Source organism: Miniopterus schreibersii (genome assembly GCF_964146895.1).
Source record: "Miniopterus schreibersii genome assembly, chromosome: 1".
In the NCBI taxonomy this organism is placed as follows: domain Eukaryota; kingdom Metazoa; phylum Chordata; class Mammalia; order Chiroptera; family Miniopteridae; genus Miniopterus; species Miniopterus schreibersii.
In genome coordinates this window covers 189,547,420-189,691,598 of record NC_138101.1, presented here as the reverse complement: position 1 = coordinate 189,691,598, position 144,179 = coordinate 189,547,420, and the positions used below count along the sequence as shown (strand labels likewise).

Genomic DNA, 144,179 nt, shown 5'->3' with positions numbered 1-144,179 from the left:
GTAGTGAAAGATGTAAAATGATATAAAATTCTTGGTAAAGTTTATAACAGAACAACCTTCCCTTGACTTATATAATACTTACATTTCTTGTTTATTTGATTTGCTTTAAAGTTGTCCAAAAACAAACCTGTTTTGAATTTATATATACAGAGTTTTAATTTATAGTCTTAGTTATAAACATGCATTTTGGCTGCAGGAAGGATATTTAAGAGCTCTGTGGGATATGGACAATACATTTTTGTGGAACAATCCTGATCATTGCAGGATGTCTAACCTTCCTGGCCCCACTCATAAAACTCTAGTAGTGGTCACCCCCTAAATGTTGTGATAACTAAACATAACCCACATCAATTCTTAAAATGTACTCTAGACGATGGTATCTGCCCCACTGAGATCCATTGATTTAAGGCTCTGTGTGCAGAGGTACCCAAGGCAAATTTCACAGCTTGAATGGTATAATTATGTAAGCCAATAAATTTCTCTCTTATTTTTTTTTTTGGCAACATCCTGATAATGCATTTAATAAAGAGTATTTTCATTAAAAGAAAGCACAAATGAGTTTTGCATTTTTGCTTCTGGGTCATTTTCCACAATTTTCATTCTATGACAATATGGGAACAAAAGGAGCTACATACGGGCTTTTCACCAATTTCACTATAAATATATAGGGTTTTTTTGTTTAAAACTTTTTAAATTAATTGGAGTGACATTGGTTAATAAAATTATATAGGTTTCAAGTGTACAATGCTATAATATGTCATCTGTATACGGATTGCATTGTGTGCCCACCACCGAAACTCAAATCTTCTTTGGTCACCATATACTTGACTCCCCTTTACTCCTCCCACCCCCTTCCTTCTCATAACTACCACAGTGTTGTCTGTGTCAATGAGTTCTGTTTGTTTTTCTTGTTTGTTCATTTTTTTGCTTTTAGTTTTATATCCCACATATGAATGAAATAATATGGTTCTTGACTTTTTCTGTCCAACTTATTTTGCTTAGCATGATATTCTCGAGATCCATCCATGTTGTCTCAAATGGCAGTATTTCACCTTTTCTTGTGGCTGAATTGTACCCCCTCGTATACATGCACCACATCTTTATCCACTCATCTGTGGAAGGACACTGTGGTTGTTTTCATGCCTTTGTCACCGTGAATAATGCTTCAATGAACATAGGGGTGTGTATATCTTTTTTAATATATGTTTTCACATTTTGGGAGTAGATATCCAGAGAGGGGTTGCTGGGTCATATGGTAAATCTATTCTTAATTTTTTGAAGAACCACCATACTGTTTTCCATAGTGGCTGTATTGATTTTAAATGTATAGGCTTTAATGAAAGTGTTATATAGTGTCTAACCTAGGAGTGAAATTGGAACAAACCATGTGTATCGAGAAACCAGACTGTGTATTAGGAAAACACTCTCAGAAATCTATGCTCTGGTTCCAAACAGAACACAGAAATTCATTTCCAAACTACAGAGCTGTAAGGAGTTCTGTGTAGTAGAATGGAAGTGAGAGTGCTGAGTCGAAGCTGGATTAGTCCTCAGAAAATACAATCTCTAATTCATATTGGCTATCAAAACACAGTGTTTCTGGAAGGACATGATTTATTTTAAGAAAACATAGTAAACAACTTTCTAGCCAACTAAATATTTTAACTGAATGAATGAGACTTACATGCAAATTTAATAAAAGAGAGAATAAAGACAAATGAATTAATTGTGGGCTATTTCAAAGTTTCAAACAAATTTACTAAATTATGACAGTAACTTTTTAAGTGAGCATTGCGCTGTGCACTATTGTAAGTACATATATATGTATATTGATTAATATAAACATCACAATAACATTATGATGAAGTGATAATTCCAAGAGGAACACTGAAGTAGTGAAATTAAAATCCAAACATGTTGGTCCCGGAATGTCTTCTTAAACTCTATATGCTATGGCCTTCCTGTTCTATGAAATGTCAGTTTTGAAAACTGTTTCACATTTGTGATTAAAAAAAAAGTCATGAAATATAAGTGCAAGTTAAAACCAAGTTAAAGTGATCCTATTGCCTTTAGACCTTAATATTCTAATGTTCATTATGACTAATCAAAAGACATATTCCAAATTTCTTGGACCACTAAATCCTCTTATTATAAACCATTTTGAAAAATAAAAAAAGTGCTATATGAAACATCTTTTGAAAATGCTGCATGATTTTGCCTGTAAATAACACATTTTAAACAAATAACATTAATAGAAATTAGTAATTCCATATTTTACTCTTAAAATGTTATCAATATTTTAAGTTGTATTTTCAAATGCTTTATAATAGTTATTTAAAATATTAATTTTTACACTCAGCATCTGAGAAGTAGATGATATATATACATATTTATTTATTCCCTTATTAGTCTCCTAAGTATTGAAACATTAAATAGATTTACTAAAACGTTTTGAAAAAGAATTCATCAGAGAGAATACCCCAGGATTCCTGCATCTTCTTAGAGATCCATGTGCAAGGTAGTATTTATCTTTTTAAAATAGTCAATAAATAATTTGTTAGGGCTTTAATGGGGATTAAATGGATGGATAAAATTAGCCTGTTTTTCTTTAAGAACTGTCAGCTTTGACCTTGTGATAACTACATATAAAGTTAATATGTTCAAAAATCAGAAGAGTCTGTAATCTAGGATGTGAAATAAAATTTAATGATCTAGGATATAGTTTCATGGGTTTAGTTATGGCAAGAGAAAGAGAGAAATAGGCCAAGCAATTGAGAAAAAGGGTGCTATATTCTGTTTTAATTCATCTTTCACATAAACTCCAAATCTTTTTATGTCTTTCATGCAAACTCTGGAAATGTTTAATTTTTCTGCCTTTAATTTTATGTTTACATAAGTCTTAACTTTCAAAAGGCGGCTAACTTTTTCTCAGCAATTTTGAGATATTTATTTGTAAGCTCACTTTAGAAATTTTACATAACTTTTATTCAAATGAACATACATTATCAGTCATCCACAAAATTTTATTAAGCACATTCTGTGGATCTAAAATGGGTGGAACTGTGGAGGTCTAGACATTTAAGGAAAAGTCTTTATCCACCGAGTAGTCCATTTTACTGACTCATATCTCATGGTCAGATAACTAGAAAATGCTGATTTGAAATTCATTCAGATAGTCCTCTGTGCTGCTCTCAATTCAAATCTTCATGAGTATAAAGTATAAAAATAAAACATTTTTAAAAAGTTAAAAAATAACTTTTTAAATTAAAAAATAAAATAATAAAATAAAATTAATAAAAAATAAAATAAAATAATAAAATAAAATAAAAATCTTCATGAGTATAACATGGTGAGCGTATGGCCTTCCGAAATTAAGAACTGATGATTATCTATTGTTTTTTGTAAAAGTGACTGATTCCATTTTCTACTGAAATACCGTATTCATCATCCCTTAGCATGTTGTTTCTTGCTTTGTAACAGAATAAGAGAGTTTCATCAAGAATAAACCATCAGAAATAACCACGTATTGCATATCCAAAGATCAATGATTGGATTCATTCATTTCTTTGGAGATACCCGTGAGGTATCTCTATGTATTACATACCTATTTCTCATTCTAAAGAGAGCAAAAAATCAGAGCTGAGTTTTACAGTCACCCCTAGAATCTGGGTGTCCCTTAAGAACGGTTCTGAAAAAGAAAACAATGGTAATACGTTGCTAAGCCCTCCCTTCCCTTTTCCAGGGGTCTGACGAATGTGGTGTGAACATGTTGAGTGTAGCATTTGGGGGCTGAGATTGACAATGAGCGAGAAAACCAGGTGGAGCTGTTGAAAGGGCTCAACGTGCAAATCGCTTCATTGTCCTCGAGCTAATTCTGGCAGAAAGGGAATCTGACATAAGCACTGTGAGCAACGAGGCAAAAATTTCTTTCCATCGCCTCTTTCGAGTCTTGGCTCAGACTCCAGTCAAATTCTTTCTTTTTATACATCTCTTTTAGGCACATGCATTTAATAAGTGCTGCATTAGTTATCCCTTTCCCATGTGTTATGATCTGTTATTCTGTCACTTCTGTGGGTATAAATGTGACCTTAATTGACTAATTTATACCTTTCTTCCTGGCAGTGGGTTTATATTCCACTTCTTTCTTTCTCAATACAGAATAATTTACCAAAATTTAAGTATTTCATAAAACCTCTTCACAGTTTTTGTCATATCCACTTACTACATTTATTTATTATTTTACTTTATATTTTAGACGGGCTTTCTTGTGTTTTTTGACAATGTTTTATTCCAAGGTTGCATGATGTTTCATGTGCTGACTTGTTTGAAGACCCCACTCTAAGATCCAAAGGGGAATATGACACTCTGGAAGCTAATTAGTATGTTCCATCCTCTTGTCCACCGAATTTGTTTCAGAGAACCAAATTAATTTAATTAATTCAGGAGATTTATTCAATGCAATTAAATCAATTTTATTGTCTTAATAGAAAAATTGGGGAACTAAAAATTTAATAGAGAAAGTCATTGAACTAATTGAAAGTAGAAGCTACTTTCTATTGGGGTTGCTAACCCAGTATACTTTAAGCCCGATTTGTTAGTACCGTATTAATACCATGCTAAGTCAAAGCCAACAAGTACAAAAGCAGAGCCAGGAGACAGAAAAAAGTTTCCAGATGACTTCCTTTCAGCACCTGGACCCAGCTTCACTTTAACCTTAAAGATCTGAACATTTCGACCACTTGAATCAATACAGTCCTGCTGCTTTTGCTTAAATAGATTTGGGATGAGTTTATGTCTCTTGCCACAAAAAGAGTTCCATCATCTATTAGCACAGTGTTCCTCAAAGACATTCTCTGTGATGACAGCCTAAATCAGAATCAGTTTGAATACTTTAAAACATTCAGACCCTTGTGCCCCAGCCTTGACTTAAGGAAACAGAATTTTGGGAAAATGAGGCCTGGGAATACACACATGTTATCATTCCAATGTCTAATAGTCATGGATCTGGAATCTTTTTGCTCCTTTCCATTTTCTTGAACCACTAGGCCCCCAAAATTTACTTCCAAGCCTCTTTCAAATTAATCACACAATTCTCTCACCTCTCTCTTTCCACCATTTGGAATAATAACTTGACCTCATCCTGTCTGTCTCTGTAGTAACGACCATCCCTTTTGTATTTCATCAGAGTTAGGTCTCAATCTGACTTGACTTAGAAATTTCCCTCAGGAATCTTCCTTAAAGGAATAGACATTGATAATATTGAAACTGTGTAGAAATAGAAATTTAAAGGGACTTTCTAGCAACTAGCATTTCTATCTGATATGGATTCTACAATGTACCCTAACAGGTACATTTAAGGATTCAGAGGACTTTTAATGTTTTAAGTAGGGAAATTCCAACACTGTTGGAAGATTTCTCAAGTTAGAGCAGAAAGATGCAGCAAGCAAATATAAGGACAAATGCAATGTAAATCGATCATGGGCTGTTTTGATGGACAGTCACAGAGACAGAAAGCAACACATGAGTGTTTGGGGCTGTCTTGAGGGAGTGGATGTGATTAGACTAGAACTGGTTAGGCAGCCTGGACAGTCTAGATGCAAACTTGCTCTGAAGAAGCCGCCCCATCCTTGGTGGCTGGCACTTTGTCCCAGGCTGTGTGTTCGCCCTGTAGGTGTGTTTTCCTCTCTGAGCCCTGGTGGTCTGTTTCTTGGAGGTCTTTTTTGTTTCCACTCAGTACAGTTTGACTTGCTCTCCACTTCCCTGTTTGGTTCATTCGCCCTAATTATGATGATCTGATAAAGAGTGGAGGTGACACTTTCAAGCCAGTAGTCCAGGCAGTCTCATTAAGCAGGAAACCCTGCCATTTGCCTAATTTAAATAAAAAGGCGACTTTAATACAGAACAAACCCAAGCAGCCAGCCGCAAAAATTCCTTTCATCGGATCTATCTGACTCTCTTTGGTATTCAATATGATCTTTGAAGCAACAGGCAGTTATAATGAGCTAAATGGTCGTCTAGTTTTCAAGTAGAAGTCAGATTTAGAAGGTGTTCGGGTTTTGCAAACCTGCTAAATTCCTAGGCTTACACATTTCAATAGTTACTCATGAAGTAGCTAAAAAATGTACTCCTTTTTGGAAGTATTAAATAACTACAGAGGATGTTTCGTTATTTAAAAACTTCTTAGAAAACGCAGCAGGCAAAGCAGCTCATGAATTTAACTCTGTGGCATCATTTTCAAAAAGACAGGTTAATAATTGAATGGTGGTGTCAAGAAAGATGGATTATAGAGAAGTTATGAATGTATTTTGTCAAATATACATTCACTGTTGATAATTGATATAAAATGCTGAAACTGGTTGAAATAAGAACATTGAAAACAGCTGAGACCCATGGACAGTGCAGTTTGGATTCAACCCCTCCCATTTGGTCTCTTAGATATCTGCATGTTGAGGGAAGTGGCGATTTCAGCTGTTCTCCATCCTAGACCAGGGCTTGGAAATAAGGGACCAGCTCGGTTCCTCGTGATAGTGGTGACGTGAAGTATCCTTGCCAAATCATCTGAATTTTGGGATGCTAAAAAAGAGGTTTCTCCCCCTCTGATTTCATAGGAGGCTTTTCCAAATGGAGAAACTAAAAATATAAATGAAGAAACAATAGACATTCAAGCTTTAATGTTCCAAAAATCACACACCTTATGTTTCATCAGGGATAAATCTGATTGATTCTGTGAACACACTGAACCACAAATGATCACACTTTATTTATACTTTCTGACTTGATAATATTTAGGATCCCATATGCAGATGTCAACCAGTTGGCCCCTTAGTAACAATGATGGACTTAAGCAACTTAATTTCAATGTGTTCCCATATTAAGCTCTTTACAATTTGCATAACGTTGGTCTATTTCCAACTAAATTCCTGATTTGGAGAGGGGTGAGTCTTGTTTCACTGATCTTTGCCACACAGAGACATGTATACAGTTAAACTTTCTTGGTAATTTTTTTTTTTTTTTTTTGCATCTTTCCTCTTTTCCTGGCATTAATACCTGGGCTGTTGGTCTTCTTGTCTCTTTACGTATAACAGCTTTATAAGATCCTCTAACAATAAAAAAGAAGTTGGGGTCGGCAAAGGTGATTTCTTTAGAAAAAGAAGGGCATTTGGTTGACAACTATACTAAGGGATCAAAAATGGAAGAATTGCAAGGATACATGAAAGTTTTCTTGGAAAAATGGGATCCATGTTTCTCTGTCTCTAGTAAAGAGTAGACAGTGGACAGCAGAGTCTTATCTTGGTGGGTTTTGCCCAGTCTAAATGATAAAAATTTGATTGTGACCCAACCTGATTTCACGGGACGTTGTTTATGCAGATGCAGATGAGCATAGGTCCCTTGAACCTTTGGAGTCAGGATTTAATACTCAGCAGCAATGCTAATAGAAAATACCACCCGCCAACAAGTTGTTCATTTTGCCATGATGTAAAACAAGGTTGGTTTGTTTAAAAAACAAAAATCCCCCAAACTCTCTAATGGTCCACAAACTATGAGTGTTTTCCAGAGATTTAAGGGATGCTTATCTTTATTTTCTTAATGAGGTCTTTGGGCAACACCAAAAACATCAGCAGCCTTTTAAAGACTGGCATTGGCAGGATCATGCGATGTTGCAGCTAGGCTGGTGTGGGAAGGTTTTGTTGGCATAAGCAGCCCAGAGCTCACCTCTTCTATTTGGGTCCCTGTTGTCCGTCTTGGAAACCAGTGCCCTTAAGATGAAAGATTAATGAGATCGTCTCCAGCCCTGCTTTAGGCAATCACATTTATCCCTCATCATTCTGCTTTCCTAGCCCTGACATTTAGCCTCTCCTTACACTGCTGTCTGATATTACAAATTGTGCTGGGTCATTTCCCGCAGCCAAAACAGGAGATTTAGAAGCACCTGGGAGTTCTGGAAATCTATCCTGCCCGTCATGAAATGCTTCCTGTCCTGGCTTAACAGCCCAAGGGAGGGAAGGAATGAGTCTACGTCAGGGTATTGGGACCACTGACAAATAATAGAATCATAAGAGCCACGTAAGGAAAAAAAGTTTTCTTTGTAAGAATTACTATCTTGACACCCTATAACTAATATAAGTTGGGAAATTTCTTAAACATTACTTAACCTACCTACCTTAATATGACAAGATTAGTTTCAGCAGAATTATTTCCTGAAAATAAGGAAAAGATTTTAGTGGGTAATTGATACCCCTAACCTTCGTATTAAAGAAGTTTTTGTTTAAAAGAAGAGGCCAAGGTGTGGGTGGGAATTAGCTTACTTGAGCCACTGCACTGTACACATAGTACATTCCTTATGTACAGGCACTTTCTGGCTCCTGTATGCTCACCAAATGCTGTAGGAAAGGGATTTATATTAAAGATTGGTTATGTACCTATGGGAACCGATTATTTTGCTTAAATCAAGGAAAATGAAAAAGGCTCCACTCACATTTTATTCACCCACCCCCAACCTATGTGTGTGTATTTGAGATTTAAGCTAGTTAGTAGCTTGGAGGAATTATAAACTTATTTTAACAGACATTGGGGGTTTTTTTGGGTAAATTCTGATTTGTAGTGCACTTGTCTGATTCTTTTCTTCAAGCAAATGTAGAAGGTGTGGGAAGAGGCGGCACAGGATATTTTGGAGTCCATTCACCACTGCCAACCCCCACCTCAGTTTGACCAAAGTTGAGTGCAAACATGACTGTCCTGACTTGCATGGGATCTCTTTACAATTTCCACATAGAATTTCTCCTGGAAGCAAGCTGCAGGCTATTTAGCCAACCAGGCACACAGCAGATGCACAAAGTGAGTTATTCGTCTCCAAAATATGTGCCAGTAGGACTGAGCATTACAAATATTGGGAATTTGGCCACATTTTTATTTCCCCCCAGAAACACAGAAAATCGAGTGTCAAAATGGTTAATGACTTTGAAGACACACAGTTACAAAATAACATCCCATAAGAATGAACATGGGCTTGGAACTACCAAAATCTTAAGGGCAATTTCCGGATTCCTTGATGCCCCTTCCCCATCTCAGATGCAGAGTTCTCATGTTTTTACACAAGGATCTAAAACTGTTACTCATTCTGAGGCATGAGAGATGGGGGTGGCAATGGCTTAATGTGTCCCTCTTGGTAGGGGTTATCATCCCCAAAATGGGCCAGGACTAAGACCCGATAAGCCTGTAAGAATGAACAGGTGGAGAAGATTTAGAGGAAAAAGTCACAGCATCCTCTGGGCACCTAAAATCTCATCAAGCTGATCTGCCTCTTCTATACATTTGTTAGGAAGCATCCCACGGAAGAGAAGTCTAGAGGAGGCTAAGTCAGAATTCTGTTCATCTTCTTGGTTCTATTAATCCCACTTCCCAGCTTCATGTTTCCAGATCTCCGGTAATAGTTAGAATTGTCAGTCACGTCCACAGGGTGTATGTTATGGATTGACACTCTCTCACTCTCTCTCTCTCTCTCTCCTGTCTTTCTCAATGAATTACCTAGTTTTTCTAGCATCACATAGACACAGTTTTGGCTAAATTTTCATAGGTCAACTTATTTTGTAAATCCCCTGTATGCTTGGCAAATAGAAACTTTGCTATCCACTGGGATTTGAAGCCAGAAGACATGGAATCCAACCTCTGGATTCTGACAGTTCATCACCTCTGGGAAAGTCTTTGGACAAAGATTATTTTCTTGAATAAACTTTGGTCAGTTTCCTCTATTCCCTCTTTCTGACTGCTCCTCTACTCTGGGCTCCATGCCTTTCTTTGTAGAATCTACTCTCAGCAAGAATCCTGCTAAGTCAGTGTAGCCAGAATCCCCATCCTTGATATCTAATCACCCTAATATCTGATCTATTTCCTCACCCCTCACCCTTGGTATCTGATCACCTTGGCCTACCTTCAGCAAGAATTTGTCAAGTAAAGTAAGTTTAGCCAGAATCTTCCCTTAACCCTAGCGATGCCTCTTACTAATTTTCTACCCACTGAAATCCCTTCCCACAGTCCCTGCTCTTTGTTATTTCTACTTGTCCATGCTGCTTCTGAATTGAGCCCAGGTTTATACTGAGGTCTCTTTTTCCCTGTTGCATTTTTTTTTTAAATAAAATGTATCATCACTGCTTTAACTTCTGTATTGTTCTGGGGTTTTTTTAACACATTTACTCTCATTGAGCATCAGTGTTTTTACTTGTAAAATGAAAATAACATCCCCTATAAAAATCTTTGGTGAGACTCTCAGGTGAGATAATATACAGGAAAGCCCTTTAGAAACTAAGAGGCTTTACACTATTGTTAGTTGATATTATCATTGGAAGTTTATAAGCCCTTTCAGAATAGCTTCAAAATTTAGAACATTTCAGATTTTAAAAAATTCAAATTTTTCAGCTGAAATTTGCTAAGGAAATACATCTTAAGTGTTCTCACCACACACACAAAATGGTAACTATGTGAAGTGATGGATGTGTTAACTGATTGTGGTAATCATTTCACAACATATATGTATAGTAAATCATGACATTATACACCTTAAAAAATAAAGCTTATTGGCATCCTGAGGGAAAAAAAGTAATTCAGTATATATGTCAATTATTCAATTCAGTGGGGTGGGGGATAGAATCTCATTATTAAACATGTTTATTTGTGAAGCAGAGTGCACTAATGCTCCCACTATGTGGGATCAATAAAGACTATCTCTACCTTCATGGCAGTTTAGGACAGGTTTTACTCACAAATTAATTACGAAAACTTTCCATTTCAATATCTTCTCAGATTTTGGAATAGGTGATGAGAGATTGCCAAACTGTATTCTCACAACTTCAATATTAAATGCCATTCTTTTGTGAAATCCATTCAGATTCCACTTTGAAAGAACATTTATTTATTAAATGTCTTGATGTGTGGGGCACTGTGTGAGACTGCTCATCCAGTTGTGTGAAAATTAGAAGAGAAAAGAAAGATAAATTGGACTTCATCGAAATAAAAAACATTGTGCATCAAAGGACATTATTATGAGGCCAAAAAGGTCACCCACAGAATGGGAGAAAATACTTGCAAATCATGTATCTGATATTGAACTAATATCAAGAATAGATAAACAAAGGGACCTCCAAGAGCCTGAGACACCTGGGAATTCTGCATGTCTGGGCCCCTAGACAAATACTGTTACCACAACTAGGTTATCGTGGAAAACAATAAAAATTCAAAGATGAGAAAAAGGAACTGCTAAATAAGACATTTTTTACAGTTCATGGTTTTGAAATGCTTTGTACCCATCTGGAGCTCATGTCAATTCTGGAATACAGTCTTTCATCTGGCAACAATGGAAACATCTTTGAGTTGATAGGCAGCTCTGCTTGGGTTTTCATGGTTCCTCAGTTAAGCATCACCCCCCACTTTATTTTTATCCCGCTTTTTGTGTCTATTGTATACTATATAAAGCCTTTCCAACTAACCTTTGAAGGAAGCAGTTTGACATGCTAAATTAAACGGAGCTCCAGAAGCATTGGTTTTAGGCAGCAAAACAAACTCAACTGGACAAAAAAAAATGCCGAGCCCATCAGATCTGAAACCATATTTCTTCTTGTCTGCATGTTAAAGGGCCATCATGTAAATGAGTGTAAATCGCTTGGCGAGCTGCGAGGAAATAAGCTGCAGATTGCAAAGCTGGCGAGTGAGCGTTGAAATTGGTGGGATGTGATGCTAACGCAACGGGTGGGAGCAGAGCCTTCATTAGCGATTCTCATTCTCACTCATTTCATTTGCAGGGATCAAGTCCAGGGAAATGGACCTAGGTAATTACAAACTTGATTGCTGTATCAGTTTAGGGGAAATGGATGCTGCTGCTACCTTTTTCCCTTCTCTCTCCCTCTTCTTCCTCTCTTGCTCTTTTGTTACATCCATGGGATTTTCTGAGAGCTTTTCCAAACTATCAGGAGGATCCAGCTCTTTAGCAGTTTGGGCATTTCTATGACCTGTGGGCACCAGTGCAACTTCCTCTTTTTGAAATGAGATGTGGTAGCATCAGCAGATGATAAAGCAAAGCTGATGCCTTGGTGTCCTGGGTATCACTCTTTCTACTGCCAAGAAAAAATAAACAAACAAGCAAACAAACAAACAAACAAAAAGGGTAAGATTTTCTTCTTTTTTATGGCAGAGTAGTATTCCATTGTGTAAATGTCCCACAGTTTTTTTATCCACTCATCTACTTAGATTTCCAGATCCTTTAACCTTAACTCTTTCAAACATTTTTATATTGCTTCTTAATGCTTTACATAGGGATTTATTTGTTTTTCTCCCAAAGCCTAGACTATCAGAGAAATAAATGTGTATCTCTTAATATGATGAGATTGAGAAGATGAGAGGGTCTGACTCACAGGGTCCGAGTCTGAGTCTGTTCTCATTAGAGGCACAAACCTTGGTTTATCTGTAAAGTAGAGCTAATATCAGTCGCATCACTGCATTTTTGATGTAAGAATGCAGATAAAGCACTGCACATTGCTTTCGAAGAGCCCAGTCCATAGAAAGAATTCCATTAATGTTGGCATAATTAGCACTGTGGCAATGCCATTGCTCTGCACAGTGCAATATAGCATCATGGTGGAGACTGGGACGTTTGAGGTCTCAAAGGGCTGAGTTCAAACCAGATGTCATCCCTTTCTTGGTGTAGGGTGCAGGCAGGCCTCCTTATCAGTACAGGAGCAAGGCAGACAGGAAAAAGGAGGAAACTGATGTCTGCAAAATTCACCATGCAACACTGTGGAAAATCCTCACCTACAATGACTGTGTCATTCTGCATTTAAAGTCTATTTCTCCACTGATCTTCTCAGTCATGAGCAAGGGCTGATTCACAGAGAGGTGAGACCTCACCTCTCTCCTAAATGTCTGCATTTGGTAAAGACCCTGGTTCTCAGGTGCAAGCAGCTTGTCGCCCTAGCTTTTCAGGATACGCTTTATATAAACAATAGTAACAAATGCCAAATACCCCAGGATGATAGGATCCAAGGAGGCTAAACTAAAGGAGGTGCAAGGGTGGGATGAGGGATGAAAATTGCTACTGAGAATTTGGAAGAATTCTGAATAACACAGCCTCCATCTCTAATTACTCTTCCGGCCAAAATACATTTCCATGACCAAAATGGTGCTAAAAATTCTATAAATCCATGTGACAATTCAAATTATCAGAGCAAACTCTGTGCAAGTATGGAATTTGTCAAAGAACACAGTGGAACCACGCAGACCTCTCAAAGTATTTTGCAAGTGTGTGGACCATCGAATGAAAAAAAATCCAAAGTTTCCTTTGTTTGACCTGACAGCAGTAAGCACTCATCTCCAACATGGCCCCATTTGAAGCACCTGGCAGTAACTAGGCAGTTTAATCCTGATTCATATTTCTATGAGGCAGGTGTTATTATTAGTCCATTTTCCAGATGAGAAAACTGAGTCAAGCACAGCTTAAGCAATGCGCCAACGCCAGTAAGTGGTGGAGCTGGGGCTTGCTCCTTAGTTTTCTATGCTCTGGGCTGCAGCCTGTAAAATCCAGGAGACTGCCTGCAACAGACATCTCTCCTCATTGGCTGAGTTCCGACACACCTTCTGAAAAGAACGCTGAATTTTACTATCAAGGTCCAAGTCCATCAAAAAATATCTATCTCCATGCTGACGCCAGCACATTGCATTGTTGGAGGTAGTGAGAGAGACACAACACACCTATCGAAAATGAGTTCCAGATTCCCTTTGACTCCCTAACTCCTTAACTTTCAGACAATATCTTCCAGACCCTCAAACTCACTCCAAAGGAGCAAAAGAAACCAGAGAGCTAAATCGAGGGGGGAAAAATATTGTTTGGGCACTTGGACTTAAAAAGCAAACGAGTTATCAAATTCGTTTTCTAGACCCAGGAACTTAAAATTCTTTCCAAAATTAGTGTCACCCCCAGAAAAGTTCCTTACCTCTCTTTCTCTCACATGCCAGGAGGGGGCAGGGGGCTGGTTTCCCCAATGCCAGCTGTTCCAGAGCCTGGGGTCTGCTTCACCTCTAGGGACACTCACTTTAACCTTTCAATCTCTTTGATTTTATCATATAATCATGTAATTAAATTCCAATGGTCAAGTTTCAAGGGCAGGGAGGCAAGGGCCGGGCATTTGCATTTAAGCTCAAGCAGATGGTAGACACTCTCCTGGAACAGCATGCTCAGGTTCCACGTCGCCAGCCGTTCTGCTGAGTCCTCGTGCGACACATGCGACAAAAAGGTAGAGTCAGTCTGCCTGAAGAATGAGAGCCCCTCACCTGCTTCCGTGAGATAAGGTGCGACGTGCATTTTGAATGTACACTTTTCTCTCTCCTTGGCAGTGGAGATGGCTTCCACGTGATAGCCAAGCCATAAGGTAAGCAAAGCTAATGGGCCTGATTTGTAGACGGCAGATGGACCCCTAGGGTTCAAACAAATGCACCCTTTCTTCTGCTGCTGCCTAAAGCTTTGCAAATGTTGAGGAAGCGCTTTCAGGATTGAGTTTAAAGATGCTTCTTCGGTTTGTTTAACTGTTGTTAATAGCCAGGTGTTGTTTCAACATCTGGTGGAAGTCTGTTTTAAGATTTTACCAAGAAGACATCGGCAGCATCTCCAGCCTTGTTAAATTAACAATGTGTTGGCGAGGCTGGGGGAAAATTGGGGTTTTCCTACACTGCAGGTACATCTGTAAATTAGTACAGACTGTGGAAAGAATGTGATAATATGAAACAAAAGCTTAAAAATATTCTTACCTTTGCCCAATTTTCCCAATTATGTGAAGTGTACAAGCAAGAAAATATATGTTATCTTATGTATAATACTAAAAAAATCATCTGAATATTCTTTTTTGGACCGCTGATTAAGTAAATGTTGGTACATCGGTAAGATAAAATATTATGTTCTAAAAGTAAACGTCATAAATATAATTTAGATTGAAGTAGGATTCAAACCTGTTTAAATAGATTGTCCAAATTTAATTTTTTTTAATAAAGAATATACACACAGATATGAAAATCATGACATTACTTAGCTCTGGCTGGTGAGATACAGGTAATTTTTATTTTGTACTTAATGTGTTCTTTAGATTTCCAACAATAAATATATATGACAATTACATGTAGAGAGAAAATTATTTACAAGTTAACACCACACCATTTTCATAGCTGTCTCAAATCTATGCTATAATTTATAAAATGATCACAGACAAAAAATCTGGTCTCTTCAATGCAGAAATTCTATCAGAAATTCATCAGGACAATATTTGGCACAAACCTAAATGCCAAGATACTTTTTCTTTTACCAGTTTTTATTTTATTGTCCCTTGAATTCAGTGAAAACAATCTGATCTTCATCAGCTGACTTTGAAAAGCAAGACAATATATGGCACAAAGTCAGTTAATACAAAATAACATTGATATGAGCTAAGAAACACAATGTTGGAATCATATACTCTTTTTTTCCCCTAACTTATTAAGATTTAATTTCTCATATGCTTTGAAGGAGCTAAGCCAATCCAAGTATATGTAATTTAATTTTACAAGAAACAAAGAGAGTAAGACACACTAAGAATTAACCAGCCTCTACATTTGTTTCACTGTGTTGTTACACCTAAGATTTTCCTGTACGTTTTTTCCCATTTCTAGGAAAAGTCCTATCCCTGTGCCATGTTACGTTGCACTGTAGCAAAAAGAAATACTGACGGCTGTTCAATCGGTTTGCAAAAAGCAAAACTCTTTTTTTTCATTGTCCAAAATATTACAGATGTCCCCCTTTTTACTCTCAATATCTCAAACAATAATTAAAGGTATAGTTTCTTTGTATGCCATTTTAAAAGAAAAATAGGCATAATTTTTTTGTTTTCTCATTCATTTCTTAGAAAGCCTGCTCCATAGCTCAGTCCCCAGGTCTCCAAGAGCCACACACACAGAAGAATTCATATACATGGACTTATTCTCAAAAATCCCTGCCCCAGAGGTTAAGTGGCAGTGAAAGTAACCCTGTGGCTGAGCGCTCAGGAAGGCCCAGGCCTCTGTATCTCAGGGCAGGCTCTCTCCACGGTGGTTTTGGTAAGAACACAGCGTACTCGGGTCTGAGTTTTTCTCATGCGCTTCTAGGGCAAGGCAAGTAGTTTGAGCAGCAGTGTGAAGAATACTAATAGGTCCCCTAACAGAAGCATTCTTAGCTTTGCTAGAGGTTTTCCTTAAATCCCCAAAGGACACCGTTAAATTGAGATTCTAGAGCTCACTTGCAAGGCAGTTTGGTTTAAACGACTTAATGGAGCATCCTCAGTGACTCGACAGAGAACCTCCGGGTATTCTTCACCCGGTGTGACTAGCCAAATGGCACTCCATTGATGCCACCAAAGATTTGTCATGTAGGATGACCATGTTGGTACCTTTCCAAGTTGCATCTGTTCCCTAGCAAAACTGTTCTGTGTGTGGGGTTGCAGTTTCTTTTTTTACAGCCTTGCTTAAAACATTCCATTTATATATATGGCTCTGAAAATCTTCAGCCTATCTATGTAGATCCTCAAGTGAATCCCCAACTGAAAGGCTGTAAATGTCTGAAATTCGCGGTAAATGTCTGAAATTCACTTGCTCTTTCCCCTCCTGTAGGCACTGGCCTGAATCACAACCATTGCATATCAGCCAACTTGGGCTAAAGCTTGACTGTCCCCTAATTGTTCTCAGGTGGTTAAAGGCAACTTCCATTCACAGATTAGAATATGCCATTCCTCACAGCAAAGGGCTAGACAACTTCAGAGTCCAATGATTTTAGGGGGGATTATGTCGATTAATGGCCAAAAAATACTTGAATCTCTTTTTTCCCCTTATTAAAAATTGTTGGACTATTATACACTTTACAAAGTGTTCCCCCAGATATTTCCAGTACCCACCTGGCACCATACATAATAATTAAAGTATTATTGACTATATTTCTTATTCTGTACTTTACACCCCTGTGACTATTTTGTAACTACCAAAGTATAAAGTATATGATTGCCTAACCACTTGTTGTACACCTGAAACTAATACAAAATAATACACGATGTAAACTGTAATTGGGGAAAAAAATTTAAAGTTGAGATTTGAAAAGCAGAAACTGTTCAAAATAATAAACAACAAAATACCCTGATAATTTCTAGGCTTCTGTAAGTCACTACATTATTTTTATGATATGAGTTTATGTATTCATTTTGAGCAACTTAATTTGATATAACTTAGCAGGAACAAAAAACCTAATGTTCAAGTCCTGAAATTAGCTCACTAATAGATGAAGATAATATTTAAGTTGAAGCCTAATAAAAGACATAATCAATTCTTTAATTAAAAAAAGTTTTATAATACTTTATTAGGAGACTTAGAGCCTAAAAATAAAGACAGGTTTTGTTTAATTAATCATATGAGGGACACTGCCAAAAGATACTTCTCAGAAAATATGTTCTGCAGCGACAAAGAAAACCTGCTTCAAAGTGGAAAACGCACATTTGCTTCTAAAATAAAACTTGCTACCTTGGATATTCTTCAATGGAAAGGAAACATGTCAGGAAATACAAGTCTTGCCCAGACAATTAGAAAAAAAGTTACTCCCTAGTATAGATGTTCCTTCATATCAAAGCATTTAATAGTGCTATTTAAAGATTCTCCAAATAATAAATCAGCACAAATCATTAAAATGTCCTCTGACCTAAGATCATTAAAAACAGAATTCTAATCAACTTTTAAAAATATGTTTATGAATCCCCAGTAACATTCAGCATACTTCAATAATACTTTGTTTTGCCTCATGTCTAAGGAATATTTGATATCCTTTGTTCATTGCCTTCCTTATAAACAGCCAATTTAACGATAATTATCTAATCTAGATTACGTTCTTGGTGTTGTTGAGAATCTCATATTTAATTAGAAGTCTTTCTTTCAGCTGTAGTGTATGTGAGCTCCCAGCCTTACTGGGAAAGTGTGTTTAAGTAGACAGGAAATGAAGGGCAATAATATGTTTGAAAATCCTCTTATTATTAGGAGAAATGAGAAGTATTGATGAAAATATTGATTCATTTTAGAGTTGAAGTCAAATATGCATGCTGAGATTTTCAGGGAACCACTAAAAGGAATAAAAATAGAACATGTATCTTCCAAATCAATTGAGAAAGAAAGAAAAAAACAACTCATAAGAGACAGGATTTAAGTATAAGAGAGGGCCTAAAAGGGGAGAGAGAGAGCAAGAAACTAGCAGCTAAAAGAAAGCTGGTACAACTATATTAATTACAACCAAAATAGATTGTAAGCAATAACAAAACAAATATTTCTCTGAGAAATTGAGTCATACATAATTACAAAAGCCATATCTCATCAAAAACACATAACTATTCTAAAATCTACCTATTTAATAACAGCGTCAAAATATGGCATAACAGACAGAAATTGACCCATGTCCAGTTACTTAACACATTCTCCCAATCATCGATAGACTATGCGGCCAAAAAAGTGGCAAGAGACGAAACGGAGGTAACGAGTTCAGTCTAAGGGAGTTACATAGAATTCTGCAGAGATCAATTAGCAAAAACCCGCTTGTTTTGAGCAATTAACCCAAATTTGCTAAACCATAAAACAAATCACAACAAATACTGAAGAATTGACATTTTTCAAGTCATATTCTCTGACTTAAATGAAAATAAATTGGAAATAAATCATTAGTAATATCTATCTATAAAATAGATATACACCTTCAAAATAATTTATGAATCAAAGAAGATATATTAATTAAATTAGAAAAGTTTTAGAGCTGAATATTAATTTAACATACATACTAAAAGTGGAGGAAGGCCGCTAAGTTAGTACTTAAAGGGAAATATATAGCTTTATATTAAAATTAAAAGAACAAAATTAAAAATTACTGCAGAGAATACAAGCTAACATTTACTATCAACATAGGTAGAGGACTTGAAACAATAAGAGAAAAACGAATAAAATTTATGAACAAATAAATGAAAAGAAGCTCACACATAACAGGAACCAAGGAAATATAAATTAAAACCAAATGAGGTCTAGAAACAAGCCGGCGGCGTAGGTCACAGCTGCACCCGCCGCCTCCCGCAGCCACATCAAAATCACAACTAAATCCAGAACCACCATCACTAGAGCCTCCTGAAATCCGGCTGAGCAGAAGCCCCACAACCAGGGGGCTGAGGACGCACCGAGACCGGGAGGAGGGGCGGAGGCGCGGGCGGATCGGGGCTGAATCACAGAGATGCGGCCTCGGGCCCACACCCGGTACCTCGGGGTAAACCCGGGAGGGCATCTCGGCGGTGGGGGTTTCCCGGAGGAGGGAGGGGTCCCAGCCCCACAGCAGGCCCCCAGCCCAGGGCTCCAGGGCCGGGAAGAGACGGCCCCACAACTCAGGGCTGTGAAACCAGCGGGGACTGTCCCTGAGGGTCACAGAGGCTGCGGGAGCCCCAGCAGCTCCTCTAAAGGGCCCGGCTCGGACTCACTCGGACGCTCCCTCTGAGCCCAGCGCCGGGAGCAGCCTGAAAGGACCCGGGACACTCGGGGGGAACTAACCTGCCTGAGATCCGGGCGAGAGGCGGAGGGCGGCTTCCTCCCAGGCAGAAGGGCTGGCAGAGGCCATGGCTCCTGTGGCGAGTCCTCCCCGCACAGCCGGCAGGCAGGCGCCATGTTTGAGTCGCCAGCACCTGACTCACCTTTGGCCCCGCCCCGTGATTCCCGGAGGCCCCGCCCCCCCACCTGCAGCTCATCCAGGCCATTTCCAGGGGCTTTTCTGTGCAAGGGGCCTCTCGAGCCTCATGCTTAGGACTTTCCTAAAATCTCTCAAACAAGCAGCAGCGGGCCCCATACAGCTTGATAAGGGGCCCCAGGCCTGGCACTAGCAGCAGCTGCACTGGCTCATAGCTTGGCCTCTCCTGGGCACCTCCAAGCCCAGCACAAGGAGCAGCCACCTACGGTTTGCTGTGCAGCTCATGCTGGGTGGCCCTGGGCAAGGCACTGGCACAGGCTGACTTTGCACCTCCCCGGAGGCCCCAGAGACAGTGCACCTGGTGGTCAGACTCGACCACGCTGGATGGCAACCCTACCACATCCACGAGTGACACTCAAGGGGCGCACTTGGTGAGCACCAAAGCCCCACTGAAGTAAATCCTGCTTCATAGGGGTGTCTCCAGCACAGCAGCTCTTTGGCTGTAGCTGCAGCTGGTCCTCACAGCCGATTGGCCTGGGGGTCAGTTCCTCCCAGGGACACCAACAGCAACCAAGGTTCAACTACAACAGGTCAGAGCACACAGCCCACAGGGGAGCACCTAGAAGGCCCAGCTCAGGTGACTGGGGAGGCTGAGCCACTGGGTCCTACAAGACACCTACTACACAAAGCTACTCTACAGATTCCAGGAGACATAGCAGCTCTACCTAATACATAGAAACAAACACCTGAAAGCAGCCAAAATGGGGAGGCAAAGAAACATGTCACAAAGGAAAGAACAGAAAAAATCTCTAGAAGACGAACTAAATGAAATAGACCCAAGCAAGCTAACAGATAGAGAGTTCAGAATAATGGTTATAAGAATGCTCAAGGATATTAGTAGGAGTGTAATGATGAAAATTAGTAATGATGAAAATAATTGAGAAAATCGACGACATAATAAAGGACCAATTTGAAATGAAGGCTACAGTAACTGAAATGAAGAATAATTTATAGGGAATCAACAGTAGAGTAGAGGACACTGAGAATCAAGTCAGCAGTTTGGAACATGAAGAAACAAAAAACACTCAACCAGAAGAGCATAAAGAAAAAAGAATCCAGAAGTATGAAGATAGTATAAGGAGCCTCGGGGACAACTTCAAGAGGCCCAACATTCGTATTATTGGGGTGCCAGAGAGGAAGAAAGAAAGCAAAAAATTGAAAACCTACTTGAAAAAAATAATTACAGAAAACTTCCCCTACCTGGGGAAAGAAATCGACTTACAAGTCCAGGAAGCACAGAGGGTCCCAAACAAGAGGAACCCAAAGAGGCCCACAGCAAGACACATCATAATTAAAATGCCAAAACAAAGAGAGAATCTTAAAAGCAGCAAGAGAAAAGCAGTTAATTACATACAAGGAGGCACCCGTATGACTGTCAGCTGATTCCTCAACAGAAGCCTTGAAGGCCAGAAGGGAGTGGCGAGAAATATTCAAAGTGATGAAAAACAAGGAACTATAACCAAGATTGCTCTACCCAGCAAAGCTATCATTTAGAATTGAAGGTCAGATATAGAGCTTCTCAGACAAGGAAAAGCTAAAGGAGTTCATCACCACCAAAACAGCACTACAGGAAATGTTGAAGGGTCTTCTTTAACAAGAAACTAACGAACAAAAGAATCTGATGAACTAAATAGATCTAGAGACATTGATGCATGCAACAGACGATCATATTTCAGAGGGAAGAGGGAAGGGGCGTGGAGGGTGGGAAGAGATTAACCAAAGAAGTTATATGCATAACCCATGGACACAAACAATGACGGGGTGAAGGCCTCTGGAGGGGGTGGGAGCGAGATGGAGGGGGTCACTTGGGGGGGGGAATGGGACACCTGTAACACTTTCAACAATAAAGATAAATTTAAAAAAAAACAAAAAACAAATGAGAGACCATTTCCATTCCTGAGATAAATAAACATTTAAATGTTTTATAGCAGGAATGTGGAAATGAGAAGTCTCATATATTCCTGGTGGTAATTAAACTTCGTATAAACACTTGGGAAAGCAATTTAGTAATATCTAATAAAGCTAAAAATAAAAATTAAATGTTTAATCTAGCAATGAAATCCTAGATATATATGCTAAAGGAATTCTCATTCATGACATGAGATATTAAAAGGATGTTCAGTGAAAGAGATTTTATGACACTGAAAAATATAAAAGAGCTGAAATGTTCATCAATATGCTAAAGTAAAATTTAAATTCTGATATATTTGTAAAATGCTATATTTATACAATCAAATATTAACTGTATTGAAAATGAATGAATTAAAACAAGCCTTCACAAATATAATCTTAAGCACAAAAAAGCAAAATGCAGAATGATTCATACAGTTTGAATCATTTAAGTTTAAAATATGTAAAACAACTCTATATACTTTTTACTGACACATGTGAACAGAGCAGATATTTGAGAAAGGTAAGAGGTTAGTGTAGTAGGTGAGGTGCACAAGGGTCTCGACTATATTTGTAATTTTTTTAATGAGTAAAAGATCTGACGCAATTAGGATAATATTAAGATCAGACAAAGCTAGTTGATAGGTACATGAGTACCTGTGTGTTCCTGTTACTACTTTGCACTTTCCTGTGTGGTTAAATAATTTCTAATTTAAACTATTTCTTGATACAAAAAATAATGAAATAACAAAGCAAAAAACCGTGTAATCAGCTAGGACAGAAATACTACATTTTTCTCCAGAATATGAAAAACTCTGTATGGTGTAAGGTGTACATTCAAAAAAGACAAGTGATTGACTCCCTTTGCTCAGAATATGGTCTCTTATTTAAAATTGTTGATACAATTAAAATAAAGATAAATGAGGAACTCAAGGTGGACCCAAAAACATTAATGATGTAAGAAGGATCATTGAATTTTATAATGAAGGAAAGTGTGAACAGTATCAGAATTTTGTTATGAAAGAATTCATCTGAAATCTGTTTGCCTAAAACTAACTTAGTAGAAACAAGGTTCTTGTTCGGGCTCCGAACTTTCCGTTTGGTAGAGTCCACCCGACACCATCCTGGCACATTATTCAAAAACTTGACCCATATATTCTGTGCCGCTGAGAACAGACGTGGTTAACGGAGTTCGTGGGACAAAACATTTTGTACTATTGTGAATTCAGTTCTGCCTGGAGAGACGTGAATCTAACGCCCTTGGCTCCTGACTGTCCTCTTGTCTGCTGCGTTTCTGAAGCACATACACCAGGCGACCAGTGGGTGAGAAGAGGAGTGACGGCATCTGCCACAGATTCTGTTACTCACTTCAGGCCGGTTCTTTCAAAGAGCTATTAAATCATCAAAATTTGGGTCAAGTGATTTCTGCTCAAGTAAATTGTTACCCAAAATAAATACGCTGGGGCTTTCTGGAGGAAACTGCAGAATAGAAAATTAGTAATTAGTACATTTCCAGATTCTTACATCATGTCTAAGATGTCTACTTTTACACTTATGATTCTAAAGCCAGACTTCAGGGCCATCATAAGTCACATTGAGGTAATGGGTCTGATGACAGGGATGGTGCCAAAATTCCCCTGAGATGGGATTTCTGTTCACATCACGATGGAGCACTGTCTTTGGGCAGAATATTCTACACAGGTGCTATGAGTTCAAAGGATCTGGTAAGTTATAAAAGAGAAATACAAATAATTCTGTACCTGCTTACACATGGTTTAAAGTCTTTTCACTCAAAAACTATTTATTTAGGTCCTACTATGTGTTATGGTCTCTCTCTGTGACTGAACCTTAGACTGTCTCCTCTGAGCCCTATTTTCAGCAAAACCTTGTCCTTGGGCCATGTCTTCAAGCCCACCAGGCCCAGTTGTAGCCGGAATCCTGCTCAGTCAATTTAGAGAGACTCTCCCACCTTTGATATCTCATGCCCCTGGTCTCCCTATGGAAGAATCTGCTGAGTTGGTTTAGCGAGAACACCCCACTTCCCTTAGTACTTTCCTGTCACTAACCCTCACCCTGATCCTCGGCTATAAATCCCCACTTGCCTTGCTGTACTCAGTATAGAGCCCAATTCTATCTTTCCCTTATTGCAATAGTTTCTAAATAAAAAATATTTTTACCATTTCAACCACTATCAGGCTCTGGTTCTCATTGGCAGTGCCAAGTATTGTGCTAAGTTCTGAACAAAACACCTCCTGCGCCTACTTTCATAGATAATTGAATTTAATAAAAGACCAGCATTATACACAATCACAGACATAAATGACCACTTAGAGTCAGTGTCCTTGATGTAGTTCTGGGGGCTGTTAAGGAGACAGACACAACATCTTATGTGAATCTAGTCAGACATCGAGTTTAAGAAATACAACCTACCCAAAGTATTTAGGCAAGAAGGGAAATTAGGTATTTAGAAAATTATAGGAAGAATTAAAGGAGCAGAGAAAGGGGACTGACTATGGAAGTATGAAGTTCAAGAGCACCTCCGAGTGACTGTCACTGGGAATTAGGTACACATAGCTGCACTGCTCAGCCCCCATCCCTGTCACAACTGCGCTTGGCACTCATGCTTCAGGGACCCTGCTGGCTGAAACGGCATCAGGAGGGCCCCTGCGCATTTCTGCCTTTCAACATGTATGAGTATCTCTAATGGCGAAACCTAGTTCCCATCTAGACCTCTAGCAACGTATTAGGAAATGCATGTTGAGGCTTCCAACTTCTTTAGCACAGCATGGTGCCCAGAAGGATGCAGGAATGGGTGCTGAGTGCCAGTTGATGATTTCCCTTTGGCTACTCAAGACTCGTAACTTAAACTTAAAAAAAGCAAGTTTAATTTTAACGTGAGCTTGCCTATCATAGAACAGCTATTCCTTATATAAGTGGAAAGAGGCTTATCTTTGCCCCAAATTTTATTAGTCGATGCATCCGTAACTGGGTTATCATTATCCTTCAGCTCCAGTCAGAATCCGAACCTGATCACCTGTAACTTAAGAACCAAATTAGAAACATCACAATTTATACAAAATTGTAGGGGGAAAGGAAAGAGGTGAAAAGGAAACTCAGTACATACATAAGAGAGCAAGGAAGAAAAGAGAATTCCTTATTCTGCAACTGGTCACAAAACCACAACTATTGTTTATGACACCTTTTCCCCCTCCCCATTCACTTAGCTGGTGACCTCAGCCAGCACTGGGACAGGCCAGGTTTCTTTGCTCTGTAGGGGACTCAGCTCTTCATCCCTGAAGGGTCTTTACTCCTGGTGATTCTGGCTGTATTGGGCTGTAATAGTTTTCCATTTAACTTTTGACAAAAGCCTATAGAAGTACTAAGATATGCTCCTAGAGGATACCTTGGCTTCCACACATACATATCCTCGCCGATGTGGAGACAACTCTATTTCTCCCTAATTATCAGAATCAGTTGTATCAGCCAATGCAATTAACATTTTGCCTATGGTTTCAGTGGTGTAGAAAAAATTATCCAGTGATAAATTTAGAGTTCAAAGGAATCACTGGTATGTTCTCTTGGAGGGGAGGCATTTCCCCTTTGAGTAGTAAGACCTCTAAACCATCACAACCCAAAGCCATATAGATGAAAAGCTAAATATTGTAAGTGGTCTTCTGATGAAAGATAAATGTTCCCTCTTTCAGGACTATCTCTTGGTTTTCAGAAATATGTTATGATTTGCATACATTATATTGTCAGACAACATTCAATTCTTCTATATAAAACATGAAAACAAAACTCATATGATGTTTTAAGTAAGTAACCTATGAGACACTTCATTATTTTCTTAAAATATGTTTTTATTGATTTCAGAGAGAGGAAGGGAGAGGGAGAGAGAGATAGAAACATCAGTGATGAGAGGTCATTGATCAGATGCCTCCTGCACGCCCCCTGCTGGGGCTTGAGACTCAACCTGGGCATGTGCCCTGGTGCTCAACCACTGGGCCACACTGGCTGGGCACCTATGAGACATTTTAAACATAGATAAAGTATGTCTTGTGTGTGTTGAACATAAAGAGATGGGAAAACCAAGAATCATCTAACAGTCTTAACATACTAAATATCCATGAGGTACCAAGTATTCTTGATACACTAAATGTACAAAAAAGCATATAAGTTACTCAAAATTGATAAGGTTGCAGATCAGCCACACTTAGTGGCACTCATTCTGAACATATGTGTCCTGTGTTGCATAATAAATACATCACTGTTCATCCAGTAATTGGCAAGCTGCAGCTCTAGCCAGGAGTATATTCCCTGTGCTTCCTGGATAGAATGTGTTGGCCTCAGGCAATTTCAATCTTTTAGGGTCCCTTCCTTAAACTTTAACTCTGGTCCTAATAACCATTCCATTAGAGGGGGAGGCTGATCCAGTCAAGAGGCAGAACCTACAAATATGTTCAAGAATCAAATACTCTGCTGTATCCAGCCCACTTGCCCAGTTATCCAGGAAACTGACCTCAGCTCTTTCCCTTTACTTCTTATCATTTGTTTTAGTTGAATGAACCATCTGACTTGAGTATTGTGAGTTGGTCTGTGAGCCTCTCTGGGATGGCTTAAGGTATTTCCCCACATGACATTTAACCATAGAATAAAAGTACCATGTAGTGGTCAGTAATTCAGATTATATATCTCATTCTGAAAGACAGTGCCCTCCACCTCCAGGGGTATCTTTGACAAAGTAGTGTTGTAACCGAGTCTTCAATAGTACAGTGAACTATTTTAAATGGCCAGTTGCTTTAGGAACCTTGTGGCACATGATAACATGGGTGAATCTTACTGATTTGAGTCCATCTTTTCAATATTTTTACTATAAATGAATCCACTGTTCAAAAACAATGTTGTATGGGTCACTCTAATGCTGCCTCATTAAGTAAGTCAACAGATGCAGAGGCGTGATGACAAGAAAGGCAAATCCATATGCAGAATAATTGCCTGTTCCAATGTGGATAAATAGTTACCCTTTCCATATGGAACGAATCCAGTGTCATTAGCAGTCATCAGCTAGATTACTGCCCCCTTAGTGAGTGGTGTAATGTGAGAGCATTTGTCTCTGAGGTTGGCAGCTTGGGTTCTCAATATTGGCTGCACCAAAAAAGCCATGTTGTGAAGTCTATATCTAACCTACATCCTTGCTGCCATGAATTCTTTATTCATGAATCCATTGAGCAAACAAGGGGAGGTGGCTGGTGAAAGAAGCTGCTTAAAATTCACATAATGGATCATTGTGTTCACGTAGCCATTAAGAGAGTCCTCAGCTATAAATGTCATCTCAAGAGAAATCACATAGGGCATTAATATCCACATAGGCTCTGCCAGTTCTGAAAGGTCCTTCCACACATCTCTTCCCTATACCTCCTGCTACCAACCTTCCAAATTTTACCCATCCTTCCAGAAACCTTTGTTTCTAAGCAAAGTAAGCAACAGATGTGTCACTGAAAGATCTGCTCACTTGAAGACTTCTCTCCTCTAGTTTTTCTGTACATAGGTATTGATTGAAGAAGAAATGGCAATGCAACAAGATAAAATCCATGGGGAGGGTAAATAGTTGCTCAATCAACAAATTGGGGATTCAGCCAATCTTACATATACTGCTTCCAAGTGATATAGGTGTTTTGTTGCACAAGCTCAACTTTATGGTAAGGTGATAAAAAAACATGACCAGATTTATTAGTGTGATCACTTTGTAAGTTATAGAAATGTCTCTAATCTCTGTTTTGTATACCTGAAACTAATATAATATTGTATGTCAGCTGTAAGTGAAGAATAAAAATATATAAATAATAAACATAATAATTGTTACATGACCACTTGAGGATCCAGTGGTCAAGTGTTTGGCCTCTCTCAGCATCTGTTAGCATGGTAGGATCTTTTTCTCAAAAGGAGATTAATAATTTCAGGAAGAAGACATGATTTGTTTTAAAATCCCAAAGGTCTACATTATTAATCTCCTATCAGATTTGCACGATTTTCCAAAATGCATAGCCATCTGCCTCAAACACTTTGGGCACCATTGAGTTTGCTGAATAGTTATGATCACCAAGTGGCAGAGAGAACAGCTTGCACCACAGCCTGAATAAGCTGGAGAGTCTACTCTTGTTCTGGAACAAACTGAAAACTCACAGCTGTAGGGATTACTTGGTAAAAGTATTGAAGCAGCACATCCCAAAATAGTATATGTTGCTTTCAAACAGTCAAGACGCCCACACAGATTTGGGACTATTTATTTGCAAGGGACATGCCCCATTGAACTCCCAGAAATTTTAACAAGATGGCAGGTCTTGATTTTCATGGAGGGTTTCCTCCTACCTTCTGGTATGTGAATTATGAAGCTGTCTATGTCATTTATTCCCAGCTCTTCAATGTCAGTAACTTGATGTCATTAAATAGTAGACCTATGTGACATTCTCTGGTACAGTGAGATAATCAAGGGCCTGGGAGTGATTCATGCTATTACGAAAAACGTTAAGATGAAAGTAAACCACTTTGGTGTTCTTTGCTTCAGATAAAAGTAGGACAATTTCTAGGTTAATAGCTGAATATAAGATGCCATAGCTCAGTCAGTTTTGTTCTAGCAGTGACCACATCTTCCACAACATTAGCAACTGGAGTCACCACTTGATTAAGTGTACATTGATCTGATATTTTCCAAAATATGCCAACTTCTTCAAGGGTAGAAGAAGCAAGTGAAATGGGGCTCTCACAGAAATCACCACCCCTGTACCTTAAGTCTGGGAATTGGGTATGTGGCTGTGACACTCCATTGTGATGATTAAAGTCAGGGTTCTGTGTGTCTCACCTGTGTGATTTCTTCAGTTGTACAATTTAATATAAATTTAGTTAATTAAGCATATATTTTATTCAGAAAGTTATGATGAGTAATTATCCACTCCTAGAAAATGGGTCAAATCACTTTTGTACCACTCTACCTTTTTTTTTTTTTTTTTAATATGTCTTTATTGATTTCAGAGAGAGGAAGGGAGAGGGAGAGAGAGAGAGAAACATCAATGATTAGAGAGTCATTAATCAGCTGCCTCCTGCACGCTCCCTGCTGGGGATCAAGCCGGAAACCCGGGCATGTGCCCTGACCGGGAATCGAATCATGATCTCCTGGATCCTAGGTCGATGCTCATCCACTGAGCCACACCAGGCGGAGCCCTACTACTCTACTCTTGATGGCTATTCTAATTATGTCCTTTCTGAACTTGGCCATAATTGTTGTCATTTGACCTCTGTTACTCCATGATTCCATCGTTCCTACTGAAACACGAAGCCCATTTCAAAGGTCTACACCTTCATCTCTGTCCATAAGAGGACAGTCCTCAGCAATGTATTGCTAAATGCATTGGTGAAAGAAATATCCTATGGACTCTCTTATGAGATATAATTAGAGGTTAAAGTGAATCATATGATAGATAAATTACTCCAATTTCCCTATTTCCCTAAGACTCAGATTCTACAATATGCCAAGGAATTCCTCACCTCTCAACTTACTTTGGCATGAGCCATGATGAATTCCAGGTTTCAGCCAACCTATCCAGCAAGCAGTTATCACTCTGGGCTCCTCTGGCAAGCAAATAGATGCAGGCTCTGGTAGGTGCATCCACATTGGTTAAATTGGGCCAATATACTATGATTCTTCTTATCTGGTGAAGGTCCCTAAAAAATCTAATGCCACACATAGTCCCCAGGTTTCTGATGATAAAACAACAAACTCTTGCCATTTTTTTTTAATCTTTCAGCCTTTTCCTCCTGGTGCACACTTTCACCTCTACTGACACACTGGGAACCAATTCTCACTCTAGGCCTGAAGGCAATGGGTTGGTATGATTAGACCATGAGGAGAAACGGCATTCCTTACTCATTAGTTATGACAATGGACTTAGCTCTCCAAAGAAGGAGGAATCAGCTTTATTCAACGTGGGTGAGAGGTTTCCATTAGCAAGGTACATTCAATGAATGTTGGATGTTCAGTATAGTCACAGTGATCTAAATCCACCTAAAATTCACATTCGAATTATCTGGATTCCTGATCATTACCAATCAATGCCATAACTTTCACTTAAAAAAAAAAAAAAAGAGCTGGTGAGGCTGTGATTCAACCCAAATTATAATTCAGTAATATAAAGATCAGACACTCCACCTTTTTTTTTTTTTCCTACAGCAGCCCTGCAGCTACAAGATATAAAAGAGTGTGGGAAATAGTCATGGATGCTCCCTAGGCCTCTGAGTTGCTTTCAGCAAAGTATTTAAACCCCAGAGGTGGTTGTCTTCTTTCTCTACACCCTTCAGTTCAGTCAGAAAGAGTTAGACTACCCCACAGTTATTATATTTATATTCCCATCATAAAATTCCATTGAAGAAATCACCAACATCTTGGCTTTAATAGGTATTTCATTCCAGGTGACTTGAGGTAATAATTTTAGTAGGTGATTTTGGTTCCTTTTCACTGCAAGCCAATTATCAACAATCCATTGCTCACTAATAGGCATGTCTCTTCTTTCATACTCATCCAGGTTAGGCAACAAATACCAAAGTTATATCTTTGAGTAATTAGACCTGCAACCAGTTTGGGTACCAAACACTTTATCTGACATGATAAAATGCAAAAAATGAAAATGATTCCAGTTATTTTAAGCAGGAGAAGATTTAGGTTACACAAAATCAATGGAATGGCTGAAGGAAGATAAATCTGAAGCCACCTTCCAAACTGCTATGTCCAAGAATATTCTGCTATAGCCTTAATCCAGAAATCAGGGCTCTCCTGCTACTGCTCTTGACCCCCGTGAAGCTGGTGACCAGACACTGCAACACAGATGATGGATGGCTACCTTGCCTGACTGCCTCTTGTACTTAAGCCCCAACATTAATAGGCAGATAACCCCCACTTGACTTCTGCCATGAAAATTTTGTGCATGCACTTATACGCAACAAAGCCTAATTCGCATAAGGAAACCTTCAGGCAAAGGGGTCCATGAAATGTGGTTGATTCCTCCCAGAAAGAAAGGTATCCAGAAGGAATTAGGAATGATGAACACCAATCAGCCATATCTAGGGTTCTGTCTAAAACGTTGACTCTCACAGCTTGCCATCCCAGCATTAAACACTGGGTACTATTCTTTTATCCTTGGAGGTTGTCATGTTTTTGTTACTTTTCACTTTAGTGGGTTTTAGCAGAAATAAGCCATAGGCTGAATTCATTGTGAGAGGAATTAGAATATTTCCTCCCAACTTATGGAGAACTGAACTGGATGTCCACGTTTCCCATGCATTTAAACTCATTTAGTACTTACACAAAATCTACAAGGAATATATGGCTACAGGTGAAGCAACTTGCCCAAGTTCGCATGATTATCATAAAGCCAGGTCAGGATTTCCATGAAGGCACCTCAGCTGTGCTGCAGAAAAGTCTAGGTAGGAGCTTGACACTAATTCCCCCTCAAGCTATTAGTGAGACGGAATAGGAGGTGGCTTTTCATGATGTGTTTGCCAGGTCGTCTGTGTAGTTTCCTATGTTTTAATCAAGCGGCTTAAATCTCTTTGCAGAGATGCTAGAATCTAATACAGAAGACTGAGCCTGGCTAGTGAGACTTCAGCACATGTGTGCAGACAGAGTAATATTCACAAGGCACATTTATTAAAAAGTAGAAAATTTATGTCAGCAAATGGTTCTGTAATGGCAGAGGTCTTAATGAGGGAACTTAGTCTTTATTTTTATTATCATTAATGATTTCTGCCTCTTCTAATTTGCTTTAGGAGAGAGGTTCTCAGCGGCTTTTTCAAGGATTAAAAAACTCTCAAGATATCTAATTTGTGCTATATATACTTTGGTGACTAAATTTTACTTCCCAAGGGAAGCTGGGTCATGACCTGCATTAAAAACTAGTAATTGCACAGATCTAAATGTAGTCAGCGGGTTGGAAGGGTCATTAATCCACTGAGTGCCTTGCTATCCTCATAAAGTATACATTTGGGGGCATAAAGTGCTCAGGTTGGTCATTTCCAGACTTTCTAATTTTTTTTCTGCAGAATGGTCCACCACGAGTTCACAGTAGAGTTGGTGCTAGGTAGGGAATCAGGTAGTAACAAGAGCTGCCAGGAAGTCTATGAGTGAAACAGTGCCCTGTGCCTGATTTGAAATCTTAAGCCGTGTGTTTCAAAGCTTGCTCCATCACAATTTATTTGCTTACACTTTGATAACTCTTCTGTAAAATATGTTTTTCTGTGTGGGTCTTTTAAATTTTGTTTTTGATGGGTTGGGGTTTTTTTGGCTGTCAAAATGTTGATAATTTTGCATAAACATTTTAATTATGTCTTTCTTCCTTACTCTGTTTTTTACTCTTCAGGTTACAATCATTTAAAAAAAGAAAACAGACTCACTTTGTAGTAATTCTTTCATTACTCAAGGCTTTCTGTGTTAAAGGAAATGATTTCAAAAGCATGTCTCTGAAGTTTTGAATTTCCCTCTCTATAGACAAAGTTGAGATTAATAAGAATGTGTTTAACCCCAGGCTTCACCTTTGATGTACTTGTATTTAAGCAGCATTAGGGATGTTCCTGAACTGCCAGGTAAAGTGTTAATGCTTGGAATATAATACTATTCAATAATTTAATAATACACTTTGGTAAGTTCCTTTGAAAATGCTATTTTGGCCCCTTAAAGAGGTAGCATAGTACTAAACGAATTTTAAAAATAATTATTTTACTAATTTGGTTACATTTCATTAAATTCTCTTTATAGAATTAATAAACTTTTAAAAATTTTGTAACAAGGAACTAATGAATGACTCCCAAAAATAACAGCTTGTAAAAGAAGTGAATAGATAATAATACCTCAATATGAGTCCCAGGGAGCACTTTTCAACTACATAATTAAAAGCCATTCATTTAAGATATCAATCTTTAGACTGTCATAAATTATTGGAAAGCCTGCATTATATAAACATCTCTAATAAAACAATGTTTCATTATAAAATTCAGGTGTATTATATAATGAAATGAAGCTATTGTTCCCCGGCAGGGATTTTAGGCAACAAATATAAGGCTCAACATTTGGAAATTTACATCCATTGTTATCTTTTAAGCAGCTTTAAAAATGTTTTTGAAGGTCTGGGAAAGAAGTATTTTCTAATTATTCTAAAAACACATCCTTTATTTTTAAAACCATATTGTATACTTTTTCCAAGGTCAATGATAAGTAGTGGCAGAGTCAAGTGTTGAAATCTGTTCTATTTTATCAAAAATAAACCACATTTAGCATTTTTCTGGATATTCTTCTCATAATTCCCTTTCTGTTGAATATTTAAAGCTTAATAGCTATTACATAAAAGCCCTGCAAAGATGGAAAATGCATTCAATATTTTAAGAAACAATTTTGCTTTATACAATTTTTATTGTAGAGAAATCTATCTCCGATACTTTTTATGGAAATAATGTATTATATAAAGATGCCTATTTAGTAATATGGCTTGAATCTTTCTATTTTGAGGGGGTGTTAATTGAGTTGATAAGAATGAGTTTTGTTTCAGTTGCTTTCCTTTCTTTTGTCATTTTTCAGCCATAATAGATTTAAATGAATTCTACTCACAGCACTCAACTCTTGACATAAATTATCCAACTGACTCCTCACAAGTATCAATGCTCCATTTCACAGATGAGCAAACTGAGGCCTAAGCACCCAGGTACGAAGCGGCCGTTCTTTGCGATGCCACAACTCCTGCTCTAATGAGCGAGTGTGCTGCTTCCCACACAAACTGAGTTTGCTGCTGCGCTAACGGGGGGCATGCCAGGCTCCCTGTTTTCTATCCCATACACATCTTCCTGAAATTTATAAAAACATAGAACATAAATCATCCCAATTAACTACAGCTAAACTTTATGGAAAATCAATGAAGATGAAGTAGAACTTCAAGTCCAAAAGGACTTAAGAAATCAACCACTCATGCTTTTCATAGAAGAAAGAAGCCAAGCCAGAGAGATGAATCATCTGCCCCAGGACCCAAGGGAGGCCCGAGCTAGGCAACCCAACTTCTTGGACATTAACTCCATATATTTTCAGAAAGTAGCTGACATCCACCGAGCACTTGGTAGGTGTCAGGCATTATGCTGCATTGTTCTTGCTGAGGTGAGTTTTGTAATTACCCTGTGCACAGAAAAAGAAACTAAAGCATAAACCTAACCAGGGCCCAAGGTTAGTATGGGTTACATCGAGGATGAGTCTAGCTCTAGACAGCTTTGAACGCAGAATTAAAGGGCTGCATCATGTTTCAATAATTCAGCCTATTGGAGTCTATAGACTTCAGTAGACTATATGCCTGTTTTCTCAGCTGAGAGTGACCTCCATTACCAGGCCTGTGGTTCCCCCTGATCACTAGTGCAGCGCACTGTATTCCGACTACGAGAGCTGATATGTAAAATATTTAACAACAGAGAGAGCTGGGGCCAATCTATCAAAATAGACATTGGCCCAAACAGAATAGAAATTGGCTATGGACCACAGGAATGCCAGTATTGATTTATAACTGCCCTGAAACCAATTAAACTCTGCAGTCAAGGGCCAGGAGAGAAAATGATTTTTCCCCTAGCATCCAAATATCCGATCTTCTGCATGTATTGAGCAAGGAAAGACAGAATAAAAATGGAAAGTAATGCTAACATAGCCCTCAGGGAGTGAGCGGCTTTGGGACTATTTTAACTACCATCAACAGAAAGTGTACAGAAGGAAAAAATAGCACGACCTAGCCAAAGAGGATGCATGCTTCTTAATTACAACTAGATTTCAAGATTAAGAATGGTATGACTACAAAAAGAAACTGTGTGACAGCTGGTGTACTATCCTATCTGCATCGCAGGGTCATGAAACTGTTCGTCCTTTGGGTTGCTACCATCCCCACTATCTGCCAGCCAAATGTGGATGTAGACCTTACATTTTATCACATAGTAGAGAAAAATAAAACTATGTCATTTAGCATTAGCAAAGTCTGAAGCAGGTATTCTCTTGATTTTTTAAATGTTTTAATTTCCCAGTATCTTCTGAACATTCCTTTTTGGGGATGATTTGATACATTTTCTGAATTGATTTTCAACTCTAACCACACCTGTCTGTGCCCTTCAGATGAGAGAGGAAAAATAACACACTGCAGAGAAGTCTATTCTTTTACTGTTCGATAGTCCCACTCACCATGAGTCAGAGGACCTGGTATTCTGTGTCACCCTGTGGGACCTCACTTTCCCAGGGGGGACAAAAAAATGACTAAGGAAAATGGAAAACTCACTGTCAGACTTGTACTTCACAGATATATAGGATGATCCTTACAAATAATTCTGATCTGACTACTCAAGAAGTTTGGTTTCATCACGTAAAGTTGGCAGGATGTCACCCTGTGCCTGTGAGTTGGGTTTGGCTGAAAAATACATGGTCCTTGAATCATTTATTCAGCCCCAGCTACCGTGTTCACTGCTCTATATGCCTTCAGTTCTGTCAGCCACCATATGTGTTAGACTTCACTGTCTCCACTTAGCAAAGGAAATCAATGGCCATCAAGTGTAATTTATTAACCAGGCCAATTGGCAGGCCAGTGGCGGAGGCAGGCTTCCCAAAGAAGTCAGCCTGGTTCAAGTCTGAGTCCTTAATAACCACCACTGTCTACAGCCTGCTTCTTTATGGGACAGTCCTCTCCAGAAGAGAAGTGCTTATTGTCATGGTCATAACCCAGATAGGACAAGGGAAGCCTGTAGATAATATATGCCGTATTTTAGATATAGGATACGACACAGTCAGTAATGACTGTCTCTTTGATAGAGCTGATGGAATCCCCCCAAAAATAATCTACCTTTGCTTTTACGTGTGAAGAGCTCATTTTGACTAGCAAACTGTCAAAATGTTTGACTTTGACTTTGTGTCTGCCATCCTTTTCATGATGGTGACATTTTGTTACAACAATTCTTTAAGATATTTCTTTATATGCCTTTCTGCAAGCTGGCGCAGAGCTGTGAGGTTGTCTGTGAAATGTAAAAGAGATGTTCTGCAAATTATTTTAATAGTTCCCTCAGCCCTCCCTGTGGGCGTAGACATACCTCGATTCCATCTAAAGCTTTCAAGCCAGATGAATGTGTGGCCAGCCAATAATCCCCAACACGAAATTTCGGTGAAGAATAGTAATGGGTAACCAAGAGATTTTTAAGAAAATGTATATGTTCTGCTGCTTCTTGTAAAATGCATATTGTGGTGTTTGAACAAGGCATAACTCAGGATTCCACAGCTCTTTCTGAGGCTTATTTTGAAGTCATCCAGGCACAGGGATGGACAGAGTGGCTGTTATTTGAGCTGCTGCTGTGGGTGGAGACCTTATCCCACAAGGAGCCTACAGGGCCCCATGGGCTCCATTCACACTTTCTCCAAAAACGTGTGCTGGGCACCAGCCAGGGGCTAAACACGGGACTCAGAACTGAATGAAATACAATTGACAGAGTATGTGCTCTGTCGCCAAGGGGCCCAGAGAACAGGCATAAAACAGACCCATGAAAAATTAGAATACGGAGGTGCTCTGAACAAAAGTATTTTCAAGCTCTAGTAACGACACAAGAGGAGTCAGATGATTGACAGATGTGATTCCAGAAGCTTTGGCGGGGTGAGCATTTGAATTGTATCTTAAAATAGGAACATGTCACCAGGCAAAAGAGGGAGTGAATGTCAAAGAATGAAAGACCTTGAGCAAAGCTACAGCACCACGGGGATCTCGAGTTGTCTTGGAGATAGCCCGAGAGCCTGTTTATTTATTCATTTTAAGTATGTATCTAAAATAAAGTACATGATGACTGAGGAAGAAATTCTGGTAGGAATGCCAGGTTTGACATACATGGGACACAAATATTCTTTTAAACAAGACAGAGCCACCGTCGGGCATTCTTTATAGAGCACCTTTGTCCTACAGTGTGTAGGGCAGGTTCAGGTGGCAACACACTAGGGGAAGGGCCTTAACCGTCAGAGTTAGGGAACGGAGAGAAGCAGACACATGTGAGAGGGCATGGTAAGTGCTGGGCGATGACGGTTGGCTAATTAAATGCAGGCGGGTGAGCGCTCAGAGAAGGGAAAATGGTGGCAATGAACTAGGCCATGTGCCTGTTGCGTACCAGCAGCTTCCAGGAAGGAGTTTTGATGATGCCAAGTTAGCTCTCCTGGAAAAGAGTCTTATTCAGCACCAGACACTTACCCAGCTGCATCAAGTATATGCTGAAAACAAAACTAAACTAAGGCCCATACTATCCAAACCAGGGACTCCGGCAGACTCTGAGCCGGCACAGTTTTATATTTGATTAGGCAAAGATGGAGCCAATATGGAGATTTAATACATCATTGAAATAATAAGAATTCCCCTAAGGGTATATTGACATTTTTATCTAGTTCAGACTTCATACCAAGAAAATGGACAAATGGAATTATTGGTTGGTGCGTGCTAAAATGACATCTGGTTTGGAGTATAGCATTAAAAATGCGTTATCCCTACTTTCTGTATAACTAATGAATATAAAGCTTATGTAATATCCTCTAAAGTGTACATTCTCCATTTGTGCTAAGGAAAAAAAAAAGTGTAAATCCAGAAACTGGTTTGCTAATGCCCTAATAAATTCTGACATGTGAGCAACTTCAGCAGGATCTACAAAGTACTTAGAGCAGCCTCTCAAGTATAAAACAAATTCACTACTAAAAATAACCTGACTCCAGGCCTTTTAATAGTTTTCTCAGCTCACCCTGTGGGTGTAGACATATCTGCATTCCATCTGAAGCTTTCAAATCAGATAAATGTGCAGCCATCAGATAATCACAAAAGTAGAATTTCTATTAAAGTATGGGAATGGATTACCAAGGGACTTCAAAGACAGGTATTTTGAGGTTTATAAAAATGTTCCCTTGGTTTGTCACAAACAATTTAATATATGTAGCCAGACTGAAGTTATAATGTCTCCATCATCAAAAACCTTAAACACTGACTACAAATTTATCCTAAGCACTAGTCAATTCTAAGGCTAGTAAAGCGGCAAGGAAACAGTTAAAAATGTATGGTGTCATGCTTGGGGTTACTTCCTGACTCTGCCATTCTCAGGAAGCTGACTCTCAAAATCTGAAAAGTTAAGAGAATACAGGATTAAAGACAAAATGCAATCACGTATATCAAAGCATTTGGAATATAGTCTTACATATACAGAGATGCTCAGTAATTGTTAGGTGCCATTATTATTATTTTAGTTTCATTTCCATTCTGGCACTCAGTGGAAATTTAAGAGATTGTGTGTGTAATTACCAAATATAATTCTTAGATTTAAAAAAATTTGAAAATGTAATTCAAATTGGGCTCTGATTTTATCAACATGCTATCACTTTGTTTTATCTGTTAAACACCAAGTTCATCTAATATATAATACAGACGTCTCATTAAATTTACCAACAAGTAATATATGTCTCTTTTGTTACCCTAGATACTCTGTTGAGTTTAAAGAGAATGTTAAGTCATCACATGGGCTCTGAGACACCAGGGTGAGTTAGAACATGAGTTTATTGCACGATCTGTGAGTGCCTTAGCAGCAGAGTCCTATTTTTCTCTGAACCCCTGGCAGAGCCTAACTTAATCCTCTGTTTGAAGTGGGTAAGGAGCATATACATCGAATGGACAAATGTTTAGGAACATTGTGGAGTAGAAGGTATGCTTGATGGGACCAAGATTGTATTTCATTAGACTCTGACACCTCTAAACTCAGCCCAGTGCCTTCCACAGACCAGGATTTTAAGAAACTTTCTTGAATAAATGATATTCCTCGACTAAGGGTCTGGTCATCATAGAACAAGGTCTGTAACTCTTGATGAAAGTAACTAAAAACACGTGAACATTATTTTGCATGAAATCTCCCAAATGTAATATGAACCTCTAGTTAAACCATTGCTTCATAGTTATTTTTCCTACAGAGATTCTACAAATAATTAATACTAGTTAACTGAAGTGTCATGATTTTATTTCCTGATTTAATCTGTCAAATATATTATTAGTAAAATGTCCAAGAGGGGATTTTAAAAGGGGGGAGGGGTGGGGCTCCGGAAGATCATGAGATTAATCCAGAGTCAAACTTGGACATATGAATAGTTCCATTTTCATGAGTGTTAGTTAAAAGTATAGGTGGATGAGCTATGAAAATATTGAAGTAGAAAAGGGCCAAAAGAATTCTTAAGGAAAACTGACATTTAAAACCAATAGTGTATAAGGGAAAAGACTACTCCCATTAGATAACTACCCTGGGACTTACCTATATACTAAACAACAAAGATTTCACAGATACAAAATATGCTCAAGGAATGTGTGTATATTCAAAAGATACTTGGAGGAACACACAATTTAGGAAATAAAAGAGAATATGCAGATTTCATGTAAACCCCTCACATGAAAAGACTCAAATGGTCTTAAAACGCCGACGTTGTCTTCAAGGTGGGAGGAAACGAAAAATCCTATTACCTCCTTCGTTTCTTTGCCATTGACAAGTATTGGCTGTACCCCAACAAACTGACTCAGATAAACACAATGTGGTTTTCTTTTAAAATAAGCCTTTACTGAATATATCAACAAGGTACTGTATAGTGTAGAGTGAATTTGTAGTTAACAAAGTGTGCGACACGATAGGTCTCAGAGGATGAGCGATGCAGAATCTTCCAGCCCCCTGCAGTCCCTTGTCAGCGAGAGCGCACTAAACACAAACCAGAAGCAAATCAACATATATGATTCAAACAATAACACATCATCGGGATGAGCTTTCAGTGAAGGCCCGCTGGTCCTCTGAGGGACACACAGCGGCGACACCCTCACCTGGCCTCCGAAGGGTGATCAATCTGACATCCGTATCTCTACAGATGCCCCAGCGCGTGTCTGTGTGCACAACACATGTTTTACACTTGTTTAAAAATGCCTGTTGCGGTGGCCTTGCTTTGTGCTCTTCTGGTGGGTGTGTTGCTAGAAAAATGAGACGCTTAGCAAAATATAGTCTGCTTTGTGTGTTATAACAACAGTGTCATAGGTGTACAAAACTTTCTCCCCACAGTCAGCGACAAGCCTCCCCCATCGCCAGCACGGCCTACCAGCCCTACTGGAGAAGCCAGAGGCCGATGTAAACGACAGCTTTCCAGGTCAGCATTCTGACTCGACAGTAAGAGCATGAGGCAAGGTTTGACAGGATGGAGAACTGGAAGGGGTCTTTTGTTTGTTGTGTGTATGTATCTCTTTCCCAACTGGGTACTATTTCCCGCTTTGCTTTCCCACGCAGCTGGAAAGGTAAGTCATGAGCAAAATCGTTACTCTCACCTTCTAAAGTGAAAATTAATGTCTCCTGGTTATGGGTTAGAGAAAAATGTGAACAAAAAACTCAATGGAAATGAACCAGTTCACTGTCAAAAGTTGCAGTGGGCTCTGCAGCTGAGGTGTGCGGTCAAGGGCCACAGCTGCCGCCTGTGGGCTGCGACAGAATTGCCTGGGTTTGGAAAGGGTGCTCTGCTCCCACGAGGAGCGTGTCCCTCTCAGCGGGGAAGGGGGCTCTGACTCCTGCGAAATGTCTAAGACCATTAGGATCTGCACTAGTGGGAAATGGAGCTGTAATATTAGCTACTTCATTAATACTTCTTAACAGACTAGTCACATTACACCTTTTTTAACCTCGGGAATAAAAGTTGTAATATATTTTCAACCAACATCCAGATCATTAGAAATTGTATTATTTCTCACAGGGTAGAAGGAAGGGAACAAAGTCCTTTCTCTGCCTGTGATTGTCTCACATGATGGGCCACTAATGCATCTGACAGTTTTGAGGAAAGCCCAGGGTCTCTCACCTTTATCAGTCAAGTCTCCTTAAACAAGCAGGTGTTAATGACAACCCTGGGCATGAATGATGGTCAGTAATCTCTCTATGATCATGACTATGCCTGTTCCTTTTAGAAGCTCCTGTGCACAGTGGTGGCCTACTGTCTGAAATCACCTCACAGGGTCAGACAGCAGCGAGCTCTTTAAAAGCCAGTGAGTCGGGCTTTGTTCATGGTCTTGGTCTGCACCTTCAGCCTTGACTCTCAACTAAACACTTCAAGATACAAAATGATGCCAGCTAGAGAGGCCCAAATACATCACCACATAATCCACCACTGATGGTTGTTGTGCAGTTTTCCTAAGATACATAAGACATTACAAATCCCACGACGTGCTTTTATCCTGCCGTAGGCGAGAGCCTCGGGCGTGTAATTACAAATGGGGGACTGATTTTCACTTTAGCCATCTCTGTCACGCTGTGCATGAGATGAGAGTAAAACCTGTTCCTAGATTCTACCTCGTCAGGAGCACCTTCCAGCGAAGGAACGTTTTCCAATCATCCTAACCATTTCACATGACTGGATCCCCAAAGTACCACTTAAGGCCCAAATAATTCTGTGAATCCCTTAAGACGTTTAAGACACCTCTCCAGCCTTGGTCTTCTTGGCCCAGAGCAAATCTTTTCAGCAGCCAAATATCCCACTAGGGGTTATACACACAACACAAATAAATAAGAGTGATTATTTTGTGGATAAAAGAAAGAAAAAAACCCCTCAAAAGTCTAAGTACCATCATTTGAACACATAGTTTTATCTACACAGCCAAGGGGAAGAGGGCAGTGGAAGGGGATTATCCGGTTGGATACATAAAAGCCCATGTCATTGTCGTGCGTTTTGGGTGGCTCACCGCTTCACAGATCACCTTCGCAGATTGTCTCAGCCCTTCACTGTGTGGCCCTAGCGCTGAAAAGGTAACAGCCAAACCTCACTAGCTAACTGACTAATGTGGAGACCAAAATCACTGTAGAATTAATTCGATTAATTCATAGTTAATTTTGGCTCTACTGACTGCACAGACAGTTTCAGTTCTTGTGTCTAGAACGTTATATCTCCAGTTATATTTTCTGCTTATTCTGAGGGACAGGGGGGATTAAAACATATAAGTTGGGGCTATATTGTTAAAGAAAATAAAGCTCTTACTATAAAGAAAAACTTGCATAGCATTTTATACCTAAACTTTTACAAAGGAGGCGCATCACAGTTCTATTGTGTTAAAAGTAAGAGACAGAGAGAAAGAGAGAGGAGAGAGAGCGAGCGAGCGCAAGCACAAAATGATTGTGACATTAACTTTACGGGTCCCTAAAACAATGGCCTGTGGTAGAGAAAACAGGCAACACAGAGTGAAATGCCTAAATTTGACTTTGAAAATAATTTCCCAAGGGTGTATTTTTTACATAATATATGTGATCTATAGCCCTTCTAAATCTAAGGGGTGGAAAAGAGGAAATTATATATACTTTCTGAAGATGGACATGGCCTCAAAATGACGTGGATTGAAGCACGGACATCCCTCTCTTCTCTATGCCTTCTCCTCCGTGCCCAGCCCTGCCAAGATTAGGGGAACAAACCTTGGCTCTCTGATGTTCATTTTTCATCCGTTATCATGTTAATATTAGATTGATTATCCCTCCACAAGTCCCAAAGAAGAGGAACATCCAAGATTGAAAAGCAACAAATAAAATTTCAAAAATGGGACAGGATCAAAGTCAGTCCAAGGAGGAAACTCAATATTGTTTTTTTTTTAAAAAAACAAAACATTATTTTGGCCAGCTTTGATGTGTTCTTATAGAATTATTAGCAGTGAAAATTAGTATATATTTTAAAGTGTATATGGATATATTGTGCAACCAAGACTGGCATCCATAATTTTCTTTCAAATTTTGAGCAGGGGGGGAGAAAAACAAACATAGCATAAACAGCTAATTACGAAAATACATGTGAGGTGATTGGAAGACAAGAATTTGCGAGGGGGTAAAGGTATTAATTCAAGCTATTTCAACATGATACTAACAAAGGCAGTTGACACAGTATAGCAGAGCCGCCGATCGCTTGCTTTTCTCTAAGTGGTATCCACAATTTGTAAAGAACAGGCTGCTTTAGTATATCCCAAACATCGATCCCTTGTGGGTCTAAATATCATGTTGACATAGCTGCAGTGAATCTACCCAAATAATTCTCATTATCAAAAATAACTCCATTCAATATAATCTTCCCATTATTTTTATTAGCCTCTTCTAAAAAAAGTATTCTAGAATATATCTCTGTTGAATGTGACTGAGCCTGACATATAATTTGAATAGTAACACTTTTAAAGGGAATTTTCTTGCCGGGACATCATACCTGTCCCCGAAGGTGAGTAAAGTCAGACTCGGGTCTCCAGCTCTGTGACCACATAGGGCCGGGGAGCGATTTTTAAGTTCCTGGTCAGACCGCCAACCCCCAGGTTTAAGGGTCTTTGCCAAACCCTTGATGCTGCCAGGTTGGGTTCACTTATCTCACAGGAACTGACTTCCTCTGATGCTTTCTCCGTTTCCTGTTTTGGGTCAAACCAGGGTAACTACCTCCCTTCTTACATTTTGGGATTTTTGAGCTTTCCTTCCAGGCCAGGAAGTATAGAAATAGCATGAAGATTTCCGGGCCATTCTTTGACCCCTATTTTATATCCTACCCCGATGAGTCCATTTTCACCTGCCCTTTCTTCTGACCACGGCTAGGAAAGGAATTTATCCTGACAGCGTCAACAGCAAAGTGGTTCCTGTGCATCGTAAGGAAGAATCACTCGTCCTTTCGCCTTGGCGTTGGGTTCTCTGTACAACCCTGTACAGTACTTCAGCAACTATTTTTTTTTTTTTTCAGATTTAAAAAGCAAAGAGTTACAAAACTGTTTGTAATTAACTTGAAATAGAAAAGATAGCACTTTTTTTTTAAATCCCATTATATAGTACACCGTATAAATTACAGAGTATTCAAATGCACAAATGCATCTGGGTAACATTTATCAAATGTAATTTGCGTGTCTCTATGTGCACACACGTGTGTGTTCCCGGGAGGGCCACTGTCCGCCCGCGTGACGCTGGGACCTCGGCTGTCACGTGTGGCAGTGCTCCAGGTCTGGCACACTGCTGTTGCAGTATCGCATGTTGTTGGGGATGTGGCAGTCTGTGTAGTTAATGCCCCCGTTTGGGGTGTAAATGGGCTGCAGTCTGAAATCTCCTTTAAGGAGCTGATCGTTATTTAAGGAGACGATCTGAAAGCTGGTCTCTGTCATCTCCAGGATGGAATTGTCCTTCTTGGTGCCCGCCTCGCAGTAGTCATCTTTCCGCCGGCCTCGGTTGTATTTCCACTTCTGGGAGGTGTAGCGCCCCTTTTTGTGCATGTGCCAGCAAAAGACGCTGAGCAGGACCACGAGCACAAATATCACGGCACCCCCGATCAGGCCCGCCAGCAGAAAGGGGGAGCCCATGCTGTGCGACGTGGTCTGCTCGTGGCTGGAGGCAGTGTTGCTGCCGTTGTTCAAATAGGAGGCGTGGGTGGTGGCCTCGGAGCAAATGGTGTCTTCCACGGCTCGGTAGTTAAAAGCATCCAGTGGCACCAGACAGATCCGGTAGGTGGATCTGGGCTCCAAGTTAACCAGGCTCAAATGTTGCTTCTCCCCGCTGACGATGCGTTCCTGAACAATGCCCCCGACTAAACTGTGGCCCATTTTCACCCACGTGAGTTTGTATGCCATCACAGTAAAGAGAGACAGCCAGCTGACCTGAATGGAAGTGTCATTCACAAAATGGACAGTCAGCTGGATCCGCTCGGAAATGGGTGGGGTCACCCTTTCCCTGCCCTCCCACTCGGGAACCGTGGGAGGTCTGGAGGTGGTGGGAGTCGGAGGCGTGTAGCTTTTGCTAGGGGCTGGGACAGAGAGTGTGGGTGGCTGAGTTGTCGGGGCAGCTGTACTTGGGGCCGGGGTGAAGACGGGCAGGCCGGGGGTCGTGGTGGGACACGACAGAAGGTTCATATTCAACTCCCGGACAGCCATCCCCCGGACCTGCTCAGGACCTTGGCACATGAACCCCCGCACATTGAGAGATGAAGGGATGTATCGGAGCCACTCCGTGACCCACTTAATACTGCAGTCACAGAACCAGGGGTTATTCCGAGCAGTGAGCTGCTTCAGGTTGGAGAGGTTATCGAAGACCCCTTGCGCCAGCACGCGCAGCTGGTTGTTGGATATATCCAGCCGCTCCAGCTTGCGGAGGTTGGAGAAAGCCGTCAAAGGGATGTGGTTTATCTGGTTGTCCTGCAGATACAGCCGGAGCAGATGCATCCCTGGGAGGTCGGGTGGGGGGTGGGAGAGCGAATTCCTTACGATTGAAAACTCCTTGAGCTTGGTGAGGTGGCTGAAGGTGCCCTCGGCAATGCCCTTGTTGGTCAGGAGGTTCCCGTCCACTATCAGGCGCTCCAAGCTCGTGAGGTTCTGAAAGGCCATGTCTGAAATGACAGCGATTCGATTTTCATCCACCCTCAGCTCCTGCAAGTCCACGGGGAGCCCAACGGGGACACTGCTCAGATGATTCTTGGACAGAAACAGCAATTTGAGGCTCACGGCCTCCCGGAAGGCCCCTTCCTCCACCCCCACCGTGGATATGGAGTTGTCATCCAGGTGGAGCTCTTCGAGCTTCAGGAGCTGGGCAAGAGCCACCCGTGAAATGGTCTGAATGTTGTTTTCCTGCAGATGGAGAACTCGGACGTTCTTGGGAAGGTTCATGGGGAACTCATCCAGTTGGTTGCCATACAGGTAGACGGTGTGCACCGACTGTACGTTGTGCAGCTCTGCAGGAAATCCAGCATTATTAATTTGGTTGTTGTGGAGGTAGAGCACGGTTACGCCCTCCGGGATCCCAAGAGGCACTGAGGTCAAGCTTCGCTCGTTACAGTAGACAAAGTTCCTGTCACAGCGGCACACGCTGGGGCACGCCAGGAGTCTGGACACCTGGGAGTAGAGCCCCAGGGAAATGAGAAGCCAAGATTTCAGGAAGAAGGCCCCACGGCTGGGCCTCTGTGTGGTCTGCAGGCCCATTTCTGAAGTACGGAAATAAAATACAACGTGGTGGGGAAAAACAAAAGCAAAAAATAATAGATAGCAAACCAATAGATGACTGGATGGGGTCCTGTGAAAGTCCAGAACTCCAACTAGAGGAGATGTCCCAAAGGACCGCGGTGAAGGAATCTTCTCGCGGTCTCTGGTCTTGTCAGCCTGTGTTGCCCTCCCTGCTATTGTCCTCCATGTGCAAAAAAAGGAAAAAAAAAAAAAAATCAATAGGGAGAATTTTCTGCACAGGCAATGAATGAAGCCAAGTTATCGGCGCTCAACAGAGGCCCGGCTGGGCAGGCAGAACACCCTTCTTCGGCTGTAGGTCGGTCAGCGTTGGTCAGCCTATGAACTTCTTGGTTAAGCTCAATCTGCAATCTGTTGTAGGAAAGTAGAGAGAAAAGAGTCAGTTCAGGGTAGTAGTGGGAGAAGTGCCGCCCTGACTGTACACCCTTCAGGAATGATGTCACTGGGGCTAAGTGACTAGAGGCAGGTGACTGGCATTCAGTGATATTTTAAGCAACAGTAATTCAGTTGAAAAGGTATCCAAGAAATGAAAATGACTCAATGACCTTCTGAACAAAACCATACTGTTACCTCTCACTGTCAATGATCACGCTGCGCATTTTACAATGCCAATCAGTATTTTCTCTTCAGTACCTATTTGCATATGCAAATAGACAGGCGCCCCGCTGAGTCCACCGAATCGCATGACCAGAGCACCTACAAATTGGACTGGTCCAAGTCTTGTTTCCAGATGAAACAAGTGACCAAGGAAGCAATAAAATTTAAAGGGGGGGGGGAGTGAAACCCTTTCAAGTTACAAATAAACCAATGCAAAATGGGACTGACAAAGTCCTTTAAAAAGACGCAGCCTTTTGATCTGACACGGTGATGGAGCACTACAAAGGAAGGCGCAGAATGTGTGAAGGCAGAGAGAAGACGCTTCTTCAACCCTTTTCTTGCCTCCTCTCACCTTTTCTTTCTCCACAATAGCTTGCATCTGGGTTGCCAAGTAGAAGGACCAAACCCCAGCCCCTGACATATTGTCACTTATCCCCTGTTTTGGGACCTCCAGGTATAGGTGCACTATGTATGCCACTGTGATCCCTTTGAGAGTTGCAGAGCTCATGACTGGGAATACATTATTTTTCAACAACACAACCTTCTGCCCATCTGTGTTTTTCCTGCCGTCAAAGAAGGATCTTCAGTAAACTTGGAAATGACAGAAGACACAGTTGCGGATGTAAAGGCAACCCACAGATAGCGATCCTGCCTTCATGCTCCAGAATGAGTCCCATCTGTTTTTAGATTACAGAGGTAAAGAAGCTAATTGAAAGGTGCCAGATTTGATTTTCCTACAAAATAAGCTAACATGACAAGACATGGAAAGCTAGGAGTCTCTTAATTCTCACCAATATCCGGAGATGGAAACAACGTATATCAAAAAGCAAGGAGGAACTATTTGAAATTGTTCCCTTAGCTATCTTGAGAAACATAATTAAAAAAGAAAAAAGTGTATGTGCTGTTTAAGTGTCACGGATACTGTAAATCTGTTCTACAATTTAAAAGGTGGTGAACCACCTAAAAAATGCTTTTCGTGACCAGAAATGGTAAAATTCATTACTTACTGTTCAGAAATCTTCTTTAAAAACAAATGATGGGATACTTTATAAAAATAAATAAAATCAAACATTATTTAATTTGTTAAATTTACAAATATATGGTTTGCCACAGAACAAGAGCCATCTCCTCTGGCAAAATCCCTCTATGCTTAAAGAATAATTTATAATAAAACCAAGAGTAGTATAGAAAAAATGAGTTTAATGCCATAGCTTGGTACCATCCTTAGCTCAGGTTTCAATTTTCAAACCATCTTAACATTCCCTAATAGTTTGTTATTCAAGTGTGATCCTTGGTCCAGGAGCATACGCTTGACCAGAAGTTGCTGGAAACACAGAAGCCACATATTAGGCAGAGCCTCAGTTGTGAACCCTAAAATCTGAGACACACCGCCCTGCACAGTGCCATCTTATTTAACCATTCAAATGTTTTATTACATGTAAAACAAATGTAAGAGCATGATGTTAAATGACTCTTTAGAGAAAAGTAAAAACATAAAACATACTAACCACTTCCGTCCCCAAGAGACTGTCTCAAATTATATCTTACATGTAAATGGCATTTGATAGGTGGAGCAGTGCACTGACTATACGTGCCACCTGGCCTCAGCAGACTCTTGAAAAGGGTCTATCTGAACGACAAGCACTGATGTGTGGTAGGAGTCATTCGTAATCAGGGGAATCCACTTTTATAAAGCATGATTTATTTAAGAACAAAACACTGTTTGGTGCTATAGCATTTACTCTTCAAAGAGGTAGGAAATGGAGACTAAAAGAATAAAATCTAGTATATTGTTTAGTATTCCACAGGAATCTTCCAAGTGTGATAGTGACACACAGTGAATAAAATTTTGTAAGGTGGCAAAACAGCTGCTCTGGGGTCTCTAAATAAGTGCTTATGTAAAAACAGTAGATGCCTAGCCGTGTTCACACGCCAAGTTTTTAGGGCCTGAAAAACCATAAAACAGTAGATGCCTAACCGTGTTTACACGCCAAGCTTTTAGGGCCTGAAAAACCATAAACCAATATTTGAGGATGACAGAATCTACTTGGAAAGTTCCTCCGCTAACAGCCTCAAGGCAGTAATGGCTGGGAGTTAACCAAGTGCTCAGGGATGGAGACTCCCCTCATCTACCCAAATTGTAAATCTTCCACCCACCTGAGCTGTGTCCTGGAGGAACAGGAGGAAGTCCCTCTGGCCCAGGCCTTGCACCCTTGCAGGTGGATGTTACTCATGGGCTCATCTTTGCTCATCACATACCAGAGGAAGCGGTCCTGCAGAGGGCTCCTCAGAGGACTGCATGGGGCCAACTGTCTACCTGCCTTCCTAGGAGAAAAGTCCCATCTAGATCACAGTGTGCTGATCAGCCGCAACAAGTGCCATTTGGAATGACAGCAAACGCCCAGGGTTTTCTGTGAGCCTCTTGGGAACCTCACAAAATCACAGTGCACAGTAGGCTGGCTCTCACCCTTGGGTCCACAGCAGCCTAAGTATTATCTCAGCCAATATACTGTACCTTTGTGCCAAGTAGCGCAAGTGTAAAACGGCAAACGTGTAGAAAAAGACGCTTTTGAATTTCAGTAGGCTAACATTCCCTCTATATTTTCAGCTCTAATTCCTCCTAAATATTGAAAGCAGAAATCCTTTTAGACCTTAAGCTGGAGACGGTATTTACAGAGAAAGCAGCACAGAGTAATAGTCAGCAGACTGGGCCCTGAGTTCTCCTTCTGCCTCTGACCCTCGCTGGCCCTCGGGCTTTGGATACATTAACCTTCTAAGTCCCTCTCCTCGTGTGAGAAATGAGCTCCTAACTCACAGCCTCCTGGAGAGGATTAAGTTGGATAATATTGTGAAAAGCTTATATGGTGCCTTACAAATGGCCACAATGTAATGCTGTAGGCAGCTATTCTCTGCACACTTGTCATTATTAGTATAGGCGAAGGGGTAAACTCCAGCACCCACAGCAACCTAGAATCACCGCGGAGCCGCCCCTGTGCCCTTTCCCTTACGCCAGGATTTCTCAGCCTCAGACCACTGACGTTTGGAGCCTGACCATTCTTTGGTCGTGAAGTTGCCACGAGCACCCAAACGTGTCTCCAGCTACTGCCAAAGATACGGCCCCCTGGGGTGGCAAAACCTGCCCAGGCTGAGAACCACTGACATGCCCCATCTCCCAAGCACCTTAGAAGGTCAGCATCATTGTTGTGATTTTACAGAGGAAACGGAAGGTAAGTTTCTAATAAATGGAACCTAAAAACGCTCCTTGCCATGGGCACTCAAAATGCAGTATGTTTGTCCTTGATTTCCCAACCGGCATTGAGTGGGCACTGGGAGAAAGATGGTCTTCTGCAGAGCTGGCCTGGCTGCTGGCTTCCTGAGGCTCAAAGCCTGGCGAGGGGAGGATTCGAGGGCAAGCAGGGAATTACGGTACCGCGGGAAGCGCACCGGCCGGGGGCACCAGGGAATTATGGTGCTGGGTGCAGAGTGCTAATTTAGCCCATGGGATGTCCTGAAAAACGCTGAATGACAAGGACTGTCTATGTGACGATCTGAAGAATAAACAGGTGCAAGCAAGAGAAGATTCTAGAAATTCTACACACGGATCCAAGCCGGTTGTACGTGGGCCAAGAGGCAAAACTCAGCCCAGCTGAGGAAAGAACTTGGCCGGACAGCACTTTGCCCCCACTTTGGTCTGCTCCTCAATGAGGCAGTCCTGTTTCTAGACGATCGGGCCACAGGCCCATGTTTCACAGTCACCAGGCGTTTCATTTGTAAGCCTCTACTGCGGGGAATAAAAAGGTTTTGCTTCGGATCAAGATGCTGCTCAAATATTCAGAGCCAAAGTGGTGTTTTTTCTCTTTTCTTTCGTATTTGTTTGAATGCCGCATTGAGGACATTTCCCCTCCGGGAAACTGGAGATTAATAAAGAAAGGCTCCATGGAAGGCACTAGGTAAAAACAGAAATTTTTATTTAAAAGCAGAAAACAGTTTCAAAAGCCAGGGTGTAAATCAACCGGCAACCACCGCTCTTTGGAGGCAGCGAGACCAGACCCTGCCAGTCTGCTGAAGATGACGGGAACAGAAGTCCTTCCAGGGTGCTTTACTTCAACTCTTTTCATCTGAACTGCAACTCGGAGCACACAAATCATGGAAAGGCTTTCTGCAAAGTGTCTCTCTCCTAGTGCTGCCTAAGGAGATTTTTTAAAATTAATTCCAGGAGCCTCTATTCCAGGAGCGCTTAATAAACTCCGGCTATAAAAATCATAGCTGAGAAAATAGGAACTGTCAATAAGCAATGCCAATTGCATAATATAATGACACTAGGACAAACCTAATAAAATCTTAATGGTTTCAGCATTGGCTGGATTGTGACGAGACAGCACAATGCGTGAAGGGATGGAAATGCGAAAGCTCAACGTCAAGAGAGGGATTCTCCTTGGAAAGTTTCCGAGGGTACACCGGACTCGGTGCTTCTGGAGTTAGGCAGTTTGTGCTTAAAATCAGACGCACGCAGGTGCAGGATCCACAGGCCTCTCACTACACTACAAATGTCTTTGTTGCAATCTGGAAACACTAAAGCAATTTGAGATCTTGTGCACATTTCCACATTCCTGAAGATAGGTTATAAATACTGTGCATAGGACAATGAGGAAGGTGCTATAGTTGGTTGGCCAAGATGTGGGGATTAGCAGAGGAATTCGGGGGGAAATATAACAATCGGCTCCCCCTAACTTGAAATCATTTTTTCCATTTCATTCACTGAACCTCAACCAAGCCCCTTAAAGTTTCTCATTAGACAAATATTTTTCTTTGCTAACACAAAGAGAGAGAAAGAAGGGAAGAGAGGAGGGAAGGAGGCAAGGAAAGAAAGGAAACACTTTATTTAAGCAGTTGACAATTTCCTGGCTCCGGTCCATCTAGAATTGAAAACATTAAAATTGGACAAAACATAAAAAAATAAAAAAGCTATTCTCCTGGCAAGCATAAAACTCTCTAACACATTGAAGAGTTGTTATCCCAAGACTTCCAACGCAGTTGGTTCAAATAATAGGGATAAGCTTAGAGCAGGCAACCGATTTTACAAACTCAAAAGCATAAATTTTGAAGACACATTGTTACTGCCACAGGCTGCTCTAAATCTCTCAGTCCACTAGGGAGCTCCCACTGGCTGTCCCTTGGGCCCATTGAAATCTGCATAATCTAAACTATAGACTGGGTTTCGGGGTATTCAATAAACCCAGTACTGAACAAACTAACAACCGAAGAATTTTACTGCGACAGCAGCAATTGAATTAAAGAAAAGAAAAAAGTACATGGTCCACAAAGAATGGAACTCCTATGGCTCATATCTATATACTTTCAAACCATTTCAAATGGTTTGTTAAAGTCCATTCATTCATTCACTCGCTCAAAGAAACAGATACTGAGCATCTCTTGTTTCAAGCATGGAAAAGAGCTAATTTCTTAGGCTCTCATCTTTGGGAGAGATTTTTTTCCACCATCTTATCCAATGATTCCCCAAACCCTGAGAGTCATCCAAAACACTAAGGAAAGGTGATGAAAAATGAGTATTTCCAGGTCCCACCTCTGCAGATTCTAGTTTGATAAGACTTCAAAGAAGTCTGGGCATGTACATTTTATCAACTTTCCCCATTTGGGTCTGATGATTAGCCACTTTAAGGTTCCACTAACCAGACATTCACTATCAGAAGTTGCTTTCAGGGCATCGAGACAACTGGTCCTTCTCTTCTGGATCAAGCCAACATGTGAGAGGTATATAAAGAGCAAAGGGTTCAGAGTCAGCATTTAGCTTTGATCACAGCTCAGCCACCCATTAATAGCATGACAATGGGTCCTTGACTTAACCTCTCTGAATCTCACTTTTTTTCATCTCAAGAGAGCATAATAAGCCAGGCTCATGAAATTGTTGGGAAAACTAGATATAATGCATGTAAAGTAACTAAGAGTGCCAAGTGGTGATTAAATAAACTCAATTATCTGTAATTCAAGAGAGGTGCAGATGGTATACTGAGCAGGAGCTAGCTCTGAGGACAGGTGACCTGAACAGCTTTCCCACTTATCAGCTATGCCAGCCTGGGTTCCTGGCTTCACCTCCCTATGTCCCATTTAACTCATATGTAACATGGAAAAAAAAGATAGTACTAACCTCTCATGGCTGTGGTAGGGATATAAATCACTTAGAATACTGCCTAACACATAGAAAACATAAACTATGTGCTGGTCATTCCTGCTACTAACTTAAAAAACAACAACAATGGAATACTATTTTGACATAAAAAAGAATGAATTCTGGCCATTTCTGACAACATGGATGGACCTTGGGGGTATTATGCTAAGTAAATAAGTCAGACAAAGACAAAATAACATGATTTTACTCATACGCAGAACCTAAAACAAAACAAAAACAAACTCATAGATACAGAGAACATTGGTGGTTATTAGAGGGGAAGAGTGTTGGTGGGGAGGGACAAAATGGGTGGGTGCAGTCAACTGGATGGTGAAAATGTAAGTAGATTTTTGGTGGTGATCACTTTGTAGTGTATACAGATGTCAAATTACAGGTTGTACTGCTGAAATTTAAATAATGCTATATACTAATTTTACTTCAATTAAAAAATAAAAATAATTACTAATAAAAGCCTTCTGTCTCAGGGAGCTTTTGTCTCTAATTTGGCAGAGAGCCGGTTTGTTTGAATCCATCAAATTTTACTACCCTCTCACTTTCATTCACTGTTTCAATCACAGTTCTTTCCTTTGGAGAGACACCTTCCCATCCATTAACCCTGTAAATATGTGGAGATGCCTACTGGGTCTCTGAGATCTTCTCCTTTCCTGTGTAAATGCCCCATTTTTTCCATGTCCTCCTGACTCTTAGCAATGCTAAAGCCTTCCCTGGTAATATTTTTCTTGATATGTGTTACCCAGCATGGAAAACAAGACCCACAGTGTGGTCTAACCAACACCAAGTACAGCCCAGCAAGTACTTGGGGAATGCCCACTTCCTGCTAGACATGGAACTAGTTACCAGAAAGATAACTATGGCACCACCCCGGTGTCGAGAAGAGGTTCCTGCCAGACCAGCTAACTCTTGCATAAAGCTCTTTTCAATTCCCAAATCATTTTAATGTTCCATTTCATTTAATTCCACAACAACCCATAAGAAATAAGTATATCAACCTTGAATGAAGTCCACAGAAGTGAAGTAATCTGCCTGAAGCCATGTAGATGGTTTGGGGAGAGAATGCTATCATAAATCTCCTGTAAGAAAACACGAGCTTCAGGTGTGATGTTATGAATGGTGTTAATTATAATGGTATTAAAACCAACACCTACTTCTGTGCAAAAACGAAAGCTCTTTCCCACTGCTTAAGTTTATAAAACTAGCAGTTGCCCGGCACTTGAAGTGGGTAACACTTCCCAGCTGGCCTGTGTGTAGGTGAAGGGCAATTAGTCAGGGAGCCCTTATCCACTCTCCCCCCACCCCTGCAGGCTCCACAGGGCTGAGAAACCAAGTGGCTGCCCAGCAGCCAGCAGCATCCAGGTGCCAAAGGTCAGGGGTGTCGAAAAGACTTGGCAGCTACTTACGGGATGCTAGCAAGACAGACAACCAAGTCTCCTTCCCTACTTCAGTGTCAAAGAGTCTCAAGTCGTCTGCCACCACATTCTACAGCTTGAGAAGGTTTTTTTGTGGGGCCACTGTGGGAAAAGCTGTTGAAGGTGAAACTGTCCACCAACTGCCCAACACATGGCCACCTTATGTACACTAACCGCTTGGGATGAGATGTCACAGGCATCATGAGTTCCTTGAATTCCAAAGGAAAAATAAATCTGTAGAAAGTGGCATCAGTAATCCGTTAAACACTACATTTAGGGAAAATCTTGCTAGATCTGCTTTCTCTCTACAAAAGACGGTATCCAGACAATCCCATAAGAGCACTGAACTCCAGGGAGTCTGAAAAGTTTCTTCTTCCATCTTCCACCCTATGATTCAAACATGCAGTGGTCATTCTGAATGCGAGTGTCCCTTTCTGTGCTGTCCCCATTCGGTCACACACCCACGTGCAATCTCTCAGCATTTACCCGGAGCGGGGGAGGAGAGAATAAGCCATCATGCCTCTCTCTTCTTCCCTCCCTCTCCTTCTTGGGAGGCAAGCTCTGCTGCCAGAGAACAGAGTCTGCCTGCACCTGCACCCACTTTCTATTCCACAGCATCCCTTCCTTGCAAGCCTCGCGCTACAGGCACCTCCAGGACATAATTCTCCGTCTCCTCCTTCCGGCGTGTACAACCTCTTGCTCTCAAACTGGATCCACTTTTAAACCTTCTCCATATTTTCGACTTAAAAATAATCCCCTTGACCCAAAATCCCACCCTCCAGCTGTTGTCACATTTCTTTCCTAACTTTTAGCCAAATTCCTAAAAAAGAACAGTCCGTCATCAGAATCTCTGTTTTCTCACCTCCCACCCATCTCTCACCATCACAGCCCACACTGGTTCCTGCCCTACTTTCTCAGAAGCATCAGCCCCAGGTTGCTAAATGCACAGGGCTTTGCCCACCTTCCTCCTACCTGAGCTCACGGCACCACTGAACTTGTTGTGCTTGCCCTTCTCGAAACTTCATCGTCCCTTGTTTTCTATGACATCTAGTGTGCTGGTTTTCCTACTATTTTTCCTGCTATTTTTTGTTCTTCAGGCTTTCCCTCGTCAGTTCTAGCTATTCGATGTGAGTCCAGGGAGCTGGGTCCAGGCACTGGTCTTACTTTCCCTCTGTAGGAAATGGCCTCTGAGCCTTAAGCTTAAATTATTATTTTATGCAAATGAATCATACACTTAAATCTCCATCCTAGACTGTCTTCTCAGCTCCTCACCTGTACATTCTAACAACCACGTGACTTACTTACTTTGAGGTTTCAAGATCACTTCCAACATAGTATGTATAGTTTCAGATACTTTTAAGAACTTTCCATGCACTGACTCATAATAAAGCAATGCATTTTACACTGTAATTACCCCCAAAGAAGGAAAGAGTGCTCCAGGTTAAGTAGCTTCCCCAGGGCCAATCAGCAGATAAGTGATAGGAATGGAATGTGAACTTGGGCGTGGGCTGGAGAGCCTTGCTCCTAACCTATGTCCTGCCTCCCCATAAGCCCCACGCAGCCAGAGATGGCTCTGCTTTTGCTCATTACTGTTTCCCCAGAGCCTAGAGCAGCACGTGGCAGGCATTCCAGAAGTGTTTATTGCAGAATAAATGAAGGAATCAAAGAATGGCCTTCAGATGATTACTTTGCTTGAAGAGGTCGTCTGTAAAATCTCTTTGACATTTTCAGTCTGAGGTCCCATAAGAAATCAACATACTATTTCAGAACAGACTTCAAGGGGTTTAAGCTACTCTAACTTACCCAGAAAGATTGAGGGATAGATGAAGAAATGGATGCATAGTCCCCAAACATAAAGAGGCTGGATACCTTAGAGAAAGGTCAGAGCATGCAACTGGAAAATAATTGCAATGAGGATAGCACTATTCTTGCTTTACAAAATCATATCTAATGATGTGCCATTATTGACTGACAGGCCTGAGGACATGGGTCAGTCTGACCCGCTGTTACAAACTTCGTTTGCTGAAAGGTGCGCCTGATCACACCAGACACCTGACCCCGCAGTCCCGTGATGGTTATGACCTGAATTCAGGTAAGTCTTTATGATCTATCACACACACACACACGAATACATGCTTCTGCTCATATAACACCCACAATTAGTATATTTACATAGATTCAGTGTGACAGCTAACTGTACTTTAATTGCATACCACTTTACCACTCCACAGAGTCAGAATCAATACAAAATAGGCCAGAGTCTCTGAGAGTTATAAAAACGCTTATGCACTAATTCGAAAGGATATATGCATCCCTATGTTCACTGTAGCATTATTTACAATAGCCAAGATTTGGAAGCAGCCCAAGTGCCCATCAGTAGATGAGCGGATAAAAAAGCTGAGGTACATTTACACAATGGAATATTACTTGGCCATAAAAAAGAAGCAAATCTTACCCTTTGTGACAGCATGGATGGACCTGGAGAGTATTATGTTAAGTGAAACAAACCAGTCAGAGAAAGACAAATACCACATGATCTCACTCATATGTGAATTCCAATGAACAAAAGAAACTAACAAAATAGAAACAGACTCATAGACACAGGGAGCAGACTGACAGCTGTCAGAGGGTAGGGGAGTTGGGGGACTGGGTGATAAAAGGTGAAAGTATTAAGCAAATACATAAATAAATTACCTCATAGACACAGGCAACTGCATGGAGATTACCAGAGGGAAAGGGGATGGGGGAGGTAGAAGGGGGTAACGGGGGGATAAATGGTGATGGAAGGAGACTGGACTTGGTGTGATGAACACACAATACAATATACAGATGATGGATTATAGAATTGTACACCCGAACCCTATATAATTTTATTAATCAATGTCACCCCAATAAATTCGATAAAAATAAAATAAATTACACGCTTATGAGAAATATAAACTGAATCCCAAACTATAAACATGACCTATTTTCCTACCAAAATACTGCACCATATGTGTAATATGCATAATGAAAGAGACAGTGGGTGTCTCCTTCACAAAAAGAATCCAGATTTCAGTGAGCGATATTGATTAGCACAGGGAATGAAATTACACAGAGTGCAGTGCCAGGTGAGTTATCTGATTTTGAGTCTAAACTATGAAAAATTCATCACTTAAGCTTATTTCGGTGTCATAGGGATGGTTCCGAATGTAAATGCTCTGAAATTTCCTGGCTGAATCAATGGGCTTTATCACACATCTTCTTGTCCTCAGAACACCTGTCATGCTGAAGCGTCAGGCTGTGCTCAGGATTTAGGGGATGATAGACAAAAACAAAATAAAAATAACCATTTCTTATCCTTGACCTTCTCCTCTCAAGGACATTTCTCTTGCCAAAACATGATCGTGTGTGGGCTAAAATAAAATCAAGTGATTTCCAAGAAGCAAAATCAAACCCCAGATGAGAAGCATCCGTATCACACCCGGGGCAGCCACACAGAGCACAGGGCCAGATCAAAGGAAAACAGTAAAGAACAAAATAGATTTTCAAAGTTACCTTTAAAAAAATCTATACTGGTGGCCTTTCTCATTTGAATGAATTTTGAAATCTGTTCCCCAAACACAGAGGCATTTAAACATATGAGTAGATGTTTTTCCAGGTTTATACACAGCCAGAGCACTGTTTTCACTTATGGACGCTGCAGGTTTCAAACTTTAACCCAAATGCGAGACAATGGTACGTTCTTAAGAATATTCTGTTTTCTAAAACAGAGCTCCCCACCAAAAAACAAACAAACAGGAAAACATAACTTTTTTTTTTTTTTTTTTTTTACAGAAAAGCAAACTACAGTATGACTCAAGCCACGCCACCCAGGTCCCTGTGCAAGAGGCTGCCACAAGAGGGAGGCAACAGAGCAGAAAGGCCGTCTCTCAACACACATGCACACACTCACACAGGCCCGCACACACTCGCACACACTCACGTACACACGCAGGCACACCCATGAGAAGGCACTTATGACGGGTTTTTCACCTTTGTCTCAGCTACTTGATGGCTCTGGCAAACCACTTGGGTTTGGGAGGGGGAGAGAAGATAAAAAGCAAAAGGAACCACCTGAGTCTGTACAGTAAAAAGATGAACTTGAGCAAGAAATTTATCAAGAAAAGGAGCTTGGGGTGGAAAAGCAAGCTCCAGGCTCGTCCCATCAGAATGTTCTCTTCAAACGTCCTGTTTCAGAGAGCCTCCCAAATACACTCCCCCCCCAACACACACTGTTTCCAGCTGCAAATTCTCTTTGGGGACAGATGATGTATGAATAATAAATAAATAAAAGAAATACAGCTTTGACTAAACAAGCCCTTTAACGACAAAGTGAGATGCCCATGCTGGGTAAAGAAGCCACGTAAATAATTAGAAGGGTCCCTCCCGTTCCTTGGGGAGAACCGAAGGCTGCCACCCTGCTTAGCATAATGTCCCTTCCACTGGGAAAGGTGCAGGCCACCCGCTGCTCCCTAGCCAGTAAATTGGTCCCTACCTATAAATTATTCCATGTGATGAAGAAAAGCACTGGCTTTTTTAAAAAGAAGCTATAAGTACAGCCTGGTAAACGACCAGAGACAATTTGCAAAGGCGGCTTCTAGTGACCCTAGCGATGAAAACGGTGCTAGTGCTGCGCGGTCCAGGTCTGACGGGGCTGCATCGTTCTTGAGCGACGGGGCTGTCGCAGCTGCAGTGAGGGTGGGCCCCACTCAAGGGGTCAGGAGCCCTCGCATTACCCCTTCTACCCGAAACCTGTTCACACGTTTCTAGACACAAGTCTCCTCGCAAGTGGTGAGACAGTCTTTTGGAGGACTCATGGGTGCAGAAACTGTGGGTGCCCAGGGTCAGGACTTAATGAAGTAAATTCCCAGGTGAAACAGCTGCCTCCGTTAGCTGCCTGTGGATGTAGCAAAGCCCTGAGCCAGGGGTCTTCTCAGAATGTTCTGTCCCCCTGACTCTCCTGCTCACTCGTCAAGGAATACAGCATGGGAATAATCACAATGAGTGGGAGTTCCTGAGGGACCTGAAACTGACCACAGGGCCACCCTCAGACGTCTGACCCACACCCTCCCATCAGGGCAAGGTGTGCACAGGGCCACGGTGGCATGATTGTATGAAGCCTGGAGAGCCCTCTCTAGGCTGTGCCCTAAGCCAGGTTCCAGAATTTCTTGCCCCCAACCTTCTCCTAGGGCCGGGGCTGGCTTCTCCCCTGGGTCCTTCCTCCCAAGGTTATGACACCTCTAGGCTCATTTATCTGGGGAAAGGAGAGGGCAGATCTGATGTGTGTGTGTGTAAGGCCACGTAAGGTTCAGGATGGAACCCCAGTGCGGGGAGAAGAGGCTTGGGGCCAGTCCTCTCTGTCTTGGCACTTTCCATGCAGAATTTGGTAGAAGTTTGATGATTCTAAAGTCAAACTTGCCTGGCCTTCTAGAATATTCTAAAAGACAGATCAGTCACAGGAGAACTATACACACTTTTTAAACAATTTGTTGATGAAATTTATAACTTTTGAAAGATGAGAGCTATGGTGGGTCTCTCTCTAACCCTTGCCAGGGGTCCTGCAAATGTCTGGGCAGATTGCTGGCGATGGTGGCTCTTCACATGGTGAGTCACTGAATAAATAGAAATATCACCATGGAATTTTATCTCCTAAGGATATCTTTGGGCTGAAAGAAATATAAAAATTTCAAGAAACTTATTAATAACTCACAAGTATTGGTACAATTGTTAATTTTAGAAATTTAGCAAAAAATTTCATTCATTCATTCATTCATTCATTCATTCATTGCTGAATGCCCACTACAGACAGGTGGTTATAGATGGAATTGTGTCCCCCAAACTCATCTGAAGTCCTAACCCCCGGTACCTCAGAATGTGACCCTATGTGGATACAGGGTCTTTAAAAAGGTGATTCGGTTAAAATGAGGTCATCCGGGTCATTCCCCCAGATATAATAATGGTGCGCATGTGCTGAGTGCTGTGTGAAACGGTAAAATCCACAAGGCCGCATGCTTGAGATTTGCCAACTCATTTAATTCTCACGACAGCCCTATGAAATAGACACTATTAGCGTATTACCATTTTAGTAATGTAGAAATCGAGGCATAAAGTGTTTAAGTAATTTTCTCAAGATTACACAGCCTAGATCTATAGTGCCTGGCATATATGTAGCAGAAAGTTTCTTACCAATATTCCACTTGATCAATATTTTTGTCAACAAAGCAGAAAGCGCCGTGCTTTCGTGCCCTCATGAAATACACAGACTGCACCCATGATGTACTAGTTGTCAGCAGCTGCTCAGCTATTCTTCAGCCAACTTCATTCATGCTCTTGAATGTCAAGCTCTAGGCTCACCAAGAGATCCAAATCATATATGCCAGTTATACTTTTGTACTGTACTTATGTAATAAGAACAAATATTTTGTAAAGCAATAAAATAAGAGTACAAAAAGGGAATTAACTGCATGGAAACCTAGTTGAATAGTTGAGGAAAACATTAATGGCAAATCAGTTACAGTTGCTGGCAAATTGGGGGGGTGGGGATGGGAGATGGAGAAGACAGAATCTTAAAAATCGGTTATGATTCTACACTCAGATTACTCTCCAAGGGCTAATGGTTTTATTCCAATAAAAGAAAGCAAACAGGAAATCAGAATTGATGCATCCGGTGGAGAAAACAATATTAATTCAATCAGTGGTTCCATATGCAGACAATTACCTGGGCGGGCACTACATCAAAAGCTTGGCAAATTCATGTCCACTTAAATGCTTTGTGTGTGTGTATGTATAAGTTATTATTAAATATTTTAATGATTTCTTAATTACTAAAATAGCTTCCCAATTATGTTCAATTGATATTAGATGACTTGTACACTATATACACTTTCAAATGCATATCATGGTTCTACCAGCCTTAAAACCTGGAAAACCTGTGGCTTGTTGAGGCAAAAACTCAAGCAAAAGTGATAAGCACCATTCAATGGAAAGAGCTACCACTACTGAAAGAAATAATGCTCCTTATTTCCCGTGATATTTCTGAGTTATTGAAAGCAAAATGTAGCAGAGAGAAAACAAAACACTGGGCTCCCTAAGTGGTCTTTCTTGATGAAAGAGAAAGAGACAGATAAAGATAGAAATGATAGAAAGAGAGGGGTGGAGGAAGAGACACGGGGGAGGGGGGGAGAGAGAGAGAGAAAGGCAGGTTTAAACAGAATCAGATGGAAAGGCCTGGGTTGATATTAAAGAGAAAGATGAAAAAGCACAGTTGAAGTCTTCTAGACCCAGGCCTTCGGACTACCTGAATTATTTATCAGGTGCACTGTAGCCAGACCCCAAAGAGCTGTGGGTTCTTAGCGGCGTCTTCTTTGTGACCTGGGATGATTCTAAACCCTTCATGTCAGAGTCAAGCTTTTGCTAACCAGCTCTGACAGCCAGACAAGGCTGGGAGGGCTACTGCCAGGCTTCCCATTTCCTTTGCTAATCCCTGCATTCCAGCGCTCAGTGTGCACACACAGCAGGAAGCACTAATTTCTTCCCATTTTCTAAACCCTCTTTGAAGATATTTCTCTAGCACTGCTCTGAACTGCAGCTATTTAGAGCAATTTGGTTTATCTGCATCCTTTATTCCGTCTGCCGTTAGTCCAATTTCAAATCCGGTAAGGACAAAAGAAATTATTCTGTTTTAAAAACAATCCTTGTCTTACTTATCTTGCTTCTAATGTTTTCTTCCCTCCTGTTAAGCAAAGTTTTCTAACTCTCCATTTCTTCACCCACAGCAATCTGTGCAAACAAATGCTGCCCGTGGCCATGATTAATCTTTAAAGGATGACCCATTGTGAATAACAATGTTTAAAGGCGTGCTTGTTTGTGAAAGGGCAAAAGGAGTTAAAAATATTGAGTCCTCGAAGAAATTGACAATTTAGTTGGGTAAATAAAATACGCACATTAGAGAAGATTACCAGGCAACAGATAAACATGTGGAAATCCTTGAGACAAGATATAACTAAGGACAACCTGAGTGAGAGGCTGGAAACATTTTATTCCCGAACAGCCCGCTAAAACAGGCATGTCATTAACTTTCCTGGGCTTCCTGCCATGCATCTCTTTGGAAAGAGACGGAGTCCACTATATCGAAGCTCCTTTCAATTTTAAAATAAGCCCAGCCGCCCCACTCCCTCCAAATCAACCAAAAAATCGACACAAAAATATCTTTAAAAACAAATAAGACAGGGTGGGATTAATTTAGAAAGAATAGCATTCGAAGTTCTTGAGTTCATTGAAACATATTTAAAAAACAATACATGCAGACATCAGTGAAAGCTATACATTTTAACATGTCAAACTGGCCCCATCAAGGTACCATGAAAAGTCACTCGCTTTACCCAGAAATCTGCACAATTTTCATCTGTAAACTCTTCTCTGCTCTTAATCCAGGTCTCAGCGACCTGCCAAGATCTGACAGGAAAAGGAAAGAAAAGCCAACTAAAGAGGGCCCTCCTTCGTCTTCCATCAGCCAGTATTTCTCTGCCCTTATCTTGTCCTCGGCAGAGTTCACTCAGCCATGAGCAATGAGCCAGGGCCATTCTTTATTGCTGGTGGGGAGCTTATCAGTTGTTCGGTCAATGCCATTATTCCAGAAAGCATCATGGCACATCCTTCCCCCCATGGTAATCGATGCCCAGGACCTCCACTCCCTCTTCCCCACAGACACAAGCACAGGGGCCCCTGGCTCTTTGGAGTTTATGCCGTTGACCAGCTAAGGCGGCTACCAAGCCCCAGCACTACTAAGTGCAGGGCTCCGTGCTGAGTCTCCAGGGAATTCTCAAATCTGTAAGTTCAAGTCCTTGCCGGCAAGTTACTTAGGAGAGACAAGGAAGATGGCTAGATGAATAATTGAAGACGGAAGGTCATAAATAGAGGTACCCACAAAATTATATTCAGGCAGAAGAGAGAGGGAATATTTGGGAAGATCTGAAAGGCTTGAAAGGAAAGTGTCACTGTAAAGAAGAAAATCACCTCAAGACTTTCCTAAACCTCCCAAATAATCCTGAGAACAGAGATGATCATTAATCTGGGTTTAGGGGGGATTTTCTCTGTAATATATCTTCCAAATGATTATTAATTTTATTCTATACAGGAATGAAGTGACCCCACACAATGCTCACATGCATCAAAGGATACACCATCCATTTATGACAGTCTAGCAGCTTGGTTCCTAATAAACTGTCAGATCCATTCTGCTACCAGGCAAATTGGTCATTGGTATAAACAAAAGGTTCCAATAGCAAAATTATGCCTACCCTTCCCATTTCTCACTTCATAATTATTGGAAGTTTTACCTAATCATAGTTGTACGGAAGGTAGAGTCCCTGAAGCTAATCTCACCCTGGAAACTCTAACTTGGCTTTGACCAAAGACAAAGAAAGAGCAGAATGTCGCCAATCCTGATTTCTCCAATTTGTTCCCTGAGCTTCAGGGTGCTTTCATGAAATCAGAAGTGCCATCTAGCCTTCCAACGCAGAAGCTGAGTAGGGAAAGGAGCCAGGAGCGTACCAGGAATAATTCCGCAACGGTAGCTCCAAATCGGAGCACAGACAGGTTGTTTTAGCAAGAAGCTTACACTAAGAAATTGGAATCAATGTATCATCACTGGAAAAGACAGTTTTGTTAGGAGTGAGCAAAGAAAATAAGGTAGTTATATAGATATTTTCATGTAACATACATATAAATTTTATATGCATTTGTGTGCATATATTATATATATGCAAATATATTTACATCCACATAATACATTTTATTACCTTTTACTGTAAATAAGTATTGAATAACAAATTTTAGATAGGCTTTTTTAAAAGTGTCATTGTGAAAAGAACCTTTCCTCCACATCAACCAACAAGCGATGTTTGTCATAGACAATGCACTCTTCTACCTGACCTCCAGAAGCAACCACCTGGTATTCAACACATTCCATAGTGGACTCAAGGTTAAATCTTCCATTTCTGAGTACTGAACGCCAGATACAGGGCTATCCATTGCTCCCACTACTGTTTCTCAGCAATCCATATCCCTGTGGCTTTACCAATAATAATGATAATATTCACATAGAATTTACAAAGTACTCACCCATACATCTCTATAAGGCAAGTCCTGTCATTGGTCCCATTTCAAAAGTGACAAATTGAGGCTCAGGCTGTTCCACAGACTTGTTCGAGCTTATCTAGGTAGCGGGTAGCAGAGCTGGGATTTAAGCCCAACAGGGTTGTGCTCCTTCCTTTGGGGTGAGGTCTTTAGGGCTTTTCTGCCCAGGCCATCGATTCCCGGCAGCTTGCCATTCACCAGCTACGAGGGCAGCCTGCTGTCTTCTATTATCCAGAGGCCTGTAGTCTCTGTGGGGAAGTCGTGAAGTTGGGCAGAATTTTAGCCGGGCAGCCTGGCTGTGCTCCAAGACTTCCTTATTAGGATCATGTGGTGTCATTGGAAGTTCAAAGGGGATTGTAAGCAATGTCGATACAATGGCTCAACAATGGTCTACGAGTCCATGGAGAGTTCAGCTGGGCCCTGGTGGGTCTGGGCTGCCCCTTCACTGCCTGCCTCAGACCACGTTCTAGCAGTTGGTCTCTTCCACGTTTTGCTTCCCTTCAATCTCACCCTGTACCCCCTTCAGCACGTTAGCTTCTATCTCTGCAACTTCACTGCCTTCCTGAGCCTTAGCCCCTGCCTGGCCATCAGCTGAACCCACTCCTTTGTGAAGTTAACCTTGTGTTCTTCATCCCAACTCCTCCTTTCCCTCCTGCCTTCTATAGGACATGGCTCCCACTTGTTTATTTGATTCCATTTTTTAACATATAGAATGAAGGTAATATCAATCTCTCTGGACTGATAAAAGACTACATCAGTCATTCAACAAACATCTGCTAAGCACCTGGAATAGATCAGGTGGCAGCATGCATATAAGTCAAAGACTTGACCTGAAACTAGGTCTTCCCTGATGACAAAGATGATCAGGTCTTCACTATTTCAAAAACTATGAAGTCCACCAAGCTCCCACTCCACCTTTCTCATTGCACTCATGTAAATTATCTGTTTTTCTTACCCTCTGGCTCGTTATAATCCATTTTATACTATCCTGAAATATTTCATAACTCCTCCCTAAAAAGTCCACAATATGACTTCAAAATCCAAAATCCAGTGGTTTCTTTCAGTCTTCCCCATGTTTACTTCTCTGCAAGGGTTGATAATCCTGACCACTGTTCCTTTCCCTGAACTCTCCCCTCCACCAGTTTCTCTGATATCCTTCCAGGCTCCCTCTTTCTCTTCTGATAGCATCTGTTTTCTTCCCAACCCCTAAATGTGGACAGTCTTCATAGGTCTAGCCTTATACACCTCCTCTTCGATATATGATGAAATGCTACTGTTTAATCTTACAAAGCTGGATCCTAAATCTCCAGCCCAGTTCCAGCATCTCATCAGAAATTCAGTCCTATATTTCCATGTGCATGGACCTTAACAGCCATATAACCACCTGGAACTTGAAACCAAATCTCTCAAGCCCTTCTTCTGATTTCTCCATTTTGACCAATGGCATTGACATCCCCTCTGTTACCCACAGTAAAGAGGTCACCCGTCCTCCTATGTGCTCCTACCCTACCATCCAAATGAGTCAATAGTGACGACAATTCTTTCTTGAAAACTCCCTTTTCAAATATTTACTGCTTCCCCCATAAATGAGCTAGACTTGCACTTGCCTCATACCTCATTGTCTGGAGGCTCTTTCCTAACCACCGTCAACTCCTAGCAGGAAACATCCTGACAGTGTCACTGCACTGCCTGACTCAAAACTTCGTTTCTACTGCCTGTGAGGATAATGCCATTTCAACTTTTCTATTGCTGGATGCAGCCTATCTTTTTACAGGGATCTTGGATTTAAATCCCAGATTTACCACTTCCTAGCTACGTGGCCTTGAGGAAGTTGCTTAATCCTTCTGTGTCCTGGTCTCTTCATTTGTAAAATACGCATACATTTGTTAACTCACCGATGAAAGAAAGGATGACACATGATCAAACGTCTAAGGAACAACATAAGAAGGAGATAATTTTATTGTTAGACCTACTCAGTAATTCTTCAGCTTTAATTCTTTACCTTTAATTTTGTTAGTCCAACGTGGTACAGAGGGAAATACGTAAGCTTTGTAGTGAAGAGAAACCAGTGTTCAATTCCTGAGTGTTCTAATGAGCAGCTGGATGACACTGAAGTCATTTAACTTCACTGAGTCAAGGTTTTCTCCTGGTGAGTAAGATAAGAACACTTACCTTATAGGTTACTTCAAAAATCGAGAATAGCAGTACATTGTATCCATGGTAGCCACCAACTCAATGGAAGTCATTAAGATTATTCTTGAGAATGGTTTAAGGAGATAGCAGCCATCTCCGACACTGGAAAATATTTTTATCTCATTGGGTCTCAAGTGTGCTTCATGGGGTCAAAAGCTGTTTGCATTTGTCATCTGAATTTAAACAAACAAAAAAACCCCACTTCCCTTATTTCATCTTAAAGCATAGCTGCATAAAATACATTGTATATGACTAAATCTATCACTCAACACTACTTTTTAAAGAGAGCTTATCTGAATAGCAGAAAGAAGTAAAACCACGGATTCCAGAGACCTGGGTCTTTAAGTTTTGTCACTAAACAGATGTGTGGCCTTGGGGAAAGTCGTTTCATTTCTCTGGGCTTGAGCATTTCTATAATGCCTAAGGTTTCTTGCAGCTTGAAAACCCCATGAGTTCCAGAAATGGAGTGCCACCCACTGGGTCCAACTGAGAAGTACCTTTAAGATTTGAAGAATTCAGAGCATCTGAATGTCACCATCAGAAGTTAAGCTCTACGATGAAGAGAATGGACATAAAGTGTTAATGATGATGACAGAGAAGACTTGGTTTCCTGAGTCTGAGTCTCGTATCTAGTTTCTCATAAGTACCACGTATGAATTGCCACCTAAAATCACATGAAAATCTAAGGAAGTGTAGAATGCCAGTAGAATGCCTTTACTCAATTAAAAAAACTGTTTAATTCTAAGATGAACAGATGTAGTCATAGACTTGCGTGTCCAAACATTTTCTCTGCCATTAATGAAATGTGGGCAAATATTAAGCAAATCATTTAACTTCTTCAATCCAAAAATTCCTTACCCCATGGTAATAAAGATTAAATGAGGGCACATATGCAAAGCCTTTACTTATAAATGGTCTGAATGGAGGTAAGTGCTCAATAAATGGTAATCATTATTTTCATCATCAGACTTGTGCTGTGTTTATATTAAGTAACTAGATTAAGTTTTGAATGAAACAGCTGAAGTGAAATAGTGACTAGTATAGACAAGCCATTAAAGAAAGTCTAAAACTGAGGGAATCAAGAGTTTATTTCCCAACTGCAGAAAATGATGTTTATGACTGTAAATAAGTCGATTTTGCTCGTGTAAAAAAAATGCCAACAGAACATACCATCCCTGCCGTCCCGCCCAGGGGTAACATCCTGTCAGTCAGTATATAATTTTAAGCCACACAGCTTACTGTAAATTCACTGACACCTTTAGATTTCTGCAGAAGCGGAAATGACTGGAGTGGAGAGAAGCGTGGTTTTTCTGTGAATAGACCAGACTTCTCACAAGCTCTTTACACCCTCTAAATGCCTTTTTAAAAATATATTTCTATTGTGTTTTTGAGAGAGGAAGGGAGAGGGGAGAGAGAGAAACACTGATGTGAGAGCGACACATCGAGATCAGCCACCTCCTGCACGCCCCTTAGGGGGGATCCATCCCCCAACCCGGGCATGTGTCCTGACCACCGGGAATCAAACCAGCAACCTTTCAGTGCACAGATGACTCCCAACCAACTGAGCCACACTGGCCAGAGTCACACCCTCTAAATGCCTTAAAGTCAACTGCATTTTGTTACTTCTGGTGTTAAGCTTTTAACTATGAAAATAGTGCAGCTTAAGGAAAAACCTTATAGAATTTTGTCATTTAGCTGGGAATGGCAGCCAGCAAAATCAAGTAAATAAAAAAGCAAACTCATAATGGCATGTCCATGATGTCTTTCCCTGCCGACAAGCCCAGTATCCCCTAATGGCTCAGCTCATTTACTCACATGCTTATCCCAGTTAGTAAGAGACTAGGTACTAAGTAATATATAGAAATGTCGTTCATGCTTAAATAGCTCATATTTTTCTTCATCTTTCTTTCATGCCTTGACATAGTTTCGCTCATTTTCCAGCTCCTTGAACTTCATTTTTCCTTATTATATTTTAATTGACTTTTCATATTAAATTCTGCTTGAAAGGATGCTTTGAGTTAAAAAGCGCCAAACTAGTCATACCTTTTGAGCAGAGCGTTATGTCATATTTAATTTGATCCAAATTTCTATAACAAATTGACTTGCCTCTTTGTTTTTTCCTATCAACACAATAAAATGTAATAAGTGCATAGCTAAAAATAAAAGAGAGATAGAAAACAGTTTCTGTCATTCAAACGCTCTGGTTTCACCTTGACTTTCACTATCATGAAACTCTGTCATTTTTAAATGTTTGCTTGCTTTCTTAGAGTCCAATTGTTAAAGCCACATGCAACCTCTCAGCTCTGCATTGAGGACACTGTGGAAAGTGTGCTGAAAATCAATCGAAAGTCAAGTCAACACACCACATAACAAGGCACAGTTAGCATGTTCTGATCTGTGCAGTAACACGGTGAATGCTCGCCTATGAAACACCCAGATTCTCCCTGTACCATGGTGATAGGCAGAAAGAGTTTTAACAGTGAAAATGTTAAAAGAAAAGAAAAAGTTCTTCAAAAGATGATGGGTTCAGTTACGTTATAATTTCTAAATCTGAAATTCTTTTCTCTTCTTGCACATTGGACAAATCCAGAAAATAAATTCTCACCTTAAAGTCCCTTTTACACATTAAAAAAGAGTCACAAAAAAAAAGAAAAAAAAAAGAATTACTTAAAAAACAAACAAACAAAAAACCCCTTCTTATGCTTGTGTCTAATCTGTAATCTAGTTCACGGTTTACAAGGCATAAGTGTGACAAATAAACAAAGGTGCTGGAGCGTCTCAAAAAAAAAGAAAAAAGCTGCATTAAAAAGTGCGTGTCCAACTGTTTTAACATTCACAGAAAAGCTTGATTCATTTTAAGTTTCTTGTGACGACAAGGGCTGGTGGCTATTTAATCAGCGCCACCTAAACCCAGGAGGACAGGCTCTATGTCATTCTCCAGATCTGCAGGAGAAGATAACGTTTGAAAACAAACAACTGTAAGATTCAGAGGAGCCTGTTTCCTGGCCCCCGGGTGAGATGCGGTCTCCTGCCCTGTGCAGGGAAGGAGGCCGTTGATTTGTTGGACACCACTATTTTAAAAAAGCTCTTCCTGAACAGTCAAAAAATGACCTGTCATTTCCCGAGAGATGCAGCCACAATCCTGTCTGAAGATGGAAGTAAAACAGCCTGATCCCAACTGCAGAAATCTCAAAGCCCTCCCACCCCACCCCAGGGGACTCATGGAGGTTGACTCTGAGCGACAAACCAAGCCAGGAACGTGCTCACCTCTTGCTAGTTAACTGAACCTTTCTAAACCTTCTTCATGGCACCACAAAAATATATCTGTGAAAGAGGGGAATACAGTCAACCAGAAACGGCCTAGTTTTCCCACCGGGCCTGTTATTTGATATCGAGAACTTATCCCTCTATAGAAATAGCCACGGGTTTTACTTCCAGGCTCTTCTATACTGGGACTTCAGAGAAAATTGATGCCCTTTGAACATGGTAGACACTTATACGTTGGATAAAAGCAAGACATTAATTCCTAAGCTCTTTTCATATAGACTTCAAAGGTTCCTCCCTATCTTTGGGAAGGAATCATGATTTCTCATGGCTATGTGCATATACACATACACAATAAACACACATAAATATACATTCAAAATGTGTGCCTTCCAGTAACTGAGCGCGTTCTCAGTGCCAAGCACCTTGTCAGGCATTTGTTTATATTTTATCACTAATCCTCACAAAACATGGGTAGATCGTTATGACTAACCCATCTTTCAGACCTCTTTTAAAAATCTAGATTTAAGAGAAGTAAAATAATTTCCTGGAATTCACACAGATTATAAACATCAGCTCTTGAATGTAGGATTATGCAATTCCCTTCACTGAGGGCAAATGTGACGTACAGATAGGACCTGAGCACGAATCCTGGCACCATCTCCAGTCACTCCATCGGGACCTGCATTTCCAATCTCCTGCTACAGTGCCGCTTCCTTTTATGGACTTGTAACTTTCCTTAGGGTCAAGCCCCTGCCTCTTGCATCTGTGGAATTTCTTCTATACCTTTGCTGTCTCCTCCTTGAGTCAGATGGATTGTTCCATCTGTCCTTTCCTTTCCCCAGACACCTCTCCTGGGCCTATTCTTATTCTAAATCAGAAGTCAACATTTTCCCATTTTAAGGGCTCAGTGATATTAGGAGACCCTCTCTAATCAAGATAAATTATTTTAAAATTGATTCTTATCTGCAGGAAAGCCCTGGGGATGCAAAGGAAGGAAGCCATGCTGATGGGCAACAGACAGTGGGGCTGGTGTTTGGGGCAGAACACGCAGTCCCATGTGTCTCCTCCCACCAGCCCATGCTTCACATTCTCAACCACGGGAAGATGCTCATCTTGGTCATGTCAGGACAGAGCCTAATCTATTTTTCATGTGACTGCTGAATTACCCAGGTCTACTAACTGCAATTTGAATTTTTCTAGAAAAACTAGATTGGGGACCTTAAATCTAAAGTCAGTTCATGAAAATATTCAGAAGACCACAATCTGAGTAGAGTTAAAATCTCATTACTGTTGAAAATATAAAATTTAGCTTAAATTATTTCAGGTAAAAAAAATATATTTGTGGCCATTCACTGTCAAAAGTTTAATTACTTGTTTAATATTATTTAAATAATAATATACTTGATATTAAATAATATTGTTTTTAGATAAATTTGGAAGCACATTAATAAGAGATACTTGGGACCTGAATACTCTAAATAAGACAAACGATGAAGTTCACAGAATGTAAAGTGACTAGGAATTCTAAAAACATTATTTTTAAAAATCAGATGCTGACTACCTTTAATGCTCAAAGCCAAGTGTGTAATTATGACAATTCAAGAGGGAAAAAAACACAGGAAACTAAGAGCTATGTAAACAATGCTATAAAACCAAAATGAATTGTTTGGGTTGGCAATGATGTAGAGAGTGCAGGATCTATAAAATTTTATTAATTGGTTCCCAGGTAGACTATAAATACCCAACAATACCCCTTGGTTTCAGTCCCAAAAAGTACATGACATATTTTAAATCCTACCAGCAACTCACTGATTTTTGTCTCAGCACGTTTTCAATCATATCAAATCAACAGTGTTTCAGTAGTATTTAAAGAGAAATCATGAAAGGTATGACAAGCCTTAAATTAACCTACTGGCCATGGAGACAGGAGATGAAGTAGAAAAACAAATTTAAATATCATGAGGAAGAGGCAGCTGTTAACTTCATGGAATTTTAAAAGCAACACAGAGTGAAACTACTCAGGCATCACAGTAAAATTCAGAAATTTTAGAAGTTTAAAAACTCGTTAGTTAACCATTTGAAAGTCACGCCCAAAGAAACGAAAAGTTAGAGATCTTATACAGACATCCAGTAAATATCCCTTCTCACCTTGCTTCTGAAATTAACTTGAATGTTCTTACAGAATCAGAGTATAACTCAGGGGCAATGATTTAGCATAGGAGGAAAAGAAAACGTAATCCAGATGCAAACTGAGATTCAGTGTGTCTAGTGGTGACAAGGCATTTCGTGTATTTCGCATCCACTGACTGAAAAATTATTATGCAAAATATTTATGTAATTTGCAAATGTTATGGACTGACTACAAAGAAAGGCCTGTTCTCACGAATCTGCCGGTGTAGGTGTTTTTCACTCTGGGTCCCCCACAGCACCCTGTCTGGCATCCTGCACACAGGGGTGCAGAACTGATGTTAGTTCTTGACTGAACAAGTAATGCCAACACTTCTTTGCACACACCAGACCCCAGACCCTATTTATTCTCAGAGTTGTGACACTTCTATGGTCAAAGGGAAAAGGTTGTGCCAGTTCTCTCACCTGGTAAAGAAGGGGGGGAAAGTCTCCATTTACTGGGGGTCCCAGTTGCCACCAGTTTGGGAGAGAAACCCAGGGATGTGGCTGTTGGGATGTAAAGAGCGACCCCTTTCCTTCTCTAGTCATTTCCTTCCTTGTCTATTCTGTCTTCCACCATCACCGACTATACTGATTAGCATTAAGAAACATAAAAGCCTTCTTTATCCTGTCACTGCTTTTTATTAATCTTATAAAAGATTTCTGTTCTCTTCTTGTCACATCTATTTTAATGACCCATCTCAGGAAGGGTGAAAGAAATATGAATGTGACACTTCAGAAATCAACTTGTATTTTACTTTGTTATTTAAATTTAGTGTAGTGAGTCATTCATTTCCTAACTGTTATATGTATTTAAAACAATTAAGATAAATGCAAATTAAAGTTATATACATTCTGTGTAAGCATATGCCCCTTTATTCCTCACACCCATAAGAGTCAATGCTTAGCTCACAAAATATTTATTAAGCAATAAAAATGCTGTATATTCAGCAGACAAAATCCCAACTCATTTATTAATTAGGTAGCCATGTGCTCCTGTCACTCAATAACGAAAAAGTAATTAAGAAGAACCATTTAGTTGCCGCCTAAAGTAGATATATAAGGATTTGTTTTATGCCTCAGCAAACTATTTTTTGTACTAATAGGCAAAAAAAAATAAAAATTGGATGGCTATTTTGCAGGCCTGAGGTGATGGGATTTCTTCTGATCACCTAAGTATTCTCCTAAGTTATATTTCAAGTGTTTAATCAGAACCTGTTCCATGACTTCCCCAAGCAAGGGGCAGGACTGAGGTCTGTTCCCTGCCTGTGCCTCTTCAAGACCTTCAAAGTCCAAGCTCTTTCCCACTGCAGACTTTCTAACCTGGAGAATGGATTCCCACAAGACAATGCACTTCAAACGCACAGACTGAGAGAGGGCAAAATGTGTCCTCAGCTGCCGTGAAATGAATGGAGGACACCCACATCAAGACACCACTGATGTGTGCTTTCACTCTGTTTTTCCAAAACCGTTTTGTATTTCTCCAACTGCTCAGTGACTAGAAAGGCTGAAAAACTATATACCACTGAGAAAACCAAAACCAACCTGAGGACGGCTTGTGGAAGACTCGTGTGCTCCCTCTTGACTTTCTTGTTACAATATTTCGTATATTAATGACTGACCAATGGAATGCTGATCTATTTCATCTCAAAAATTAATTCCAATGTATAATGCTTTTTTTGCAAAAATTATATTTACTTTTCAATAAATGGAATGTCTTAGAATTCCTTTCAAAGTGTTTTGCCACTCTCCAGAGTCAAAGGTAAGAAGCCTTAAGATAGAAAGATGGTTCTCAGTTTGTCAAAAAGAAAAGAGAAGTAATACACATGATTCAGAGACCTGCTCAAGGCCACTCGCAACTCAGAGGAAACAGGGATGAGGCCTCTGTCTCAGTGAACACATGACTGTGCAGCACAAGCACATACTCAGCACTGGAAGAGAGATGAGCAATTTCAAAAATGCTTCCTGTCTGGTTCCTCAGCCATGCATTGCTATGTGTCACCTTCACAGTGTGGAGACCTCTATGCCACTTTTAGCTGACTACTGACTACACCCACAAAGAGAATAGGAAAGTATTTCTTAATGCACTTAGCTCATCCTTGAGATGAACAAGCTGACGTTAGTGTTTGCTTGTGAAGGGCTAAAGCTCTCTGTTCAGGAGAGAGGGAGAGAGAAAAGAAGAGGTGACAGCTGTAGCTGTGTACTCTGTGAACAAGAGAGATGCTATCGCACAAGAGTTAAGAAGAAGGGAATTCATCTCAGACAAGCTGTGCCCCATAACTAATGCAATGGTCCTCAACAGGGAAGATTGTGCTTCCTCCCCTAGGGGACATGTGGCAACGCTGGAGACATTTTTCTCATAACCAGGGGTGCGTCACTGGGCAGGGGTGCATTTAGTGGGCAGAGGCCATGAGTGTTGCTCAATCTCCTACAAGGCACAGCACAGCTCTGCATAACCAAGAGCTACTGAGTTCAAGCTGCTGGCAGTGCTGCGGGGAGGGACCGCAGACCAGCAATATGACACTGAAGGACTTATTGAACATCTGGAAGCCCAAGTCTCCTGTTCTGTGTATATTAAGAATAATACAGCTAGTACCTTCCTTGAAGGCTGGGTGAGGGTTCTGCAAGAGATAATTGAACCAAAGCATTTTACCTAGTTCCTGGAATGCTCATTGAGTTCCACTTATTTTTCTTATTTTTACTATTCATAATGGCCATGTCTTTCACTGAACAAATAGATGAAGAAAGAAAAGGAAAATATAAGACACCCCAAGAATAATCACTCATTTTATATTGACAATAGTATTAAAAAAATAAAACTCAGTATTTGAAGAGTCACATTTGGTTCATTCTAGAATATTTCATCTAATCTTATCACCACCAGTTTAAAAAAAAAAAGGGGAAGAAAAAGCAGCAGCTACAATAAAAGGAATCTTCCAGAACACTGCATCATCATTCATCCTGGGAGAGCGCCAGAGATCTCGGTAGGGTGACGAAGATAATACAGTTTTGTGGGTAGAGTTTAAAAGGGAGAAATGTATGCTAAAAAGGGCTGTTAAAAATTATTATCATTTTAATATCATCTTTGAAATACGAGCTCTCAGTGCAAGGATGAGCTTTTATTTCAAGTCTTAAGGGTTTGGATTTCGCTCTTTTGAACTGTCAACTGTGACGACCACATCTAAGGAGACAGGCTGCATCTGTGCGGAGTGTGTGGTAGGGTCAGAGTAGCAGCAGAGTGTTCACTTAAGAGAAAGGAAAGATTCCACACTCGGGTCCTTTGATTTGCTGAAACAGTTAGAACTTGAAGAGTGGGCTCCAGCTCAGGAGACGTAGGAAGATGTTTTCCTGCTTGGGGCGGTGACAGGCCAGAAGCCACAAGAGCACACATTCCGCGAGCAGGGGAACAGGCCGGGAGCCTGGGCGGGCAGAAGTCGCTCTTCCCCGGGAACGCCTGGGAACGCCTGGCACACTGGTGTCTGCTGTCGGTGCCAATTAGGGTGCCCGAGATGAGCCCTGCTTTTTTTTTTTGCTTCCCTTTAGCCAGCTACAAACTGATGACAAAGCAGTTTCAAGGCTAAACTCTACTTTTGCCCATTTCCTGAAACGCAGAAAGAATGTAAATGTGGTAAGTTCTTTTTTAAAAATATCCTTTTGAAAACGGAGTAAAAGTGAGCTTCCTCATTTGATGGAAGTTATGACATGTAACCAAGACAGTGTTATATAAAATGGTATCGATTTCCCTATGGCCAAACCAGAGAATACTGATCTGCAAGGCAAAGCCGACTCCAATTTTTTTTTAATCTCTACTATTTTAATTTCACATGCTCCCTGGGAATTTCGTTGACTTCCCTAAACTCCAGGAGAACTAGCTTGCCTGCCTGTGTTGACCTTTCAGATGCAAACCCCTTTCCTGTGCCTGAGAAATATCAAGGCCCCATTGTACAATCCTGGTCGTGACAATTTGCCTGAACTGGTTCTACCTTCAACTGTTTTAAAATAGTATTAAATAAAGACCCTGTTTTGTCTTTTCCTTTTGACTTTGAGACATATATAACAAACACCATCCTTTTAATTCCTAAACTAGGAAAGACACTGACGCATAACTAGAGGTGAGTTTTATCAGGATTACGAAACATCAATATGGGACATTATTTATTTCTTCTTTTTTAAAATTTTTACCTTAGAGGGGTAAGAATGCTTAAGATCTACTCTCAACACATTTTAAGGGTACAGTGCTGTCACTGCGGGCAGAAGGTTGTACAGCGGATGTCTAGGAAGCGCTCATCTTGCAGAGCGGGGCGGTTTTGCCTGTCGGCTGAGCAGCATTTCTTACCCCAGCACTGTCATCGCAGAAGCCGGGTAGATACAGGCACAAGCTCAGAAGCCGGGTAGACACAGGCACAAGCTCTACAGCCCCTGGGATGGGAGCCTGGCTCCACTACTTACTGGCTGTGGGACTTGTGGGCAAGTCCTTAACCACTCTGAGCTGTATTTTCCTCTCCTATGAAAAGAATGAAATAAATCGCATATACGTGTATATGTATATATAACACATATGGTATCTGTATATGTTATACATGTACGTGTGTGTGGCATGTCAACCAATGCCAAGGAGGCGCATTATGCAGCAATGTTTGCTCTTTATCACTGACCTTCAGCAAACCTGAAGCCTTGGTTCTGAAGAACATTAAAAAAAAAATGTATATACAATTACATTTGTCAATGATCCTTCCAAAAAGTTGCGGGGGTGGGGGGGAGGTAAAAGGAAACTGCATCACTCCTTTTTGGTTTCCCGGGTCTTTACCTAGGCTTTCTGGAAGGTTCCAGGACCAGATGGAATTGTTGAATCTCTTGTGATTTAGATATATCTAAACGTGAAGAAAATAAAATCCATCCATCCTCAATCTGGAAAAACTGAAGCAGAATCCAGAACCCTAAATAATATATTAAGTAATATAAATGCATGCCATATTAACTCTCATGCATATATAACATGCATTCATACACATATACAACGATTCTTTCTGTGTACTGAGATTATAATTGCTGGTTATTTTACTCTGTAACTTTGGACTTTCCAAATTGTCTACAATCAGCTTGACTTACATTTGTGATCAGATATAAAAAGGTTTGTGTTTTTAACTTTTAGTATTTAGGAGATAACTTCTGGTTTCTCACTGTAACAACATTATTGACCCTCCTTTGAGTGGGGGAGGCAACGTGAGCATACTGATAACATAAATACTGCCCTGAGAAATGACAGTGTTGGATAAACCAAATGTAAAGAAGATTAGTAAGAAAAATAAAACATTTGAGCAAACAATCTTGCTCTTTTCACTCAGGGGGCAGATAACTCAGTTCGGTCAAACCCAAGGAGCGGTGGCTTCAAAAGGCTTAGTGACTGGAGACACTTATTAACTGCTGATGACAGATTACTTGACCAGCATCATCTCCCTTCATCTGATCTCCACCCCGTCTAGAGCTCTTGGGACCCCCAGTTTGCAAATAAGCAAACCAGAGTTCAAGGTCACACAGCCGGTCCTGGCTCTAAGTTGAATTTCCCTTTCCCATGCCTTTCCTCGGTCCTCTCCTATCTCTATTCATTGCCTCTACCATGCTCCCCCCGCATGCCCACCCCTTTCCATGCTTTTTGGATGCTGCCCCATTTGCCATGCAAAGTAAGCAGGGTTACAAAAGCCTCCTCTGGCTCCCACACAGAAGGCCTGACTAAGGTGGGGCCAGAGCTGCCTGAACCCACCAGTATTCTCACAAACGTGCAGCTGCAGACATGCACAGGGCCTCTGCAAGGCTCATAAAGCAGCTTTCAGCACCACTTGGAACCCTGTGTTGGGGGCATCTGCAGGGGCGGCCGGCTCCTGCACAGTAAGTAATTCTCTGCGGGGCCGCGGCAGGACTGCTGTGTGAGCAGAGGAGCGGGCACGGGAGCCCAGAGAGGACGTCTGTCCTCTGGGGCTCTGGAGGGCATATTGTCACATCCTGAAAGGCAGGAAGGGGGGAAGAGCTGCAGAAACGTCTAAGAACTTGCGAGACTGCGTAGGCACTCAATGTCTACTGCTTTAGCCAAGCACAGAATTAAGACATCATGGAACAGGCCTTGGGCGCTTTCATTAGCTCCCATCTTTTTCTCATGTATATATTTCAGTATGTTGTGGGGTTTTTTTCCATGTAATCTCTTCTGCTAATTATTTAAACAAGGAACTAAGTGAAATGTCCTGAGTCAATACTCTGTGGCGTGGGATGCACACATTTCATTCATAAAAGACATTTCCTCTTTCTGTGCAAATATTAACCAGCTCTTACACTTCATGAAGCAAGTGGCTACGGAGGGCCTAGTTCGCCGGGGCTTAAGTAGAGAAGTTAAGACAATAGAGCGGTTTAATTATGGAGCCTTCCTGAGATGGCAAGCTCCCAGGTGAGAGAAGGGGGAGCCCATGTTCCCTGAGGAATAAATAAATAAATTCTCTTGCAGGGATAAAGACAGTCTGATGCACCACAGGAGCCAATCAATAACAAAAAACTGGTGCCAATCACCACCTGTTCTTACCACATCCATATCATCTTTGCCAGGTTCTGATTGGCTTAAGAAAGGCCCATTTTCTCTCCTTTGTGCCTGATTTTCAGGAGGTGGCTGTGCTACCAGAGCATCACAATCAACAAGCAGCACTCATATCCTAAAGAGTGAGTTACACTTGCTTTCTTCCTTGTGCAGTGCCGTTAAGAACTACTGGAAAGCAGGCCAGATGTCTGCTCTTGACTTATCCTGACAAGGATGAGCTTGGAGCTTCTCCCCTTGGCATCTACTGTCTGATTCTGGGCATATCTGGGGCTTCAAATAACTGTTGCCAAAACAGGGGTGTTCTGCTCTTAAAATTCAGGGCTGTCACCCACATTTGAATTCTGTTTGTGGGACAGAGCGCCCATCAGTTGCTCAATGGATTAACTCCTTGGTGGCCACAACTGGGGAACTCTGCCCACTGCAGCTTACCAGCAGCATGCATTCTGGTTGGGTTACAAGTGTTGTCTTAGTTTCTGCTTTAACAAAATGGATATATTCTTTCTCATTACCTCTGCTTCTTTAAGTAGTATGACATAGCATAAAAAATAAAATGATTTAAAATTAATTATCTTAAATATATAAATGTGCCTTCAGTATTTACTACTGACAGTACTGGGGGCAATTGTCTAACCGTCAGGGTTGATCCCTCCCATTAATGTTCAGCATCTTAGAGAGGTTGCCTTTCAATCATTTTCTGCTCACAGTTCCTAGGGCCCAAACCCTTCACAAGGACAATTTCATTTCTCATGTGGGAATTTTCTCCAGGTTCTTCTCTTTCAGATGGCTTTCTATTTCAGATAAGGGCAGGGAGAGGGAAGCGGGGGAAGAAGCTTAGCTTTAATCTCCAATGTTGTGTAATGAAACAATGTGAAAATTTTTATTCCAAAAAATTTCTGAAGAATATTATAGAAATATGTAGTAAGAAACTATAATATATCTAACAAACACAAAACCCTCTAAAATGATGCCCCTTTTCAGAGCTACTACTTAATATCTCTCAAAATCAGATGCTTTCATCCCATTACTAATAAAAACAGCTAGACTTTACTGAGAACTTTCTTTGCAAGACAAATCTATGCATGAATATCTCATGTAATCCCCAAGACTGCATAAGATAGGACTATTCTCCCCATTATACATATCATAGTAAGGATTATAGAAACAGCTATGATTTATTTATGGCCTAACTATGTGCCAGACACCTTAAGATGTCTTCATTTAATTCAAGCAGTAGAATTAAGCTGTTGGTTCTCTAGTTACTCCCATTATGCTGATGAAGAAACTGAGCCCACAGAGGTTAAGTAACTTACCCAAGATCAATAAATGCCAAGATTTCAACCCAGATTGATCTGATTCTAGACTTCTTAACCACTTTGCTATACAGCTTCAAACAAACACTAACTACAAATGAAAATCAGTGAGTGGGGTTGAAAAATATCCCTAAGAGTTATTGGGCAAATAATTTTTAACTTTAGGTTCCCAACTCAAGCTTTCTATCCCTTTCAAAGAGATTCCTAAATCAAAACAAACCACGATTACCCCTTTCTCACACACACACACACACACACACACACACACACACACACACACACAGAGACTCACAAGGCCATGTAGCATATATATCAAAATAATGCTCCACTGGCTATTGAATAGAATGATATCCCAACTCCATTTATTTTGCCTTCCTTTCAGCCTGTATATTTAAGAGCAGGACCTAAAGAGATACCTTAAACCTGGCATATCCCACAGAATACTGAATGGTAGCTGATATTATCTTCCATTGTTGGAGGTACTGTTCCCTATAAACACCCTCTCAGTAAACTCCATGAGAACATGCCAGAAATAATTCTTACTTACAATTTAGAGACATAAAAACCAAATTCAGAAAAATAAGATCAAATAAATATTTAAAATTATTTCTTGCCCAGCCAGGCATGGCTCAGTCGTTAAGCGTCGACCTAGGATCCAGGAGATCGCAGTTCGATTCCTGGTCAGGCCACATGCAGGAGGCAGCTGATCAATGACTCTCATCATTGATGTTTCTCTCTCTCTTTCCCTCTCCTTTCCTCCCTCTGAAATCAATAAAAATATATTTTTAAAAAAGATTATTTCTTCCTCTGAAGCTTGTGCTCTTTCCACAAACAGACTGACCAACGCTGCTCCCCATTTCTTTACACCCGCAAGAAAAAAATAGCCAGTGTAAACTATGAACTCCATGGAAGGAAAGCCATAACACAAACAAGGAAACACGCAAGTCAGTGCCAAACTGCACCCATCTCCACAGGTCTGGCTGCCGTCCATAGCCAAGACTTCGTCTCTTCACAGGCTATGAGACGAAAGGACAGAATCAGACTTATCACACACCCTAACTGCACTACCAAATGGCCCCAAATATCAGACCCCTTTTTCATTCAAGTAAAATGTAGAAACAGACTTTTAGGCCCCACCCTCATAACCCCTGTCCTGTAAATAAACATACATATTTTTTCTGATTAAAATATTATAAAATCACTTAAAATCTATTTCTATAAATTTTAATATAGTGGAGAGTGTAAAACAAACTTGATACAATTTATGTCATGTCACGCCTGCATAGGATGAATTTAATATTTTATTCCAGGAGAACGTGGAAGACTTCACCCTGGGATCACTCTCCAATGCGAACAGGACCGTGCTCCTGACTATAAAGGCCCCTGAGGCCAGGGCTTTGAACCAAAGGGGAGGGAACAAGCACCATTTTGCTGCAAGGGGAGCCGTGGTAGAATTTTCTAAACTATTTGAACTAGGACACATTGGTACTGTCGAACTATTGTTTTCCTTTCTTTGACCACTAAACGCAGAGGCTGGTCTTTCCTGGGGATGCGTGGCATCCCCTCATGAGCGGCAGGGAGCCGCAGGCTTGTCATTCAGGGCCCCGCCTGCTCGCCTAGAATCCTGGGCTGCTGCTGCCCCCAGACCGGCTCAGAGGAGCGCCAGGCTGATCTGCATAAGCCTCATTTTCATTTCATTCATCCTCTGCCCAAACCTACATCAGGATGTTTAACATCACCCCACTGTGGGAGGTTGCGGGGAATTTAAAAGGCATTTGTGGTCAAGGATTAGAAGGCATGGGTTCCAGAGCTGAGTTTCTTGCAACTAAAAGCTGAAACAAGAGAAAGCCTGTTGCAAGATACAAAGGGCGAAAAGCAGAGGATCAGTCAGGGTACCAACGTGGAAGAAGCCAGGACCAGGCTAGGACCTTCTATCTCTACGAAGGAGCAACAAAGCAGCTATTTAAGGAATGAACGACTGTGATGTGCACCAGAGCCCTTACTTGCATTAATCTTTTTTTACTCTCTGATAGTCAAGCAAAGACCCAGAGGAAAAAGAAAGTCGAAAGGCAGGTGGTTTTCTCAATGTCAAACGTCCTCTAAGCAGCAGAAGCAAGACGCACGCAGGAGGGCTTGCTTTAGCCCATTCCCCTCACCCGCCACTCCAGGTGGCCCCCTTCTGCTGACCTGCTGCTTTCTGAAATTAGCCCTTCCCGTAACAGAAACGTGTCCTAATAAGTGGAAACAAAAACTTCAGCGGCTCACTCAGCATTTGAGTGTTTTCCTCTCCTTGAACATTAAACAGACTGAGACAAACTGCTAACTTAAACTAAACTCTATTTAGGTTCGGGAGCCAGATTTGTGTGTGTGTGTACGTGTCTGAATATTATTTTCTAAGAACTGACTCAGCATCATAATAAATGTGTACACTCCCAGACACACGTATGCGTGCCTATCTATGAACCCCTATTTCTTGAGCAGACGTGATCCCATCAGAGGAAGAAAACAAAATTACTTCTGAAAACGCTACAAAAATCCTGCAACACAGACAGCACCTTCCACGGCTCATTAATTCTGGCCTAAATTTGCTGCTGTCAGGCAAATCAGAAGCACTGGCCAGCAGACACCCACCTGCTATTAGGCTGAATGTGCCTGGCATCTTGACACTGTATTGATTCCAATCCAAAGGTTATGTAAAATAAAGGCAGCTCCGAGTCCAAAAGAAATTTTAGCCACAAATGCTTTGGGAGAAATCCAAGCAACTAAAAACAGAAAGACAAGATGCAAACCTGAGTAACAAAACTGAAACAACCCCAGCCAGGCTGGTGAACTTTCAAGGACAAATCTACTACACATGACCCAGGCATCCTCTTTGGATAACTACGTATTTTGGGAAAGACAATAATAGCCTATGAGTTGAATGACCACCCCTTCCTAGTCTGGATTACGGTCTATATGTTCACAAGAGTATTCATTATTATGCCAGTGTTGTGTGTTTTTTTAAAGAGGACCCTGTCAATTTTTGCCCTCTAGACCCCTATACACATTCAGGAAAATTTGCTGGACCATAAATACAGTCCTGATCATGACAAAGGATTCCAATTAAGGAGTTAAGATGAACCTGAAACTATGTAAAGCGCCTAAGAATGCGCCTCCTTTTCATCTTCAAAACCCCACCAGTGGAGAGTTTTATTCCCATTTTACAGGTAGGAAAGTTGAGACTCTGGGAGGAAATTTTCTCCAGGTAGCTGGGGAGGAGGTACTAAGAAGGAGAGAGCCTCAGGAGTCATTTATAAATGTCCTGACACCTCTCAGTCGTTCTCCTCTCCCTGATCCCTAAGCCTAAATGAAACGGGTATCTGTCCAATTTCCAAATCCTGGCACTCATGGCTTTGGCAGCTAGCTGCCTGTCACAGTCGACTCTACAACACAGGCTGGCTCCGGAGGTGTTCTTTAACCCAGACCAATCCTCTCTGTCTTACCGTAGCCAAGGGAAGGCATGCGTTTCGAAATAAAAGTGAACATACATTTTTTTTTTTTTTTTTAAGGAGAAAGAGAAACCTGGAGCTCCATGGAGAGGCATGGGTTTCAGCTCCCCCCCCCCCCGCCCCTGCCTCCAGCTCTCCTCTCCCCCCAGCCTCTGAGTAGCTCTGCCTGACTTCAAAGGCAGCCCAAGAGAGGAGCCTGAGGTCTGTCAGCGCCAGCTGGGAGGGCCTTCTGCCCGGGGAGGGAGGGAGAGGGCCACAGATTCACTGCAGACACCGGTCACCTCAAAGGGGAACTTCAGCGTTTTCAAGAGCTCATGTCTATCAGGGCCACCGGGGAGGGTCAGAAGGCCTGAGGTTCCAACTGGGAGGGACGTGTTTCCGCTGCCCAGAAACCTCCCAAGTTTGCAAGCTGCTCCCAGGTTTCTGAGTGCCCCTCTGGGTTTGAGGAGAGAGACAGCCATCTCTAAGTCAATCAGACTCAATTTACCCCGTTTACCGTGACAAGACAGCAGGATTTCGCCCTGCAAGAGAGCCCTGACTTTGTGCATTTGTATCATTTGAAGCCATACTCTTTTTATAAAAGAACACTCCTGAATTGAGCCACACAAAGCGAATATGTCAGATAACAAAAAAGTTCCTTAAACTAGTTTGTTACATTCCCAGCCCCCATTTGCCCCCCCTCCCAGCACTTCTGCCCTGTCTATTGTCTTGGCCTGGGGGAGGGCGGGGGGGCAGGTAGAGATGGAGACTGTCTGGATGTCTGGCCAATGCATCCTTCCCTCTGCTCTGCCTCTGATTTACAAGGTGACTTCTTACAGGCGGCCACTTGGCCATCTAGTCTTGGTTTATCACCCATCGGTTATCATTGTCACTGCTGCCATTATTATTCAAAATGATTACAGACTTACAAAGATGTTCTCATCTGACGATAATGTTTGCAATATGCTTTTACACTGCCCAGTTAACACAGTGTGCCCGTGGTTTCAACTGATACAGTGCAACGTTTAGCAGTTTTCTGAATGGTGGTTACAGGAACAGCCGGTGGGCGGTGGGGTGGGAGGGTGCCAGTGTACTTTTTTAAACAGCAAACTGGGTGTCCTTTTGTGCATAGATGGTGACAAAGAAGGCAGCAATGCACACGACATTTAAAATACCTGCCTTTTTGCTCCTCAACTCACAGTGTGACAAACTCTCTAAGGGAGGTGATTGCCATTTGCTGAATAAAGGCCCAAGTCTGTCCTTGACCTTCGCACTCAAGACCTATTGACAGTAGGGGAAGTGGGGCACAAGAACTGAAGCCAGGGCATGCATGGTCCTCAGAGACTAATAAACTGACCAAAGGAAAGTATAGTGCCCAGAAAGCAGAATATCCAAGTGGAGTGAGGCTGCAGGAGATTAATGAAAATCCATGCATCTCCTTTAAAAGACAGCAGCAGTGGGCTTGGGACTAGCAATCTCCTCTTCATGCGTGCACTCAACTCTCCTTACTGTCAACAGGAGGCCTGAAAGAGCGCTGCAGGAGAAAAGGGATGCATACGTCACTTCTAATGAATCATTTCGCTTCCTCTCCTCCACTTTTATGCATATTGACAAACTATAAAAATACATTTTTAAGACATCGATTCAGCTCTGTAGTTTTCTATTCCAACAGCAAAAGCAGACATTGGAATTATAAGATCCAATAGCCTTTGAATAATTATTTCAGTGGGGTCACCCACAGTGGAATTCCAGGGACCTCAGATTCAGATTCACCAACCCAAAATGAAAAATGCAAATGCCCAAGTGTTACAAATCGCTTGCTCTTTATTTATTTTGGGATTCCAATTTCCATTTTATTTTTAACACGAGCTTCACAGTGCACCGACAAATGTCCTGAGCTATATTTAGAGGAGCAACAATATTTAAGATCAGGAGCACACGTGGCCAGAGCTGGCTTTTCACTCTTTCTTAAAAGAAATAAAGAGCACGTGCACATTTGGGTAAATTTCATGTCAGGGATTTGGGTCTGCCATCAGAATGTCTGCTCCCCTCTGAGCTCAGGGTGTCAGTGCTCGCGGGGGAACATCTGGAACTCCTCTTAGGTTGTCTGTCATGCCCTTTGTCCAATGCAAGAGATTCTTTCCACCATCACACAAGCAATTAGTTGTAATATGGAGAGCTGCAAATCTGAAATGAGTTTGAAAACAGAAGGACAAATGGCTTGTTAACCTACCCACAGAAGGTACAACCAGTTTGCACTGCCATTGCTTTAGGAATTAGATTTTCAGAAATTGGAAAACACAGTCTTTGGCTTTCCTTGAAAGAGCGCCAGAGGCAAGGAATATGCTGATTAGTTTTCAAAGGAGGCAAAGAAGGTGTTGAAAGCTTTTTATAGCACATAAAGTTCCGAGTGTGCAAGCACCAAACACAAAACAATGATAATGTTTTAGCACTTTATAAAAGTAAGTCACTCTGTCTATTGTTTGGAGACAGCAAATACTTTTAGACAAATTATAATAACACCTGTGCTTCTTCTGCCTAAATAGAGGAAAACAGCCAAGTACTTTGAGGCGTCAGAAGATACTCATGGCGATAAAAATACATAGTTCTAGTCCTGAAAGTAAAATAAGAAAACACGTATAATTAAAAAGCAACAAATCTGAAAGAAACCCGAATAACAGGAGTTTCTGAGGCTGCCTCTGACAGCCAGAATTTTAAATATAGCATAACCAACTTCCAGTTACAAAATAAATAAGTCATGGGAATGTAATGTACAGCATAAAGAACACATCAATAATATTGTAATAACTCTGTGTGGTGACAGATGGTTACTAGGCTTACTGTGGTGATCGTTTCATAATGTACATAAATATCGAATCACTATGATGTACACCTGAAACTAAGAGGATATTGTATGCCAATTATACTTCAATCAAAAATTTTAAAAGAAATGTTTATTGCAAAAGAGAATAAAATGCTATTCTTTGTCTCTAGTAATAAAAAACTCTAAAAAATAAATACAGCATAGATTTAAAGTAAAGGAAGATCATTTTGCCTCAAGATTGGTTACTGGTGAACTCCATGGTAGATTATCAATCAGAGAAAGTACAGAGTACAAATGAACAAGTCCATGAATAATCCTTAAAGTGTTAGTGCGATAAGCATCCTTTCCAATTCTAGAATATGCCCTCACGGATGGACTTTTACAGGCAGGAGGGCATTAAGGTTTACTGAACTCCTTAAAAGCCACGTCCCTCCCAGACACTGTACTAAGCACTTAACATATATTACTTGCTTTAATCTTCTGGAATAGCCCGGCCAGGGAGGCAGCATTATCACTTCATCACAGATGAACAATTGGACACTTGGAAGGAAGGCGCTTAGCAGCGGAACTATGGCTAGAAGGTGGCTGGGAGAGCACAGGTGGCCCCGTTCTCTCTTCCCTCCTGCACACGCTCCCTCTCTGCAGCAATCCTGGAGAGGCCTGAAATTGTTGCCACAGGTTGTCCCCTCAGTAGCCCATTGGCCCCACGGGGAGTACAGTCTGGGGCACTGTTTCCCACACCTGTTGTCAGCAATCTTGGTTTGGGCCTCAGGGATCCAAACCATTCACCTCCGGCGATCGCATTAGCTACCTTGGCATGAGATGACCTCTGGAAGGTGATTTCCTTTCCCCAGTTCTAACTTAGCATGTGCTCACTAAGAAGGTGAGTCGATTTGGGGACACTTATTTCTTTCTTGAGCTGCAAAGCCCTTAATCCATTCTAAAACAATGTTCTGAAGGGGAAACAGAGATATCAGTTGATATTTTTTAAGTTTGAAGAACTCTTTCAATAAGCACTAATCAAACTGACATCAGTCCCAGAAAGTGAGAAACGGGGCTCTAAGTCAGACTCACTTATTCTACCCACATTCCTCTCCAAGGAACCGATATGCATCATACATAATCAGTATTTACCTGAAATGCAACGTGGGGCCTGTTTCAGACAGAAAGATTGTGTAGGATGATCTGGGTTCAGATTTCAAGATCTCGGTGAGATGATAAAAGTTTAGGAGGCAAAGGTTGGAAACAAACAACTATCAGATAGATGACATGGTAGGGTCCAGTTAGCTGAACTTGACAATCCCTGCCACCTATTACACAGGCTGGTATCTACTACAGACACAAGACAAGTGTGCCCATGCAGTGCACAGAAAATCCCATCTATAACTTATTAATAAAGGCCAATGCAAAAACATTTGCTTATCTAATGGCCACAGGCCTTTCCCGCCGAGTCAATTTATAATAAGCACAAGAGGTAGGTACCCAGAGATCAACTGCGGTGGAAATGAATCTCTGCTGTGAGCGCTGACCTGGTCTGCTCTCAAACAACGGCCCATGCCTCTGTTTCTTACCTTACCTGGTATGTCCTGGGTAAATGTTTTCCAAAGGAGACTAAAGAATTGCAGTTCAGTGCCAGTGGAAAATATTCCACTTGGAAGAATAACTATTTGGGAAGACAGCAAATTGGTCAATAGGGAGGTCTTAGATTCCACACAAAGCCTCACATCAAAATAGACTTGTACAATTTAGAAGAAGGTGGTTCTACCCACACAAGAAATGCTGGAACAAATTTCCACATGAAATGATGGCTTAATAGGAGCCATGTGGCTAAATTCCTCTGCATTCTAAAAAAATAAAAGTCTTCAATTTATTTAAGAAATAAAAGTGAATGCAGTACTAGCAAAATGCAGCATAAAGGGAAGAAAACAAATTAATTAAAAAAAAAAAAAAAAGCATATTCTAATTTCTTTCTAATATAATGGTCCTCAAAAGGATCAAGATAGAGTTAAAGGGCAGGACCAAAGCCTCCACAAAAATCTCTTTGTCTTGGGATCCTTTTTGGACCCCAGGTATTAACACTGTGAAAGAAACAGAGACTGTCCTGGCTTTCTATAGCATGAAAGGGCAGGTGAAATAAAATAAGACACAGTAGTGCATGGGTCATACGTAGATACCAAAATATATAGTTTATCAGAAATTCAAATTTAAAGGCATCCTCCGTTTTTATTTATTAAATCTATTATCCCTAATAGAACAATGAAGCAGTCATGAGCAAATTTTGAATGAACTATTTCTGACCTGGTTAATGGTGCAACCAGAGGTCCTTAATCACTAGTGTACTCCATTGGTTTCCTGGGAGGCTCTTTGAAAATGCAGACTCTTGGGACTTTCCCCTGAAGGTTCTCTCTCCTACAGGCCAACATCCCTATGTTTACAAGCTCCCACATTCTCAAATGAATTTATATATCTATATATATATATATCCCGAGGTAATAAAAAGAAATGAAGAAGACACAAGAAGCCAGATTTCTTGATGGCTCAAATTGCTCCGTTAGGCCTTTAGAAGTGGCTCAGATGTCTTAAATCTTAAGACAGTGTTAACCTGAGAATGTCAAAAAGAGATAATGTAAAACCCAAACACTGGTTAACAAAGCATTGTCATGGGCCACTTCTGCATTTCTCAGATGAGGGTGGTAGGGGAAAATCACTCACACTAAATTAGCCTTCCAGAAGCACAACCAAGAATAGAACCGCTGACACCTGATGCCACAAGCCACCCCATGCTGTCATTTCTAAACAAGTCCTCCTTACATCCTGTTCCTTGAACAGCTGAAAGGGTTGGCACACCCAACAGAAGGAGCTGAGACATTCTTCTACCCTTAGTTAATGTGGAAACCCCTTCACTACAAAGTAACTGTCTAATCGAAAGAAGACATCCACACTGAATTGGGAATTACCTCAACAGATGTAGGCTGCGTCTTCATTGTAGCAGTAAATGCTAATAATATAGCATTAAAAGTTAATAAAGAAAAATCTAATTGCACTTCACTGAAAAATAAAACTCAATTACTTTCTGCTTCCACGGACGTGTGTGGAGTGAGTGTGTGTGTGTGTGTGTGTGTGTGTGTGTGTCTGAAGTAGGGAATGACAGAGAAGGGAGTGTTTTCTCCTCTTACCATCAGCAAAATCTCTTCTCTGTGACATAGTAGCCATTTAAAATAACTCCCTGCCACCATTCCACCTACAATTGATAAGAACTTCCCTCCCACGGATGCTATGTTTGACAATGCTGGGTTGCTAACTCTGAGGTCCAAATGTCCAAAAGGATGACTCAGCCAAGGAGAGATGTTAACACAGAAACTGCAGCTACCCAGTGATAAAGATGACCAGGAGCTGGAAAACTGAAACTGAAGCGTGGGCCTGTACGCGGTAGGAACTCAGTAGCGTGGGGAGCACTGCATGGTGAAGTCCTCCCACAGGCACGGCATGTGGCTTACTAAATGAGGACACGGAAAGGCAAGAGTGGACATGTCTGTGGGCCCAGCGGGTCAGCAAGTCACCATATATGTGCCAGTAACTTAGGTACAAACTTACTCTGTGTCTAGCTACATGCAGAACAAATGAGCTATAAAAGAATATCAAGACCTACTTACTGTCTGCACATAATTGTCTTATAATCAATTATCCATTTAAGCAATTAACCAACGCATGCTTAATAACAACCCCTGCCGTGAACATGAAATCTGATTAATGGATGTAGATCATACAAAAAGTTCTAAGATGTGCTGCCCCGCTCCCCACGTCTTGGGTGAAGAGCTAACAGTCACCCGCTTCAGAAGCTAATGAAAATGTTGGTTGAATAACCACCACAGAAGGACACATAAAAGTACAAGTGGCAGTTGATGAATAGCTAATGAGTAGTCGGTGAAGATACAGCCTATGAGCTCAGAGAGAAAGAAACAGCCAGGAGTTGAAGGAGTCCGGGAATTCTTCACAGAAGATAAGCCACTAGAGATTGGCCTTGAAAGAGGAGTGGGATTTAGATAAGCAGAGAAGAGGAAATCCTAGGTTTAGGATACAAGTAAAGCCACAGACAGGAGAAAACAGGGCTAAGTGCTGACTTCGAGATGCATAGTACATTCTCCTTGCCCTTGGTAGCATTGAGAGCCAGGCACAAAAGTTGCACCACTGCTATTTAGGCCCATAGTTCTCCACATTTTACTGTTTGTCTCACTACTATAGAACTGTCGGATAATAACAGTACTCAGTATCAAGGGTCCACCCCAAAATTTGTGGGGGTTGCAAAAGATTGGTTGTAGATTATATAAAATCCTGGTCGATTGTTACTAACATTCTCCTACCCAAACACACCAACACACACATTTCCATTATACTGACTGCAAAACAATGGTGTGTCTCGGCTGCCTTGGGAAACGAGAGTCACTAAGAGCTTTGGTAAGTAGAATCAGGAGACACCTGATAAGGAAAGAAGGTGCAGACTGTGTTCTTCCACCTCACATGCAGTCAGAGGAGAGTGCCTCCCCCAAGGCTCTGCCCCAGTGGACTTAGCCCAGCCCACCTTGCCAGGATTCCTCCCCCTGCACCATGGTCAGAGAGTCGAGGGAACATTCAGTACTGAATGAACAATCATTACTTTTGAATCCATCTTTGATCTCGCCTTTGGATATTCACATATAAAAACTTTATAGCTGTCAACCTAGGAAACATCCAAACCTATAGAGAACCTTTATGATAGTTTATTTGAACCAAACTGATGACATATACTGGGCAGCAAGTCCTCAAATTCTCCAGAGAATAAGTTTTGTAGTTTCTTTTATGCATTTGAAATTAAGGAGGTAATGTAAGCAAGTTTACACGGAGGTGGGAGAAAGCAAGGTGGGGACTGGATCACAGGATAGTTAACAAGGTTATGTACTTTCTTGAGAGTGGTCATGCTTTACAAGACGGGGTCTGAAAAAGGCATCTCAAAGATCTGTTAACCTAGATGCACAAACACAAGGGACAGGGCCTGCTTAAAACAAAGATAAACCTTTTACTAAAGAGTTATATGCCTGGGGCATGACTACCCACCATGACCTGCCCAGTTAGGAATTTATGATTTACTACAGCCTCGTTTTCCTCCACATCCGACCTGAGATCATGGTGACTCTTAAAATGATGAGACCTTCTGGAGAAGCCCATTAGCAGAGAGCATCCTGTGCTGAAGGAAAGGATATCCATTATAGAGCATTTCAGCCGTGAGCAAAACAGATGAAGCACAGCCTTGGGTTTCAAATCCTTAGGATGTCACCAGGGCCCCAGATACACTATTAACACCTTCCAGCACTCAAACCCGATACCACTGAGAACCGGGAACAGATATTTTCTTAAGAGATAGGTCTTACAAACACTTGAAGCGACACATGCTTTAAAATCCAAACTCTTGACTCAGTGTAGAATGTAATGAAAAGAAAACCATAATGGAACACATTAAGCTACCAGAGAAATGTTCTCAAAGAAGTAATGACAATTGAAGGGAAAACTAGCATAAAAATCCCTTTAAACCACCCACTTTGCTTTTACATTAAGTATACAAATTAAAGCATATCTACACAATGATTTTGAAAAGAAAAACAAAACTAACTGGCCTCTCAATGTGATAACATTTTAGCTTCTTCCAATACTGTGGTCAGGTTGAGCTAAGAAGGGAACACTAATGAAACCGAATGCTGAAAATGAAAAAGGTGTGGAATTATTACATGTTTAATTTCCATACATCTCTACTGAGTTCTTTACAATAGCCTCACATAAATTCTAATCTCGGGTTGGAATTTGAAACCTGGGGAAAACAGGGCTTTCACCTTTAATGCTCAATGCAAACTTGGCAAAAGAATGCGGGACCATCTTTGAAGGAGCCAAAGTATAATTTATGTGTCAAAATGACAACTCTACCCTCCTGGGTGAGGGCTGTCAATACCGGAAGCTGGAGAATGAGGATGGTGGAGACACACAGTCTTATCTGGGGTGAAAACTTGTCACTTTCTGTCCTTAACTTTTCTCCTAAGGCCGGAAGATGATATGCCCATTCGGAGAAAAGTGTGTTTAAAGAAGGCTGTGGCGAATGAAATGGACGTGCCAACATCTTCTAAATGCCACTAAGACTTGTCCCATTTAATTTGCATGATCCCAAAACAGAACTGGTGAAAACTTATAAAAGAAATAACCTTGGTAATGACAACACCTGCCATCACTTTTATGACTAATTGAAAATTGCTCCAAAAGCACAGGGAGAGAAATGCTTTAATAACATTTCAGGGTTGGTATCCACCATTGTGTCATTGGTGTTTAGCCAGACAGATGCATTTTTTACTAGTTCTGATAAAACCAAGACAAACCATGGAAACCAAAGGACTTGGGAACAAAATAAGCCTCACCTGAAATTCTTAAAGCACAGTCCTCACGGTGACTGTCCCCAGACTTTTATTTAGACGTCTAAAGTGCACTGACAATGTCTCGGCTCTAACAGTTCCTTGTCTAACGCGTCTCCAAGGGCCGAGCTGAACGCATCCCGGGCGGTGTCTGTCGCAGGAAACCGCCTCCAGCTTCTGCCGTCTTTGCCCCGCCCTCGTTCCAGTCCTGGCACAGAGGACTCCACGCTGGGGTCCATGCTCCCTGTTGCTCCCGGTGGCATCTCCTGGCCCACCCAGGGCCCTGGGTGACCTAAAATCTCCCCCTTTACTCCACCCCAGGGAAGAAAAAGGAGCCGTGTGAAGGCAGTGGTAGCCTTAACAATAGGTGGTCCGCTGCCAAGAATGTGGGGTAATGACAAAGCTGCTTTGGGCAGACACATTTCCTCTCTTCTTTCTGGGGGAAATCCAAGAAGAGTGCCCAAAGGCAGAATGACCATAACGAGTAGTGGTTAAAGTGCCCTCTGTTTGCCTCACAGAGCCATCACTAGTTTGCCACAACGCCCAACAGAGCCACCATCAATACAGTCCTTCTTTTCAGCAAAGGTTGCAGTTGCTAGGGAATGACTGCTAAAATGTTACTACTTATCATGAAAGAGTTTACTGATCTATAGGTATCACAGCCCAGATTTCTAAGATAAAAGATAGACTGACTTGCAAATCCTTAGAATAGAAGAGCAGAGAAAAAAGGAGATGGAATGAAGGAGGGGCAGGGAGGGGGCTAAAAATGCCAGGCGCTGTGCTAGACACTCTCACCATGTCCTCTAACCCCTGAAGTCCGCAAGGGCTTCTCCACTTTACAGAAGTGACACTGAGTTCTAGAAGGTTAATTTACTGACAGGAGAAAGGTAAAGACCCCAAGAGTAGGAGACAAAAGCAGTGAAGAGGGGGGGCCCCATGGTGAGGTGTCTTCATGAATTGGGAGGGGAAGCAGGATGGGACACCGGGTCCCTGAGGCAGTTCACGGAAACAAAGAAAAGACAATACAAACTGCAGGTAAACAGGCTGCCAATATTATTCACTATTTTGGGGCCATTTGGTCCACAGCTGCTCCAAGGTTCCTGAAGGTGAGCACATTTAAAAAAAAATTCCCATCTACATTATATAACTGAGGGAAAATTATATTCATTTGGAAACATGCCTTGCAACGACCGTTGTCTTGGTACTAATACTTCACACAGGGTTTTTAGGTTTCCCAACCATCTTTCAATTTCAGTGCTCATTCTTACAAAAATCCTTTCCATTGAAGAGCGGAGGCTCTTCAGGGAGAAACTCAGTGATTGCCTAGGGCAGGAAAAACTCTGTGTTCTGCCTCAAAGACCCATGTTCTTTCCCCAGGACCCTCCTTCCCACAAGGCCACAAGTTTCTATGAATAGAGGCAGTGCTCACTACCCTTTATTCGTCCCCTCAAGAAACATGGAAGGGGCCAAGTTCTCAAGGAACCCACCACAAGGCGAACAGGAAGGCTAATTTCCAAATTAGCAGTAAGACTTCTTGCTAGTGGGTTCGTACAAGCCTCGTGTAACTCACCTGCTGGGAGGAGGCCAAACCATGCTGCTCAGAGAAGTTAATCGCGCTAAATGTTCTCCCGATCAACACTGGAAAATGAATTTCACCTATCGGTTACTTACTCTGTGCTAGGCTCCACTCTAAGCCGTTTACAGACATTAACTCATTCAGCCCTCACAGCAACCCTATGAGTAGGTCCCGCATCTGCACGGCACAAAGAAAGATACGGAGGCAGAGTGATACAGGGACTTGCCCAAGCTCTTCAGTAAGCAAGTGGCAGAGCTGGGGTCTGAGCCCAGGTGGTCTGGCTCTGGAATCCATGCCCTTAGTCGATATAATATGGCAAAAATCAAACATATGGCATGTACAGACTGTATGTTTTCTGGAAAGTTCCATTTTGGTCCAACAGACGACCTGTGCAGAAGGAACTTAGAGGTTCCAAGGAACTTTGGAGTTTCTATCATGTGCAGATGCCAGGCCAGTAATGAGAGTATCTTGGTGTTCACACTACTGCCCAGAGACCCACAGGCTTCTTGAGGTGACAGGTCGAATGTGGCAACTGAACTGGGATGGTTCCACCCATTGCTGTAAAGCTCAAGTCCACCCTACCGCCCCCAGTTTATGGAGGTGTTTGCACATGCCTTTCCTGACCTCAGCTCTTCAGAGAGAGAAAAAAAAATCACCACTGAGCACAAGCATTATCACTTAAATAGTTTCCAACAGCTGTGTCCTTCCTCCAACTTCTAACAACACTGGTTGAATCATGAGAAATTTTGTGTGAGCAGCGAAATCCGTTTTCAGTACTGTTTAGTCACAACACAAGTATCAATACTGTTTGCAAGTTCTACACTGTATTACCCTTCATCTGGCAGAAACGGACTGTTTTATCATCGTGAGTGATTCACAAACGATCGCACTGAAAAATATTTACGCTTACTTCATTCCTGGGAAGCTGATACATGGAAGGAATATGTTCTTTGTTATCCGTGCCAAGGATTTAATAGTACTCAATACTGAGACTATTTTTTCATCCACTGCATGACAGTCTTTTCCCCTGTAACTAGGCCAGGAATATAAACCCTGTGTGTTCTCTACCATACGTATTTGGATCAACACTGAACAATACCAGATATTGCACTTTCCAAAATGCTTTCATCAGAATAGAAGCAGAAATGTCCATCTTTCTTTACACACACACACACACACACACACACAGAGTGAGCACAGTTGCTTTATGATTAGACATGAGAATTTAGTAAGTATGATCTTACAGGTTGAAGAATCCAAGTGATCCTCTGGACGCCTATAAGAAGCCATTTTATTCTTGGAGGACAGCTCCGGATTTCAGTCTTGAATGGAGTGATACCGTGTTACATTTATTTCTCAATGAAACCTTCCTTGTACATTCCCATATTCAGACTCAGTGATCACCCAGGGATATCATCTTCCTTCACCCATGCAAGCAAGGCTGGTCAGGTGACTTCTGACTGCACACTTTTGACTTTTCCCCCCTCTAACACCTCTAGAAACTATAGCTTTTTTGGTTCATGGCCACTTTTGAAGGTCCTCAACCACAGTGAATTAGGCAAGTGAATAATGGAATAATGGGAGTGGGCCTCCCAGGTCTCCTACTTTGTCTTCCACTGTCCCTTGCAGGGATCATCAGATGACTCATGAAAAAACTACTGCTGGTATTGTAGCATTTACAAATTTCAATTTTGGTTCATCTGTCATCATAGCCTAGATGTGACAGAGGACAAAGACCCATCTTTCTAATCCTAATGACTGGCGGTAGGGGAGAATCTTACGAAAACTGGTACATTTAGCTTGTTCGCCCTCTACTGAAAGGAGTCCCCAAGCGGTGAAGTTTCTATCTGGACAACAGACAAATAAATGATTTTTCTACCTTAAGATATGGCTTGCTGGTAGGCTTTTTGTAATAAATTCCATTATTGGTTTTAAACCTTCCCAAGGCCCCATGGATTCAATAGGTATGAATACATCAGTCACCTCAAGCACCTTTTCCCTTATGACTTAGAACAGCTCTTTCAATCTAGGAGTCTTTTTATGCTATTTCCAAGTGTCTTTTGGGCATGACAACCCAAAATAGCAACTCTTTTTTATAAGTTAACAACCTGTATTTTAAAACCAATAACCTGAGCACAAGGACTCTCAAGCATATACGTCTTAATACATCTCCATGTATTTGGTTTTTGAAATAACTTGAAAATTGTAAAAAATAAATAAATTTGGACACTAGCCATGCATATAGGAAGAGGTGGTAATATTTCATTAATAAGATAAAGAAAGTACCGAGGTTCCAGATGCTACATATTACTCTGAATATTTCCATCCAGGTCATTATTTTTATGGCCAGCCCATTAAAACAACTGCAGAATCCACTTGTCTCATATCTACATTGTAACTTAAAATAAATATGACAGATTTCTTATGAGAAAAGTAGCAGCACACAAGAAATATTATGACAAAAGCTATTTTTATGACTCCATACATACTGAAAATATTAATGTCACTCTTCCTATGCAAAAAAAAAAGAGTAGATTTGGGTCAGGATGACATTCATTATTCTCATCCTGAAATAAAAACAAAAACAATAGTTTCTAAAGTAGGGTGTTTCATTCATTTTTCCTAAGATCACTGAAAAGAATTGAGATGAGAGAACTGGAAGTCTAGTTTAAAATTTAACTTTAGGCTCTCTGTGGCTTTGTACCTTGACTGTTTGTATGATAGCTTATAAATTCTGTTCCTGAAACTGACATTGCTCATAACTCCACTACTCTTTTCTTGCTGTCATAGAAATGGTAAGACAGAGACAAGATTAAACCAGCGATCCTCTGATAAATATATCTTCTTACTATAAAACGATCAGTGTACATTCAACGGCTTCTTTTTCAATATTATGTAAAATTAGGTAGAACCCATCAATTCAAGGGTTTTAGTTCCCTTTAATAATGAGGAAGCACTATTTTAAAATCCCAAAGACTTGATTGAATTATAAAATTAAAATTTTTGGTAAGCCCAGAATTGCACTTGAGAACTACTTCATTGCTATACAGGAAATATGAGAGAGTAATTTATTGAAACATAAGAAAATAAATTTAAATTGGGCATTATTATATACACGAAAGACATGACAAGGTAAACCACATGAAATATGGCATAATGTATGAACTATCCTATAGAGTCAGAATAATAATCACCAATAGGACTTACACATGAATAGTAGTCTTCAACTTGCAAATTACTTTTGGATATAGTCTCACATCTGATCACTACAACAAACCCTTTAAGATTAGCACTATTATAATCCTCATCATATAGATAAAGACGCTGATTTGCAGAAAGAATGTAAAGCGGCACAATTTAAGAACTATTACATTAAATTACATGTCATTTGTTTCAAGCATGATAGGCATAGTACTTACTGGTTTTCTGTAATAGTGTTGCCCATGTCTACAAAAGACAGAGAAGATGGCTTGAATGACAGAATCTTACTTTCATATGCTTTCTTTTATGTTATCTATGAGTCTGATGGCACACTCAGAAAACCAGCCTTTTTTGCCAAAGTCAAAATGTCTTCAGATAGATCCTCCATAAATACATTTGGAATTGTCTTGGTTGGCCCAACAGAGTTGGAATGATTTAGGCTTTTAATTACCTAAATATATTTCTAACTTAGATTGCTAGTAATGGTTTTTATTTTAGATTTTTATTATCCTCTCTTTTTCTAAGACAACTCTTTGGTAAAATGAGGGAAAATAGTGTTTCTTTTAACACTCCCAAATTGCTACTCATCATAATGGTTTTAAAGAAATCGCTAAAGCTTGTGAACTTACCCACCTAATTCAAGCAATATGTCATCAATGGAGTAATTAATTCATGAGACATGAAAAAAAAGTCAACTGGCTATACTCTTGTCCATATACAGGCAGAGAAGAGCAGATACCTAAGTTCCACCTTGGTTTCCTGCCCTGTAAAGATTGAAAACACAGCCACTGAAGCATGGAAGCCCCTGCCTGCCCAACACTTCCCTTGATAAAAACATCTCATGGATCAATCAAAGCAAGGGGACCAATGCCCTGACTTCTGGCTATTCATTCAAGTGTCAAATGTAGGACTGCCTCTTTTAAGGGCTTTTCCAGCTAGGATTTTTACTCATGTCAACAACACCATCTCCTCTTACTCTAGTATCTTCAAGGGGAGTTAGAACCAACTACCATCAATCAAGTTATGTACAAACACCAGACACATCCATGCTCTCTATTGAGAAAATGGATACAACATTTCACATTTTTTTAGAAGTCCTTTTATCTCTGTTTGTTTTTCTTCCTCAAGATCACACAAAGTACTGGGGTTTGGAAATAACACAAGATCTGAACCATGTCGGTCATAACAGGCACGGAGGGGGGAGGGGCATTCAATACATCTAGCCTTTGATAACTAGCATAAGCTTTGGAATCAGATACAGCTGGTCCTGTTCCAATCTCATCACCACCTCCTGGTTGTGTGGCCCTGATGGTAGAGATGACTGCTGTAATATTACTTGGGCATAACCATGCTAATTTAGACTTCATTAGGCTTCTGTAATGATTAAACTGAGTAAGGCATCAAGTGTTCAGAAAACCACAACTCTCAAAAATGACATATGTTTCCTTTAAGGACTGGATATCCTATAGGCGCTTCTGGATATCTAACGTTATATAAGAAAAAACAAGATTTTAAAAGTGCATTCCTTTAATAGTCATCTTTATATTTAACACTGTGCAAACAGTCTTGGAAAAGCCAAGAAAGGAAGGCCAGGCTCTAGGGCTCGTGGCTTCTCCATCGCCTCTAGGTCTCTGGGACTCAAGGGCCTTGTGTCTTCTTGCAGGGTCCTGTTACAATCTATCGATTTTTCCTCACCTTATAAAATTTCCTTTGCTTAATTTCATTGGGCTGTTTCCCCTAGGTCATTCTGACCAATTACGTTCCTTGCTGTTTATACTATTCAACCATCAACAGATATCATTTTGAAGAACACAGTGCAATCATGCGATGGCATTCTTTCCTGTTATTGAGCTGTTGTTGCCTGAAGAATGACCTAAAGAACAAAATAATTGATGCCCATGAACATCGCAGCCTTTAAGAGAATTATGAAATAAATTAGGGTGGTTGGGGATTAGCCACAGTAGCTGATATTACATACCCATCTACTCTCTCCCTCACTCCAAATACTAATATCATCTCACTTGATCCTCAGAATGAGTCTGTGAGTTAGTATTATTAACCTCAGTTTACAGAAAAGGAGACTGGGTTTCCAGAAAGTCAAATAACATGCATTAAGTCAGCACAGCCAAAGAAACAATAGAGATTGCACTCAAACTTGGACTTCCTAATACCAATTGCCACATATCTTCCATAGAAAATCCAGATATTAAAAAGAAGTTTAATTTCTTACATGATATTCCTGTAAGAATAGAACAGTTTGAACAGAAAAAATGTCTATGTCTATGTTGACGTGAAATGTCCTTTTGGAAACCGAAGTCCAGTGGACTCAACAAGCTGACCAGATGTAAACTTTCCAAAGAACATGATGACTTTCCTCTCATGAACGCTTCTCCCAGGGGTCCATTAGCTGCCAAACATTCCGTTTCAGGAACTACCTGCATTTACTCCTAGTTTGAAAATGTAAATACTTTCAAAAAACTAACATTTAGCATTTGTGTCAGTCATAGTCACTGTAGTGAGAATTAGTTTCCAACTTATCTTGAGCCCAGTTTTATTGTTATGACAGCTTGAGGACGGAAAAGAAACATGGTGACAGAAGTGCCCCATCAACGTGAGGATGGGGAGCTCTCGATGGGGGGCACTGAAGCCAAACAACAAAATACGAAGACAACAATAACAACAGAAACAATTCCATAATTCTACCAAAGGCAGGGGTTGTGGAAAGCACCAGTGATTTTAAGGCTACATTATTACACATTTTAAAATAAGGGGGATTTCCCATTCCATTTGGAAAGGCTTCTGTTTTGCCACACTCCTACTTTATCACTGCTACTAGCAGCCATTCTGCAAGTTCCTCGGCCGTCACCAATTTCAGGGGCTGTGACACAAAGAGGGAGAGTTTCCACCCAGGCAAGGCCATGCGTCAGGATGCTTTGCCGTCTACCTGCCAGGGTTCTGTGAGTGTTCCAGTATATTTCCAGCCTTCATTCTGCACAATTCATAATCTAACAGATGGCACCCTTAAACCAGTGTCCCTGGTAGTCGGTCTCTTTGAAAACAAGGGCAAAAAAATGCAGAGTAAAATGAAGTTGACTAGAAGAATGCACGCCCCCATTCCTTACAGTATGTTGACAACGGCTGACAAATTTCTAGCGGATATAATCTCACAGAACATGCACAGTAACGTTTTACAACAACATAAACTGAGATGGTAAGATACCTTGATAAATAGCTACTTTCTCACCCCGGGCTGTACTCCACTCTCTCCAGATCCGTGCGCAGCTCCCATTACCATCAAACAGCCGGGGGGAATTACATACTTCTCAGAAGACAGCTTCTGAAACAGTGAGGAGATGGCAAAAAGCTGCAATTCAAATCCTGGGGTGGTGGGGTACAAACATGTTGTACACAACGTAATACCATTTTCGGAGGCAGAGAAATATACAGTGCAACGTGCAACAGAAAGGTAATGGGGGAAATTTAGTGTTCTCTGCACTGACAGTGAGCCGTTAACAAGGTAAAATTACCCAATATTGGTGCAATTTGGAGCTTGCATTTTGTGTTTGGGGAATTATGATAATGTGACAGGGTTATCGTTATAATTAGGAGAGTAATTAAAGTAACGGAGTAATTGCTCTTCTGCATTTTTCTTAGTCAAAAAGATCTAATTGTAGATAAAAAGAGAAAAAAGCATTCTTCATTTAGGTGTTTTTTTTTTAAGTTCTCACAAGCATCACAGAACTCAAAGCAGTGAGACTAGTTACATTGGTACATAGCACCTTTCAATTTCCTTCACATGAACCATTTTTTTTTTTAGCTGCTACGAATTCCTTCTCACACAGCATGGATTCCATGTGTGAAGACTGTCTATGAGGAATCGGCCTTTTTTATGTGATATTTCTAATTCTGAGAGGTTAAAATGTTTTTCTCCTTCATGCCTCCTGATTCTGGACTTAGTTTCAATTAATCGTATGTTCACACTGTCTCACGGGGAAAAAAAATAGGAAATGCAAAATTGCTTCTCCCAGGCAGGTATTAGATCCACACGTAGACAAGTAAAAATTTAAAAATACATAAATCAACCTACTCATCCCTGAAGAGTTGAGGCGGGACAGACAGGTCTGTCTGGCAAAGACACTGAAGTATGGAAATGAGGACATATGTAGTGTTAAGAGATTTGTTAAAAGTCCTGGGGGACTTAGGGTGGTTAATACACGGTACAATATACAGATGATATAGAATTGTAGACTTGAAACCTATATAATTTTTTTAAATATGCTTTTATTGATTTTAGAGGAAGGGAGAGGGAGGGAGGGAGAAATGTTGATGTGAGAGAAACATCCATGGGCTGCCTCCTGCACACCCTCCACTGGGGATGGGGCCGCAACCTGGGCATGTGCCCTGACCGGGAATCGAACTGGTGACCTTTTGGTGCATGAAACGAAGCTCAACCAACTGAGCAACACGGGCGAAGGCTGAAAACTATGTAATTTTATTAACCAATGTCACTCCCAATAAATTCAATAAATAAATAAGTACATAAATCCTGGGGCAGAAGGGAGCAGACCTCCTGGAAGAGCTGGGAGAAAGTGCACATTTTGCTCAAATCCTATGGGCTTCCTGAAATAAACAAAAAGCTCTGTCCACTCAACAGGAAGAGAGAGTGATGGAGACAGGCCCAGGAAAATATTGACTAAACACTGCGAATGCCCAGGGGTTCCTGGGGTCAGAGGTCTCACCCGTAGACTGCCACCTGCCCTCAGGTGCCAAGGGCAGCGGAGACCCGGGTCAGAGTGCCGAGTCCCGAGAACATCACCGGAGGGGAACTGAGCCACGAGACTGTGTGCGGCTGGTACCACTTTTGTGAGCCTCCCTTTCCTGACCTGAAAAATGGTCCTATCCATGTAACTTGCTGAGCTGCCACGAGGTAATAGAAAGTGCAAAAGGGCTTTATAAACAACACATGCGTTACATGTATCCGTATGCACATATATGGCATATCACATATGACCATGACTACACGCAACTGCGGTTGAGCTCCCCGGCTCCCTTTCCTCTGGGCAGTAAAAGCAGCACATTCAAAGGACACCTAAACTATCTGGAAACAAAATAACTCACTCATTTTAGTGTAAAGTTACCCAAAGTGATTACTTACTCTACCTGGTGGACCTTTTTTGGCCTATCTCCTTATTTCTGTTCCTTCATCAGGGGTCATCTCGAAGGTTACTTCCTTCTGGAGCCTCCCCAGGGCTGCGGAGGGGGAATGAGCCCCGTTTCGACTCTGCTCCAGGCTGCCGCCTACACCCCCACCATCGCCGCTTGTGACACTTGCTCCCTTGTCTGTGCACAGCCAGACTGTGACCATGAGACAGGGCCTGAGTCCTCTGCACCTTGGTACCCTTAGGCTAAACACAGGCTCAGAAAGGATGCGCTCGCTGGGCTGAATAACAGAATCTTTAGCATGAGTAACTACGGCAGTTACATGTGTGTTTATATGCATGTGAATGCATGTGTGCATATCTGCATATATGCATGTGCTTATATGTTCACTTATCCGCCCATATGAATTCACAGGGTGTCCCCAAAAAATGTATACATACACTTTCAATAATTATAAAGGCAGGGTTTATTAAAATGCATTTCATTTTCATTTAACAGCTATCAGCTATTAAAGAATGTATACATTTGGGGAGAGACACCCTATATTTTAAATACAGCTTCCATTGATTAGGATCCTAAACCTTTAGGAAGCCACTAGCCACCCACACTACCCGATCCAGAGGAGGTGATGTGAGTAACTGGTCCTTTATTTCAGAATTCATTCGTCCCCCAAGCTTGTCGTCTGCTCTGGCAATGGCAGAGTATCACAGCAATCACTCCAAAGAAACACTGTGCCCAACAGGCACGACACAAAAGCTCTGGAAAAATAAAATGGAAATCTAGAAGGAATCATGTAGCAGGAGCTCCCCAGCGAATAAACTGCTGTTCTCTGAGCGACTGCATCTTCCCCTCTCCTTTGTGGTGCGATTTTCAGCTGAGAACATTAGGTAGCAAGGAGCACTGTAATTAAAGCTTCAAACAGAAAATGATGGAACGCCAAGAGCGACTTCTCCTTTGAAAGCGCATTTCAATTCTCCCCGTGTCTCCAGAAGAAAAATGCTTCTGACAGTCTGTATTTTACCCGTTTCATTTAATAATGCGTATCGACGTTTATCCAGGAACATCGGCCGTTGCTTTACTTTGGGTTTTAAACCGGCTAAGCACCAGCCCAACCCTGTGACTCCAACTCTCCAGCCCCCTGCTCTGCACCCACCCTGTCTGTTTTCTCTGTTCTCTCTGCTTATGTTTCAAATTAATTTTTGAAGCGAGGATAACTGTGGCGGGGTAAAAATGGAAATTTCCTAAAAATCTCAAATAAAACTCGGGGGGCAGTGGAGAGCCCTCCACCTCGTGTTCTGCAATGTCATAGCCCAGCTGAAAACCCGGACACACACAGGACATAGATGTCCCAAGAGCAAAGCATGCTCTGTGCTTAGAACATCATAGGAGACGCTCTCTACACAACTCCGTTACCTGCTTTCCTGCAGAGGCCCCAGTGAACCTCTGTTTCTACAGTCCCCCTTCCCTCTTACATGCAGTTCTCAGAAGTGTCTGTTTTGTTCTGCTTTAATTTTTATGATGTCTGGGTCTGTGTAGGGACACCACCTAGTCTGCCTCCTTCTTGAAAATCGGGGTACCCTATTCATAAACCTAATACAATGTAAACTCAGGGAAGAAGAAACCCAAGCAGAGGTATTCATCACTTCGTTCAATCCTTGGTGAGGAGCTGTGGAGGTCTTGCAAGATGATGAATGTGTGACGACCTTGCTCTAAAGGTATCTGTAAACTAGAAATGTAGCTACCTAACAAAAAATGCTCTAAAGGAGTTCTGTGAATTAGTCATGGCTTTAAAGCTTCCAACTGAGTGAGAGGGTCTATTTTTAGGGTTCATCACTTAGAAAACAGGAAGAATTCATGAAGTCACTTACTAGAACAATTACAAATGGGACAGAAGTTGTGCTGGTAAAGCATTATTTACACTAATGGCAGCAGGTAATACTTCATATGTGCACATATTACGTGCCCGGTCCTACTCTGAGCACATCGTATGCATGAACTTGTTCAATCCTCTAAACAACTTTATATGGCAGACATTATCTCCATGCTCTTGATGAGAAAACTAAGGGCAGAGAGACAACTTGTCTAAGGTAGCTGAGTGCAGAAGAGATGGCACTGAAACCCAAGGAGTCTGGCTGCAGGTCGCGCTTACCCATTTTCTACAGCTGCCTCTGGGTGCAGGTGCACCCCGCAGGGGCAACGTTACTGGGATGAAAACGGAGTCTCCTCAAGGAACACATGCCATTCCCAGACCAAGCTCAGGCTCTGATTCAATTTTTAAAACTAAAATATTTTTATCAAGAGAATTTTATCACTAACTTCTTGAAATTAATACAGTGCCACTTGGTGAAATTTGAGGGGAGAAAGCAGGGTATTTGGGATGGAGAACAGAGCTTGTCAAAAGGTAAGTAAAAGCTGTAGCCAGCTTTAGTTAGGACATACCAACCTGAATGTGCCTGATCTCAAAAAGATAAGTAAAGATCTAAGCTAAAGCTCCTACCAAAGAAATTACCGCACCTTGCAAATACTCCTTGCAAAACCCAGTGGGCGTTGTCTCAGAGGGCACATACTGCAGATGAGTTCCATATAATTGTCTCTAAAATACCAAACGTTGTTAAAATGGTAAGCATCCAGACAGCACTGCTTATTACTATTGCTTTGATTTAATTTTAAGGGAACCATCTGTATATTCCAGACGGTTTTATGTAAGTAGAAAATGTCTATATTCACACAACTGAATTTATCAGTTTAATGTTAAATTTCTTACTTATGTGCCTCCTAGTCCTATTTTGTTAATATCTCACTGCTAGAAAATACAAATGTTCACATCTTCCTCTGATTGTTAAAAGTTTTAACAGCTTTCTTTTTCCTAGTTTTGAATAGTTGGCTTTCTTGCCATTTTCTTCTATTCCTACCAGATCCATTTTAAGATTTTAGCTAGGGGAGAAATAGCTATGTTGCTGACCTGTAGCATTGTGTAGGAATCTAGGCATATTCAGCATATTCAGACATACCGAGAGTCCTCTCTGACCGTATTAGCAAGATTCTTAAGGCGGCTAACTTCCTTTGGCCCCTGACATCAGGATCTCATTCTACTATGAAATGTGATGTAAAAAGCCTTCCATACTTTGCCACCTGTAGACTTTCTGACCTACCCTTTCAATAAAGATAGCTTTTATATGAGTAAAATCGAATTTCTAACTTGCATACCAAGTCTCTAAGGACCCAAATTACATTACCATTATGATGTCTATCTCCATTAGACAGGCGTTAGATGATGTTATAGGTCTTTAATCCACATCAGAGCCTTCCATGGGGCACGATGTATACCCAAGGGGTGAGGGGGGGGTGAGCTAGGACATGACAAGGAGCCACCTCTGACTCTACAGGACGGCAAACCACCTCGGGGAAAAGGGACCTCAGAGCCGGACCTCAAAGGTCATCCTGTAGTGACGCCGAACTGTTCTGTGACACCGGTAGAGTTCACTGATCTATTTTTCCATTCGGAAAGAAATGGCTAATGGGTCCATAGCGTTCCTTGGGTTAGATACCATCCCCACACGCACGATGCTAATTGTCTAGGTCCAAGTCAGTAAGTTCAATTTTACAAATACTGGTTCAATTAGACATAGCATCCTTTCCAGAGGGAAATGAGGGGAGTTGGCTTCGTTGTCAGCTTCGGCTGGAACATCAGGTATCAGATAAGAAATGGCGTGAAGAATGCAAAACAGGTACACAAACCGCACAGGGGCGGTGTGATGGGACCCCGAGTCGACCGCAGGCCACGGGCAGGCTTCGAAACCAAGGAGGATGTGTCGCTTCCAGGCCGCATTTCTCAGGTGCGCTAATGTGTCAGGAAATGAAGCACGGATTTCTCCCAGTCGGCAGGAAGGGCATCTGCAGCCTGTGATCAATCACTGTCAAGTGTTTATCTTCTCCGGGGCCTTTCTGCAAGATGACAGTTTATTAAGTCCCTCAAGAAGGCCACTAAACTAGCACTTAGAACTTTCTGGCATTTGGGACTTCGATACATACTTGTTGATGGCTGGCCCGGGGAGGAATCGTTTTTACTTAAATATAGGTGGTGTCCTGCAGAGCATAATGAAACCCTTTAATCAGTTCAGCTCTTTGAAAAGAGTCCAGTCAAACGTTTTCCCCTTTCTGTTACATGAGAAAGAGAAGGGAAGGGAGGCTTGGCTTTCTATTTCTGATGAGATTTCCTTTCCAATTTAAACCCTCAAAATCACCTCTGAAAAGTATCCGCGGCTCTCCGTAAGCTAACGAACGTAACACTGAACCTCTTCTGCTTTCACCGTCATCGAGCCAAGGGCGGCAAGGCCTCTGAGCCTCACCTGCTGGGCTCTGCGCCTAGGACGGAAGGCCGCCCCCTTCCCAACCTGCAGCGCAGAGCGCGGCCTGCCACCGCCACCGTTGGCGACAACCTGCAATCTCCTGCCCTTTCGCCTTCTCCCGCAACCTTCCCTTCCCTCCCGCTCCCTCTCACTCCTTCCTTCCGGAAATCCTAGTTGATTCCCTCTGTCACCTAACCAGTGCTGGGGTCTGAGGCCGAAAGTGTGAATTGGTGGCCGTGGTCCCAAGGGGTTCAGTGAGGAGAGACGACCCTTCAATGATCCTGGTGGCATAGTCTCCTGGAGGGGGGGAAAGAGAGAGGTAGTGGTAGAGATAGAGGCAGAAGGAGAGATAGAGGAGAGACAGAGACAGAGATAGAGACATTGACAGTGATAGAGGTAGAGATAGAGAGATGATAGAGATATAGATAGATAGATAGAAAGAGAGAGAGAGAGAGCTCTAAAGAGAGGACGTGTCTATTACTGGGCATTGAAAGTGGACTACTACGAAATGCTGTTTGCATTCTAAGATTTTATTGTCACATATCTCCTAATTTCACATTTCTTAGCCACTAAACCTTTACCACTGCAGTGCCCACTGCATCCTTTGCTCTGTGTGAATGCAAAGGAGAGTGGATGTGCATTTCATAACAATGACTAATGCAGATGCCTGCACAATCTTACCCAAATGAGAAGAAAAGAGCGAACAGGTGGAAGGTAGTTGCTCCCTAAGCATCCCCTGCCTTAGTCAGTGTATCTTCTTGCTTGAAATGCTTGAATTTACAAAAATCCCATAGTTAGACTTTAAGGTGAGGGTCCTATACTGAGCACTGCATCAATAGAAACTCCATTACCCCTGCAGTCTTCTAAAAGTGGATCCTGGAGGTTAGGCTGGTGAATATTTCAGAGACTCAATGCAGTGGCAGGACCATCAGATATATGAGCAACAAGACTCATTAGTTACAACAGTTTAGGCCTCTTGGAAGGATTTCTGGAATAGCTTCTTCATATCAAAGGTTTCACAATCAGCCTTCTAAATCCTGCCAATAAGCCAAAAGGTCTCCTTGTCTTGTATCAGCTATAACAGAATCATTAATATTATCATTATTCAACATTTGCTGAGCTCCTAGAGGGACTAAAAGGACCATATGTCTCACTGAAGAAGCCTATGGGATGTTCCTCTGTGACCATCTGCCTTTGGTACCTTTGAAGGGCATGACTTAGGCTGTTGGGTCAGTAATACAGGGACACATTAATGTCTATTATTTTCTGACAACATTGGTGATGATTACCTATTTTTGAATAAGCCATGTTGGAAGACTTGTTAATATTCCGTGAGCACTTAACTACACCAGGCACTATGCCAAATGCCCCACACGTGTTAGCTCACTTAATCCTCATGGCAACTCATTAAGGAGCTTTTGATTTTGCTATCCCCACTGCTCAGATGAGAAAAGCGAGGCTTAGATAGATTAAGTGCCTTGACAAGAAGCCAAAATCCTGAAGCTGTGAAGGCAGCTCAAGCCCTAACCACTAATGCTAGCTCCCTAGATTCTGATCATTAGAGAATGACTAGAAATGCTCAGTCTTGACCAGATAAAGAAACTGAGGCTCAACAAGGTTGAGTAATTTGAGAGCAATCAAAGATATTTTAGAGATAGCACAAAAACTAGAACTCAGACCCGTGAAGCAACCTACTCATCTTTTGAGTACCACACACTGCTTGTCCAACTCAATTCATGGCACCAATTATTGACAAGGTGACTATTTGTTACATAGCTCCACACAACAGAAAGGGACATGAAGTTCAGCATTTCATTTTCCTCCCTGGGAATCTATGACATAGGAATAATTGCCCATGCCCTACCTACTATAGGAGATAGGAAAGTAAAACGGTATACCCCAAATAAAAAATAATAAAAATATGAGTTACAAAAATGGAAAGAATTATGAAAAATGGATCCCATCTTTAAGTTTCTCACTTCATATCATTTTTTCTCTCTGGCAATAATTGGATCTTCAGCTATTCATTAGGGTCTACTGAAATCTTAAACAAAATAAGTCTTTTATGTATTTTAGGGCAGCTTTGCTATACATATTTATCCATTCCATGCATTTATCCATGCATGCATGCATGCATTCATCCACCCACATATTAAAGAATTTAGAATGCAGTGGCAATTAGCCAACACATAAAACCAACAGCAATGAACTAAATCATGCTATATATAATACCTTCCAAAACTTACTTCACTTAGTCTTTATAAGAACTTTGTAAGAGAGTAATGTCTTCATTTCGCAGAAGAGGCTGATAAAATTATAATTTGCCCAAAGTTTCACAGTCAGGTAACAGCAGAGCTGGAATTCAAGCTCATTTCCATCTAATTCCAACACTGAACAACCACGTAGTACTTGAGATTCCATCTGTTTGGAATCATGTATGGACCTGCCCTTGACCACAAGGTACTGACCCTCCCAACCCTCCCTATTAAACAGAACAAGTGGGAGTGACACTGGAACCTCTATTGCTATCACTTGGGCTTTAGAATTAAATCATGGAGTGACATAAAAAAAGGAAACATTCCTTTTTTTACTAATCCTCAATAAATACCCTTTGGAGAAGGGTAGAAGCTACTATAAGGAGAAAAAGAAGGTTCTAGAAGGTATCTCTACCAGTGGCATGCTTGTGCCCTTCTGAAGTTTTTCCCCCACTAACACTTCCTAACTTTCTAAACAATCTCATTGCTTATATGATTTCAGTTATAACCTAATGGTCCTGTTCACATTCATACCCACCCCAACTACCACTCCTCCAACAGCAACGCGCTCTGAATTTTGAAGACAGAAGAAAATGAGACTTGAAGTTTAAATTCCTTCATCTTTCTTATTTAACCTTTAGTAAAAAGGTGGAGTCAGAATCAAACTCAAGGACCAGTTAAATCAAATGACAGACGTCTCTCTAGATTTCATTATTTACAACTGTCTCCACCACTTAAGGACAAAAAATTATCTGAATTGTGTGTTTTTTTTCCAGGAATTTATTTGCTATATATTTTCATAGAAATTCCATTAATTACTTAGAAATAAGGAATCATGGAAAAGGAAGGGGCAATGACAAGCCAGCTCCTTGCACGCCTGTCATGAAGATCAAATTTAAGCTAACCCATCAAGATAATTATTTTTGTTCCTTTAAAAGTCGCTAATGATGTCAATGCTACAATTTTCCCATGAAACCCTTTCTATATTCCCGAAGCATTTCATACGAGAGCAGTATCTCCACACACAGAAAAACAGAAGCAAGGGGAAGTTCTATTATCTATTGATTAAAGGTGGGAAGGAAATCATGTTCTATATACCCTTCTTTATCTTATAACATTGTGTTTCCAGACTATCTAGACTGAAATCTAGATAAAGCAGCACTGACTTTTCACCAGAAAAGAAGCCCCTAAATATAATTGGGCATGACTGTGGGGTTTTGATATGCAAAGCACCTTCATCACTTTTGATGACACTAATATTATGCAGAAGAAGAAAAAAAATTCTCATTAGCCAATTATAATTACATCTGTCATTCGTGCTGAATGAAATGTGTTTCATATCACTTCATTTTTTCCACAGTGTGTTCTGCAATGGAATTATTTACTGGTTCGCCTTTTTCGCTCCCCTCTTTGTAATGGCTTTCGCCTGTTGCTCACCTGTTTCCTAATAGACATTCCCCAGGGTACTCTCGGAGTAAATCTGCTTCTTAGATGCTCTTACTTGAGAATTTCACCTGGTGGAATCACTCACAGCACTGTCCCCATAGAATAGATCACGGGTGTCGCAATTTTCATGTTTACAAGTGACAAGCTGAAATTCAGTAGGAAAAATTCCTTTGTGCCGTTGGTAAGTCAGACTCCGCAGGCAGCTGTTTTGAAGAGCACTTTCTTTGAGTAATTCTTTTCTAATAATCCATGATACCCACTGTTTTGGAGGGGATGAGACTGCTGGAAAGATTACCTTTTTTTCCCCCTAGAAAGAGAAATGACTTTAAGGGTTCTTCAACAGCAAGTGTCCTAATTGAGACACAGTGATGACTATTTCTTGGGGAGCCAACCCTCTTCTGGACCCCAGAAATAAGTGCCGTTATGGAGAAATCAAGCAAGAGGCACCATGGCTCCACAGAGGGCTCCTTTGGGGGAACAGGGGCGCAGTATTACAGAACTGCCTTCTCCATGCAGGAAAAAACAGCCCCTTAAAAACCACAGCGTTCATATCAGTTCAAGTTGGAGGGCAAAGAGGACAGGAGCCAATGCCGGTCCCTCTGAATCCAAACTCCACAGACTTCTCATTCCCCACCCCCCCGCCCCCCCGGGTCTTGCTGCAATTCCCCTTTTTAAAAGAACACCGTCACGGAGATAATGAAAAAGCAAATGATTGATGTCTTTTTCAAAACATACAGATGTTTTCGAAGATTCCAGCAAGCCAGAGTCTATGGTTTTGCAATACTGCGAGCATCTATTTCAGTATAAGCTACCAAGACACTAATTCTTGCTATCAAGCCTCAGTTATAAGAATCCAATTCAACATAATCAAGTTCTAATGCCTTGTGATTATTTCTGTTTGCTCTTGCCTCGAGGCCTGGGAAGACTACGGGTTCTACAAACAAAAACAGAGGGCTCATGATGCTGCTGGAATGTTCCACCTTCCTGTTTTCAAAGCAAGGGCATGCTGCTTCAACACAGGAATCCACCGAGGGAACAAAGGAAGCTTCTTCTATTAGGTAACTTTACAATTCAAAAACAGAAGTTATTTGTGCAAACTTTGTCAATGTTAACTTGCTCAATATTTAAAATCTGGTGGGAAGCAGTGTATGGAGAGGAGACATAGACTTGTGCTGTATGTTTCACAGAGGTGGGTTTGGGGTCAGATACAGGAGTTCACGTTAGCCCCTGACATTTATTGGGCACTGCCTTTGCCCTAAATGAGCTCACAGATAGTAGAGACCACGCATTAGGTAAAATTTTACACCATCATGAGACCACTCTAAAGATAAAAGTAAGGCTGTATCCTAAATTTAGTTCCTAAGAGAAGATTAACATTCTAGTGAGGAGATTAGGAAAAGTTATGGAAGGAAAGGCCTTGAGTGTCAAGCTAAGAATCTGAGACTTGGCCCTGCAAATAACAGTGTAATCTCATCAGCACAGGACCAGGGAAGAGTAAAGGAACTATTGTGTGAAGGCCAGAGGTGGAAAAACACACATGAGCTTAACTACCATGGATACCATGGGACCAACTTTAAAGGGCAAGAACAGAATTTTTTAAAGATGCATAAAGCTAGGAACAGGAGAGCCGAAAATGAATGGAAGAGAGTAAGAAAGACGACTCGAAGTCGTGGTTTTAGACAGCATGTTTAATAGGGAAACACAATATAAGCAGAATGGGACTCAGTTGGGGATAATTACCTCATTCTACAACCCTCCAACGCTGAAGTCCAGCAGCAAATCCAAGCAAGTCCAGCACTCGGAGTGGAGAGGGGAGAGTAACACAGGGTAGCAGGCTGATGCCTCACAGATGCCTGTGGTCCGGACAAACTGGGCAGCCACGTCCAGTGAGAGGGACACTGGCAAGTTCAGATTACTTTCCCACGGCCTGATCGCGTCTCAATTGCAAACTGCAGACAGCAAATGTTTTGGTTCCACCCAATTCAGCTTGACTCCCACTGCCACAGACAGAAACACCACAGACTTCACCAGAGGACCAAAGAGAGCTGGTGTTTTCACGTGGTCGTGGAGTTGGCTGGCTATGGAGCCATTCACCAAACTGCTTCCACACCTGGCAGAGGCGGCTTTCCTGAACCACCACATCAGTGAGCCCACCTAGGCTCACCCAGGTCAGCAGCAATCTCATGCCACCCCATCCACAGTTCCTCACCACAGATCATGGGCATATGGTGACACAGGAGGTAGAAATAACAGTAGCCACAGTCTAGGTGCCTCAGGAGAAATGAGGAAACTAAGGAATGGATCACTTAATTTAGACAGTATCTAAATAATGGAAGGGCCTCGGTTATAATCTCTGAATTCATAAAACACAACTCTGACACATGCATAGAGGAATGCATCGGCAGAACGTGGGGAAAGGGGTGACGGTCGGCAATCAAATCAACAGGGTGAAGACTTGCAAGCACATACTGTGCTTCTTTTCAAATTACCAACGTGGAACAGCCTTTTCAGCCCATCTCTGGGTCATTTTTTCACCCAATAAAGTCTACTGCCTGAGCAATTACACAGGTTCAGAAATGGAGAGAATCAGACCTATTTATATGACACAGTCAATTCTCCAGCAGAGGCCACTCATTTTATGTTATTATCTCACCTCTGGTCAGCCCACTGTCCATTATCACCTCTACAGGGAAAAGCAGGTGCATCTCAAACCCATCCATTTAACTATTTATTAGCAGTACTGGTAAAAGGGTATAGGAGCAAAACAGCAAGTGTTCTCTACAATAAACGGCCTCCTCGATCACTAGGCATTTACCCACAGACCTTTCTTAATGCTGAGAACACGCTGGAAGTTGTCACACTTTATTGTCAAAATTGTGATTCTTCTCTCTTCTCATTTTACAGCAATGAAATGAGAGGCCAAAGAATCTTTTTCGGTCAAAAGTGGCAAAGAGCAAATAACGATTTTTTAGATTATTATCTATTAAAAAGTCAAAGATAAAAAAGCTGAGCTACAGGTTACCCACTGGACAGTGGGTAATCATCCTGAGTTTGATTTTTAGGGCATGAGAAAATAAATTTAGAGTTGATTTTGGAAATTACCAAGCACGCACCTATCCTGTAAGTTTAACTGACAATAGCTACAAAATAAGATAAGCAACCTCAGGCAATTCTACTTTATTTTCCCTGTGTGTAAAATGGGGTTAATAGTAATATTACTAAACACAACCTACTTTACAGGGTTTTTGTGAAGATTTAAATGTGATAATACACATGAACTGCATAAACAGCTCTCTAAATAAACCTTAACTATGATCAATATGGTAAATTTATTATCATTATTATTATTCCCTTTGGATGACAATGTGTCCTTGCTGACACTCAGTGTGGTTCAAGAATCAGGAGACGTGCTGTTTCTAAACAGTCCTATGAACTAGCATTACAAGATCTTCTGGGTGGTGTTGTAAGCCCTCAGTATAAAGGACAGTCATTTATCAAAAACCATCTCAGATGGCATCCCATGTGTTTCCTCCTATTGGCATGGAAAGTGTTGCCAACGTACAGACAGCCCAGAGGGCACAAAGGGTTATGGTAGGGACGCATCAAAATATGCCCCATCATCTGCTCTTGTGTTACTGAACATTTTGCTGAAAAAGGGGGAGAAGAGCCTGGAGTGTGTTTACATGCACACCCCCCCCGCGTGCATGCAAGTCAGCTCTGTCCATCATCCATAATCCACCATGGAAGCACAAGGTGTTGTAAGAGTGCTCTTTTGGCGAGCAAGAAAGATTTAAGGTCCAACTTTGTCACCATCATGATCACACTGAACCCCGTCAGTTTAGAATTTCTTGTAACCCTCGTACGCTCTTTGTTGTATTCCATGTCAAGTCGTGAAGACTAGGGTGGATCCTGCTTTGTGAAGACAGAATGATTAGGGAGTTATCATTTCTAGCTTTCTTTTCTCCTCTCTGGAAGGCCCTGGCTCCTCAGGTATCTCCATCGGGAAAGAACGTGCCTAGGATAAAATAAAATAAAAACACAGAGCAAAAAATAAAAATAAAAAAAGAGAAACTGCACGCATTTTTCACAAGTTCTTCACTCTCTTTAATTATGCCAAGATACACAAAGTTAATGTGATGAGTTAAATGTCTCATTCTATGAAAACCACATCTTCAGGAACATCTACTTAACGGATGGCTTTACTGGATGCCAAGAAAGATGTATCATCAAGCACAATTATCTCTTCTTTAAACAGCTCTTCCGATGTGGCATCTGGATTGCCTCGTGTGGTTTGGAGAGCTTGATGCTGATCCGGGTTGAGTTAACCAGCAGGCGAGCAGCCCAGGGAATGCTAAGTATGAAGAGAAACACGCTTCACCATCTTTGGCACGTGGCTACACAGGATGGGTCCTGAGAATGAGGCCTGAGTGAAGGTTTGAGACCCAGACTGTCCTAGATCTCACATGTCATGGTAACAGCTTTAGATGGACTTTATCCAGATGGACAGGGAATGAGGTATTATGACATGATTTGTCTTTTTTGGAAATTAACTCCAGGGACACCAAGAAAATCCAGTACAATCGTTTAGGAGATGCTGACGGGTGATGGAAAGACCACACAAAGGCGGTGGCTACAAGGTGAAGCCGGCCCTGGCGCTCGGCTCCCCTGAAAACTTTCCTGGGAGAGCTGGGCTAAACCTAGCAGTCATTCCCTAGGTGGCAAAACACACAGTGAAAATACTCGGAGATTCACAAGCAACTATAAACCAGATGGTTACAGAAGCATAGAGTCTCTGGATCGGAAAACATTCTAAAAATTGTCTAAGTCAGTGATCTCCAGTCCTGGGAGCTTCTGAGCATTCACATTCCCAGACTTTATCAATTTAATAAACCAGAATCTCCAGGCCTAGAGCCCAGGAACCTGGATTTTTAACCATGTCCTCTGGTTAATTAAGATGGATGAGTGAAGTTTGGAAAAGGCGACTATGGGCCACCCCATTGGAGTTCTTGGTGATGGGGAAGGAGCTCTTCTTTGAAAGACCAGCCCAAATGTCGCACAGGAAACGCAGCGCGGCGCCTGGCACACGGTGAGGGGCCGATCGCTGTCAAATCCCCAGGAACAAGCTCGTGACCTGAACGGATATACGCCTTGCATTCCTTCGGGACTCAGAGATTATTAAAATTGAGTTTTAAATTCCATTGCTGTCAGCACTATTGGACTTGTTCCTTACCTATTTGGGTAAAAAAATTTTAAACCATTTTCCAAAGAATTTTAATCTTTCTTACATGTTCTATTGAAACAAAACAAGGTCTTATTGTTTTATGTTGGGGGAAATGTTGACTCAGAAGCTACTTACTAAGATGTTAACAATTGACAAAATACAGTCCAGCAACTTCTCTTTGCTCCAACTGGATTAATACACACACACACACACACACACATATTTGAAACATTACATTACAAATTATGTGATCTTAACAGAAAAAGCTTCTGTGCTCATGGACTTGGAGGTCTGGGGCATACCCAACATCTTATTAAACTTTCTGTATCAATAAATTTATAGGTTCATAGTGTGAAAAAAAATTCTATTTGTGAGTAAAATGAGAAAATTACATTATATATACATGAAATTTTAATGATAAAAAAGCCAGCATTATGTATCTTCCGAGTGCTGAGAACTGCGTTTGTCCAGAAGTATCTTCTGTAGAAGCAGTAAGAAGCTCCTTTACGTACATTCCTTGGAAATTATTTTCTGAAAGAAATATTTTCACACTGAACGGATAACCCCAAAGCATCATTCTGATTCTAACATCTATAATCAAACAAGCAAGGTATTGCCGTTCTCTAAGAACAGAGTAAGAATTATATAAACATAACAATAATTTACATGTTAATTTTCTACAATAAAACATTTTCATGACTCTGCCAACGGTCATGTATGGAGAAACATTGTCCAAAGGAAGTGTTTAACGTCCTTTCTGATAAAAATCTCTGAACACTGGTAAAGACATACTAACCACAGCTCACCATGCCTAGTGTCACTGTCTAGACCAGAGCTGGTAGCAAGCTGCAGGTATTGGTCACCCGTGGAAGGCTGCATGGAGGTGAGTGGGGGTGCATGGAGAAGCACCCCTTAACTGCCAAAGGCTATGCTTTCAATGGCCAAAAAGAAATAGTTAAGCAGGACCCAGATGACACCACTTTCTGATTCTCCAAACGGAGACAAGGGCTCCTTTCTGCCGTCCATCCCTTCCCTCTGCCCCCATTCGCAGCACCAGCCTACACTGTGCACCACCAGCTGTGAGCTCCTTCTGCCACTATGCGGAGCGCTTATTTCCTTTGCCATCCTTTCATGCTCTGTTATACGCATAAATAATGACATTCTATTTTGCAGAAGAGGCGATATCCTGTGAGTGAACAGGTTCAAGGAGTCACAAACTTTCTTTGGGATTCCAGAGAAATGGCAAAAATATTTGTAGAGGTCTGAGAGAGCAACCTAATGGATTCATTATCATTTCAGAGACAGAATGATCTGCAGTCAGCATTTATTAAGTGTCTACTGAGTGCCAGACAGGTAGACACTTTACATAATTATCTCAATCCTCAGAAGAGCAGCTGTGGGAGTAGAAAGCATTTCCTCCCATTTTATACTTGAGGAGACAAAGACGGAAAGACATTGAAAATTTTGCCCAAGTTTACCAAATTAACAACAGCCAGCACTGGAACTCAAGACCATCCCCTTTCCAAATATAAAGCTCTTTTCACGAATGCTACGTATTCCTGGCTCGCTTACTGGGACTGACTGTGCTGTTTTTCATCACGTATAAAACCACAATGCATTTAGGTATTGTGTCTCCCTCTCTCCTCACCAGCCTGGGTAGCCTCAAGCAGATGGATCCTACATTGCCTGTTTGTCTCTCCAGTCTTACTTTATGCCTGGTACACAGTAAGGGCTAAAAACCATCTTCTGAATGAATGAAAAAGCTTTCTTCATCGTCTGGTGTATGCCTTCTGCCTCTACAAGAACAGTATTTCCTTCATGAGTACCGAGACACTCACACAAAAATATATTCCCTTATTGCATTTTGTGCTTTTCTGTATTTAGCGTTTCCCTAGGACCTAGTTGGAAAAGAACATCTCCAATGAAAAATAATTGAGGTTATCCCACTACTATATTATACTAGGGACCTATGGGCTAAATTAGCACCACCTAGCTGAAGGGTGTAACAGTACTCCCTCTCCCTAGCATCCGAGACTTTAGAGACCCGCGCACTAACTCCCCACACACATACCTACAGATTTGTCTTGTTTTATTAGCAGGATTCTTCCGAGTAGTAATAAACATTTTTCTTCTTCAAATATCATTATTCTATCATACAGTACTGCCAGAAAAAAAGGTATTCAGAGTCTATGAAAGCAATTTGTCATGTTAAAATACAGTGCTATGGCCAGATAGTTTACAGTGCACCACTAAAATACTAGTCAGCCTAAAAAAAAAAAAAAAAAAAAGCAAGTGTCATACCTCTGGCAAATAAAAATTAGAAACAGAAAAGAACATTGTCAGATAGAGACTGTCATACATTCAAATCGCTGACAGAAATATTCCTTCTGACCAAGAACTGTGGCCTAAGCACACATTTCATAAACACCCACTTCACTTGTGAGTGTTTTCTGCAGGCTTCAATTAAGCAACCTTAAATCTATTAAAAATTAACCTTGACTAAGGCCTGCCTGCATGTATACAAATTAGGAAAATTAAATCAACACCCTCACTCTCAGAGCATTGAAATTTAAAAGTGTCTCAGATTAGACAATTATAAAAATAACAACTGAACAAAATACGGAGAAATGAATAGTAAAGATTGTCCCACAAGGGTTTTGTGACACTAGCAAAGTCAAAATAAGGTCAAGCTTCGGAGATTATGTTGATGTCAGATTAAATCAAGTCTTTCCATGCATTGATGATGGGCTCAGGAGGTTTGCCAAGCTACTGAAAAGGTAATCTTCTGCCCTAACCTGCCTCATATGGCAAAACAGGACTGTAAAAAAATCATCATATATTCTATTAATGACTGTGTTTTTGCAAAAGGTAACATGAATGGCTAAAGTATAAACCCAGCCAAAAGGGGAAACATTACTTCAGGGAACATGGATGGTTTCTTCCCAAAAGATCCTCAGTGGAATCCATTTATGATAAATTCAATTTCCAACATCAAGCCAAGCTGTCAGGAAAGGAAAGTTTGGCCCTGGTACCCAACTCATCCCATTTACCCTTGATCCTTGAAAAGGATACTTGTGTCAAAAGAAAGCAAACTCACAAAAGGAGTCAATGTGCCATTCAATGAACTAAAGAAGTGATGCAGAGGGCCAGCAGACACTTTACTGGTTGGGTGATGTCCCATGGTATCCAGAAAAAGCTCCTGAAGAGCAGGGCACTCTGTCTTGGTTACCATTTTATTTATGTAAAACCTAGAACTATCTAGCACATGACAGTCATGATGTGATAAATGGTATCAATTTGAATAATGCCTCTTTATGGGAATATAAAACTGTACTGTTATCAAGGTATTTTCACACACATTAATCTTAGCTGACCCTGGAGCAACCCTGTTGAACTCCACAGAGAGGAAATTAAGTCTCCAAGAGATTGAGTAATTCATCCAAGGTCATAAATGTAGAAAGGAGTGTGCTGACATGAGAATGCAGGTTTTCTTTACAGAAATACATCCATTCTCCCCCCCCCCCACCCAAACCACCTCCCCATTGCTCATTCCCCACACAGTCAGGGCCCAAGTCACAATGCCTACGTCACAAAATCCTCCTCACCCAGAACAGGCAAACTTGCATCTTATATAATGTTGGAGAGGGAGTGAAATCCTATTTTTAAATCTAAATACGTATAGGGTTGCTGTATATTTTTACTCTCAATAAATAAAAAAGTCCAACTCTGATCATTTTGGGATGCTTTGTAAAGAAGGGGACTTCTAAACTATATCGGGAGAATTCAATATCGACATAATAAAATGTAATGTCCATCATTCTGTATAATGTCAAACGGTTTCAAGAACTCTGTAGCCTTAGGTGGCCTTCAACCTCTTTTCAGCTCCGATTACTCAATGATATGCTAGGCAAGTGGGGCTTTCTCTCACCAGTTCACAGAGGCAGTTGTAAGGAATAAATAAAATCTTCTATTTGGAAGTGGAAAGTGCAAGAGAGGAGGTACGTAAATGCTAGGTATGAATGCTCAGGGCCTAAACAGAGTTTCCTGGAACCTCTATGGCAAACGCTTAGGCAACCTACTCCCCTAACTTTCACCTCCTATTTATCTAGTATCTCTGAGGACTATCACTATTTCCTGCATTAGTCCCTCCTCCAAAATAACTGAGTCAAACTCTGGAGCGAAGTGGGAGAGGAAACTCTCACAGAGGCTATTTTGACACCGGATTTCATGAAAGTGATGCCCATAGGCAGCTGGGGCTAAGAGTGACACCAACACGTGGACCTATTTCGGGACTGATATGAGTCTAATGTTTTCCATTCAGCCACATGACCTCTGTTGACTTCAATGGGCAATAAATTTGTGAACCAATTTTAGGAGCCACTATTGAAACAGGTTTCAGTGTTCTGAGGCCTAATAGCATCTCTGAACTTTGGTGCCTGATATTTTTCGATGAGTTTATATCCAAAAGCCCTAAGGTTCTTAAAAGGTTCAGACAGAGGAGTCTTTTATCTGTGTCTTGAAAGCTCTAATAAAGAGAGCTGAGATACAGTGTATGACCTGTGACCCTAGGGGAAAGGGGCCCTTTGGCCAAGTTTCGTGAACATTCTCTTAAAAGCAACCAGGGAAGAAAATGAGAAAAACAGCTCAGTTCTAATGAGCACCTAATGGCTAGGAACACCAGATATTTATTTTGTGAATGCTTCCAAAAAATGGCTAAGGTCTTTAACCACTACCCTGCCAGAAAACATGTGCCCTTGTTATAGACAGAATAACTGACCAGTGTTTCAGAATCATGAATGTGGCCTTTTGACTTCCCAAATTATATAAGGATATTTTCCCTGACCTTCCCTGATTACAGATCCGTAAAAATGACACTGCTTTGTTGAGGAAACTCAGGACACATGGTGCTGCTGCAGAAACACATCCCACATTAAATTAAGTTAGAGGTGGTATTTGAAAAATAAATAAATAACAGGGTTCCAACTCACTGCAAATAGTACGGGAGGCCAGTGAGTGGGAAGCCTGCAAGAGAAGGACTTCTTTTAGAAAGATGTTTTACAGGACTTTTTCTGCACCATTAACTCTTCTGGAATCCTGAACATAACATGATGAATTTCCCCAAAGAAGTAGCTACTGTTTAATTTTGAATCACTTCAAAGAGCCACAGCAGAAGAAATCAAAGAAAACCAAAAAAGACCAGTAGATGCGAAATTCGCCAAGGAAAGAAAAAAGAAAAAAAAAACCTTGAAGGTTCTAACAGATTTTGACCATGTACTGAAAATACCACTGATTATTTGGCTAATACAGTGTTTTACTGTTCCATGCAACTGAAATAAGTCTCTGTATTCAACAGAACACAGGATATTTTTATTACAATATTTGTGTCATAGTTCTTTAAAAAGGAACATATTTTAAAACCTTGAAAAGGATCTCTGTCTTAAAATGGTTCTTGATGTATATGTATGTGAGTGTGTGTGTTTTACTATAAACAGATACTTAATTGGAGTTCACCCCGTTGAAAAAAGTAAAAAAATAAAATAAAATACTGATAATCTTACTCCAATCCCCAACATGTAGTTTTTAGAAAAAATATAATTTAAAATAAGCAAAGCAATTTGGAGGGTGGAGAAATATAAAGTTGGCTGGGATATTATAATGGTTGTTTAACTTTAATAACAATAATAATAACTGGTCTTTAAAAATGTCTTCTACACAAAACCTGCCCAAGGGAAAAGAAAGAAAACCTCCTAAAAATTCCATATCCCCAAACACCACTACATCAAAAACCATCTGGAAAATGTCTGATAATGGTATCCGCCCACCTAAGAAATTCAGCAGACTTTGTCTTCCACTTCCATTTAGAATAATCAACTCTAACTGAAATTTCTTCTTGAAAACCCTGAGAAGACAAAGCTGGATTCCGAATCAGAGTTTAAAAGTCTCCTTAAAAGACCATCTGTTTACAGACACCCTCCTCACACCTCACCTCGCCCTTGATCTGTACCATAAGCTCCCAGCTGAATTTCAAGACATACACACACTGCTACTACGAAGTCTAGTTACCACAAACATGCTCTGGGCTTGAATCACATTTCCCTTGTTATGTAAGCACTTAGGGCAATCAAATTTCACTGACATCCAGCAGCTTTGTGAGTCTCAAAACATTAGTCCGCCTGACTATACAACACTTTTACTGGCAGCAGATAACACTGGTTTTATTTGTTGATCAGATTGTCGATGCTTATGGAAGAACCGGTTACTAGTCTATTAGCCTGTAACATTTTTATTACTGCTGTTAAGTATCATTACTGGCACTGAACTCTGGATTAGAGAAATCAAGTTCAAAAATCCGAGTATCCAGAAAGAACTACAGAGCTGCTGGTGTTCTTCCCTCACATAATCTGTAGGCTCTGATGAGAAGAAAGAAAACAGTGAGTATCACTTCTCACAGACAGAGGTCACTAATGGACTGAATTTGAATCACTGTGGCAGTAACCACAAAGTTATTAAAGTAATCTAGTGAAAAATGAACTTGAATTGAAATTAAAGTCAAGATACCAAAAGATGATTATCCAGGAAGGTCTGACTTGAATGGAAAATAAAATGACATCACCTTGACCTTTTTGGAATCTTCTAAACACAGAGCAAAACCACGAGCCACCGGCACCCTTGCTGTTTTTTAACTCCAGACACTGCTGATCTTAGGAGCAGCAATTCTTCCTTGTAGAATACAAAGCTGGAGACTCAGACTAGATCAGATGTTCACGCTGAGTCTCTCCAGTTTAAGGCCTCTGGACTTGCACATACTTGAGCCTTTCTTGAAACCACAGCTTCAAACTGGGGAGATATAAGGTTGCTTTAGGGAGCTATGGCTAAATCCTAAATCAAACTCTCCAGCAGGCCAGGATATAAATGGAACAGGCATCAGAGGAGCTACCAATTAGATCCAGCGGGTTAAAGTCAAACTCGGATAAGATCACATCATCGGAAGCCCAGCACACAGGGCACACCACGACTGTCTTGGGGACTCCCAGGCGCCCAGCATGGTGTCATTTGAGAATCTACTTTCTTCTGTCAAAAGCAGCCCTGGGAATTTCTAAAACTGCAGTGAAACTACTTAAGTGTTAAAGGGGTATTAAAAAAACAACAACAGCATTCTTTCCGTGCTAGGTTTGTAACAGGTTCTGCTACAGCACAGCTAGCCCAATTCTTCTTTACAGTGTCTTATACTCACAGGCAGAGACATGGACTCATGTGTGCAATTTTATCTCCAATCTCCTCCAGTCAGATATGTGCAACTCAACATGACACTATGGTGCTGCACTGTCAGTCGTGATTATTAGAAATCCTTAAATGGTTTTACCGTATCCTGTTTGGGGTTTTTGAGGAGGGGAGCAGTAACCGTGTGGGTAAATAAGCAACTTCTTCTGGTGTGTGTATTACCCAAGGATTTACTCTCTTCAAATATGGTGGCCTGTCGATGTTACAGATCTGACGCATGTTGCTTAGTGAATTAAAAAAAAAAAAAAGTCCAGCCCGAACACTGTAGATACGGAACGAAAATTTTACATTCACACTGCAACCACCAAATATATCTCTGGACAAATGCCAAGCTGCCTATTTTTCTATTTTCCTCAAAATGTTTGGGGGATCCTTTCACTGCAGATTTAATAAAGTCACACTGCTTAAGTCCAGAGACAACATCTTCCCGATATGGGCGCTAACCTTCACATTAGCTTCTGGCTGGGAGAAGTTAGACATAATAAATTTAGCAATAAGCCGGAGAGCCAGTGGACATGCCCCAAAGCTCCCTGAAACCGTGTGTGATGAAAGAGCCTCCCAGCTGAGTGAGGAGCAATAGATACCATTTAGAAGAGGCTTTGCATAGCAAATGCAGCTCGGAAGGAAATCTAATCAGCACCTTGCACTCCTGGGCGAGCATTTACACGGATTTGTGCCTTGCACTTGATTAGCTTACTGTAAGCTTTACAAGGGAGCCCTCCACTAAAATTAATCAAAAGCTCTTGCAGACTGATTTCCATTTACAAGAGAAGGCACGATGAGTTTCCAGGTGAATTAATAATGATCCTAATAGAAATGATAGCAGCAGCAAACCCTGAGCTGCTTGGAAACTCAAAACTCACCTCGGGGCGAGGGGCTTCGGGGAGCTGGGGCTCGAATCTTTTCGCTCTTGGAGGGAAAGGCAGGAGCTATTTTTTTTAGCCTAAGTGAGGCTGCTGTTGGGGAGCGAGCGTCTTCTGTCAGCTGCACCCTCCTCAGCGCCTACCCCAGCCCAGCACTAGGGCGCATCAGGCCGCCAAGGAAAAATCCAGGTCTCTGCAACACCCCCATTCATCCCCCAACACACACACACACTCGCTCATTGCAAATGCACGTCACCAATGGTTAGTGTTTCATCTGGCCCTTCCATCAAAATGTGACTTCTCAAGTTCCTATTTTATGATGCCATAAGGTGAATGGAAGAGGGGGGGAGCCCGGGGATGTCAAAAGGGGGGGAATGAGGATTTTTCCCTGTTCCTTGAAATTTTCACACACACCTCCCCTCTCTCCCGCCGCCCCCCCCCCCGCCCCCCTTGCTTTCCTGCACCAGCTAAACGCAGTCATCGGTTGCGAACGGGTTCCTAGCGTTTTTAAAATACGCTAAATGAGAGCGAGAGGGTCGGGGTGGAAGCGGGTGCAATCCATCCATCATGTCCCTGGACTGAAGAATACTAAAAGCCGCCGCCCCCCATCCTCAGCTCCCACCGAGCCAGGAGACCGGCCCCGGCGGGGCCGAGGGCTCTCGCCCCTTCCCGGGAGAGGCTCGCCCCGCGCACAGCAGCCCCCGCGCGTCCAGAAGCGCCGCGGGCCCCGCACCGCGGCTGCGGGTCGCCCGGCTCGCCGCCAGGCCCGCGATCTTGAACTTAGACTCCCACTTACTTTCAGCCAGACCTGGCGAGCGTCGGGGACGCCGCTGGGGGGGACAAGAGCCCGGCGCGGGGACGTGGGAAGAGAGGCTGGGGGTGCCCATTACCTGCGAAGGCTCTCGAGGTATCCTTCTAGCCCCGCTGGCAATCCCGCTCAGCGCCGGGTCCTCCCCCAGATCCAAACTTTTGCTCGGTCCTCCGGCTGGCGGCGGCGGCGACGACGGTGGCGGCGGCGGCTGCCGGAGCCAGGCCCGGCCGCCCGCAGCGTCGGGGCGCGGGGATGCGGAGGCCGGAGCCTCAGAGAGCTCGAGCCCCCCGGCGGCCGGCTGGCGCCCGGGCGCCCCGCGCGCCTCGCTCGCTCGCTCTCGCCTTTCTCCCCTACGGAGCCGCGGCATCGTCTCCCCGCGTCCTCCGGCACCGCCGCCTCCAGGGCTCGGGCATGCCACTTTCCCTCGGCTCCGGCCGCCGCGGCCCCCGCCTCCGCCTCCGCCCCGCCAACGAGTCCCGGAGGAAACCGGGCGAGCGGGGACGGCGCGGGTTAGCAGCGCCGCGGGGCCCGGGCTCGGCGGAGACCGAGGACCCCGGGGGGCGTCTGGAGAGCCCGGCGGGCGCGCCCGCCTCGGACGCCCCGGTGCGGACCGCGCGGAACGCAGCGAGCGGCGCTGCGCGGGGCTCGCTCCGAGGGCTGCGCGGGTCCCGCGTGGGTCCGGAGGCGGCTCGGACCTCACTACTGCCCGGCTCGGACGCGGCGGGGCTATGTAGGCGCCGCGGCCCCCGCCCCCACCCCTCCTGACACCCCCGGGAGATGTTTACAGTAATGAATTCGCGGGGTCGCCTCGGCCGCTCCGGCGCTCCTCCTCTCCCTCTTCCCCCGCGCTCTGGCGCGCTCCCCGCCGCGAGCCCTCTTCCCCCCTCCCTCCCGGAGTCCCTCCCACATTTCTGGTTTAAAGAATGCTTGGGAGGCGCGGCCGCAGCCCAAAGCTTTCCAAGAGGCAAAGTGAGACTAAGCCCTTAACCCTGTGCTCCCCGAAGAGAGCGGCGGAGCGCGGGGCTCACGCCGGGACGCCGCGCGGCCGCGCGCACCGCCCCGCGCCCTGCGCCCCGCGCCTCCCACCCGCCCCCTGCTGTGCGGGACCGGGCACCGTCGGGACGCTGCCCCGCAATCCCCCCCGCCGCTCGGTGCTATACTCCCCAGCCAGAGGGTCTACTACTTAGACGCTGAGAAATGATGGAAACCTGAGATTTGAGGGTAAAAATACTACAAGTCTCTCAACCAAGATGGCGTTATGTCAAATGCAAGCAATCGTGGTGATTTGCCCTCTGCCCCCCACCTCGGCAATCCTCCCCGGATGCCGGACCTTCTTAAGTAACTTTAATTGGGACAATAACCCCACGTGCAATATGGTTCTTTTCAGCGCCCCGTGGTCCTCCCGCAGCCCGGCCGCGCCAAGAGCGTTTTCACTTTGCCCGCAGATTGCAGCGGGCGGACCGGCTCGGCCTTAAAGACTTAGGAAGCCGGCGAGACGGCCACGGGAGCCTCATGGAAAAAGGCAGCGTTTCCCCTCGCAGTCCCTCCGCGGAGGTGAGCGCGCGGCGTACGGAGCCCAGGCGCGCGCCTCTTTCCTGGGGGGAAGGGGCCGCTGGTTTCCTCCCCCCTTTTCCCTGCCGCTGCCCTGGCCTCCCGTGAGTTGCTGTCATGTTGTAACAAGTCAGTTGAGAGGCCGAATCCGAACAGAAGAGGGAGAGCGAGCTCGCGCTGCCGCGGGGCTGCGCTCGGGCGCGCCGTCGGCGGGGCCGGGCCAGAGCGCCCGCCGGCTGGAAACTGGCTCGGGACCAACTCCCTCGGGAGCCGCGCGGCGAGCGCCGCACAAGAGCCGGGCGGAGGCGGTGGCCACCACCGGCTGGGGACGATTTCCCCGTCCTCAGTTCACAGCCTGAGTCACTTGGCAGCACTTTCCCAATTGTTTTTATTTCCTTCGCATCCCTGTTGGGTCTCCCGCCTTCACGTATTTGAGCGACTAAACTGTGTTAAGACGACTTGGGAAAACGCCCGATTTGCCTCCCGAGCCCAAACCAAGCACGGATCCACCGAGACGCACGCCCGAGACGCACGCTGGCACAAACGCGCAGGCTGCTCGTGTTGCGTTATAGGAAGGTGGCCAGGAAAACCATTGGACTGACTTATACATAGCCACTATTCTCCCCAAACTCAGTGGGACTAACATCCGGAGGAGGAGGGGCGTGGCTGGGGCAGTTAATTGAACTAGGACAGACAGTGAGTGCCATCTTGCTAGGAGGTGCCAGGCGCGGCCACCCCAGCAGTGGCCTCCGCCTCCACCAGCAGCTGCCGCAGGTCCGGAGCCCTAAGCGCTTCAGGAGTTTCCTGGGCATCAAGTGTGGGTCCAGCCCGCCCCAGTCACCCGCTTCCCAGATACTTCCTTCCCCTGGTTAGTGCCCCGATTTCAACTGGCAGCCTTGATCTGGTGCCTGATTTACGAAAGAGAAGTGGCCGCGAGGGTGCTGAGAGCTTGGGGACCAGCCGAGACCTGGTCAGCACTGTGGAGGGATCTTTCCAGCCGGGTCTGCGCCGACAAGGGGACCGGATGGCAAATGGCGAGGCTCTGCTGGGGTCGCCTGAACCCCGCACTCAGCGCCTGGGGGCGTTCTGCGCGCGCTCCCCGCATCCCACGCACGCGGTGCAGAGATCGCCTCCGGGCTCGGCCCAGTGCGCTCTGCCGCCCGCGCCTTCCTCGCTGCCTCTCCAGCGCAGACCATGCGCTGGTCCCAGCTCAGTGCCCGGCCGCTGAAGACAGCAGAGCTGGAGAAAGACGGTTTGGGGAAAAGCAACCCCCTCCGCAACTCGAAGGAAAATGAACTAGCACCCTCCCCCCCCAACCCCATGCATCTTCTTAGCCACTAACAGATCCCGGATTGCGGGCAGGGGGCGTGCTGGTGGCTTTAGGCGCCAGCTCTTGATAATAAGCCTGGTGACTTTAACAGCAGATGGAGTGGGCGCGAGGGTGGGGGTGCCGGGGGGATGTTACTGCTAGAAGTTAACAGATTCATTCTGGGCAAGAGAGAGGCTAGATTCCGGCAAGTTTAGTGGCTCTAGGAACCCCAATTTAGGATGATGCGCCCATCAGGCTAACAAATTTGCGTTTTGACTCAGAGCTCCGTTGCAAAACTCCTTGGAGGAGGTGTATTCGGCCTGAAAAGAGACCTCCCTAAAGTCTGGGGAGAGTTACGCAGCCTGTTTTCTCTTTGGATGAAAGATAAAGTCTGAAACATCTCCCCCCACCCCTGGATTTAAAAAAAAATCTCCCCCCTAAAGAGCCCGCGTGGTGCCTGCTTCGTGGCAGCCGCGGCGGTTCCTGAAACTCCACCTGGCGCCGCAGCCCCTTACCTGGTGTCCGCGCGTCCTTGCAGAGGGCTCATCCGAATCCGACGGGGTCGGGGAGGTGGAAAGGGAAGAAGCTGGCGCGGCAGCAGCGGGGCTCCCGGGGCATGGTATTGTTTTAGGGGTCTCCGCCAAGGTCCCTCCTGCCCATCGTTGAGAACTGCCGACCTGGCTCCGGGGCTGGGTGGACACAGCGGCCGGCGTGGAGCTGTGGCCGCACCGCAGCTTGGGACCGAGGGCCGGAGGCGCACCCGCGGCGGCAGCTCAGCGCCTCGGCGGGGACATCGCGGCCACCGACGTTGTCTCGCAGCGCTGCTTCCTCGGCGCTGACGGTGGAAGATGCCAAGCTCGCAAGTGACGGCGACAGGTTTCGAGCGTACTACTAACCACCAGGTACCCAGCCTGAGACACTGGGCTGCTTTCCCCTCCCCTTCCCCTCCCTCCTACGGGGGAGGGAACTAACTTAACCCTGTGCGCTCCCGGCGGGAGCGGACGCGGCTGGGAGACCGCGGGCGGCGGCTCCCGGGGCGGCGCTTTGTTCACGTGCGTCTCCGGCGGGTGCGCTGCTGTCTGGGGGCGCGCGCGTGGCGGGGCGCCAGCGGCGGGCTTCCAGCGCCAGGCTCCGGCACGGCAAGGGGCCCTCGCGTTTCATCCGGACCAGACCCAGCCCTCGGAATCTATTTTTTGCCCCCGGTTACCAGATTTATTGAAGTTGCCAGCGAAGTTGAGTTGTATGCCTTTATTTCAACCCCCCCCCCCCCACACACACACACACCACTCTGTCCCCGTATTTCTTCCTTTGAAGATGTGGAACTCTCCTCTCCGCGGCTAATGACTCTCGCTTTTCAACGGCGTTGCGTGTGCGAGAGGCACTGTATAAAGAACCCACCCACCCACGCCAAATTTAAATGGACCCGCAAGGAAAGCTGCCTCCCACCCACGCACCCAGTGCCCGCCTGAGCCAAACGACCACGTGCTCATGTACGAGACCGAGACAGCGGAAAATGCGGGAGGACTGGGGTTTGAGGGCGTAGGAGATGTGTCCAGGGAGATGGAAGGGGCGGGGGGCGCACAGAGCTTTAGAATGGCGTCAGCTGGTGAAACACAAGCAGAAATGACGGAGCAGAAGAGTCCGAGCACTGAAAGCAGCGGGTCATCTTGAAGAGCTCAGATTTTGATCAGCATTATTTCCCCAGCTCCTTTGGACGCGATTGGGGGGGGGGGGGGAGAAAGAGAGAGAGAGAAAAAATATACAGGAGCCTCGGCTCGGCCACCCAGATGCTTTGCATCTTGTAAACAGCTTCAGCTGAGTATTCTGGACTCCCAAGAAGTTAACAGGAGTTGGAGGCGAGTCATCTCCTGGACGCGGAGTGGAAGCTTAGACCAGAGAAAAATTGCCCAGCGCCTCTGTGGCCGCCTCACCCCCGAATGAGCTAGAACGGCGCCCGGGGTGCACACTCAGACATCTTCAACCCATGCCTTCTTTCTGCATCTCCATTCCGGACTAACAGAAGGAAAGAAAGAAATACCGAGCCTTTAAAAATAACTCAGAAGGTGACACGTGGATCTTGCGGAAACTGAGTCATTTTAAAAAGAGAAAAATCTGTTTCGCCACCGGAAAGATGTTCTAATTTCTCTCTGCAACATACCCAAGTCAATGGGAATCTGTAATAGCCATTTCAAACGCCTCCGAGCCAGGCCGGCCCCCGGAGGCAGTGGGAACACAGCTTCCAGCCAGCCCGGTGCAGAATTCTGTTGTAAATCCTTCTAGTTTGCCAAGGGGGCAGCAAAGCATAGGGATAGCTCCTCAGGCTGCAGAAGCAACAAGGTCACATTTTAGGACAAACATTCACATCTATCTGCTTCCAAGCATGCATCTTGGTGTGTGCGTAAGTTACCTAAGTATCCCCACGAGGCTCTGTCTTTGATACCTTGATCTGAGATTAACAGTATAATTATTTCATCTTTAAGGATACATTTTTTTGTTTAAAGGCAAAACAGAACTCTATACAGGTTTAACTTTCTGATTTATGCTCCTGGAAAATGAATAAAGACTGAGAGAGGGAGAGGGGGTGGTTGCAGGTGTACAGAATTTGCATTTTATTATTGCTGTTCCTAAATTGTAAGAAAACAATGTCATGTGGATACGTTTCCTCTTCAAGATTATTGGTGCGATTATTGTAATCAGGAAAGTCGAGTATGGAAAAACATCACACCAAATATCTGAACAGAATTGCTGTAACACATTTCTCACCCACATCACCTGTGAGTCAGCTTTAGAAATGGGTGATGGTGGAGCCAGAGGAAGCACATGTGGTCCAGGGGCTCTAAGTAGAATGATTTTGCAGCCTCACAGAACTGAGATAATTAGGTTACTTTATTTTTATTGAGTAAACTATCACCCTACATAAGGGTGGGGAAGTATAGAGACAAAAACTAAATCTATGAGCTTCACAAAACAGAAAGTCAGCTCATTAGTTATCCTTAGGCTTTCAATCTTCAATGGAGTTTCATCTCCGTTGAAATTTGCCTGCCATTCTCAAATCTTTTTACAGTCCACTCTATGTTTCTCATACCCTTCTCCGTCTATATGTGCACACAGACACTGGCTTGTCTTTCTAATATTTGCTGAAAGTAAAAATAACACAGGACTCAAATTCATGAGATTGTGGTTTAGGCCCAAGGCACTGAAATTTGGATCTTGGATAAGTTCAGTTTTGAGCCACTGTTGACTCATTTATAATATTTTCAACAATAAAGGTAAATTTAAAAAGAATACCTGTTTTAGCAGCCTCATGGTATTGTCACATCATGAGTCAGTGGATGGGAAAGTTCTTTAGAAATGTGAGTTGTTATTGCTAATGATATTATCATTGCATCACATAGTCCCAGCCTTCAAAGCAGAGGAAAATGACACTGATCTAAACATACTCAGTTTCCCCATCATTGGGGTCTTACATTACCTTGGGACATTTATCAAAAGGAAGAAAGCAACACAGACACATTGCTGTTAAACTCCACACTTATGCACATTTCATCAGTTTCCCACTAGTGTCCTTTTCCTGTTTCAGGGTCCCACCTAGGGGACTGCACTACATTTAGTCACCATATCTCCTGTGCTCTGTGACAGTTCCACAGTCTTTCCTTGCTTTTTGTGACCCTGAGAGTTTTGAGGGGCAATGGTCAGGTATTTTGTCTCTCAGATTGGTTTTACCTGATGCTTGCTCATGATTAGACTCTAGGCATGGGTTTTGAGAAAGAATACCACAGAGGTGGAGTGTGTTTTCAGCACGTCATAGCAGGTGGTGCTTGATGTCAGTGTGGCCTCACTGGTGATGACGTTACACTCCCTAAGGCGTTGGATGCAAGGTTTCTTCACTATATAGTTATGTGTCCTGTTCCACACTCTGTTCTTTGAGGTGAGTCACTAAGCCCTGCATGAATTTTAAAATGAGCCAAATAAACCAAGTTCAATTTGTAAATACCCCCACCCCACCACCCCAGATCTCAAATTCACCCAGGAGTAATCTCCCAGGAAACCCCTTCTGTACTCTGTATCCTTAGGAAGGTGTTCGGCAATTTCCTCTTGGCTGTATGTTGTGAACCCATCTTCAACTACTCCATGCGTTACAGTTCCCCAGCATAGCCATTCTCCAAATCCTATTGATTCTTTTCTGAAATGCACCCTTCCTTTCAAACCCTCGTTGCCACATCTGGTTGCTTCAGAATTCCAACTTCCCTGTAAAAAAATGACATTCATGACCTCTTTCCCTTCTTTCCCATTCACCGTTTCCTGACAGTATGGCATTCATGGCATTCTCTCTTAAAGTGACAATAGCTATCCATGTGTTTGTCTATGGACTAGCTCTAAGTGTCTCAAAGAACTGAGTTGGTCTTAGTTTTCTGTTCTGGGAAATGCTCAAAACATGTTTGTTGACTTCATGAGTAAGCTCCTCCTCTCTTCTAAGATGAGAGCCTTTGTAAGGAAACCCATGGTTAACTCGCTGTGGAGAGGTAGCTTTCCATTTCTCTCATGAGTATAAAGTATTGCTAATGTATGACACCCTTTTTGTGAATGTGGCTTAATTCATGTGAATCCATGATATTATTTCAATACCTTCTAATTTTGAAACACCACACTACAATATATAACTCATCCATTCATCTAATAATCATTTGTAGAAAACACAAAACAGGGAGTAAGACTTTGATGAGTAGACTCAGTCCCTATTCTGTCAAAACTCTCAGTCTGGTGGAGTAACAAGTACTTATACACTCCTTAGGTAAATATGACAATTTAGGTATATGCAAATTACTTTAATGCCTTGAAATCCTTTCTCGCTAGAGGGAACACCTCACTGAAGTGATGATGAGGTTCTTTTGACAATGTACTGATTTTACAAGGGACTTGGGATATCATTTTTATATCCAGCCTTCTGCATCCAGCAGCCTCAGTTACCAACTGGAACTGTCTCATGGAACTGTCTCATGGAAAGCTCTTTGGGCCAAGAATTAAAAAATCAGTGTGGAAGTAATTGGGTGATTACCCATTTTCTCAAGCCTTGGTTTCTTTGCTTTTGCATGCAGGTTACAAGCTGATTACAAGATGTTTAATATTCACAACTGAATAGTCAACACATTTAATTGAATTAGAATATATATATTATATTTATACATGTAAGTATATACATATTTATAGATACATATTTATATATAAAACTTTCCACTACACTATATATGTATACACACACACGCACACACACACACACACACACAAATATATACCCTTCCCACTGTTTATCAGAAAAATACAATTGCATTCTTTAGAAGGTCAGAGAGAGTTTTCAAGACTGACGCATTGTGAGAAGAAATATCTCCTCCATTAAGCTTTGTGTAGCTGCAAAGGCCCTGAACTTGGGCTTGGAAGAAGGTACACCATGTCTCCACTACTTTCTCAGGGAAATCACTTAGTTGCATGAAGCCTCAGTTTCTCTTCTATCAAATAAACAAAACAAAAACTATCTTTCAAGGTAGATACATAAAGAATAAGTGAGGTGAGTTATTTCCAAATTCAAAGTAAAAATAAGCTGTCATTATTGATATAGTTGTGTTTTGCATCATTTAATGTTAGAGGTATTTTACTCTACATAACCTTAAACCGGTGGGTTTTACTTGTGTTGCTATTTCTTGCTTTACTGGTAACATTCTTTTACATAAAGTCTCAGAACTTGAAAGCTACAGAGCTGCTTAATTTCTGCACAGTCACTCTGAATAATCCTTTTAGGTGCTGCTCTTTGCTACCAAGTTTTGAACTATCCAAAAGATAAACTCCCTCAGCATAGGGAATTCTTAGTTTAACTTTGCAACATCTCATTAAAAAAAGTTCGTACGAATTGCTGTTGGAACAATTTTCTTCCACAGTTCCTCTGGTTAGCTAATAGAAGTAACTAAAGTTTTTCAAGTGATTTTTTTTAAATCTTATTGTTGAATTATTTTAGCACTTGAGGTTTCTGGGTTTAGTCATCTCATTTGCTTACTCAGTTGGAACAACTTGGATTTCAAATTTTCCACTTTCTCCACTTGAAATGTTTTTGAAAAATAACATTAACCCTAAAACTTGATAATAAAAATCTTAAAGAGAGTGCCTTGCAGATAGTACCTCTTTCTCTGTCTCTCTGTCTCACCTTTGAAAGTTTCCATTAGTACAGTATTTTGTAAACATGCTAGAAAGTCACTTTCTATGAATGTCTGAGTTTATTATCATTTGATTTTCACTCTTTATCATAATGCAGGGGCAGGAGTTAACTTCTCCTTCCTGAGAACTGAAGAGCCATGTGGATCACCAGTCTGCGTTGCAGGATGACCAAGGCTGTGGGGCTCTTGTCTCTGAAGAAGTCATTACGAACTTAATTTTGAAAGGTCTCCCTATTTTCCTTGGTGTTTTGAGAGATGTCTAGTGAACCCCAATCAGAATATCAAACCACAGAAAGATCTGAGTTGTTCTGTTCTTGGATCGTGTCTTTACTTCTATTTCCAAGGACTCTGCATCTCCATGTTTATATATTGGGGTTTCCCTTTCATGCCTTAGAAGGGGTATAGTGTTGGGTGGTCAAGAGAAACAGATGCAAGAATATGGATTATAAATTAGAGTTATTACAAAGTTAAGCGGTTAACATTAAAAACACCTCCATTTGTAGAGCCTTTATTCCTTGAAGCACTAAATGAATTACTTTACCTGAGATCTCCCCACCCACACGTCCCAGGTCACAGACACAGTGACACAGCTTGTCGTAGGTGCCAGCTCTCCGGGACCCTGTCCAGAGACTAGCCCCCTGCCCTGCTGTAAATGTTCTCTTCTTGTCAGCAGGAATATTTTTCCTTTTCACTATGGGTAAGACCAAAGGTATTTAAATTTTTTCTAAATGTCTGTGAATGAAAAGCCAGACTCGTTCAAAGACACTGTGTATCCCTCACATGTTTATCCTAAACAGAGGCCTTAAAAATCACAGAAGTGAACCCGTCATTAGGGAAATGTGAATCAAAACCACCATGAGACACCGCTTTCCTCCCACTCGAATGGCTGTAATAAAAAGCACAGACGATAACCAGTGTTGTTGAGCAAATAAAGAGGCTGGACTCCTCACACAGGGTGGGAATGTAAAGTAGTGCAGCCAATTTGAGAAACAGTTTGGGTTGAAGTGGCCTTAACCAGTTTAACAGAAATTGACCATAGGGCCCAGAAATTCTACTCTTAGTTGTATCTGCCCAAGAGAAATGATAACAGACGTGTGCACAAACATTGCACATCAATGTTCTTAGCAGCACTACTCATCGTGGGCCCAAATTGGACACAACCTCATTGCCCACTAACTGGTGGAGAGAGGGACAGCATGGCAGAGCAGCAGGACGGATCGCTGCTTGGTAACGGAAAGGGGCAGGGTGCGGATTTGGGCTGAGGCCTGCAGGAGCCTCAGAATGTTTCGTTCTCTGCAAGAAGCCGTAAGGAGGAGACCACATAGTGTATGATTTCACTTGTAGAAATGTACAATAAAAGCAAAACTGATGTGAAAGAAAGTAGATCGGCAGTAGCCAGGGGCTGAAGAAACTGATGGAAGGAGGAAGGAACAAGCATTATTGGGAAACAGGCATGAAAGGTCATAATGCCACGATGAAAATGTTTTAAAATGGGTTCGTGGTGATGAATGAATAACTTGGTAAATCTACTAAAAGAATCATTGAATTGCCATGTCCAGTGTGGCTCAGTGGTTACAACGCCGGCCTGTGCACGGAAGGGTTGAGGGTTTGATCCCCGGCCCTGGTGGAGGAGTGTTCAGGAGGCAACCGATTGATGTCTCTCTCACACTGATGCTGGTCTCTCTCTCTCTCTCCTTCCATTCCTTCCGCTCTCTCTAAAAATCAATGGAAATAATATCCTCGGGTAAGGAGTAACAACAACAACAAAATCATTGAATTGTACACTTGAAAGGAGTGAATTATCTGACATGCAAAATATGTCTAAATAAAATAATTTTTTAAACACTAAGAAGGTTGGTGTCAGTTTCTATGAAATTTCATCTGAGGAATATTTTTGTTAGGTCTTCTGCATCATCAATAAATAGGACTTGAATTATCTTAAGAGTGATAAAGAGTATGGAGTATGGAGAGTATTAGAAATAGGAAACTAATATGCAAGTCTAAACAATTCCTCCTAGCCACCACTTCTTCAAAAGAGCAGGTCATTTGCAATCTGATTAAAACCACCATGTGATCCATAAAATTCAGAAGTAAAATAAACAAAACAAAGAGTAACATATTCTTTCCACTCCATTCTCTGGAAAAAAAAAAAAAGGAACATTTAAAAAATGCCTATGAATCAAAAAGGGAAAACACATTTTCTGCTTTTGTATGAAGTTCTCTGCTCACCAGACTCTTCTGCCAAAAGATTCTTTTATTTTTACAACCCACGGTACTTTTGTTTACTATGGCTCAAGGAAACATGATGTTTTATTAATAAAAATATATCTTTGGTATTAGTATTATCAATTATTTTAATATACCCCTTGAACAGTTTAATTCCTTCAGATATTCATCAATCAGGAATCTTCTTTCTTTCTGTCCACTACTTAGAGCAATATAAATATCATTTTGTAAGGATGTCAAATTTCTTTTTTCTGGCAAAACAAGAAAGCACAAGACAGATGGGTTAAGAAGAAAGTCAGACACAGTATCAGTTGCCAAAAGAGAAAGGAAAAAAATAAAGACAACATCTTGTCCATCAAGGAGCTCAGATCAAGAGTCTTTCTTTTCTCAAATGATGACAGCTCAAGAGCTGTGAGCGACCAGAGAGAAATAAGCAAACCCACCAAAGGTGTTTCTCCATAGCTTCCACTGCAATGTCTGGAATAAACATGTCATTTTACTAGGAGGATTATCTTTTTAAAAATTAGCTACAGCAGGCCAATAAAAAACAAGAAAATCGACTAAGGGCATGTCACATCTGTTACTCTGGGATGAACTGTCATCATGGTTTTCTGGGTGCTGCTGATGCAAAAAATGTCCAGGAAGGATAACCTACCTCTACCTTCAATAATGTAGAAGGGGCCAAAGTACGGATTTATAATCCTCACCTGAGGAGCTTCAGGACAACGGGCATCGTTGCTGTCAGTTGCAAATGGGTCCTGATTGGTGTTCTGAGTTTATTTTTCTCAAACAGGAGTTTACCCGCTAGATGTGGTGAAATTGAGTTTGTGTGTCCTTTAATGGCCTTTTTACAGCCAGGAAGCCCTTTTTTTTTCAGGCCTCAGGAAACTGTTGATAGAATGAAGGAGGTAGGACTGTGGATAGATCTACTGGACCAGTGAGTCATCCATCACTGTTCACAACAGTATCCCAGATGGGAGAGAGATGCGGGTACACACATCTAATGAGGTGTGGGCTTTGAATAGACAGAGAAACACAATTCTGAAGATTTTGAGGTCCAATTCTGAAACTGACTCAATGAAAAAGTATTTTATCATCGATATAAATCACACTTTTTTTTTTCCTTCATTTTTTTCACATAAGAATAGAGACTAGGCTTGAAGAGATTGAGAAAATTTGCTAATTGGCCAGGTTCTTTGCCAATGCCTTATAGGATGTGTTCAAGTATAAGAACATGTTGCAGACTATTTGGAATAGAATCAGACTGAGTTCTGGTATCAAATATGTTCCCAGCTAACTGAGTATGTAGGAAAGCCACTGTTTCCTTAGGTCCCAGATGTCTCATCTCATAAGGTGATAATAATTTCTGGCAAACTTTCCTTCCATCATTTCATGAGCATAGAATAAAGTGGTAAATGTAAAAACAAGGGAAGAACATTTCTCCGAGCAAAGGTGTCATTCTGATTAAAAAATGAGAATGTCTCCTCTTTAACCCCTTAGCTTACATGAGGATGAAAGCCAGGGTAACTCCTCTAGGAAATGATCAGTTTCTGGTTTACATTTCTCATGTTATGAGGGCGATAAAGGGCTGATCTTTAGATGTGACAAGTACAAAGTCTTATGCCAGGGCTAGAGCTTGGAGAGCCTCATTAATCATGCTCCATTGTGTTATAGGTTCTGTAAACATTGCAAAAGCATAAAGTACAGCCCTTCTATTAGTGACATCTTTCCAACCTAACTCCAGGAAGCCTTTGAGATTTCCTTAAATGACTGGATTTCATTTCAGTCATTAGTTAACCCTGCCTAGTGGGTGACTCCGAATCCCACCAGGCAGGAGTAAGGGGATATGTATTCAAACAGTACAAACATGGCTTGTCCCAGTCACATAACCATTACGAACAGTAGGGGGGCTTTCCTTTCTCAGGATAAGTCAAGTCATTTACTTGAATCCCATAATATTCTACTTTTTTTTCTTTTTGCCTTTGGGAAACTAATACTATAAAGTTATAGTTAGAAAAAGAATGCTGACAGTGCTTCCTATGGATAGTTTGGATGGGATTAAAAGGCAAGCATTATTTCTTACAGATTTATACCTTCTCCTGGCAGAGTGTTTTAGGTATGAATGGGCTACTCTGGACAACTAAGAAGCCAGGCCACCTTTTTGGGGACTACAAGTCAGAGTACTTTTGGTATACACTAGGATTCATCTGCTTAAGGTTCCTCCTTGTATTTTGGTTACACTTAGCTTCCAAAGCCTCTAAAATCCTCTCATTTGTAAATGTTTCATTTTTTAAAATGTACTTACTTATTTATTGATTGACATTTTATTAATGTTTTTCTACCTGGAAATGTTTTAAGGCATATCTATCTATTGGCATGTAGTGTTCTTTGAAACTAGAATAGCAAAGATCCAAACAGAATTAGTGTAAATGAGAACATTTAAATAATTGTGTGGGTGAAATTAGTACCCAAACATATCAGTGTATGTTTTAATACTGATAATTTTGCAATTCAGCCTAAGCAGAGTATATTCAATCCCAGCTTCCAAGTTGTTCTGGGAGGTCCAGATAGAATAAATGGAACAAAATCAGTAATTTCTTGGCTGCTTTTCTTGCCTTTAGCCCCCTCTAATTATTTGCACTCCAGGAAAACCCATGAATATGGTGGTTACACGTTGGACTAATAAGGCAAATGTTGACATTTATATAATAAGCAAGCTACCTACCTTCCGTGTAAATAACAAAGAAAATTTCATGAGTCCTGTAGTAGTATGATATTTCAACACAGGGGAAGAGCATGTGGCTGGATTAGAGGCAATCTATAATGGCCTATGCATAAACAACTTAAGATACGAGACATGCTGACAATGAGTCATAATTAATATAATGTTTATGGAAAATAAGATGTGTTTCTTATACAGATTTGTTGGTTATCTTAAAGTCTATCTTCTAAAAGTTTGCCCCTTTCATACTAACAAATACTTTTCATGTACTTCAAGATAGTGAAATTCAAACTAAGAAATTACTACTACTACTAATAATAAAAATGCATATCTAAATAATTGAAGTGGGTCAGAATCATTAATATCAAGATAATATGGATGTGATATTGTCAACATGCTTATAATAATGGACTGAGCATTATGAAATACAGCTATGGAATTGTCTACTGGTCCTTGAATGTCATAATCCAGTAAACATGTGTAGATATTACATCACCTTTTTCATAGCTATAGTATGTTACCTACTCAGATTGAACTGATTTCCCAACAAAACTCCACATTCTTTCTACCACTCTTGAGCCTTGTTTACCTGTATTTAAAATTGACAGTTCTCTTTCTACTTTTACAAACTTCCCATGATAGGTTTTTTAGTATAGTGCCTGGTATCCATGTTTTATTGCTTACATTACTATATATTTCTGAAATAGTACTACATGCCAGGCACTGTATTTAATGCTGGTAAACTGGCAGCAAGAGGTAGATTATTGCAAAGGAACTGACAAGAAAATGAAATGACAGTGCAGCTGTAGTAAGTGCCAGCTTAGGGGAAACAACGTTCTATGGAAGACACAGAAGAGTCCTTTGGAGTCAAGAGCCCTCGTTGCAAGGTGCGGAATATTACAGAAGCGTAGAGCTGTCGAGGAGCAGGAAAAGAGGAGAGACAGAGGTAGCGATGGGGCTCGCAAGCTGTGTTTTAAGAGTTGAGCTTTATAGAAGGAAACTCGGAGCCATTGAAAGCTTTTCTATAAGGGAGTATTAAGACTCAATTCATGCTTTTGCTACTCAACTCTGCTTTAGAAAATATATAAGCACAAGTGTGGATGTATTCCAATAAAACCATCTACAAAACAAGGCAGCTGGCAGGAATTGACCCACAGGTCACAGTTTGCAAAACTAGAGAGTTACCAATGAGGTAAAATGGCAAGGTTTTGGTCACTGGCTAGAAGAAAGGCAGAGGGAGATGCCAGGTTTCCGGCTTAGCCAATGTGTGAGAGATAATTACCAATGGATGACCCTAGGTCTGATTAAAGGTGTATGTGTTTATGTATCATGTAAAATTTTGTAGAAGAAGTCAATGACACAGTAAGAGAGGTGATCACAATTTGGAAGATACCTTTAAATGTCCATACAAATGAGTTAGATTCATGAGTTAGAATCAAAGTGTGAGCTAGTCATTCTGTCTTCTTAAAAAATTATGACACAACTTTATACCTGTAAAATAAATAATTGCTTTTAAACCCATTGTAGCTATGAAGATAGTCTTTGTTTGGACACCACTGAGTTCTGAGAATAAAAGGTGCTAGGTAGAGGCAAAATATTACAATGCAGTAACATGTAATATTTTGAAATGCTCAACAAAGACTCACACATAAGCTGCAGAAAGAGGAGGTAAATATGGAATCAGTTAAAGAAAGGAAGTGACTCACAGGAAGAGAGCCAATCTGAGAATGCAGAGAAATATAGGGAGGAGACCCAGGAAAAATCCAGAGAGAAATAACTGTTTGGGGAGCAGATGGTGCAATATCTCATTCTTAAGAGATAAGATGAGTGAAGAATCTGCCCTTTCTCCTCAGTAAGTTACATTACTTATATTTTTATTCCATTTCTTTCCTTTTGGGAGTAGTTTCATCAGTAATTCATCTTTATTCAAGTTTGGAATTTTACCAATTTCCCATATAATATCGCTGCTTTTACCTTAAAAACCTAGGATGCTCATGCCATTTTTTTCTTACCCACTAAATCTCCATTTTTGCTCCTATCTTTCATATTCTGCAGATGAACATGAAGTCAGTGAGGTTTCACCCTAATGTGATGCTGAGATATTTTTGCAACTCCTAATTGCTGGTTTCTGTGAGACATTTGGGAGATATTATGTATTATGACTAAAGGAAATCCTTTCACCCTCTTTTTTTGGCATGCTTCTCTTCAGCGATCACAGTTAGACCATCAATGGGAGAAGATGTAGCCTTTAAAGTCTTGGCAAATATAACTTGGAACTTCAACCTTTTATTGGTTTTAGCATCCACAATCCAGATATCCTGCCCATGCCCCTCCTCCTTGCCGCCTCACCCATCCCCATTCTCTGAACACTTGATGTCAGGGCCTGTAACGTCTGGAAACTTTTGGCATGGAAACCACCAGCAAACAATGAAACATTTCCTTTTCATATACATGGAGTCACGTCAATGTGCTTCAGATCTTGAGAACCCCTCCCAGAACTGTCTAAATGCCCCCATTTTAAAGGAGGGCACTGATACAAATGTCAAAAATCAATGACAGCAGGGTTGATGCCATCCCAACTGCTTAGTTCCAACATGACAGGCCCTGAGTGCCTCCAGATGGATGCGGATAAGGTTTCGTTTAACTTGCCCAGAAAAAGAACTTGGAGGAATACAACTGAATGCTGTTTATTTAGAGTCTATGTGTACATACTGGCTATAGGTACTACACACACACACACACACACACACACACACATTTTATATATATATAAGTTTATATCTCCAGAGGGGGAAAATCCATTGTCCAGAAAGTAAAGTAAAATACGTGGGTTCTCAGTGTTCTGAAAAGCAGATCCTAAGGCTTACCATTTTTTTTTTTCTATTTTCATCAACTTCAAAAGATCTTCCTCGTTACACCGTCTAGCGTGTAGAAACAAGTACGCACGTCTTACAGCACATCCTGGAGCTTTTTTTCTTTAATGACATGGTTCGTTTTAATAAAATAGGGCATAGGTTAAAAAAAAAGGGGGGGGAAAGAAAAAGCACTAGCTTTCTAACCGAGCATACTGTTGGAATGTGGCTGGGTCTATCCAGGTTTAATTTCAAGTCCCCCTGGAGGTAGTCCACTCTAGCCAAAGTGTAAGGAATATTCCCATTCTGTCACATCTGAAAGCTATAAAGAATATTATACCTGTTTACTTGAAAAAAGTCTGAAGATTCATATTTGACATTGTTTTGTTTGTTTTAAATTATATTAATTTATCTATCATTCTATGTAATGAGGATTAATATGGCTTAGCCCTAAGTTAATTTTCTCACAACTAAGTGTCTGCAGAAAGCAGGCAAATTATCATATCTCTTTATTAGGCTCATTAAAACCACTGAAAGGTGGTATTTACAATTAGTTGTAAAAACTTATGTCTCTGGCTGAAACAAATCTAGGGTAGGTGATCAAGATCGTAATTCTTCAAAATGTCATAGCCACAGGGCATGGAATACATTTTAGATAATTCAAAACACAAAATCAATGCTTAATAAACACCATTGCAAAAAGTCGTGCTTCAAGTAGTAACCACCCAAGTCACTGGCGAATGCCCAGAGATTCACTGCTTAAAATATGCTTCTTAATCTGTATTATAAGAGGTTGGAATTTTTAATGTAGCAAAATTACCCCATGCATGTCAACTTTGCTAATTATACCAATCTGGAATGGAAATACATTCCCAGAGCCTATAGCCTCTTTGCTCAAAAAACATCAGAAAGCATAGTCAACATGTGTCTCACACTTTGCATCTACCTGAATATAGATTTTATGGCCTTAGAGATATCTACAGGTCTCCAAAAAGATTGGCATTTTCCAGTTTTTTTCTTCAAGCCTCTCAGAACTAACATCACTGTTGCTCTCACACATAATCTAGAAACTCATAGAGCAATAACTTTATCTCAGCAAATAATAACTTACTACACATGTGTCACATGTTTATGATGGGTATTGGGGTACAAAGCTGAGTAAGAAGCTCTCCACTCTGTGATCCTTCAGTCTGTTTAGTTAAAACTGGAAGAGAAGACATTAAGTTGCTTTCTTTGACAACAATTGTATGTATAAGATAAAACCCATCACTTAAGGTCCTGCTCCAAATTTTTGGTTTGCTTTTGTTCTAGATTTAACCTTTGTATTCATTAAGCAGGTATTTGCTAATTTCATTGGCTACCTGAAGCTTATTAAAATGATAAATTATTCTTGTAGTGCTTCTCTGTTGATTTCAAGACAGAATATGGTTTTAAAATATGTTGTTCCTGTGTTTTGCACTTCCCTGTGAGTTTATAGGACAAACCATGAAGTGAACAACTGAAGCTACAAAGAATCCACCTCCCAGTATAGTATTTAAATAAATTTCAAAACCTCTAAGGTTCAGCAAGGGCAAACGCCAGATAGAGAAGAGATGGTTCACTCTGCCTGCCACAGTATGTCTTAGTACGTCTTTCTCTTAGGGTTTTCCCACTTTCAACACTGCTGCCAATTTACTCTCAGCATACATTGGATCCCTCAGTTAGAAACTCCAACCTTTTCTTTAATGTCCACATTAAGATAAAAGGACCAAAATCCCTCCCTTTGATTGGCTATTGGTCAAACTTACTCTGGGACTTCTCAAATCTTTACTGAATGTTAATAGAGAACAAACAGAAACTGAATGGAGAAAATAAAAAGAAATATTTCCCGATAAGGTAGAAGTGTGCCTCTACCATATCCAGCTTCCCTTAGCATCGGCTAGCCTTATCTTGTCCAATTAGCTAATTAGCTCTAGAGGCTATCATGGGTACTGATGTCAAAGGAGAGGAAGGTCTGGAAGGGAAATAGAGTGGGCGGAAGTTCCAGACATTACTTAGCAGCTTTGTTTTTATCTATCCCTTTTCTTTCATTTTATAGGTGAGGTTTCTTTTGAAGAAAATGTTTATGAGCTGAGAATTTTTGAAACCATTACCCAAATCATGTTGAGCTAGCTACTTTCTGGTACATACGTGACAAACATATGACATGAATATGCTTTGTATGTTCCTTACTTCCATGGAAGCTATCACTACATTCATGCATTCCTCATTGGTTTCTAACAGAACCTCAGGATCCTTCTAAACCCAATATTTCAGACAACTACAATAATTGGTCAGTGTTGGCCCATTATTTTAAACCAATGCTTCATCATCCCTGTTCTAGCCCAACTGAGAGTTCCTTACTTCCCAGCCGCAGGCCTATCTGATAGCAATGTCTTGATTCTTACATTTTCCTTGGGGTATCATTCTCTGCTCGTTGTCATAAGCTTGAAGTTAACAAGTTAATTCTTCATCCTAATAGCTCTTAGATTAACCCACTCCATCAATGTTTTTCTGAATATTACCTTACATTTCTTATGAAACATTCTTTGGAACATGATTCCTGTTGTGCATGCCATGAAAAATATTCCTTAGGCAAATAGGCTTGAAAAATGGTACATGCTATAGCCCCTTATGAAGAGCAAATATGTGTAAAGCTAAGGAAAGATTCTAAGAAACGCTGTATTAGAGAATCCTGTCTGATTTAGCTTAACCAAGCATTTGACCGCAGAAAACTTCGAACCAATGACTATTTTTGACAAGTCTGGGAACACATTTTGGGAAATGCTCCAATAA

At 41.7% G+C, this 144,179-nt stretch overlaps 1 protein-coding gene across 6 annotated transcripts; it reads right to left on the bottom strand.

Annotated features, from left to right (window-relative positions):
- Positions 1–39,292: 39,292 nt before the first annotated feature.
- On the bottom strand, positions 39,293–132,269 carry FLRT2 (fibronectin leucine rich transmembrane protein 2). Of its 6 annotated transcripts, XM_081117018.1 has the most exons (3): positions 124,582–125,255; positions 52,035–52,080; positions 39,293–46,086 (listed from the first exon to the last, which is right to left on the bottom strand). In XM_081117018.1, the coding sequence occupies exon 3, from the start codon at positions 45,694–45,696 to the stop codon at positions 43,714–43,716; it is 1,983 nt and encodes a 660-aa protein (XP_080973144.1). In that variant the 5' UTR covers positions 45,697–46,086; positions 52,035–52,080; positions 124,582–125,255; the 3' UTR covers positions 39,293–43,713. The 6 variants fall into 6 exon arrangements, 5 of the variants coding, with proteins under 5 accessions (XP_080973144.1, XP_080973145.1, XP_080973143.1 ...); XM_081117019.1 differs by lacking the exons at positions 52,035–52,080; positions 124,582–125,255 and adding an exon at positions 127,878–132,269; XM_081117017.1 differs by lacking the exons at positions 52,035–52,080; positions 124,582–125,255 and adding an exon at positions 125,288–125,361.
- Positions 132,270–144,179: the final 11,910 nt, after the last annotated feature.

What these genes read in the sequence shown, in the direction of transcription:
- FLRT2 (XM_081117019.1), bottom strand. Translation starts at nt 45,696, where the DNA reads ATGGGCCTGCAGACCACACAGAGGCCCAGCCGTGGGGCCTTCTTCCTG.